The 120,410-nt window shown below is 40.7% G+C and overlaps 1 protein-coding gene across 1 annotated transcript; it reads left to right on the top strand.

Moving 5' to 3' along the window:
• Positions 1-28,836: 28,836 nt before the first annotated feature.
• Positions 28,837-115,585, top strand: TBC1D22B (TBC1 domain family member 22B). Its single transcript, XM_054569303.1, has 13 exons — positions 28,837-29,052; positions 44,023-44,079; positions 60,812-61,119; positions 63,420-63,599; positions 64,129-64,199; positions 65,590-65,718; positions 67,221-67,286; positions 70,772-70,886; positions 86,800-86,906; positions 87,374-87,449; positions 89,832-89,959; positions 90,247-90,342; positions 113,619-115,585. The coding sequence occupies exons 1-13, from the start codon at positions 28,997-28,999 to the stop codon at positions 113,745-113,747; spliced, it is 1,518 nt and encodes a 505-aa protein (XP_054425278.1). The 5' UTR covers positions 28,837-28,996; the 3' UTR covers positions 113,748-115,585.
• Positions 115,586-120,410: the final 4,825 nt, after the last annotated feature.

The raw sequence follows: 120,410 nt of genomic DNA on the forward strand, positions 1-120,410 counted from the left end.
TCTTCCTGGTGCTGGAATCCTGGGCTGAGTGGTATGGGACTTGGATCCATCACTCCTGAGGTATCTCTCTTGATTTTTATCTACCACATGTGGATGTGGGACCACCTGTTCCATGTCTCCATATATCCATGCCTCTCCTCACATCTCCACATCTCTGCTCCTCCTATCCATCTAGATGAATGTGGCTTCTTTAATTCCTTGCTTGTAGTACTTCCATACAGCTTGATTTTCTGATTATTGTGGGTGATATTTGTTTTGTAGTCTAGTTATAACTTTTGTTGTGGTTGTTCAAGAAGGTGTGCTGTGTTTACCTATGCCTCCATCTTGACCAGAAGTTCTGGTGTAGGTTTCTTTAATGCAGTACCTCCTTAGCTTCAGAAATGGTTAAATCTGGCCTCATGGAAAGACAGGTGGATAACTCTATCCTAATCTAAACCAAGAGCTAAGTGTTATCATAAAAAATAGTTGGTGATAGTGTAAAGTCTTTTTTATTTATTCTTGAAATTGTCTTTTTTTAAAGTGTATTTTATTGATTATGCTATTAGAGTTGTCCCAGTTTTTTTCTCCCCTTTATACCCTTCCACTCTGCACCCCACTCCTACCAACATTTCCCCTCCCCCTGGCTTATTTCATGTCCATGAGTCGTACATGTAAGTTCTTTGGCTTCTCCATTTCCTACACTACTTTTAACCTCCCCCTGTCTATTTTGTACCTACCAATTATGCTTCTTATTTCCTGTACCTTTTCTCCCCTTCCTGCTGATAACTCTCCATGTGATCTCCATTTCCGTGATTCTGTTCCTGTTCTAATTGTTCACTTAGTTCATTTGGGGTATTTTTAGGTTCAGTTGTTGATTAGTTGAGTTTGTTGTCATTTTACTGTTCATAATTTTGATCTTCTTCTTTTTCTTAGATAAGTCCCTTTAACATTTCCTATAATAAGGGCTTGGTAATGATGAACTCCTTTAACTTCACCTTATCTGGGAGCCACTTTTTCTGCCCTTCCATTCTATGATAGTTTTGCTGGATAGAGTAATTTTCCATGTAGGCCCTTGGCTTTCATGTCTTCAAATACTTCTTTCCAGCCCCTTCTTGTCTGCAAGGTTTCTTCTGAGAAATCAGCTGATAGTCTTATGGGAACTCCTTTGCAGGTAACTCTCTCCTTTTTCTCTTGCTGCTTTTAAGATTCTCTCCTTATCTTTAATCTTGGGTAATGTAATTATGATATGTCTTGGTGTGTTTTTCCTTGGACCCAACTTCTTTGGGACTCTCTGAGCTTCCTGGACTTGCAAGTCTCTTTCCTTTGCCAGATTGGGGAAGTTTTCCTTCATTATTTCTTCAAATAAGTGTTCAATTTCTTGCCCTTCCTCTTCTCCTTCTGGCACTGCTATGATTGAGACGTTGGAATGTTTAAAGTTGTCCTGGAGATTCCTAAGCCTCTCCTCACTTTTTTGAATTCTTGTTTCTTCATTCTATTCTGGTTGAATGTTTATTTCTTCCTTCTTCTCCAAATCGTTGATTTGAGTCCCAGTTTCCTTCCTTTCACTGTTGGTTCCCTGTATATTTTTCTTTCTTTCACTTTGCATAGCCTTCACTTTTTCCTCCATTTTGCGACCATACTCAACCATCCTGATTACCAGTGTTTTGAACTCTGCATCTGGTAGGTTGGCTATCTCTTCCTCGCTTAGTTGTATTTTTTCTGGAGTTTTGATCTGTTCTTTCATTTGGGCCATATTTCTTTGTCTCAGTGCACCTGTTATGTTAAGGGGCAGAGCCTTAGGTGTTCACCAGGACAAGACCACTTTGCTGTGTTGTGGCACTGTTATGTGGGGGAGGGGTCAGAGAGGGAACTATGCCGCTTGCTCAGCTCTTGCTCTACTTTCAGTCACTTTCCCTGCTATCCACAAGCAAATCAGGCCCTTCTGGTGATGATTCCCAGTTTGTCTCCATTCTGGGACCCTTTGGGTTTCTCCAACGAACTCTCCTGTGAGGATGGGAGTTTTTACTGCTGCTGTAACCACCACAGGTTTTTACAGCCAGAGGTTTTTCTCCTTTTCCCACACTGGAACCCTGAGTTGCATGGTCTGTCTCGCTCCCTAGTTGTTCCTCCCAGTTTATCCGAATGCAAATGTGGGACTACCTGGTCTTCCAGCCACCACCTTGCCTGCCCTGTCCTCCCGCACTGCCTTGCACATGTCCTCTCTGCCCTGTCTGTCCATCTCCACTCCTCCTACCAGTCTGGATGAATGTTTCTTCTTTAACTCCTTGGCCGTCAGTCTTCCATATAGTTTGATTTTCTGGTAGTTCTGGTTGTTTTTTGTTTTTAAATTGGTTGTTGTCCTTCTTTTGGTTGTGGGAGGAAGCAAAGAGTATCTACTTATGCTTTCATCTTGGCCGGAAGTCTCTATTTTTGAAATTTTCTGGAAAAGGTACACTATTTCAAATATTACAACTGTTTTAAATTAAAGATATCTCTATGTAAAATTTAAATAAATACTAGAAAAATAAAAAATTAATATAACAAAATACTGTATTATAAAAGAAAAAGTTGATTTTTATTCTTTCACTTCACTTTAACATCAACCTTTTGAACTCAATAAAAGTGTATAATGTTTATTTAACAATATTCTTTGGCTTTAGGTCCTGAACTAAACTTTTATCTTAGTCAGGAAGGTCTCATTTAACAATGTGCAGATCCATTTAGTTCTTTCCAGTGACTTATGTTTAGGGCTGGCATGGACGTGTGTATTTTTTTTTGGAAGCACTGTACTCCCAGGTTCAATCCCAATGTTGGGGAGAGAGTTAGTTATGCTGTGAGCCATCAAGGGTATCCTGAAAATGCAAGGGGAGAAAGAGATTTTATACAATTGTAAGGGAAGTGTCAAAGTTGAGAACAACAAATTTTCATATCAAATGGTCAGAGTTCAAAACTTGGCTTCCCTGTTTTCTATTTATTTATTCTCAGCAGACCTCAGCTTTCATATCTTTAAATTGGATGTACCATTACTCGGCAATAAAAAAGAATGAAATCTTATTGTTTACGACAACATGAATGGTCCAGAGGTATTATGCTAAGTGAAATAAGTCAAGCAGAGAGAAAGATAAATACCATGTGATTTCACTTGTATGTGGACTATTAAAAAAAACAAAATTAATGAATAAGCAAAACAAAATAAAAATAAACACATATATACAGAGATAGAGAACAAGCTGATGATTGCCAAAAGGGACAAGGGAAGGGGAATGGGTGAAATAAAGCTTTTTTTTTTTTAAAGGAACAGATAAGACAAGTAGAAAACAAATAGTAAGTTAGCAAAGTGGTAGATTTAAATTCAACGATATCAGTAATTACATAAAGTGTAAATGTTCTGAACATGCCACTTACAAGACAAATGTGTCAAATATAATTTTAAAAATCTCAAACACAGTTTAAATATAGAGATACAAATAGATTAAAGTACAAAGGTGGGATAAAATATTCTATGCCAAAACTAGTACAAAGAAAACTGAACTGGCTTTATTAAAATGAAAAATAAATGTATTTAGGAGATATATTACCAGAAATGAAGTTGTATGTTTTCAAGTAATAAAGGGGTCAAATTATCAAACGGAAGTATCAGTCTTAAACTTGCATGATATGATCGCAGAATTTTTAAAAATAAAAATAAATTGGGTGTATCAGTTACTATGTTTTATTAATTTTATAATTTGCATAACAAATTACCATTCCAAAACATAGTTGCATAAGACAACCATTTATTATGCACATGGATTTTGTGGGTGAGGACTTTATATGCAACAGAGCAGATTAACTTAACACTGTGTGATGAAGAATTTGGACAGAGCATGTCCAGCATGACTTGTCAGCACTCATGAATTCTGGGGCCCTTTCCTGGAAAACTCACTTGTCTGGCAGTTGCTGCTGGCCCAGTTGGGGGCCTCAGTTCCTCCCCATGTAGAATTGTCATGTGGTCTCTTTGTGGGGGCTCATGGCTTTCCCTGAGTAAATATCCCCATGAGAGTGAGGCAATGGAAGCTATATTGCCTTTTCTTAATTTAACCTGAGAAGTCCCACCACATTGCTTCTATTGCAGTTGATCCTTTTTATTAATTTAAATATTTTATTTATTTTATTTTATAGAGAGAAATGAAGTGAGAAGGAAAGGAACATTGATGTGTGAGAGAAACATTGTTTGACTGCCTCTTGCAGGCCCCTAACTGGGGACCTGGCCTGCAAGCCAGGCATATGCCCTGCCTGGGAATTGAATCAACAACCTTTCAGTTTGCAGACTGGTGCTCAAGCCTCTGAGCCACACCAGCCAGGGTTGCAGTTGATTCTTTAGTCACCAAGGCCAACCCATAATCAAGGGGAGAGCAATTAGATTCTGCCTTTTGTTAAAGAATTTGCTGAGGTGCCTGAGATTCTTGTTATTCCAGTGGTCATGACCCAAGTTCCCACATTTGCCAGGTTGACCAGAGAATCATAAATGATCTGTTAACCTAAAAATAAAAGGTTTTTCAAAGTGAGAGGCAACAAGCATTTATTGAGATCAATAATAATAGCTATTTAGGGCACACTAATTCAGGCAGAGAGGCAAAAGTTGTTTCAATTAAGACACAGAAGCAATGGTATCTATGAGAAAGGAAAGGGAACAATTACATCAATAGAAGGAAGGCATTTCTATTGGTGCAAATAACATAACACAGTGATGGTAATTCAAAACGAAGTTTTTAATATTCAGTCCAGTAGTCATAATAACTGCTTTCTTGTCATCTTTGTAAACAATTTTTTTTTTTGCAAGGCACAAGTTTGCTTGGGCCCAATGCAAAGGTTATTTTGCCCTGTTTTAACATTCCAAAGATTTGAGGTGTAAGAAGTGCATGGTCAAGCTCCATTTTATAGTGGCTCTGTTTACATTATTGTTTACTGATCATAACAAGGAAATACTCAACAATGAACTACATTCCCCACTTCCCCTCCAATATTCCTCTAGTCTAAAACCACAGGGTCTCCATGTGCCATAAGCCCATCATTGATTTGATGGTCAGCCTCTCTTGTAGCCCAGGATAAGTAACTGAAAAGAGAAAGCAAATCATTTGTAAAATGCGATTGCAAGACTTGCAGAAGAGGCAGGATATCATGCAGCCATCATAAAGAATGTAGGAAAAACTGCTTGAATCACAAGAAACTATGAACAAACATAGATGTGACAAAGTGAGACCAATTAATAACTAGAAAAAAATCATAAATATGTAATAGGTATTTCAATAAAGAATGGTTTGAGAATGAATAAACTGCTACATATTCACACAGTGGGATTTCAAATAGTTGTTAGAATGACCATAGCAACACACAACAATATGAATGAGTCTTAGCAGTGTAATAAGAAGTGGAGAAAAGTACCAAAAGAAGATAATAGAGTTAAAAACAACCATAGATATATAATAAACATACATACACACTTTTTAGGACTACATATAGATGTAATAAAACTCTAAAACTGTATAAGAAAACTACATAAGAAAAGTAAAGAAATGATGAACTTAAAATTCTGGATGATGATCACCTTGGGCCAGGGAGGACCATGAAATGGGTTGGGTGGACAGTCAGATCTGAATTACTGAAAAAAATCCTCACTTTATTGTGGGTGGAAGATTTGAGGATAGCTATAACATTATTAAAAATAACTTATACTTAACTGAAAGTCCTAGACACAGCAATCACACAGGAAGAAGAAATAAAAGGCATCCAAATTAGAAAGGAAGAAGTAAAATTGTCATTATTTGCAGATGACATGATATTGTTTATATAGAACCCTGAAGATTCTACTAAAAAACTACTGGAACTCATAAATGAATTCAGTAAAGTAGCAGGATACAACATATATATCCAGAAAGCAGTTGCATTTCTATACACCAATAATGAACTATTGGAAAGGGAAACTAAGAAAATAATCCCATTTACAATTGCATCAAAAAATACGTAGGAATAAATTTAACTGAAGATGTAAAAGAGTAATTATACTTAGAAAATTATTTTAAGACAGAGAAGAAAGAAATTGAAGAAGATACACATAAGTGGAAGCACATACTGTGTTCATTGATAGGAAGAATTAACATCATTAGTATGTCCATACTACCCAAAGCAATCTATAGATTCAACACAATTCCTATCAAGATACCAATGGTGGGTTTTACTATCAACTTCTGGTCATGATGGTGGCATAGGTAGTCATGGCTTACCAACTCCCACAAACATATCAAAAGTACAACTAAAGTATATAACAACCATCATTCAGAATCATTGGAAATCGAGTGGGATAGAAGTCTAACAACTATGGAATTAGAGAAATCACATCTATCCAAACTGGTAGGAGGTACGAGATGCAGAATGACCTGGTTTCACATCCAGATGTGATAGATTAAAATTCAGCGGGGGATATCTCTGGAGCAAGGCATCTCAGCCCCACACCAGGCCTCCCAGCCCAGGGTTCCAGTGCCAGGAAAATAAGTTCCCATAACTTCTGGCTGCAACAATCAGCAGCAATTGAGTTGGTGGAAGAAACAAAGCAGTTCCCCTTAAAACACCCCCACACAGATTTACTCAGACTCATTCCTTCTGAGTTTCAGTACTCAGGTAACAGGTTGAAAGGTATCAGTGGCATACAGGGAGGAACTGAAGTGTCTGGCACCAAGGCAAGAGCTGGGAGATAGCTTTTTCCCAGACAGAAAGTTGGGCAGAGTCCATTATCCCTTTTCAAAACCCTTCCTCCACAGAGACACAGAGCTCAGGCGAGTGCCATATCTGAGACTCTATTAACCTGGCCAACACTGTGTGTCCCATCCCGGAGATCCCCTGAGACTCCACACCACCCACCTATGGGCCCACCCAAGCTGTTAACAGTGATTTTTTCATATGAATGGCTAGCTTTGTCTCATGCTTCACAACTTCCTAGATCCTATCAAATAAGCAACAGCCAGCTTCAGTAAGCTTACAGCACCCATACCTCTTGTTAAGTGGCTCCAGGCCAGGCATTAGCAGCAGCCAGCCTAGACACACAGCTTGGCTTTGGCTGGGAATCTCCAAGCCCAGCACAAGTAGTATCCATCTCAGGTTGCTTTATAGGTCATGCAGAGTGGCTCCGGGCAGACCACACGTTGGTGCTGAGCTTGGTCTGAATTAGTCAAGAAATTCCAGAGTCTGCACACAGAGTGGACAGCTACAGACCACGTCAGAGCACCACCACCCTGCCTTTGCACAGCTGACCCTCCACAGTCATTGGAGGTCAGTGGCCTGTGGTCACAGCCAGTCCTTGAACCTAACTGGCCTGGCTAAATCTCTCCCATTGACCTGCCAAAAGTAATCAAGGCTCAACTACAAGAGGAGGGTGTACTCAGCCCACACGAAGGGTATGCCTTGAGTACCCAGCTTGGGTGGTAGGGGAGGCTGTGCACCTGGACCCTACAGGACACCTACTACATTAGGCCACACTACCGAGATAGGGAGTCATAGCAGCTCTACCTTATACATAGAAAAAAACACAGAGAGGCTGCCAAAATGAGAAGACAAAGAACAAGGCCCAAATGAAAGAACAAATCAAAACTCCAGAAAAAGAACTAAAGGGAGATAAGCAATCTATCAGATGCAGAGTTTAAAACACTAGTTATAGGGATGTTCAAGGAACTCAGTGAGGACTTCAACAGCATAAAAAAGACCCAGTCAGAAATGAAGGATACACTAATTGAAATAAAGAATAATTACAGGGAAACAACAGTAGAGTGGATGAAGCCAAGAATCAAATAGATGATTTGGAGCACAAGGAAGCAAAACACAACCAATCAGAGCAACAAGAAGAAAAAAGAATCCCTAAAAAACAAGGATAGGCTTAGGAGCTGCTGGGACAAATTCAAGCATTCCAACATTCAAATCATAGGGGAGCCAGAAGGAGAAGAGACAGAGCAAGAAATTGGAAATCTGTTTCAAAAAATAAAGAAAGAACACTTCCCTAATCTGGTGAATGAAATAGATATGCAAGTCCAGGGAGTACAGAAAGTCCCAAACGAGATGGACCCAAGAAGCCCCCTCCAAGACTCATCATAATTAAAATGCCAAAGATTAAAGGTAAGGAGAGATTGTTTTTAAAAGATTTTATTTATTTACTTTTAGAGAGTGTGGAAGGGAGAGAAAAAGAGAGAAAAACATCAGTGTGTGAGAGATACATTGATTGGTTGCCTCTCTCATGCCCCCAACTGGGGACCTGGTCTGCAACCCAGGCATGTGCCCTGACTGGAAATTGAATCAGCAATCTTTTGGTTCAAAGGCCAGTACTCAATCCACTGAGCCACATCAGCCAGGGCTAAAGAGAGAATCTTAAAAGCAGCAAGAGAAAAGAAGTTAGTTACATACAGGGAAGTTCCCATTAGACTGTTAGCTGAGCTCTCAAAAGAAACTTTGCAGGCTAGAAGGGACTGGCAGAAGTATTCAAAGTGATGAAAAGCAGGGACCTACAACCTAGATTATTTTATCCAGGAAAGCTATCATTTAGAATTGAAAGGCAGATAAAGTGCTTCCCAGACAAGGTAAATCTAAGGGAGTTCATCATCACCAAGCCCTTATTATATGAAATGATAAAGGGGCTTATTGAAGAGAAAGAAGAAGATCACAACTATGAACATTAAAATGGCAATAACTTCACAACAATCAACAGTTGAACCTAAAAAACAAATTAAGCAAACAAGAAGTACAGAGGCAGAATCATAGATATGGAGAATATTTTGATGGTTGCTAGATTTGAGGGGGGTGTGGGGAATGAGTGAAGAGGTGAGGGGGTGAAGAAGTACAAATATGTAGTTATAGAATAGTCATGGGGATGTAAAGTACAGTACAGGAAATGGAGTAGCCAATAACTTATATGCATGACCCATGGACATGAATGGTGCAGTATCTGCCTGAGGGAGCGGGGAATGGTGGGTGGAGCAGGGCACAGGGAGAAAAATTGGGACAACTGTAATAGCATAATAAATAAAATATAATTTAAAAAAGATACCAATGGCATATTTCACAGAACTAGAACAATATTCCAAAAAGTTATATAGAATCACAAAGGACCCCGAATAGCAACAGCAATCTTGGAAAGAAGAACAAAGTTGGAGGAATCATGCTACCTAATATCAAACTTACTACAAGACCATTGTAATCAAAATAGCATGGTACTGGCATAAGAACAGACATGTGGATCAATGGAACAGAATAGAGAGCCCAGAAATAAACCCATTCCTATGTGGTCAATTAATATTTAACAAAGAAGGCAAAAACATACAATGGGGTAAAGATAATCTACTCAATAAATGGTGTTGGAAAAATCTAACAGATATATGTAAAAAAAATGAAACTAGACCTTCTTATATCATGCACAAGAATAAACGCAAAACAGATTAAAGACTTGAATGTTAGACTCAAAACCATAAAAATCCTAGAAGAAAACATAGGCAGTAAAATCTTAGACATTTCTTATAATATTTTTTTTTGCCTTGGGCAAAGAAAACAAAAGAAAAAACAAACAAATTGACTATATCAAACTAAAAAGATTTTCCACAGCAAAGGAAACTATCGACAAAATGAAGACAACCCACTGAATGGGAGAACATATTCAGCAAAAGTAAGTGGTTAATATCCAAAGTTCATATAAGACATGTACAACTCAATATCAAAAAAATGGGCAAAGGACCTGAATAAACACTTCTGCAAAGAGCACATACAGATGGCAAACAGGCATATGAAAAGATGCTCAATGATATTAATCATAAGAGAAATGCAAATGAAAACCACAACAAGCTATCATTCACACCAGTCAGAATGGCTATCATCAATAAATCAACAAACAATAAGTATTGGTGAGGATATGGAGAAAAGGGAACCCTTGTACACTATTGGTAGGAATGCAAATTGGTACAGCCACTGTGGAAAGCAGTATGGAGTTACCTCAGAAAATTAAAAATGGAACTGACTTACTGCTCAGTAATTCCACTTCTGGGAATTTATCTGAAGAAACCCAAGACACTAATTTTTAAAAAAATGCACCCCTATGTCATTATAGCATTATTTATAATAGCCAAGATCTGGAAGCAACCCATGTGTCCATCAGTAGGTCAGCAGATAAAAAAGCTGTGGTATATTTACATAATGGAATACTACCTGGACATAGAAAAGAAGGAAATCTTACCTTTTGTGACTGCATGGATAGACCTGGAGAGTATTATGCTAAGTGAATAAGGCAATCAGAAAAAGACAGGTACCATGTGATTTCACTGACATGTGGAATCTACTGAACAAAAGAAACTGACAAACAAAATAGGAACAGACTCATAGATACAGAGAACAAACTGACAGCTGTTGGGGGTGAGGTGGTGAAAAAGGTGAAGGGATTAAGAAAAAAAAAACAAACCCTCATAGACAGACAGTAGTATGGTGATTACCAGAGGGTAAAGGAGTAGAGGGATGTTGAAGAGCGTAAAAGTGGGATAAATGGTGACTGAGGAAGACTTGATCTGGAGTGGTGAACACACAATACAAGATAGAGATGATGTGTGATAGCATCTTACCCCTGAAACCTATATAATTTTATCAACCAGTAACACCCCAATAAAGTTAAATAAAAAATTAAATAAATAAAAATAACTGATACTTAAAAAGTAAATAACAGAAAGCCATGCACAGAGCAATGAGGAATATGTCATGCACCAAGGATTACAATAAATCCAATTATAAGTAGATGAGGTACAATAGAAAATAAAATAAAAACAAGATAATAAGACCATTTACTCATAAAATTGCTGTGAGGATGAAATGAGTTATATATTTAAAACATTCATAATAGTGCCTGGAATACTGTGCTCTATAAGTATTTTTGCTATCATTATTTTTACTTTGTGCCAAGGGGCAACTACTATTTATTATGCATGGTAAACTACTGTTTATTAAGCTGTGTTGCAGCAGACACTTTTAGCTTCCTTCTCAATACCGAGTTCCTCGCTCTTTGCTAACAGATGTCTGCTTTTCTTCAGGATGATTTTTTTTCATAACAATTTTTTTTCATAACAAAAAAACCTGGCAGTCGCAGTCTAGCACTTGGACATTGGCCTCTGAGGAACATATCTCTGTGGCTAAGAAGAGGTAGGATAGGAAACGGGTTGTTTTTTGTTTTTTTTTACCCTTTAAGTATATTGGACTCCCCCCCCCCGCCATCAAATATTGTATTAGTTAGCCCTGGCCAGTGTGGCTTAGTTGGTAGGAACGTCGTCCCATAGACCAAAAGGCTGTGGATTTGGTTCTTAGTCAGGGCAAATACTCAAGTTGCGGGTTTTGATCCCTGGTTGAGGCAACCGATCAATGTTTCTCTGTTACATCAATATTTCTCTCTCTCTGTGTCTCTCCGCCCCCTCTCTCCTTTCCTCCCTCCTTTCCTCTCTCTCTAAAAGCAATGAAAATGTATTATTTATTTATTGTTTAACAAATTACCTTAAATATTAGAAGCTTATGATCACAAGTATTTTTTGTATCATAGTTTCTGGGAGTAGCTTAGCTGGGTGGTTCTGGCTTAGAGTGTCTCAAGTGGCAGTCCAGCTGTTGGCTGAGATTGCAGTCATCCCAATGCTCTACGGGGAAGGAGATCCTCATCCAAGCTCACTCATATTGCTGAGAGCAGGAAATCTCTTGCTAGCTCTTGGTTAAATACCTCAGTTCCTCACCTTGGGACCTTTCCATAGGCTATTTGAGTGTCCTCAAAACATGGCAGCTGGCATTCCCCAGAGCAAGTGATTTAGAAGTGAGAGATCAAAATGGAAGCTGCAGTATATTTTATAACCCTACCTCAGAAGTGACATACATCATTTCAGGTGCATTTGATTGGTCACACACACCAACCCCAAAGGGGACTAGGGGGAGTGGGCTACACAAGGGTGTAAATACCAGGAGGTGGGGATCACTGAGGGTTAACTTGGAGGCTAGCTGTCTGTTTTAGCACATAACTTGTCACCATTTGGTATTATTATTTTAAAATTATATTCTAGTTTGATTTATTCTTCCCATTTAAGCTATGTAGTAAGTTAAAAAAATCATATTTTAATTTTTGCATCTTCATGATTACTCCTAAGTTTGAATATTTCAAAAGTATTTGTTAACCAGCTTTATTGTCCCTTTTACAAGTTATGTCCTTTACCTAATATGTTCATGTATTAGGACATTACTGATTTTTTCAATTTGTATGAGTTCCTTATATAATAAAGGAATTATTCTTTGTCAGAAAAGAAAAAATAGAGCCTTCTGTCTACATGAAGGGGAGTGTTGAGACCCTGAAGTCCTCAGTGTCAGAGCTGCAGGGAGGGAGCAGGATTTCAAAAGGGATGTCAGAGTATTGAACTGGGGAGGGTCTGGACCCCAAGTATGAGGAACTCCCCCATAGCTAAACTTGAGTCTGTCTTCTCTGAGTCTTCTTTTAGAAGAAGCCCCAAACTTGGACCCTGTCCTTGGTTGGCTTAGTCCAGTTTTAGCAAGAATTTTGCTGAGTGAGTGGAATGAAAATTGCCATCCTTGTTATCTCCTCATTCTGGCCTGCCTTCAGCAAGCATCCCCATTCTAGCCTTCATGTTTCCTTTTAGTAATTTTCCATCCCCTTATCTCCACAGTGCTACTTAGTTATAACTCTCCATTTGTCCTTATTCAGAGTTGGGCCTGATTTCTCTCCACTACTAAAAAACCTCCATTGCGCAGTCCCCCTTAAATAAAGTCATTCTTACAGTTGCCCTGGCTGGTGTGGCTCAGTGGACTGAGTGCTGACCTGTGAACCAAAGGCTCACTGGTTAGATTCCAGTCAGGGCACATGCCTGGGTTGCAGGCCAGGTCCCCAGAAGGGGGTGCGCTAAAGGCAACCACGCATTGATATTTCTCTTCCTCTCTTTCTCCCTCCTTTCCCCTCCTTTTAAAAATAAATAACATTTAAAAAAACAAATGAAGTCATTCTTAGCATCTTTAACAAGAGTCATGACTAATGTTTTCTCTAACACCCTCCAACCTCAGTATAGATACCTACAACTCATGCGGGTCTAGAAGCATGAACTGGTGGGCTTTCATGTGGCATCTGTCAGCACCCCCATGATGGCCATGTGAGAGAGGCTGGCCCCTGTTTCTGGCACTAGGTTCTACATCTGGATTCAGAGGCATCCCTGAGAGCCAGAGGCACCCCAGCGATAACAGAGATTGGATTTCCTTCTAACCTGGCAGTATCAGGCCAATTTAATTAGCTTTGCTTTTTTTTTTTAAATGAAAATGGATACTTAGAAAACACACACTCACTCACACACACACACACACACACACACACGCACACACAGAGTCTGTCAGGAAAAAGTCTAGCCATTGTTAATATAACGAGACTGGTTTGCGTGACATCAATGAAACCTGGCAGCCAAGGAGAGTGATTGAAATGTGCATGTGTGAACAATGATGACTTCACTGTACTAGTCAGTGGGGGCAGTAGACACCATGGAGTAAGCATGTGTACTGTGTGGCTGTCACGTTCAAAATGACTGGGTGAGTAGAGCAATGAATCTGTATCAAATTTTGCGTTAAGCTTGAATAGTCCTCCACGGAACTATTTTGATGATTCAGAAGGCGTTCAGGGATGATGCAATGAGTGCAGCACAAATAAAAATGTGGCGCAAATGCTTCAAAGATGGTTGAGAATAAAGTGATTCACATTCTGGAAAACCTGCAACAAGCAGAACACCTGAGAATGTTGAATCTGTATGGGCTGCAATCAATAAACATCAGTGACTGACAGTGTGAGGACTAGAAGCTGATCTGGGGATTCCAAAAACTACTGTGTCCAATGTTTTCATGCAGGATCTTGGCATGAAACATTTCACGGCAAAATTTGTTCCACAGCTTCCGCTACCAAAGCAGAAGGAATACCATATTTGCAGTTGTTAATGATTGGATTCAAACTGCTACCAATGAAATGGATTTCCTCAAGAAGGTTATAACTTTGAAAGGGACTGAGGTGTCGTTGTCTTATATACAACGTTCCTGGGATCTTTTATCTTCTTCAATAAATGCCTCTATTTTTCATAGCGAATGGCTGGATACTTTCTGGACAGACTTTGTAGATATTTGAGTTTTTAGAGACATATATTCTATATTTCCTGGTAAAACATCCATCAACTTACTAGGAAGCTACTAAGATAATTTATGATGTCTTCTCACATCCTTTTCTTTGGCTTTGTATACCACAATATGAATTTGTACCATTATTGAACACTCTAATGCAAGATGTGGCTTTAATATTTTATGTTTTTTTTTAATAATGTAAAATCTGATTCAGCCCTCTTTCCTCAAGGAGTAAGAGAGAATTTCTATTTCAATCAGTATTTTTTTCACTCCCTATTTCCCCTATCCCTTGCTGGAGTCACATAGAACTCCCAAGTTCACCAAATCTTGGAAGCTCAGGGAAGAGCCTGGTCTTCAGGCTGGTGTTATCACTATGAGAAGCTTCCTGTCCAAGCTTCAGTTGTTCCACTACTGATAGCTTTAAAGGCTGTGGCTTAGAGCTCAGTTTGCATGTCCATGCAGCTAACCCATTAGACATCCTATCCCTCCAGGGTTTGGAAGGGAGTCAAACACACAGGCCCCAGTATAGGTAGAACCAGATACCTCCCCGTTCCTTTACGGACAGGGAAATCCCACTTGCTGTTGGGATCCATTCCCTTCTCCTTCAACTTTTCAAGTCAACATCCCCCATCCACCCACCTAATCTAGATCTCTGACTTTGAGAGCCTAGATTGTCCAAAAGAGAAAGTCTCTTAACTCTCTGAAGGGGGAAGAGATGGGCAGTCCTTTTAAACCTACAAAGAGAAAATCCCTGTAATGCTTTGGTAGTGGATCAGCTGACAAGCAGGGAAGCTGGCCCCAATTTTGAATGAGATCATTCTGACAGTAAATCACACTACTGCATACAAAAGCCTCATGATCTGACTCTGATCCAACTTTCCAGGGGTGTCTCTGAACATTCCTTCACATGTATACAATGTTCTCACATGTTCAAATATTTTTAAGTGTATTTTATTGATTATGCTATTACAGTTGTCCCAGTTTTTTCTCCCCTTTATTCCCCTCTGCCCTGGACTCCCTTTCCACCAGCATTCTCCTCCCCGCCTTAGGTCATATCCATGTGTCATACATGTAAGTTCTTTGGCTTCTTCATTTCTTACACTATTTTTTAACCTCCCCCTGTCTATTTTGTACCTACCAATTATGCTTCTTATTTCCTGTACCTTCTCTCCCCTTCCTGCTGATAACTCTCCATGTGATCTCCATTTCTGTGATTCTGTTCCTGTTCTAATTGTTCACTTAGTTCATTTGGGGTTTTTTTAGGTTCAGTTGTTGATTAGTTGAGTTTGTTGTCATTTTACTGTTCATAATTTTGATCTTCTTCTTTTTCTTAGATAAGTCCCTTTAACATTTCCTATAATAAGGGCTTGGTAATGATGAACTCCTTTAACTTCACCTTATCTGGGAGCCACTTTTTCTGCCCTTCCATTCTATGATAGTTTTGCTGGATAGAGTAATTTTCCATGTAGGCCCTTGGCTTTCATGTCTTCAAATACTTCTTTCCAGCCCCTTCTTGTCTGCAAGGTTTCTTCTGAGAAATCAGCTGATAGTCTTATGGGAACTCCTTTGCAGGTAACTCTCTCCTTTTTCTCTTGCTGCTTTTAAGATTCTCTCCTTATCTTTAATCTTGGGTAATGTAATTATGATATGTCTTGGTGTGTTTTTCCTTGGACCCAACTTCTTTGGGACTCTCTGAGCTTCCTGGACTTGCAAGTCTCTTTCCTTTGCCAGATTGGGGAAGTTTTCCTTCATTATTTCTTCAAATAAGTGTTCAATTTCTTGCCCTTCCTCTTCTCCTTCTGGCACTGCTATGATTGAGACGTTGGAATGTTTAAAGTTGTCCTGGAGATTCCTAAGCCTCTCCTCACTTTTTTGAATTCTTGTTTCTTCATTCTATTCTGGTTGAATGTTTATTTCTTCCTTCTTCTCCAAATCGTTGATTTGAGTCCCAGTTTCCTTCCTTTCACTGTTGGTTCCCTGTATATTTTTCTTTCTTTCACTTTGCATAGCCTTCACTTTTTCCTCCATTTTGCGACCATACTCAACCATCCTGATTACCAGTGTTTTGAACTCTGCATCTGGTAGGTTGGCTATCTCTTCCTCACTTAGTTGTATTTTTTCTAGAGTTTTGATCTGTTCTTTCATTTGGGCCATATTTCTTTGTCTCAGTGCACCTATTATGTTAAGGGGCGGAGCCTTAGGTGTTCACCAGGACAGGGCAACCCACTTTGCTGTGTTGTGGTGCCGTATGTGGGGGAGGGGTCAGAGAGAGAACAATGCTGCTTGCTCCACTCTTGTCCCACCTTCCATCACTTTCCCCACTTCCCACAAGTGAATTGGCCCTTCTGGTGCTGATTCCTGGGCAGGTTGGTGAGTGTGCATTTTAGGACTGCATGGGTCCCTTCAGCAGACTCTCCTATGAGACTGGGAGTTTCTCCCACCAGTTTTGAGGCTTTCTTTTCCCACAGTGGGACGCTGGGTTATGTGTTCTGTCTCACTCCCCTGTTTTTCTCCCCAGCTTATCTGCACGCAAATGTGGGACCACCCAGTCTGCCACCTTGTCGTGCATCCTCTCTATCCTGGCTGCCCATCTCCTCCCCTCCTACCAGTGTGGATGAATGATTCTTCTTTAACTCCTTGGTTGTCAGACTTCTATACAGTTCAGTTTTCTGGCAGTTCTGTTTTTTTTTTTTAATTTGTTGTCCTTCTTTCAGTTGTGTGAGGAAGCGAAGTGTATCTACCTACACCTCCATCTTGGCCAGAATATTCAAATATTTTTTTTGCCCCTTCTCCAGCTGGCTATCCCCTCCCCCTCCCTTAAAGTCATCTGAATCCTCAAAAAGGTGTCAGGGCTCTTGGTTGGCATCTGTAATTCTTTTGGCCTTTCTTTTTGTGTGCAGTCCTAAGCTGAATGCAATAGTGCCTCATACCAGTATTCCAAGCAGGAGTATACCAGGAAGCTCTCCTCCATGTTTATCTTTTTCATAGGAGGGAAACCATTTTCCAGAACCCCTCCCAACAGTCTTCCCCTCTCAGCTCATTGGTCAGAACTGGTCCTCAGGGCTACCCAGAGCTGCAGGGAGGCTTGGGAAGCAAGTTCCCGGGAAAGCCGAGCAGAACTGCCATACCAATTTAGACAAATAATGATTTATGCCCAGACTGGGAACACATTTGCCTTACCTCTCTAAAAAATGATTCCCCTTAACAAGGAAAGAGGAGAGAAATGGCTACTAAAAGCTTACAGTAGAGATATTGTTCCATTAATTATCCCTTCTGCTTCATTAACATGGCAGGAACTACTACTATCTGTTTGCCCCTTCCTCCACAGAAGCAGAGTTATTAAATTCACACACGGTTGGCCAGAATGTTTGCCTTTACCAAACTCCCTTGCAGCTGAGTGTGGCCACGTGACTAATTTCTAAGAATGGGTTGAAAGGGGAATAAATAAATGTAACCACCAAGTAGTATGTAGAAAGTCATATCCTCCCTTCCTCTCATCCCGATGGCTGAAATGCGGATGTTGTGGGAAAATGTTTTGGACCAACTGGATGAGGACATGATGGAATTTAGAGACAAGTTGTCTAGGCTCCTGAAAATTTCACAGAGCAGAACTGCCAGGCTAGTATAGCTCTTATACGAGAAAAACTGTAAACTTCTATCATGTTTAAAACACTTATTTTGCCACCACTCTTATATCCTTATGAATACAACTCCTTCCAATGCTCTGATGATAAGCATGCTAAATTTTCTCCTACCCCAAGCAATCTCTCCTTTGACCCTGTGTTTCTTCTAATTTACCTTTCTTCTAAGTGTGTTAGAGCAAGCAACAAACTCCTGGATGATTCAAGTAGAAAAAGCAGCTTATAGGCTTGTGGAAAGGGCTAGAGACACATCAGTTATCTGTTGCCACAGTAATGCCACATTAACAACCACAAGAAAACCTCAGTGACATTTCACATGAACAGTATTTAGTTCACAGGTCTGTGGGGTTCAGCTTATATGGGCTGTGCTGAGCTGGGCTGATCTCAGCTGGACTCACTTGAATGTCTGGGGTCAACTGTTGGTTGGCTAGAGAGCTCTGTTGATTTTGGCTGAGCTCATTCATATGTCTGAAGCTCTGCTGGCTGTTGGCTGACTATGATGGCCTCAGCTGGGATAACTCAGGGAGACTTGGCCTAGTGCCACATGACTCTCATCATCCAACAGGACAGCCAAGGCACGTTCTAATGGCAATGGCAGAGGACAAGACAGTGAAAGTGCTATAGATTGAAGTGTGCTTCCCCAAAAGTCATATGTGGAAAACCTAATGGTGATGGTGTTAGAAAGTGGGGCCATTGGGAAGTGATTAGGTCACAAGGGTGGAACCCTCATGAATGAAATTAGTGTTCTTATAAAAAAGGTCCCAGAGAGATTTCTTGCTCCTTCCACCATGTAAGGACACAATGAGAAGTCAGCAGTCTGCAACCTGAAGAAAGCCTTTACCAGAAACCAACCATGCTGGCACCCTGGTCTTGGACTTCCAGCCTCCAGATCTGTGAGAAATAAATTTCTATTGTTTACAAGCCACCCAGACAGTGGTATTTTGTTGCAGCAGCCCAAACACACTAAGACAAAGAGAAGCCCGATTACACAAGTGCTTTTCAAGCCTCTGCTTGTGTAAACAATTGGATATTTGCTAACATTCATTGACCAAAGCAAGTCACAAGAGTGAGTCCAGAGTCAATATAGGAAGGTCTGACAAGATAGCACAGATGCAGGGAGAGGTGAAGTATTGAGGCCACTAATGCACTCAATCTACCACTCCACATTTAGAGGTTTTGCTTGCAGGCCAGTAGCCAACATCACACCACAGAGATGGGCCACTGAAGACACTGTTACTGCCACTGAGGAGCATATAACTCCATAGTTACTCCACGAGACCCTTCAGGACCAGACCCTGGGTGTTGCTGCCAAGACTAGCACTGCCCACCAAAGGAATGGATTTTTTTCTGCCTCTGCTTCTTTCCATTACAAGCTCCTTCTGATTCAAAGTCTAGATTGAGCAGATTTTATTAGCAAGTCTATGACAAGTGCACATGACTAAGTTCATAAGAAGAGTGGGAAAGTGAGGGAGGAGCTGGCATTTTTAGCTAGAATACTGGGAGGTAGGCTCCTTTTCCTACAAAGTTTCACAGAGTAGAAAATAGTCCATACATGGAAAAGGGGCTTATGCCATGGGAAGTTAAAAAGCCAGAGCAGAACAAGAGTGAGGAGAAGGAGGAAGAGAAAGAGGAATATACTAGCCTCTCATTCTCTTCACAGCTAAACTTAAGTACTCCTAGCTCACTTCTGTAGTAATTAGTTATTGGTACAGTAATAATGAAAAATTCAGTTGTTTACAACCACAATCATCTATTTTTCTCACTCATGCTTCAGGCTGCCGGATGGTTAGGTTTGGTTCCAGGCTTCAATTGGGTGTTTGCTCCATGCATCTCTTGTCCTACTTGGACCAGCAGCTCCCCAGGGTTTGTTCTCATGGTAAATGGTAGGAATGCAAGAGAATGAGTGGAAACATGTGATACCTTTTAAGACACATCACTTTTGCTCGCATTCCATTGGCTAGAAGTAGTCTAGCAGGATAATATATTCCATCCATTTTCATGTACTGCAAGGCTATAGGGCAAGAGGGAGTGAAGAAGTGGGAAGAATAACTCAGTCAATCACAACTCTTCATCTGGCTTCCGACCTTGCTGAGCCCTGCTCCAATATCTCCTGCATCTCATTCTTTATTCCCTTTGTTCTATCATATAGACCTGCTTATGGTTTATTTTAATTTGGATTCTCCCAGAAGCTGATCCTGAGACAAGGATTTGAATGCAAGTAGTTTATTTGGGAGGTGATGAAAACACCAGTAGAGAAGAGATGGAAAGTGATACAGGAAAGGAAGACAGCCCATAATGGGTGAGCTATTAAGCCAATGACCACAGTGGACAATAGGAACTTAATGCCTAAAGAAACTCTCATGAACACATGCATCAGAATTATCCCACCTGAGGGGTGAAGGAACTAAGGTATTTACACATCAACTCCTCAGAGTCATTGGTTGAGGGCTGCTTCCAGGAGGAATTAATTTTTAAGCACTTCTAGTATGCCGTAAGTGTGGGAAGCATGGCCTTCTGCAGTTCTGGGGGTTGGGGGAAGATCTTGCCTTCTGGAAAAGGAGCGACAGGGGGAGGTTGAGGGATATGGGTAAGGCACTGACAGCGTCTCTTATGTGGTTTCTTAAATATGACTTCTCTTGTCAACTCCCATATTTCCATAAATGTGTCAGCCTTCTACCTAGAATGCTTTTCCCTCCCTGTCTACCTGGTAAACTCCTGCTCATCTTTCAAACCTTTCCCAGCTTCCTAAACAGAGAGGACCATGTCTAACTCTGTGTGTTATAAAGATGCAATACATATCTCTATTTTTTAATCACTTATTATACTGCTTTACTTACTAGCCTGACTTCTCTACTAGATTATTATACTTGTTAAGGACAGGGGCTGCAAGTTTACAGATCTTAATATAGTTTGGCACCTGGAATATAACAGATGCTCAACAAAGCTAGTTAGATGGAAGCATTAATTTCTGTCTATAGAGTGTATTAGCAATCTGGTAAAGTGCCTCAACCTGAGGTGAAATCATAACAGTTTTTATGCCCCTTTATCATCTCCAGTTATTCTCCTTCCTTTGTTCACCCGGTATCCTGCTCTTCTCACTCCCTATCCTCATATCAAAATCTGCTCTCAGATGCCCCCACTTTTCCCCCAGATATCAAAGGAGCACAAAACCAAGAGATAGGAAACTTGTTGATCTTTGCTACTGACTAGCTTGGTCCTTAGGCAAGTTTTTTCCTGTCTGAGTTTTAAACTCCTCATTTGTAAAACGATCTTGAATGTCCCTGCCAATTATTAAGGGGGTCTGTAAGAATATCTCTAGAAGGATGACATGCAGCAACAGTGAAGAGAAAATGGATGGCTATGAGCCAAGGATGTGAGGGAGACCAACTTTTTCTTTATATCTTATATTTCCTAGGACTGCTGAAACAAATTGCCACAAATTTGGTGGCATAAAACAACAGAAATTTGTTCTCTCACAGATGTGGAAGCTGGAATACCAAAATAAAAGTGTTGGCTGGGTCATACTCCCTCTAAAGGCTTTTGGGGAGAATCTTTCCTTGCCTCTTCCAGGTTCTGGTGGCTTCAGGCATTCCTTGACTGTGGCTTCATCACTCCAGTCTCTGCCTTCATGGTTGCCTTGCCTTCTCCTCTTCTGCCTGTATCTTCTCTCTTATAAGGATGCCTGTTACTGGATTTATGGTCCAACCCAGTAAACCAGGATGACCTTATCTCAAAATCCTTAGCTTAATTATCTCTAGAAAGACCCTTTTCCCCAATGAGTTAATATTCACAGGTTTCAGGGATTTGGATGTGGAGATATCTTTTTTCAAAGATTTTTATTTATTTATTTTTAGAGAGAGGGGAAGGGATGGAGAAAGAGAGAGTGTGAAACATCAGCATGAGAGAGAAATACCTATCAGTTGTCTCTCATATGCATCCCAACTGGGGACCGACCTGGTAACCCAGGCATGTGCCCAGACCAGGAATTGAACCTGGTGACCTTTCGCTTTGCAGGACAATAATACCCAATCAACTCAGCTACACAGGTCAGGGCTGGATGTGGACACATCTTTTTTTTTTTTTTGGTTGGGGGGGTCACCATCCAACCTACTACATATCTATTTGTACATTTTGATTAAGTATCATGTATAAATTTATGAAAGAAAGGAAGGAAAGAAAGAAAAAAGACTCATATGACTGAACAGGTATTCAAGTTTCTACTTTTCTGTCTCATGTTCAACCCAATTTTGTTCTTATTGAATCTGGCTCTGAAATATTACCTCCTGCCCCAATTATTATTTACTGTTGAAATCATGGTCTAGGAAATGAAAATGGAACTCTCATCCCATGGGGGTGGAAGAGGAAATAGTAAAACCACTTTGAAAAACAAGTGACTATTATTTTGCAAAGTTGAACATATGCATATACTCCAGATCAGCAATTCCAATCCTACCTCAATATCCTGGAAAAACTTTTCTACTTGTCCACTTAGTCAGGAAACATAGATAAGAATGTTCATAACAGCAGAGTTTCCAGTAGCACAAAATGTGAAACAACGAATGCCAATCAGCAGTAACGCAGATAAGCTGTGCTATTTCTACAATGGAATATTATACAGCAGTGAAAATCAATGAACTATAGCTACACTCATTGATATGGTTAAATCTTAACACCATACCATTGTCTGAAAGAAGTAAGAAACAGAATAGATACAATACAATATCACTAATATAAATGGTATATTATTTATGGTTACAAACATAGTTGAAAAAGCATAAAGAGAAACAAGAAGATGATTAACATAAAGTTCTGCATACTGATTACATGTGAAGTGGGGAGAAAGGGGAATGCCCATAGGAAGGAACCTCCAAGAAGCTCTAAAGTACTGGTGATATCCTATCGTATAGTGTGGGGTGTAGGAACATGACAGTGCAAATGTTGTTATTATTCATTGACTGTACATATTAGTTTTGTTCTACATCTTTAAAAAAATTTATTAAAGTTATTGGGGTGACATTGGTTAATAGGATATGATCTATATATTGTACTGTGTGTCCACCGCTCAAAGTCAAATCATCTTCCATCGCCGTATGTTTGGCTATACATATTAGTTTTATATATTATTTAGGTGTGTATGATATATGTAACATCCTATGAGGAAAAACTGCTATAGGTTAAGGATATAGAGCAATAGAAACTCTCACCAATTGCCATGAGGGTGAATATTAATGGGAAAAAACATCTTGGAGGACATTTTGCAGTATCTTGTAAAGTGGAAGTTGTGTATGTTCTATGACCTAGCAATGTCTTTTCTAGGTATTCCTCGGTGCCTTAAAAAAAGTGGTTTTCAAACTTACCAAAAACAAAAACCCCTCTCTTATTAAGAAATATACTTGCCCTGGCTAGTGTGGCTCAGTTGGTTGGAGCATTGTCCCACAAACTGAAAGACCACAGGTTCGATTCCCGTTTAGGGCATGTGCCTAGGTTGCAGGTTCACTCCCTGGAAACGGTGCATATGAGAGGCAACTGATTGATGTTTCTCTCTCACATTAATGTTTCTCTCTCTCTCTCTCTCTCTCTCCCTCCCTCCCTTTCCCTCTCTCTAAAATCAATAAGCATGTCCTTGGGTGAGGATTAAAAAAAGAAATATACTTTACATTACAACTAGATACACATACACACAAAGACACATACACACAAATATATAAGTGTATATAAAGTTGAAACAAAAATTTTGCAGAACAATGCTTATCCACACTACATGCAACAATATTCTGATCTTTTTCTATTTCTGCCTATTCTATAGTTGAAGGGACCAGCCTTTAAATTTATTTCAATTCTCCAATAGTTGACAAACTGTATTTTGAAAAAGGCTGCATTTTGCACATGGTAATGTATAAAAGAGTGTCAACTGAGAACTGTTTGAAATAAAATAACTGGACGTGACAATCAAGGTCTATTCACATAGTGGAATGCTATATTGCATTTAAGTTAAGTAAACTAAAGTTCTATGTATCAACAGAATGCTGAGTGAAAAAAGCCAGTTGCTGAAGCATATGTACAGTGTGATGCTACTTTAAAGTTTCAAAACATGAAAAACATGTTGTTTATGGATATACACATATGTCATAAAAGTCTACAACATGCATGAGAATGTTGAGCACATAAATTAGGATTGAAGCTTGCACGGGACGGGGGGGAAGGGGATCAAGGAGGGGCAAAAGGGGTCATTTGTATCATAAGGTTTTTTGTTTCTTAACCTTATTCTTATATGTTATTTATTCTTCATTCTTTAGGGGTTGGCAGACTGCCACCTTTGAGCCAAATCTGTTTTTGTATGGCCTATTAGCTAAGAATGTTTTTTTCGTATTTTAATTGTTGAAAAAAATTGAAATAAGAATACTTCATGAGATGTGAAAATTACATAAAATTTTCATGTCCACCAATAACGTTTCATTGGATCACAGGGCACCAGTTTATTTTCATATTGTTTATGGTTGCTTTCATGCTACAAAGCAGAGTTGAGTAGCTGTAAAAGAGGTTGTACAGCCTGCAGAGCTGACAGTATTTACAATCTCACCCTTTATAGAAAAAGTTTGACAGCTCCTGGTTTATTGTGTCACATATAGTTCATAATAATTTAAAAAATAGTAGCATTAAAGAAAAATTCCAGAAATAAAAAGATGTGTAATTCTACCACCTTACAAAATTTGCTTAACTTTTTCATGTTTTCTTCTTTGACAAAATCCATATATTTTTACTGAAATTAAGCAAAAACATTGTGCATTCTCCTCCCTCCCCACCCCCATACATCTGTTCATAAACTTTGTTGATGTGCTATGTAGCATTCAAATGTACACATTCTAATGGTATAGCATGATTCAAGCTTACAAACTACACACCATAACTGGTGTGACTACCTCTTCATGTTTAAATCTTTATATTCTTTTCATTTCCATTTATTACTGGTTATGAGGCAAGGAACATCTTCATAAACAGAGCTTCACCCCCTTACTTTTGACTTATTTTCTTAGAATAAATGCCTAAGCAAGAAATTCTTAATCTTTTCTCTGCTTGCCCACACCCCCAACTCTCTCTGCTTCCTCTCTTTACTCCAATAACGACTTTCTTCATCAGTCTTTTTGCTTATCCTTTGCCTGCTATCATACAAGTGATCTCTCTCACTTGGCTCTATTAAAAAAAAGCTCTTTTGCTCTTAGATCCCAGATTGACCCATCCCTTACAGTGCGTTGTGAGAGCTGCTTCTTGCTCTAATTTCTTAATCCTTTCTCTCACCACAGGGTTCACTCCACTCCTTTGCTGAGGTTAAAGTCTGCCAGTAACTAAGGAACTGTTGGTAACTAAGTCCAAAGGTTTTTTTCTTGATTTCTATCTTTCCCATGGAGCTACTGCTCTGAAATGTCCTCCCTACTGTTCTTCAGGCCTTTCTTTTTCTGCATGTCTCAGGGTTTATCTCTTCCACAGAACTTTCTCTAAGAATTGGAATACACCCTCCTTTTTTGAGTCCAGTTCAACCCAAGCATAGCTCGTCCCCTTCACTCTACTTTGCCCTAATCTAAGTTGTTTTACTCTCCTTTGAATTAATATGAAGTTAAGGAAGGAAAAGTAATAACTTGAAAGCAGACGACATTGAGAATCTTCTACTTAAAATTTAAAAATAATCAAACCTTTGAGATAAATTCAAGGATAACGGGCCATGCTGTTCTAGTAACAGAAGATCTACCAAGTGAGGTCCACGTATCAGCAGTCACACCTGGAGCTGTTGGAAATGCAGAACTGTAGGCTCTACCCCATACTGAATAAGAACATAGGCTTTTAACATGACATCCAGGTGACTGACATGCACATTAAAGTATGAGAATCACTAGTCTAGTGATCCAGTAAATGCCTGCCTCTATAGCTTCCACCTAAAATACTTCAAGGACCACTTGAAAACCTCAAATCAATGAAGTTTACCTCTAGGGAGGCAGGGTTTGGTGTGAGGGTGATCTGGCTATCACAGCTAACACCACTTTGATGAACAGGGTTAATTCGATTCACTTCTTGGTTAGGTGGATGGCTTCTTTCCGTCATCATTCTAGGTACAGGTTCATTCCTCTAAAGCTGCAAAGGGACTTGAAAATGACAATCTTTCCCAAGAAAGGAAGACTATTCTTCAACTAAGAGTATAGGCAAGCTTTTAGAATCTTTGGTAAAGTGGATAGATACATCTTACTGGGGGTTTGAAAACATTTTCTATCATCTTTTTCAACAACAACAACAAAAAAAATGGATAGGAACAACATAGAACCAAAAGACAACAATAGTTTATGTTCTTCATTCTCTCACTCAATATATATCCAGCACCTACCATATGCCAAGCATTATGCTAGGTTCTGGAGTTACAGCAGAGAACAAAACAGACAAAACCCCTGCCATAGTGAAGTTTATGTTCTAAGGGATGGAGATGGACAATACACAAATATGTAATATAGCAAGCTAAAAGCAAGCAAGCAAACAAACAAACAAACCAGAGTGGCGGAGCCCACTATTAAAGATAAGTGGTCAGGGAAGAACTCTCCAAAGTGAGGACATTTGGGAATATACCTGAATAAAATGAAATCAGCCAGGTATTTAGGGGAAAAGAATTCCAAGCAGAGGAAATGGCTAATGCATTAGGTAGGTAGGAACATACTTGAAGGGCTTATGGAACAGCAAAAGGCCAATAAGCATGGTTGGAACAGATAGATTAAGCAAGGAAGAGGCTGGAAACGGATCATTTAGGGTCTTTAAGCAGCTTGGATTTTATGCGAAGTGTGATGGAGCCATTTCAAGGCATTGGGCCCAGAGAAGTGATGTAATCCGACCGACAATTTAAGAGGCTCTCTCTAGCTGCTGTGTGGGGAATAGACTATAAGTGGGCAGGAGTGGAAGCGGAGAAGCCAAATAGGAGGTTGCTGTAAGGATGTTGGTTGGTTTAGATTTGGGTGGTCATGGTGGTGCTGGTGGTAAGAAAGGTTCCAACAATCTCAACTTCCCTAATAAAGACAATTTAATAAGTTATTATTAGATGACTGGAGTAAATTTTTAAATTTTTGGATAGGAAACTGGCTTAGATATAGAAAACAAAGACCAGGAATAATAGGGCTTATTTGGGCTGAACAATGTTAAGAGCTTCCCTAGGAGATCCGTGTTACTTAACATTTATTAAACAAGGAAAAGGAACACTGAGACACTTCTCAGTACACAAATTATACTCTGTTTTCCATGTGTGAAATATCAAGTTAATAGGGAATTCTTCTGGAACATTTCTAAAGCTATGTGAGTAGGATAGAAAGTGACAGGTGACACGCCACATAGACAAGTGTAAGATAGCTCACATAGGGGGAGAAAACTCAGAAGATACTTTTAAGATAATGAACTCTGAACTGCTGGTTGCAACCAAGGAAAGGGATACAGAAGTCGCTATATATTATTTCTTTAAGACATCAGCTCTTGTAAAGTCCAAAATGCCAGCAAAAGTTCTGTCTGTCCAGAATAAAGACAAAACATCGGCTTTAACAAAACCTCAGGAAAGCTCTCATGGAGTTCAGTATTGGTCAAGAGAAAGAAATGCAGCTAAAATGATGATAAGATTAAAAGGATAAGAGGGGCTCTTGTGTGATGGATTAAATGCCCATTAAAGTTGACTACCTGAGACAAGATAAGATGAAATCTATAAAAGCATGAAAGGTTCAGAGAAAAAAAATAGCCCCTTTTATAAAAATCCCATGATTGTGAAATTAGGGGGCAAAAGAAGCTTGAAAATGGGAGTAATGTCTATGTAGAAAGAGACCATTGGAGGGCACATAAAATTAGTCATTCTTTAGACAGGGGGTCCTTAAGTATTCTCCAGTATATAAAAGGATATGTGGTAGCAGTAAACAGCAGTGGGAGCCAACAAGCCCACCTCAACAGTCCCTTGTTGGGATGAAAACTACTCTGGACTGGTATGTGCTTCCTGTCCACTCCCATAATCACTGTGGCATACAACCACAGAAACACAAAAAGAGAAAAAAACAAAACAAAAACAAAAAACAAACAAAAAAACTCCCCACAGTCAAGACATTCAAAGGATTCAAAATGCTCACGTTAAATCTCATTCTGAGTCAAAGTGGACTGAAAATATATTCAAGAATGAAAGATTTATAATAGATTAATAAGAGGAATTAAGTCTGTTTGGGGGAATATCCTTAGTCTTTGTGATTCATACCATGGCGATATATTATGTCCTTGCAAGAAACATTACTTGGTAGTCTGAACTAGATGAATAAAATAACATTTCTTAAATATTGTTTGCCAGCATATGGTTCTCATAGTCAGAAAATGACAGTTATTGGTTGAAACGGATCAGATTATTTGAACTTCACTCACAGTACAAGTCCTTCAACAGTGTTCATTTAACAGAGGAGAGAACCAACTGTTATTCATGGGTTGAACAGTTATCAAGCCTGGGCTATAGGATCCCTATTGATCTTCTTTCACAGATTTCAATCAAACCAACAAAAAAACCAACCAAACAACCAACCAACCAACCAACCAACCAACCAACCAACCAACCAAACAAAAAAAACTGGATCTAGATGAAAAGGGAAAGCAGAGAGTAATAACCAGAGCATCGTTGAGTTACGAGATGTTATAAATGGGCTGCACACAACATATGGGCCCTTACGTTTAGGTCAAGATCTGTGTATATAATACATATGTTCTCTTTAAAAAAAAAAATTATATGTGAGAGTCTCTTTCCCCACCCCGGCCAAAGGAAACACTACCCTTCACTACTTCCCATAGGTCCTTTACCGGTTTCTTCCCCTCTCTGGTATGAGGAACTTTCAGCCCCGCCTCTTTGCTGTCCAAGCACTACCTCCCAGTCTACCTGTGTGCCCAGCTCTTGACGTTACTGTTCGGCTTCAGCGGCCTGCAGGATTCCGGCTCCTGATTGGTTCGTCTGACCACAGCCTGGCAGTCCACCAATGACAGCGGCGCTGGATTGGGGGGGACTGCCCACATCCAAGATGGCGCTTCCAGGAGCTGGGAGCCGTTGACCGGCAGCCGGGAAGCGGCCTGGATTGGCCTTCCGATCGCAGGGTCCTGGGGGCATCTCGCTGAGTACCCCCCTGGCCCTCCCAGAAGGCCTTTCCTGGGCCAGAGCAATGGCCGCCGAGAATAGCAAGCAATTTTGGAAGAGGAGCGCCAAGCTGCCGGGGAGGTGAGCCTAGGGCGCTGAGACTGGAAGAGGGAATTGGACAAACCCTTCCAAATCCTAAGCTCTAAATCCCGCGGGCCTGGGGCGCCACCGACCCCCAGGAGGCTATTTTCGGCAACCTGGGCTGGGGGAGTTGGGACTGCTTGGTGGTGGCAGGGCGGCTGTCAAGCAGAGGAGCAGGCAGCGAGCTTTGGCGATGGCTGAGGGAGAGACTAGAGTCTGGGGGCGGAGGGCTCTGGAGGGGTTGCTCTCATCTGGGAGGTGGCCAGAGTCCGGGCGTGAGGGACAGTGGAGTTGGGTGAGTATCCAGTGTATGTCCTGGGTTAGGAGGGCCATCCCCGGGGCTGCTTCTCACTTTAAACAGAACTCCCTCATGGGGGTCTCCATCACGCACAGGTGGTTGTTCGCGCGAGGTTGGCCCCTTCCCTTGCTACCCCAGCTCAGCACGTACCGAATATTTTTTTTCCTGGATTCCCTCAAGGCTCTGCTGGGAGCTTGGGGCTGTCTGCGGGGGTAACAGGAAAAGTGATGAAAATTCTCAAGTTTGACATTATTTCATCTTGAGTTGGCCTTTTCCCATTATCGAGGTTATTTCTTTAGCATTTCATAAGGATTTGTTCAACCCCAAGCGACTCCTAACCCCCATACGTTGTGATGTTCTTTTTGTGCAAAATTTTTTTCCATGCACTAATTTTTTTTCATTCCTCTGTTTTCTGGTTGGAGAGCAGACCTTCTAAGCTACTTTTTCTTGCTGTATGCTTGGCAGTTGTACACCCATCAATCTGTTCTTGGTTTACAGTTTCGATTTGGTTTGGGCAGAGTCCTGACAAGTGTAAGAACGAATGTATGTTTCAGTTGTGAATATAAGGTTTCTGCCAGCTAGATTCTACTTGGTGATGAAATTCATGTTTGGTTGTGCCCCACATGCTACCTTTCCTAATTGAGTCTGGGATAATCCATTGAACTACGGCATGTGTGTGTGCGTACATGTGTATGTAAACTGTATCTAGCAAAGAAGATCAGTGGTGACTATATAGCAGTCTTATTTTATTTAGGATCCTATTAGACATATGGAGGATAGAGTGGGAGTCAACTTTTAGTAATACAGATTAAAATAATGAAAAGGAATGCAGAGATAGCTTAAAATTAAAGTTCTTTGGAGTTACAGTGTTAATATTAATGCTAAAGACTTTTACATTCTTAGATAAACACCACTTCCTGCCAACTGATTCCTTTTCCTTCCTGGTCTAGTGAGCTCTCCAGTCTCACTAACTGGTGTTCACTGGGGTTTTCCATAATGAGATCATTACATTTTGACATCCTAAGGTTATAAGCAGAATCAATGGGAAAACTGTTAGATCAGGAAGCAGTATATGAGGTATGGGGCATGGCATGCTATTTTGTGCCTATTGACTGCTGGTTGTTATTAACAATCTTCTGTTTTCTTTATTTCCTCTTTGGTGACAATCTTTTGTTTACTTTATTTCTTCTTTGAGACTATAGGAACAATCACCTTTTCAAAGCACTACTTTTGTAAGATAGGAAAGGGGTGGCTTCTTAAGTTTCTTCAAGTTTTTCATTTTGAAGAGGAGTATAGAGGGATAGAGAAGAGATCATTTGAGTTCAGAAAGACTTGGGTTTTTATTTGTTTTTGTTTTTTAAAAATTTAATCTTTATTGTATTTTCTCCATTATCATTTAGCTCCTTAATACTCCCCTCCCCCAAGAACTCATCACACTGTTGTCCATGTACATGAGTCCTTTTTCCTTTTTGCTCGGTTCCTCCACCCTGACCTCCCCTCCCAACTAGCTGTCATCTGCTCTCCATCTAAGAGCCCATCTCTGTTTTGCTTGTCACATCATTTTGTCCATTAGATTCCACATATGAGTGAACTCATAGGGTATTTGTCTTTCTCTGAGTGGCTTATTTCACTTAGCATAATGTTCTCCAGATCCATCCATCCATAGTGTTGAAAAGGGTAACATTTTCTTCTTTTTTAAGACCGACTAGTATTCTATTGTGTAAATGTCCCATGTTTTATCCACTCACCTGTTGATGAACACTTGGGCTGTTTCCATATCTTGGTGATTGTAAAGAACACTGCAGTGAACACAGGGGTGCTTATGTTCTTTTGAATTAGTGTTTTGGGTTTCTTCAAATATAATTCCAGAAGTGGGATCGCTGGGTCAAAAGACAGATCCGTCTTTAAATTTTTGAGGTATCTCCATACTGCTTCCCACAGTGGCTGCACCAGTTTGCATTCCCACCAACAGTGCAAAAGCATTCTCCTTTCTTCATATCTTCGCCAGCACTTGTTGTTTGGGGTTTTTATTTAGACCCTCTTACCTGCGTGCTCAAGGACAAGATTTGCTCAATCTCTCTAGGCCTCAGTTTCCTTATCTATGAAAGAAAGATTAAAATACTTTCCTCAGAGTGACTATGAAGACTGAATTAAACATCCTATTTGTAAAGAGCCAAGGACAGTATTTATTTAGCACATTATACAATAGTTGCTCAATAAGTACTAGTTATTAGTATTACTGTTATTATTAGAGCAAGTAAATATTTAAAAGAATGTTTCACAGATCCTTACCCCAGTACTAGTATTAATGTTCATTGTTTATCTTAAGGCATTAAAATATTGCCACAATTCAACTAGTTTTTAGTACTTGCTTATTAAAGGGATGTAGTGTTTTTAGCAGGGAAGCCCCAGGAGCCCCTGGTTACTTACTTTCAGATAGTAAGTGTTTTGATTTAAGCACAATGTTAGAGCATTTTCTCAAGAATAGAATTTTTGCGTTTGTACTCTTCAGATTTTAGTGAAGAAAAACTTTCTCCTGGGTGGTAAAATGACATAAATGACTATGTCTAGATCCATTACAACCTAGAAGTGAAACTAGTTTATTTTTCTTTGCAAATTGAAAGGTAAAAGTTCAAAGCAATGGCAGATTACTTTCAGTGTCTTTGATCATGATCTAGCACTTTAATAACAACAAATAAGAATTTTATTTAGTAAAATAACCTAAGTTCATAATGAATTAAACATCCTTTTTAAAAAAAATAACGTTACTGAGATATAATTCACGTCCCATCAAAATTCACCCACTGTTCAGTACGTATTTAGTTTATTCATCTGGAGTATAGATGGTTTTGTATAACCATCCCCACTAATTTCAGAACATTTTTATTTATTTATTTTCAGAGAGAGGGGAAGGGAGAGAGAAAGAGAGGGAGAGGAACAGCACTGTGCAAGAGATACATCGATCGGTTGCTTCTCGCATTCCCTCAACTGGGGACCTGACCCATAACCTAGGCGTGTACCCTGACCAGGAATCGAACCAGCAACATTTTGGTTCTCAGGTTGGCACTGAGCCACACCAGCCAGGGCTAATTTCAGAACATTTTTATTACCCCAAAAAGAAAACCCATATCTGTTGGTAGTTACTTGCCATCCCCTGCCCCTGGCAACCACTAATCTTTTTGTTTGTATAGATTTACCTATTCTGGGCATTTCATATACATGGAATAATGTGATATGAGAAGTTTTTTTGTTTCTTTTATTAAGCATGTTTTCAAGGCTCATCATGTTGTATCATGTATCAGTATTTCATTCCTTTATGGCTAAACAATATTCTGTTGTATGAATATACCTCATTTTGTTCATTCATCAGTTGATGGACGTCTGAGTTGTTTCCACTTTTGGGCTTTTATGAATAATGCTATGAAATTCACAGGCAGGTGTTTGTGTGGATGTAGGTTTCCCATTCTTTTGAGTATATATAGGAGTGGAATTGCTGGGTCATGTGGTAACTTGATGAAATTAAAAATCCTTTTAAGTTCTCTCAGTTATTCATAAGAGACCAATCTACTTAATACATCAGACAGTCCTTCTATGAATGCCTAGGAAGATAGGAGGTGGTATGTACCATGTGGAAACTTGCAGCTAGTAGATAAGTAATAAATCCTGGAGGTCTAATGAACAGCATAGTGATCATGGTCAACAAAACTTTGAAGTTGCTAAGAGACTAGATCTTAATTGTTCTCATCACACACACAAAAAGAAATAATTATGTGACTTATTAATTATGTAGTAATTATATGATAGAGGTGTTAACTAACACTTTGGTGATAATCAGTTGCAATATATAAATGTATCAAGCCAGTTAGAACTTCTGGCCAAGATGGAGGGGTAGGTAGATACACTTTGCCTCCTTGCACAACCAAAAGAAGGACAGCAAATTTAAAAACAAGAAATAACCAGAACTGCCAGAAAATTGGAACTATATGGAAGTCAGACAACCAAGGAGTTAAAGAAGAAACATTCATCCAGACTGGTAGGAGGGGAGGAGTCGAGCAGCAGGGGAGAAGAGGACGCATGGCAAGGTGGCATCTGGAGGACCAGGCAGGTGAGGCGGCGGTGGCTGGCAGACCAGGCAGTCCAACATTTGCATGTCGGGGGAGGAACACCTGGGGAACGAGACATACCATGCAATCGAGGGTTACAATGTGGGGAAAGAAAGCCTCAAAACCTCTTGCTATAAAATCTTGTGGAGGATATGGCAGCAGGAGAAACTCCCAGTCTCATAAGAGAGTCGTTGGAGAGACCCATAGATTCCTAGAACGTACACAAACCCAGTCACCCAGGAATCAGCATTAGAAGGGCCCAATTTGCTGGTGGGTAGCAGGGGAAGTGAACGAAAGGCCACTGCAAGTGGCATTGTTCCCTCTCCAACCCCCCCCCCCCCACAGCGTCATAACAGCAACCTGGGTTGTCCTGCCCTGGTGAATACCTAAGACTCTGACCCTTACAATGCAGGGGGCACGCTGAGACAAGGAAATATGGCCCAAATGAAAGAACAGATCAAAGCTCCAAAATAAAACTAAACAGTGAAGAGTAGCCAACCTATCAGATGCGGAGTTCAAAACACTGGTAATCAGGATGCTCACAGAAATGGTTGAGTATGGTTGCAAAATGGAGGAAAAAGTGATGGTTATAGAAAGTGAAATAAAGAAAAATATACAGGGAACCAACAGTAAAAGGAAGGAGACCGGGATTCAAATCAATCATTTGTAGCAGAAGAAAGAGATAAGCATTCAACCAGAACAGAATGAAGAAACAAGAATTTAAAAAAATGAGAAGCTTAGGAACCTCTGGGACAACTTTAAAGGTTCTAACATCTGAATCATAGGGGTGCCGGAATGAGAAGAGGAAGGGCAAGAAATTGAAAACTTATTTGAACAAATAATAAAAGACAACTTCCCCAATCTGGCGAAGGAAATAGACTCCCAGGAGATCCAGGAAGCTCAGAGAGTCAGTTCCAAAGAAGTTGGACCCCAGAAAGCACACACCAAGGCACATCATAATTACATTACCCAAGATTAGAGATAAGGAGAGAATCTTAAAAGCAGCAAGAGAAAAGGAAAGAGTTACCCACAAAGGAGTTCTCATAAGACTGTCATCTGATTTCTCAAAAGAAACCTTGCAGACAAGAAGGGGCTGGAAAGAAGTATTCAAAGTCATGAAAGGCAAGGACCTACATGCAAGATTACTCTATCCAGGAAAGCTATCATTTAGAATTGAAGGGCAGAAAAAGTGGTTCCCAGATAAGGTAAAGTTAAAGGAACTCATCATTGCCAAGCCCTTATTATAAGAAATGTTAAAGGGACTTATCTAAGAAAAAAGATGATCAAAAAACTATGAACAGTAAAATGACAACAAACTCACAACTACCACCAACTGAACCTAAAAACAAACAAAAACAAACTAAGCAAACAATTAGAACAGGAACAGAATCACAGAAATGGAGATCAGAGAGTAGGGGGAGGGAGGAGAACAGGGGAAAACGTACGGGGAATACGAAGCATAGATAGTAGGTACAAAATAGACCGGGGGAGGTAAGAATAGTATAGGAAATGGAGAAGCCAAAGAACATATATGTATGACCCATGGACGTGAACTAAGGGGGGAGGGGTGCTGGTGGAAGGGAATAAAGGGGAGAAAAAAATGAGACAACTATAATAGCATAATCAATAAAATATATATTTAAAAAATGTGTCAAGCCAACACATTGTACACCTTAAGTTTTCACAGTTTATGTCAGTTATATCTAAAAAAAAGAAAGAGAGAAAAAGAGAGAGACAGAGAAAGAGAGAAAGGAAGGAAGGAAGGAAGGAAGGAAGGAAGGAAGGAAGGAAGGAAGGAAGGAAGGAAGGAAGGAAGAAAAAGAAAGAAAAGAAAAGAAAGATGCAGGCTTTGGAACCTGATTGCCTGGTTTCAGATCCAAGCTCTGCTACTTTCTAGCTGTGTGACCTTGGGTTAGTTACTTAACCTCTCTGTGCCTGAGTCTCTTCATCTATAAAATGGGAACAGAGTATCTAACCCATAAGGCTGTTATGAGGGTTAAATGATATAATGCATAGAAAGTACATAGGTACTCAGTAATATTAGCTGTTAGGAAAATGATAGTTGTAAGCACCAAATCTCCTATTTTTATTTGTTCCTTCCCCCTTTTTTAGTTTCTAAAACTGGCATTGAAAAAATTTGATCAGCGGTGTCTATGGAGCCTCCAATGAGTACTGGGTGGGAAAGGAATACTATCCATTGTTAACTAGGCGGAGGGTTTATGGAGGCACAAAGAAGGCTAATGTGGGACAGCTGTGGTGTCAGGTGTTCTTTAGCTGTGGGAAGTGTGATTTTGAGCAGTGGTTTTCAAACTTTAGTGAGTCTCCAGGAGGACTTCTTAAAATAGAGATTTCCAGGCCCCAGTTCCAGAGTTTCAGATTCAGAAGTTGTAAGGACCTGAGAAGCTGAGCTTTTAAGAAGTTCCCAAGTGATACTGCTGCTGCTAATATGGGGGCTGCACTTTAACTACCACTGAGAAAAGAGTCCTGAATTGATTGAAAGAAACCTGAGTTCTAGTGCTGGGGGCTTTTGCCATAAGGATCTTGAATAATTAATGCGTCTCACACTTAACACATCTAAACAGAACTCTTGATTTCCATATCTGTCTACTCCTGCAAAGCTATTCTTTCAATCTCACTTAATGGCCCCACCATTCACCAAGTTCCTCAGACCCAAAATCCCAATGTTTCTGATTCTTCTCTTTCTCTTCTTGCTGCATCCAATTCTTCAGCAAGTCCTGTTAGCTCTTCAAGTATATCCCAAATCTGAGCTGTTTTCACCACTTGTATCTCTACTACTATGAGTCCGTCTGAGTCCTCTCTTGCCTAGACTACAGCTCTAGCCTCCTAGTTGGTTTTCTTTCCTCTTCTTGCCCTTCTACAGACCTCTCATTTGTAGTTAGAATCAAGTCCAAAGTCTCTGAGTCTTCCAGGCCCTTCATAGTTGGAAAGATAGGCCAAGTTATAGACTTTGATCTTTATCCCAAGAGCAGTGAGATGCCATTAGAAGGTTAATGGAAGCTGAGGCATGGTCAGATTTGCATTTATAAAAATATCATTTCTAGCCGCCCTGAGGAAAATGGCTTTCAACATCTAGGAATGTGGACCCATAGTTGCTGTTTTGGGTGGGTGAATTCTGAGTTGTATTTGGACTGTAGGATGTTTTACATCTCTGGCCCTTGCTCACTGAATGACAGGAAGGCCACCAGTTACTGGGACAATTACCCTTCCGCCCAGGTGGGGGTGCTTTGATGGTCTTTTCTGTCTTGGAAAGTAGAGACTTGCTGGTGCTGCTCAACATCTAGGTGTCATGAAACCGTAGAATTTTATATAGAATTGATTCTTGAGCCCACTGCCAGTGAGGAAGCTGTGGCCAGAGAAGGGTGATGACTTTCCACAAATCACACTGCAGATTTCTTGACTTCCAGTTCATGCTCTCTCTACTACTGCTTCCCTCTTCCCCCTTCCCTAATCTTTGCTATGATTAAGACACCCTCTGTCAAAGCACCTCATCCAGTCCAAGGATGTGGACACCTCCAATGACAAGATGTAGATGAGACTTGGAATAGGAGAGACAAGTGTGAGACAGAGCCTGGCTCATGTCCCACATTCTTATCTCCAATCAGGCTGGTAAGGGCTTCTCCCTCTTTTTAAACAAAGGTGTTTATTAAAGTCAAGGAACTCTTTAGAATTAAATGAAGTTGAGGAAAGTGTCTAATCACTTGACTTATATAGGAGCCTTCTCTGTTATTTGGTTATTTTTCATAACATTAATGAATCTGATAGTAGATTCGGTGTAATGGTCCTAGCCTGTCTGGGCAGGTACATTACAGCCTGTTCTTAGCTTTACTGATAAAGTCAGTGAAAATACTAAATTATCACTGAAACAGCATAGATCCCCGTCTGGAAGAGTTCCATCAAGTGAGTATGTGAACTTGTATCAGTTGCCAACATGTTTGGTTTTAAATTGGATAGCTCTAGTCCCATATTTGCTTTAGCTCCTTTGTCAGCACCAAGCAAAACACCTATCTGTTGATTTTTCCTACCAAAGTTTTTGCATTGCTCCAGCTACTTAAACTAGCTATGTCAATACATTCTGTGGTGTTGGTTTTATTAAAGAAAATGACAGAAGTTGACCGGGATTTTCACTCCTTTTTTTTCTCTGTTGCAGCACATCCTGTGCATTCTTTTCTCTGCATAGGCAATGTGATTTCTCTGAGAGGCAGTGTGTTAGCCTCTAGTTTTTAGGTCTGGCAAAACAAGAGTCAGCTTAAAACAGACCTGGATTTTGTAGAGTTCCAATCTTTACTCACTAAGTTTTAAGTGTTTGCTGGTGTGTTGCCCTCTGCTAGGTGGTGAGGAGATTACAAAGACATGCATCTCCAGCGCTCTTTAGGAGCTGAAAATCGGCTTGGCACAGTGGCTTCCCCTGGTGAGAATGCTGTTTATTAGTGACTTTCAGTGACTTTCTGGGTTTTCCACTAAGCATATGTTACCTTTGTAATCAGAAAAACTTAAATGTGGAGCTGGGTGAAAACACATTGTTGAGTGAGAGAAGCCAGCTATAGAACGACATGTACAGTATGCAGTCTTTTATGTGAAGTTTTAAGGATTTTATTTATATATTTTTAGACAGAGGGGAAAGGAGGGAGAAAGGGAGGGATATAACATCAGCGTGTGGTTGCTTCTCACGCACCCCCCTGCCAGGGGTCTGGCCTGCAACCCAGGCATGTGTCCTAACTGGGAATCAAACTGACAACCTTTTGGTTCACAGGCCAGCGTTCAGTCCACTGAGCCATCCTAGCCAGGGCTATGTGAAGTTTTAAAACATTTAGAAAGTATTATATGTTGTTTATGGATATATAAATGTATGTAAAAGTATAAAGGCAGATGGGGAGGATTTCATCCCTACTTTAGGACAGTGGTTATCTCAATGGAAGGGAAATAGGACTGACTCTGCCACTGGGACTTCAGTATTCTCTCTTTAATGCTTTAATTTCTTTAAAAAGGAAATATGACAAATGTTAACATTTGTTAAATCAGAGCAGTGGGTATTCATGGATCTTGTTACAGTTTTCTCTGTATTTTTGTGTTTGAAACTTTGAATTAAATGGTTTTTTAATACTTTTTGGAGATGTTTTTTAAATTTGTGTTGGGGAGATGGAATAGCTAGCCATGAAATTAAGTAATATTTAAGGTTGCATTTATGATTTAGAGCCAAAAAAAGTAATATATACAATGTAATGCCATTTATATAGTTTTAAAAACATGCAAAAAATACTATACATAGAAAATAAAATCATAAAAACAAAGAATGAGTGAAAAATGCCAGATTTAATAAAATGGCTTCCTAGGAAGGAAGGGAGGGGTCTGCTGAGGCTTCAACCGTAAGATCTTAAAGCTTACGTAGGTGTTGAACTTAAAAGAACCTTGTATTATGATCTAAATCTAGTCTATTTTTTAAAAGCAATATAAGCCCTGATTTATGTGTTTAGGGAATCAGAGAAGACATTGGTTAGTGGATGCTGGTGTAAGGTCAGAGAAAGTCTCCTGGTGAGGGAGTTTGAGGGGTGTGGAATGTGAATGGAATGTTTCAGGATGGATACAATTTTGAACAGGGAGTAGGGCAAAGAGCCTGATTGAGTAACTTAGGTGTATTTGGAAGGTGGAGTGGAGACAAGGATGCTCTAGAGTTGAGTTTGGATTGGGAGGAATAGAGATGGTATAGGTGAATTTTAAATGCCAGGAAACTGAGCATCTTAATCTCCAGGATTTTATTCTGTCTTCATTTAATCTCCATGATGATCTCGGTTTCTCTTCCTTTTCTAACTTCTTGCCTGTCCTTTTTGAGATTCAATACACTGATTAATTATACAGAATGTTCCAGGAAGAGGTAAAGCACTGTTTGGTCCAAGAATATGTTAACAAATTCTGTTTGGGCTCTGATACCTTTGCAGATGAAGGCCATCATTTATCTTGGCCTTTCTGGCTGTGCCAGCACACTCGGCTGACATCTTTAAAGAACAGTGCACTATGATTTTAAATTTTCTTTCCTGGAAAGTAATTGATGGTCTTTGGCCCTTAAACCTACATAATTGAGATTGCCTTTTTTTTTTTTTTTTTGATAGATTACCGGAATGTGGTAATACTCTTTTAACGAGAGAAGCTAAGGATCTAAAAATAGGAGGTGTCTTGTTTTTCTACGCAACATCACCTAATTTGACTGGCCTGTTGACATCCTCCTGAAATTTATTCTCTGATCTTTATATTGTACTACAAAGAGGCTTGTGAATTGGAGAGTTCACGTGTACTCATCTTAGCATATTTGCAAGTATTAAAAGGCAAATCAGTGGCCATTTGATGTTTTTGTTTGTTTTAATTTTTTTGTTTAAGGCTTTTCTCTGTAAGCTAAACTTTCACATTACTCTTTGATCCCTCTTATTTTCTCTCTCCTTTCCTCTGCTGAAGACACTGTAAACACATTAAAGTCACATTGTTTGTATTTCTGTAGTTGTCTATGGAATGGTTTGTTTACAGGGAAGTTTAGAGAGTAGAGATTTTTCTAGCTAAAAAGGTAGGGGACGTATCCGTAACTAAAAAGTTGTGCACAAGAACGTTGCTTCCGGAATCTTCGTAAAAATCAATGTGAAAATGATTGAATTGGCTACATTTTTATTTAAAAGCAACTTTAAGGTCGCTTGTGTTATGTCAAATAAGACACATAGTAAACTTGTATTTTCTAAATGTTGGGTAAGGAATAAATTACAAAAATGGGAGGGAGATAGAAAACCATTCCTTGGGCACTGAGTGTGTGCTGGGTAGCATTCTAACATTTGCAAATCTACCACTGCTAGTATTATCACCCAGGAATTGTGTTAAAAGGGCTTTTTACACATTGTTCCATTTATACCTCCCAACCCTCTTAAGATTACTTAATTTACTTCTAAAAAGGTGATAGATGCACATGGTACTAATTCAGAAAGATACAAAAAGGTTGGCAGTAAAAACTAAATTTCTTTGCAGCCGGGTCTTCCAGCCATCTGGTTCCTTTCCAAACCACTTGTTACTGGTGTCTTGTGTATTCTTTCAGAGATATCTTATAAGTGCGTAGATATAATTATATATGCATATGTAGATATGTTTATTTTAGTTTTTTACAGAAACGGTGGCATATCATGCATACAGTTCTACATTTTTTTTCAATGAATGTTTTAGAGTTTGTTTCATGTTGGTGGATATAGAACTGCTTCATTCTTTTTAACAGGTGTATTGTAATTTATTTAACCAGTCCCCTGTTAATAATAATACTTTTTCTTTGAATAGGTAAGTGCAGCCCATGACATTTATTGGAATGATTAGTATATTTAGATTTAGTTCTATTTTCAATATTTTCTTTAAAAAATGTTTCACTATAAGGACTGTACTTGCTTTTGGAGGTGGATGTGCATGTATGTATTTTGTTAATTTGGAAGGCTTACCCTTTTATTTTAGTGATTATGTTTATAAGTATAACTTTATACTATGTTTCTTCAGATAATACTTGTTGGCTCCCTAACATGAACAATGATGAAATGAGTAGTTACATTTCCTGCCCTCTCCCCACCTCATTTTAATTGGCTATATTATTCTTCTTAGGTTTATTTTATATCTTAAAACGTACTTAGGTCTCTATTACGTGAGCTATCAGCCTTTAATGTCTTTTGAGCCTTGTTGGTAAAAGATGAGGAAATCAATGTACATACTTACATAATTTGCCAAATACATTATTTTAACATTTTTTTGTATATAATGGCAATATATACTTTTAAATTTTATTTTTCAATTACTGTTGACATTTGATATTATTTTATATTAGTTTCAGATGTATGACATAATGGTTAGACAAGCATATAATTTATAAAGTGATTCCCCTGGTATTTCAAATACCATACTTTGTTATTAAAATATTATTGACCGTATCCCCTGTGCTGTATTTTATATCCCCTTGACAAGCCCATAACTACCCATTTGTACTTCTGAATCCCTTCACCTTTTTCACCGCTCCTTCAGCCCCTTCCCCTCTGGCAACCATCACTTTGCTGTATCTACATTTCTTTTCTGTCTTGTTAGTTCACTAATTTTGTTGTTTAGATTCCACATGTAAGTAAAATCATGGTATTTGTCCTTCTCTGACATATTTCACTGAGCGTATTACTGTCTAGGTCCATCCGTGCCACTGCAAATGGTAAGATTTCATTTGTTTTTATGGCCAAGTATTATTCCATTATAGATATGTACCACAACTTCTTTATCCACTCATCTGTTGATGGGCACTTGGGTTGCTTGCATATCTTGGCTGTTGTAAATAATGCTGCAATGCACATAAATCTTTTTGAATTTGTATTTTGGGGTTTCTTCAGATATGTACCCAGAAATGGACTTGCTGGATTATAAAGCAGTTCCATTTTTACTTTTTTGAGGAACGTTCACACTGCTTTCCACAGTGGTTGCACCAATCTGCATTCCCACCACCAGTGCATGAGCAGTCCCTTTTCTCTATCCTCACCACCACTTGTTTCTTATTTATTGGTGATGGCCATTCTGACAGTTGTGAGGTGATATCTCATATGGTTTTAATTTGCATTTCTTTTATGATTCGTGACGTTCATCACATTTTCATATGTCCATTTGGCGATCTGTATGTCCTCTTTGGAGAAGTGCCTGTTCGGACCCTCTGCTCATTTTTTAATGGGATAGTTTGTTTTTGGTTACATTTTCTTCTGTAACCATAAAGCCTCAAATTTAAAATTTGTCTTAAAGTTAAATGAATTAAATGCTCTCCACTACTCTTTTTGCCACTGTTTCTACATTTATCTCATTAATTGAAGTTTTCCTTCTAGTACCCATATTCCCTGAGTTCTTACATGTAGAAACATATTTTCTATCACCTTTGTACTTAGATAGCAGTTTGGCTTGGTACATAATTATTCTTGGGTCACCTTTGTGTGTGTGTGAACTATTACAGAAAAGAAACAATTGTGTGGTATGATAACTTGATAATCACAATCTGAACACCCCACAAGTGTCCCCATGTGTCCGTTCTTTATCACACCTCCCTACTTCCGCAGAGACAACGACATTCTTTCAGGTCAATCACTCTTTGCTTTCTTTATGATGTTACCACTACGGATGCATGCCTAAATAAGAGAAATCAATTTTGCCAGTTTTTTAAGTGTTTTTTTAAAATTGTTGACACAGTAACAGATGTCCCCCACTTTTCCCCCTGACTTTGCCCACCTCCACCCAGACCTTGTCCTCCCTTCCCTCTGGCCCTTACCGCACTGTTGTCTGTGTCCATGGGCTATGCATATACGTTCTTTGGCTAATCTCCCTCCCTCCCTGCCTCCCTGAAACATTTTCTTTTAAGATTATTTATTTATTTTTAGACAGAGGGGAAGGGAGGGAGAAAGATAGGGAGAGAAACATCAATGTATCATTGCCTCTCACCGTGCCCCTTACTTGGGACCTGGCCCGCAACCCAGGCATGTGCTTTGACTGGGAATCGAACCAGCGGCCCTTTGGTTTGTAGGCTGGGGCTAAATCTATGGAGCCATATTAGCCAGGGCTCTCTTCACCTTATTCCTCCAGTCCACATCCCTTGCCAGTTTTTGAGGTGTATATAAATAGAATCATACAGTGTTTACTCTTTCATCCTTCACTTCTTTTATGTGCAACATGACATTTCTAAGATTCATTCACATTGTTACTTACAGTTCTACTTATATTTATGTTGTTGTATAGTATTCTGTTATATGAATATATTAGTTTGTTTCTTGATGGACTCTTGGGTTATCTCTGTTTTGGGGCTAAAAGGAGGCATAATGTTATGAATAGTTTTATGTATGTCTCCTGGTACATCTCTCTCCCTCCCCCTCCCTCCGTCTCCCTCTCCCTCTCCCTCTCCCCCTCCCCCGCCCCTCCCCTTCCCCCTCCCCCTCCCCTTCCCCCTTCCCCTCCCCCTCCCTCATATTTGAGAGTGAAAATACTAGGTCTTAGGCTATATACATTTTGTGTTTCCTAGCTATGGCCAAACTGTTTTTTGAAGTGGGTTGTATTACTTTATATCCCCACCAGCAATCTGTGAGAGTTCTTTGGGTCACCTTCCCTTGATATGTAGCATTGTTCCTTGTCTTTGAGCCCAAATGACCCTTTGGGTAGGTGGTATTGTACTTCTGTTTTACAGATGAGAAAACAGGTTCAAAGTGGTCAAGTAATTTGGTACAAATTTATAGAGGTAGTGGATGCCACAACTGACATGTGAGCTCTGCTTTTCAGCGTTAAAGTCTATTATCTTTACATGCTATCTTTTTAACACGTAAGACTTCCTCATACCAGATAAGGCACTGAAACTTCACCAGGGAAGGTGGTTATTGTCTGGCTTTTTTTTTTAAAGAGTAGGTTGCTGTCTTTTGGGGCTGGATTGGATATAGTTGTTCATGGAGGTGATCTATTTCTCAAAGTCCCTTCAAATTTTCGATGTAGATGGTACCCAACATACTTAGTGTCCTGACAATTTACTTCTCTTGCTTTTAGCATCCAGCCTGTGTATGGAGCACAGCACCCTCCTCTGGACCCTCGGCTCACCAAAAAGTAAGTCAAGTTGTTGTTCCTTTACTTTTTAAAAAATTATATTTTATTGAGTATGTTATTACAGTTGTCCCAATTTTTCCCCCTTTGCCCCCGCTCCACCCAGCATTCCCCACTCCCTCAGGCAATCCCTACACCATTGTTCACGTCCATGGGCCATGTGTATAAGTTCTTTGACTACTCCATTTCCTATACTGTACTTTATGTCCCCATGACTATTCTGTAACTACCTATTTGTACTTCTTAATCCCCTGACCTCTTCACCCATTCTGCCCTCCCCCTTCCATCTGGGAACCATCAAAACCCTCTCCATATCCATGATTATTTCTCTGTTCTTGTTTGCTTAGTTGGTTTTTTAGATTCAGTTGTTGAAAGATAGGTATTTATTGCCATCTTATTGTTCATAGTTTTGATCTTCTTTTTCTTAAATAAGTTCCTTTAATATTTCATACAATAATGGCTTGGTGATCATGAATTCCTTTAGTTTTTCCCTGTATGAGAAGGTCTTTATCTGCCCTTTGATTCTAAATCATAGCTTTGCTGGGTAGGACAATCTTGGCTGTAGGTCCCTGCTTTTTATGACTTTGAATATGCCTTGCCAATCCCTTCTAGTCTGCAAAGTTTCTTTTGAGAAATCAACTGGCAGTCTTATGGGAACTCCCCTGTTGGTAACTTTACCTCTTTTCTCTTGCTGCTTTTAAGATTCTTTCTTTAACCTTTGGCATTTTAATTATGATGCGTCTTGGAGTGGGGCTCTTTGCAGCCATCTTGTTTGGGACTCTGCTTCCTGGACTTTCATGTCTGTTTCCTTTACCAAATTAGGGAAGTTTTCTTTCATTACTTCTTCAAATAGATTTCCAATTTCTTGTTCTTTCTCTTCTTCTGGCACCCCTATGACACAAATGTTGCAATGTTTGAAGTTGTCTCAGAGGCTGCTTACACTATCTTCATTTTTTTTGGATTCTCTTTTCTTCTTATTGTTCTGATTGGTTGTTTTATGCTTCCTTATGTCCCAAATCATTGATTTGATTCTCAGCTTCATCCACTCTACTGTTGTTTCCCTGTAAATTGTTCTTTATTTCAATTAGTGTATCCTTCATTTCTGACTGGATCTTTTTTATACTGTTGAGGTCCCCACTAAGTTTCTTGAGCATCCTTGTAACTAGTGTTTTTTTTTTAAATTTTATTTTAATTTATTTTTTCAAATACATTTGCCTCTGTCTACCCCCCACCACTTTCCCTTGCCCCCTTCCTCCTTCCCTCCCTCAGCTCTTCCCCTTTGGTTTTGTCCATGAGTCCTTACTATATGTTCCTTGACTTTCCCCTTCCCTTCCTTTTCCCCGCCCCCCCCCCTTCCCTCTTGTCTCTGTTGATTTCTTTTCCTTTCAGTGTTGCTGGTCATATTTTCCTTGCATCTTTGTATTGTTGGTTAGGTTCCACTTATAGGTGAGATCATATGGTATTTGTCTTTCGCCCCCTGGCTTATTTCGCTTAGCATAATGCTCTCCAGTTCCATTCATGCTGTCGCGAAGTTTAGTAGTTCTTTTTTTCTTTCTGCTGCGTAGAATTCCATTGTGTATATGTACCATAAGTTTTTGATCCAATCATCTACTGATGGGCATTTAGGTTGCTTCCAACACTCGGCTATTGTAAATTTTGCTGCTATGAACATTGGGGTGCATAGGTTCTTTTGTATTCTTAGGCATTTTGGTATTCTTAGGGTATAGTCCCAGCAGGTGAATCACTGGATCAAAAGGCAGTTCCCTTTTCAGCTTTTTGAGGAAATTCCACACTGCTTTCCACAGTGGCTGCACCAGTCTGCATTCCCACCAACAGTGGACTAGGGTTCCCTTTTCTCCACAGCCTCGCCAGCACCTGTTGTTTGTTGATCTGTTTATGATGGCCATTCTGATCGGTGGGAGGTGGTACCTCATGGTGGTTTTGATCTGCATTTCTCTGATGGCTAGTGATGCCGAGCATCCTTTCAAATGCCTCTGGGCCCTCTGTATCTCCTCCTTGGAAAAGCGTCTGCCCAGGCCCTTTGCCCATTTTTTGATTGGATCATTTGTCTTCTTGGAGTTGAGTCGAGTGAGTTCTTTATATATCTTGGAGATCAAACCTCTATCTGATGTATCATTAGCAAATATATTTTCCCATATGGTTGGCTCCCTTTTCATTTTGCTGATGTTTTCTTTTGCCGTGCAGAAGCTTCTTATTTTGATGAGGTCCCACTTGTTTATTCTTTCCTTTATGCCCCTTGCTTTAGGAGACATATCAGTGAAAAAATTGCTGCGTGGGATATCTGAGAGTTTCCTGCCAATGTTCTCCTCTAGGACTTTGATGGTGTTGCGACTTATATTTAAGTCTTTTATCCACCTTGAGTTTCTTTTCGTGTATGGTGTCAGCTGATGATCCAATTTCAATTTTTTGCATGTAGCCATCCAGCTCTCCCAACACCATTTGTTGAAGAGGCTATTATTGCTCCATTTTATACTTCTGCCCCCTTTGTCAAATATTAGATGTCCATAGAGACCTGGGCTTATTTCTGGGCTTTCTATTCTGTTCCACTGGTCTATGGGTCTGTTCTTGTGCCAGTACCAGATTGTTTTGAGTATAGTGGCTTTGTAGTAGAGTTTGATGTCCAATATTGTGATCCCTCCTACTTTGTTTTTCTTTCTCAAAATTGCTGCGGCTATTCGGGGTCGTTTATGGTTCCATATAAATTTTTGAAATGCCTGTTCTATTTCTGTGAAATGTGTCATTGGTATCTTAATAGGGATTGCGTTGAATCTATAAATTGCTTTGGGTAGTATGGACATTTTGATGATATTAATTCTTCCAATCCATGAGCACGGTATATACTTCCATTTATTTGTGTCTTCCTTAATTTCTTTCTTTAATATTGTATAGTTTTCTGCATACAGGTCTTTTACGTCTTTGGTTAAATTTATGCCTAGGTACTTTATTTTTCTTCTTGCTATATCAAATGGTATTTTTTTTCTGATTTCTTCTTCTTCTATTGCATTGCTGGTGTACAAAAATGCCTTTGATTTCTGAATATTGACTTTGTATCCTGCTGTTTTGCCAAATTCACTTATTAGGTAGGTTGAGGAGTTTTTTGGTATAGTCCACAGGGTTCTCTATGTACACTATCATGTCATCTGCAAACAATGATAGCTTTACTTCCTCCTTTCCTATTTGGATGCCTTTTATTTCTTTCTCTTGTCTGACCGCTGTGGCTAGGACTTCCAATATGATGTTGAAAAGAAGCACTGAGAATGGACATCCTTGTCGTGTTCCCGATCTTAGTGGGAAAGCTTTCAGTTTTTGCCTGTTAAGTATTACATTGGCTGTAGGTTTTTCATAGATGACCTTTATTATGTTGAGGAATGCCCCATTTATTCCCATTTTGCTGAGTGTTTTGATCATAAATGGGTGCTGTACCTTATCGAATGCTTTTTCTGCATCTATCGAGATGATCATGTGGTTTTTGTCTTGTCTTTTATTTATGTGATGTATCACGTTTACTGATTTTTGTATATTGAACCATCCCTGCATGCCTGGGATGAATCCCACTTGATTGTGGTGGATAATCTTTTTAATGTATTGCTGGATGCGGTTTGCCAATATTTTGTTGAGGATTTTAGCATCTATGTTCATCAGCGAAATTGGCCTATCGTTTTCTTTCTTTGTAGGGTCTTCATCTGGTTTTGGGATCAGGGTGATGCTGGCCTCATAGAAAGAGTCTGGGAGTCTTCCCTCCTCTTGGATTTTTTGGAATAGTCTGAGAAGGACAGGGGTTAGCTCTTCCTTAAATGTTTTGTAAAATTCTCCTGTGAAACCGTCCGGCCCTGGGCTTTTGTGTGCCAGGAGTTTCTTGATTACTGCTTCAATTTCCCCAGCTGTTATCGGTTAGCAAATGGGCATGAGAAAAAGGCTGGGGTTGCCATACTTGTATCAGACAAAGTAGATTTCAAAGCAAAGGCCATAAAAAGAGACCCAGAGGGGCACTTTATAATACTTAAAGGAAGAATCTATCAAGAGGACATCAACATTGTAAACTTATATGCTCCCAATAGAGGAGCCCCCAAGTTTATAAGGAAATTGTTGGATGACTTCAAAAAAGATATAGACAGCAACACACTGATAGGGGATTTCAGCACCCCACTGTCAAAAATGGACAGATCTTCCAAACAAAACATTAATAAACATATTGTGGCGCTGAATGACACACTGAATCAAAGAGACTTAACTGACATATATAGAACCTTACATCCCAAAGAAGAAAAATACACATTCTTTTCAAATGCTCATGGCAGTTTTTCAAAGATAGACCACATGATAGGACACAAAGCAAACCTCAGCAAATTCAGGAAAATTGAAATAATACCAAACTTTTTCTCAGACCACAAGGGCTTGAAACTGGAAATCAACCTCAAAGAGAAACTTCAAAAACTTGCAAACTCATGGAGACTGAACAGTAGACTATTAAACAATGAATGGGTCAATAATGAGATAAGAGAAGAAATGAAAAAATTTCTGGAAACAAATGAAAATGAACAGACAACAGTCCAAAACCTATGGGACACAGCAAAGGCAGTCCTGAGAGGGAAGTTCATAGCAATACAGGCCTACCTAAAAAAGATAGAAACATTTCAAATAAAAGACCTAACATTACAACTCCAAGAGCTGGAGAAACAACAACAAATAAATTCCAGAACAAGTAGAAGGAAGGAAATAGTCAAGATTAGAGCAGAACTGAATGACATAGAGACAAAAAGGACAATTCAGAGGATCAACCAATCCAGAAGCTGGTTCTTTGAAAAGATAAATAAAATTGACAAGACTTTAAGCAGACTCATCAAGAATAAAAGGGAGAGGACCCAAATTAATATATCAGAAATGAAAGAGGAGAAATAACAACTGATACCACAGAAATACAAAGGATCGTCAGAAACTACTATGAACAATTATATGCCAAGAAATTTAAAAATCTTGATGAAATGGACAAATTTTTTAAAAAGTATAATCTTCCAGCACTGAAGGAGGAAGAAACAGAAAGCTTGAACAGACCGATAACCAGTGTTTTGAACTCCGCATCTGATAGTTTGCTTATCTCCCTTTTCTTTACTTCTTTTTCTGGAGTTTTCATCTGTTCTCTCATTTGAGCCATGTTTTCCTTTTCTCCTCATTTTAGCAGCCTCCGTGTGTTTGTTTCTATGTATTAGGTAGAGCTGCTATCACTCCCTGTCTCGGTAGTGTGACCTAATGTGGTAGGTGTCCTGGAGGGTCCAGTGGCACAGCCTCCCCTATCATCCAGGCTGGGTACTGGAGGTGCACCCTTCGTGTGGGCTGAGTACACCCTCCTCTTATAGTTGAGCCTTGATTGCTGTTTGCAGGTCAATGGGAGGGATTTAGCCAGGCCAGTCAGCTGCAAGGACTGGCTGTGACCACTTACCACCAACCACCACCCTCCATGGAGTATCAGCTGTGCAGGGACAGGGCAGTGGTACTCCAATGTGGTCTGTAGTCCACTGTGTGTACAGGCTCTGGTGTTTCCCAGGTGGTGCAAGCCAGTTTCAGCCCTGACCTGTGTTTTGTCCAGAGCCACCCTGCCTGGGCTATAAAGCAATTTGAGATGGCTGTTACTTGTGCTGGGCTTGGAGATTCCCAGGTGAAGCCAGGCTATGAATCTAGGCTGGCTGCTGCTAGTGCCGGGCCTTGGGGCCACTTAGCAAGAGGTATCAGGACTGGAGGCTCACAGAGGCTGGCTGTTGCTTGTTTGAAAGGATTCAGGAAATTGTGAAGCGTGAGACAAGACCAACCATTCATACAGAAAAGTCTCTGTTAACAATGTGGGGAGGACAGAGTCTCAGGTGATTTCCAGGGTGGTACAAAAGGTGTTAGCCAGGTTAATGGAGTCTCAGATATGCCACCTGATAGCTCTGTGGCTGTGTGGGGGAAGGGTTTAGAAAAGGCCTCTGCCCACCTTTCTTTGTGGGCAAAAGCTGCCCTCAGCTCTTGCCTTGATGTTAGACTCTTCAGGTCCTCCCTCTATGCCACTGGTGCCTTTCAGGCTGCCGTCCCAGTGCTGGAGCTCAGAGGGAGCGAGCCTGGGTAAGTCCGTGTCAGGGTTCTATAAGAGGAACTGCTTGGGATTGTAGAAATTTCTTCCACTGACTCAGTCCCCACTGGTTTTTGCAGCCAGAAGTTTTGGGGATTTCTCTTTCTGGCACTGGATCTCTGGGCTCAGGGGGCCTGGTGTGGGGATGAGATTCCTTGCTCCCAGGATATCCCTCCTGAATTTTTATCTACCACATGTGGATATGGGACCAGCCCATTCTGCTTCTCTGCCCCTCCTACCAGTCTGGATGAATGTGGTTTCTTTAATCTGTAGTTGTCAGACTTCCATTCAACTTGACTTCTGATGGTTCTGTGTGATGGTTATTCTATAATTTTGTTGCAATTTTGATATGGTTGTGTAAGGAGGCGAGCTGTGTTTACCTGTGCTGCCATCTTGACTAGAAGTCTGTTTTCCCTTTCATGTGGGTACTTCTTCCACCACCCCCAAGCCTTCCCCTACTTTGTTGAAATGACAGGTTCCACTTTGACCTTTCTACCTTCTCTGCTCTGGAAATAATCTTATCTCTAAACAGTCCATTAGTAAGTGGGAAATTAACTCACTTCAAAGATTTTTTTTTTTTCTACACAGGAAGTGGATATTTGTAGGCTTTGGTGTTGGATTCTCTGTCATGGTGGAAAGGTCTTTATTGTTTAATTGTTGTTGTGAAATTGGATGATTGAGGACCTCCTTTGAGCAAGAGACCTGGTTTCTGGGGATTATTGCTCTTGAATGTAGACAGGTCTGCCATCTTTTCTTCACTTTTACCCTGAGAATTAGGGCACATAGAATATAACTGCAGAGCTAGCTTTCTTCAGGTCCTCTTTCTCTTTGACACACTCAAGGAAGCCCAGCCACACAATACAGCTAAAAGCTCCCTGGAAGCTATTTCTCTAGTAAAATTTTAATAAATTATTTTCAAACACAACAGAGACCCTAGCTAAATCTATACCCCTAATTAGCACTTTATCACAACTTTCTCTAGTGGGCCATCACTCAGCCACAATGAGGAGATGGGTCATATCTCAGATTTTCTAAGAACTTTGACCTTTCTCTATCTTTGGATATATTTAATCTTATAGACTTATTTCTATGAGCTGTAGCTTATAATGAAAGCTGAATGATTTGCGAGGTGCAGGAAACCTAGGTTCTCATCCTCCTGGGGCCTGTGTAATAATATCCACCCTTTCTTCACAGTCAATGGGAAGGTAAAGATAACGTACAATAAAGTATTTAAAGTACCTAGAAAATGCATCTATCAAATATCCATTATCGATATTTTAATATTTTTAAAATAACTTAGCTCAATGTGTGGTGAACTTTCTATAATTCTACCAACTCATTCTTTTTGCAATTTGGCCAGTATGTAGAAGGTACAGCTTTACTTTGGAAGTATGACTACTGTTCTTTTCTGTAAGATGCACAACTTTTATATCAGAAACCACTAGACTATAAGCTCTTTGAGGGCAGGGACTTTGTTTTGTTCACCACTACACTCTTAGTATCTGGAATAGCATGTGGACATAGTAGGCACTGGGTAAACATTTATGGAGTGAAGAATGTAATCTTTTATTTACTTAGACAGTGGGCTTTTCTTTAATGTTTCTTACTTTGTAGCTTCTATTAGCTCTTCTTAAGGAGAGCATGCTTACTCCCCTATCATCCAAGCTGGGTACTGGAGGTACACCCTTTGTGTGGACTGAGTACACCATCCTCTTATAGTTGAGCCTTGATTGCTGTTTGCAGGTCAATGGGAGGGATTTAGCCAGGCCAGTCAGCTGCAAGGACTGGCTGTGACCACTTACCACCAACCACCACCCTCCATGGAGTATCAGCTGTGCAGGGACAGGGCAGTGGTACTCCAATGTGGTCTGTAGTCCACTGTGTGTACAGGCTCTGGTGTTTCCCAGGTGGTGCAAGCCAGTTTCAGCCCTGCATACTTAAAGGGGAGATTTGTGTGATATTTCCATTAAGTAGAATGAATTCTGTTTCCTGGTTTCACCAACAACAGACTATCTGGTCACTTGGCTAGTATAGCAGGAGCTGTTGATTGCCTACCCAAGAGTCTCCCCAGCCCTGCTCCTTCCTTGCTTAATAAACTTAATATTATTTAGCTATATTAATCAGGTGATGGTGTACTTAGAGGATTAGTTTAGACCTTTTACAATAATTCCTTGGTAATCGCAGTGACTGATCTATGGTGAGCTCATCTCATGGATTCGGGCCTATGAGACATAAAAAGATCGCCTGAGTGCAGAGTCTCAGAAAGATTTTTTTGATCAGAGAGATCATTTTGTGCAAAAAGCCTCTTTTTTGCCTCCATTCACATTTCCTGCTTTTGAATTGTGATAGTGTGAAATTCAGATGCTGAAAACTGTAGCAACTAATTTGTAACCTGAGGGAAAGACCAAGAGAATTGCAGAGACACCAACCAGCTCAGTGTCCTGACATCATGGTCTTTACAATTTAAGCATCATAGCTGAGAATTCAGTTCCTTATAGCTAGTTTGTTCACAGCCAAGATTTATTGATTGGTAATTGTTCCATGCTAGCATATTTTATAGTGACCTTTGATAAATAATGGTTCACATATAAATCTATCTACCCATATTTAAGGTAGTAGGTGTAGTATCCCATTTTATGCTTGAGTTAAAGTCACCATACCTTGTCTACACCTGTCAACAACAGAGTTTCTCTGACTGTACAGGTCTTACAATATTACCATATCCCAAACTGCCACGACCAGCTTTATATACTCTTGTTTTCCCACCTGTTAAAAAATATAAAACCATGACTGTTTTCACTGATCATTCAGCAGAATTTCAATCACTTTCAGTAGAGGTAATCACTTAGCTTTGCAATTTAGAAGGACTATAATTGTCACTAAATAAATTGTGTCTCATTTCATGCACATAGTGATTTGGTATTAATAGTCTACAACATGGAACAATATCTAGGTTTGCACTGGACCGTTTTATAATTCCAGATTGTTACTATAAAATATTTATTGCCCTTATTTTATACCTTTGTTGGGACATTTTTATTACTTTCTCTGCTACAGGATTATCGTTCCACTTCAGACCATTGTTAATTACTATGTGGTTAATCCCCATCACAGCAGAAACTTTACATTGGGTCTTCAATCATCTAAACTATGCAAGCAAGCAAGTCATTCCCCATCTGTGTATACTGACTTCAATTTGCCAAATTATTACCATTAGTGATGATATTGCCTGCAATAATTTTCATAGCTCAGGTAAAACTAGTATTATTGCAAAGCAGCCCCATTAGCAACTTGATGATATGAAAAGCTTCTAAATTTATTGTTTTCTGAGTTGATATCCTCATTCCAAGTTATAAGGCTTGTTCACGTGAAGCCACACTAGCTACTGTGAGGACTGAATTCATGTGACTGTTACAGAATTCCCCACTTGCTTCACATCCCTTACCAATGTCAAATATTTTTCTAAACAAATTTGTGTCATATGTCTATTGAGTGAACAGCCGTATCAGTAAAACAGTGTAGTATTAGTCAAATTACAGAATGATTAATCTTTTGTTTTCTAACCAGTATAACCTGTAGTCATCTTTTTTCAAAATATCTGTAGGTGTTTGTGTTAACATTTAAGTTATTATTCACCAAACAACTAAGTTTCTCTCAATGTGCCATTTATTGTGTTTTTGTGGGGTTTTAGTTTCACCGGCACTTCCTGAATCCCCGCCTCTTTTTTTTTACCACTTCCCACCTCCATGATCTTGGGCAAATAACCTCTTGGAGCCTTAGTCTACTCATCCATAAAATAGAAATAATAAGACTCAGGTAATGGGGTTGTTGTGAGGATTAAATGAATATCTGTGAAAGTGCTTTTTAAACTCTAATTTGGCATAGAGTTGTGAGGAGGTATGGTGAAAATGTGTATCCGAGGCCAGTTTTTGTTGTAACTTTATATAGTTCTGCTTAAATAATCTTGGACTTCAGGTCACACTGTGGCATTATTGTATCTTGGGTTAGGTATAAGTTAGTTGGGACCATGTTAAAATGAAGCACCCCAAGCTAGAATTACCTGAATTGATTTTTTTTTTTTTTTTTTTTTTTTTTACTGGGACTACTGGGGTTAAAAGGGAAGAGAGACATTTTCCTCCCAAGGACCACATGCCTCAGTGTGACTTTCCTTTCTGGTTACCAACATACACAGCCTATTCTATGCAGATAGGAAGTTAATTCCTACAAGACTAGAGAGTTAGGACTGTTGGCCACGCACACTTGGAGATGTCATAGCTCTGCTGTTGTGTGCTCAGTTTGCATGGCAACTCCTCTTCCCAGGCTGCTGATCCTACCAGGCCTCAAGCCTCCCCTCCAGTTTTTCTAGATAGAGTGGTTAGAGAACCTGTAGGCTCTGCATTCAGATGGACCTAGATTTGAGCCCTGACCTTGCTGCCTGCCCGTGACCTCAGTCAGCCTCAGTTTCCTCATCTGTAAATGGGAATAATAATAATAGCACTTATAGACTTATGAATTAGCATTAATAAGGAAATGGGTATATGTAAATATTGCACAGAGCCTGGCTTCTAGTAAATAGCCAATAAATGTTAACTATTATATACATATGAATTTATATTACCCCCACTGAAGAGAACAAAATTAATAAACATAGGTAGTTTTCAGAGCCTTAGATCTCCCATCGTTGTCACTGTCTCTAGATTTTTCTGCTTTCTCTCAGCAGTACACCAGGTACCTTCACTCTCTCATTCATTGATGGGACTCCCGCCACTCCAGGCGATATCAGCCTCTTCCTCCACAAAGACCTCTTTTCTCAGGACAGCGCTGACTTTTTTAACTGGTTAGTTGAATTTTGGGTTTTATGGGTTAGGTATCCCTAAAATAATTTCTAGCAGCCTAAAAATGGTCTGCTTTGAATCTCTCTGGTCTTTCTGTCACAGAGAATGACAACCTTTCCTCCCTTCTTTCCTTCTCATTGTGTGGGAATATGTCCTCCCAGTTTCTATGTGCAAAGCCTTTATTTGAGTAAATTCCAATTCTTAATCTAGTTCACTTATATTGAATCTTCATCTGTTTCAAAAAATATAATGAAGTACTTTAAATACATAAAAAGGTGTTAAGAAATATATAGCAAACACACATGTTCCCAGCAGTCAGTTAATTTACTTCCTTCATTTGTAGAGTAAGCTCAGTGTGTTCATCCCTCAGCATGACTCATCTATTGGTGTAGAGTTGTAATCCAATCCAGGGTGTGCATCTGCTGTACCCAAAGTTAGACTACCAGCATCCAGTCCATTCTTTGACCTGAGTTAAAATGCAGCTTCTTGATTTGATAGTTTATTTAAAGAATTCTCAAAATATCAAGAGGGTATTTAGGAAACCTGAACCAAAAAACAGTAGTTAATCTTGAGATCCAAAGTATTCATATCAAGTTGTTGGATTTATTAAGTGCAATCTCAAGTTACGTTTAGCCTCCAAGTGGAAAACAACAATAATAACCATGACTCCTATGCAGTATTTTATTGATTACAGATCTTTCATATACATCTGGCATTTTGTTCTTGACAGTGAAGCCTCTGCAGTGTGTACGACAGGTCGTGGACCTTGGGCCTCTTTTACAGAGGAGAAGCAGTCATAGTGATGAGTCCAGAACATGAAGCCCCGGCAGACCTGCAGAGGAGCACTTTGCCTTCTGGCTCAAGTGGATTTTTAAAAAAATTTTTTTAAAGATTTTATTTATTTATCTTTAGAGAGACTAGAAATGAGGGAGAAAGAGATGGAGAGAAACATCAATGTATGGTTTCCTCTTGCGTACCCCTAACTGGGGACATGGCCTGCAACCCAGGCATGTGCCCTGACCTGAAATCGCACCAGTGATCCTTTGGTTTGCAGGCCAGCACTCAATCTACACCAGCCAGGGCTCAAGTGGAATTTTGACATGCAGATATTTGCACTGCATTACCTCAGTTTTATTTTCTTTGATTTGGGCTCTTGTTCATTTCCAAGTATTTATTCAGTAGGTTTATAATTATTCTTACTTTGGGTTTGACAAAAGCTGACAAAACATTTTCCATTGAATAATAAAAATAATACACTCAGTTTAGAAAATACGAATAATTCAGGGAAGTATAAAAATGAAATTAAATATCACCTGTAATTCCACAGCCCAAGAGATAAGCACTGTTAACATTTTGATGTATTTTCTTCCTGATCTTTTCTGTGCATATAGTTGTTAAAAATAGACCATTAAAAATATATAATTTTGGTTTCAATTTTTACTTTCTTCAGATTGTTCTCAAGATGTGATTTTCACTGGCAGTATAACATTCCATTTGGTGGCTGAACCATAATTTAACCTGTCATTTCCAATTTCTAGATGTTTATGTTATTTCCAGTTTTTAACCAAAATAAATAATACCAGTAACTGTTTTAGATCAATTATGTTTGGCTTTCTGATTATATTCTTATGGTCAGAGAAGATGAGCTTTTTTGTGTGGTGATTGAGAGTATGTTTATGAAGGCTGGGGACAGTGAAACAAGGAAGGACTAAGGATAGAAGAAGCAACTGGAGAGACCTGGGCGGGGCTGCTTTGTCTCTAGAAATGTTATAGGAAAGAAATGAGCCGAGGCGAGCATGCTTTGGCTCACTGGGAAGTCAGAGAAAAGGGGATCTATAGACAGGTTTAGGGGGTAGCCCAATGAGCTGCCGCTGCCCATTGCTCCCCTGGTTGCAAGTCTTGTGAGGACCCTTAGAATTTAGTAGATGCATGCCTATGGGGGAAAAAAAGTGGGCAGGGGAAAGCACAGGCTTGCTCCCTGGAGGGAGAGTGCCAAGATGATGAACGATTTTAAGGCTTATGGTGTATATGTTTCCAGATTATTTTCCCGAAGTTTGTGCAGTATACACCCCCACCTGCAACAGACCATTAAAAATATATTAGAGAGCTGGTCTCACTACACTCTGGCCAGTTGAAGAGAATACATCTTTAAATCTTTGCTAATTTAGTGGGTGGAAACTGATATCTTGTTTTCATCACATTTGAGCTGTTACATCTTGTAATGTGTTCTCTCTTGTATTCATGTGATCTATTTTCCTTTACTCTTTGTAAACTAGTTTTGAAACTAGTTTTTGAAAATAATTCCTCAGTGATACCTGACTCCTTTTTTGGTGTTAATTATAGGGACATTCTGATGAGCTGTATGAGTTATCAGTCTGCATTTATCAATGTTAATGACAATTATCTTTCAGAATAAGAATTGGACTCATCTAGGAAGATGGGATGGATTATTAGACCACACATCTCCACCCAAAGGAAGAAACATCTCTTGGAAGTGAGGGAACTTCAGCTCCTCTGGTAGAGCCTTTTCACTCTAGAGTTGCCCTGCCTTCCTGGGGGAAGCAGGCAGGCATTTTAATGTTTTTACCGATTGCATCCCAGTCCCCAGGTGTACACCAGGCAGTGCCCTCTGCTTCCCTGGTTGGGGTATGAGAGATGCCAGATAAGACTGAGTTAGAAATGCCCTGACCACACAGTCCCCTGAAACTGACATAAGAGGAAAAGTTCAGGGAAGTAGGGATGATATACACAGCTCTTACAAATAGGCTCTCTTTCTTCAATGAGTTAATCTAGTGTTCCCCAAATCTTCAGTTGGTTTTTTTTTTCTATTTTTTATACTGTTACTTTACTAAATACATTTTTTAAATTTAGTCTTTATTGTATTTTTTCCATTACTGTTTGATCCCCTTATAACCCTCTTCCCCCAGCAATCACCACACTTTTGTCCATATCCATGAGTCCTCTTTCCTTTTTGCTTAATCCCTCCACCCTCTTACCTGGCCCCACTAGCTGTCATCTTGCTCTCCATCTATGAGTCTGTTCCCCATTTCTCTTGTTTGTTCAGTTTGTTCATTAGATTCCTCATATAAGTGAAAGAGTACTGTATTTGTCATTCTCTGACTGCCTTATTTCACTTAGCATAATGTTCTCCAGATCCATCCATGCTGTTGCACAGGGTACAATTTTTTTCTTTTTTGTAGCCTAGTAGTATTCCATTTTGTAAATGCCCTATAGTTGTTTTAATCACTCATCTATTGATGGGCACTTGGACTGCTTTTATATCTTGACAATTGTAAATATAAATAGGGGTGCTTCTGTTCTTTCAAATTAGGGTTCCTTCAGATACATTCCCAAAAGTGGGATTGCTGGGTCAAAAGGCAGATCCATTTTAAATTTTTTGAGGTATCTCCATAGTGCTTCAACAGTGGCTGCACCAGTCTGCATTCACACCAACGGTGCAAAAGCATTCCCCTTTTTCCACATCCTCACCAGCATTTGATGTTTATTGATTTATTGATGATAGCCATTCTGACAGATGTGAGATGGTATCTCATGGTGGTTTTAATTTGCATTTCTCTGATGATTAGTGATGTTGAGTATCTTTTCACATGTCTCTTGGCCATCTGTATGTCCTCTTTGGAGAAGTATCTGTTCAGGTCCTTTGCTCATTTTTAACTGGGTTGTTTGTTTTTTTGGTGTTGAGTTTTGTAAGTTCTTTATACATTTTGGATAGTAACCCCTTATCAGATGTATCAGTGAATATGTTCTCCCATTCTGTGGGTTGTGTTTTTATTTTGTTGATGATTTCCTTTGCTGTGCAAAAACTTTGTAGTTTGATGTAGTCCAATTTGTTTATTTTTTTCTTTTGTTTCCTTTGCCTGGGGAGATATACTCAATAAAAAATTGCTGCGAGCAATGTCCAAGATTTGCTGCCTATGTTTTCTTCTAGGATTTTTATTGTTTCAGGTCTAACATTTAAGTCTTTGATCCATTTTGAATTCATTCTTTTGTGTGGTATAAGAAGGTGGTCTACTTTCATTTTTCTGCACATATCTGTCGTTTCCCATCACTATTTATTGAATAAACTATCTTTAGCCCATTGTATGTGCTTGTGTCTGAAAGTCCTAGCTACAGCAATCAGACATGAAGAAGAAATAAAAGACATCCCAATTGGAAAGGAAGAAGTAAAACTGTCTTTATTTGCAGATGACATGATATTTGTAGATAGAGAACCCCAAAGATTCCACCAAGAAACTATTAGCAATGATATTGAATTCAGCAAAGTAGCTGGATACAAAATTAATATTAGAAATTAGTTGCATTTTTCTATGCCAGTAACAAATTAACAGAAAGGGAAAATAAGAAAACGGTCTCATTCACAATTGCTTCAAAAAGAATAAAATTCCTAGGAATAAACCTAACCAAAGATGTGAAAGACCTGTACTCAGAAAATTATATGACACTGAAGAAAGAAATTGAAGAAGATACGAATAAGTGGAAGCACATACAGTGTTCATGGATAGGAAGAATTAACATCATAAAAATGTCCATATTATCCAAAGCAATTTATAGATTCAATGCAATTCTTATCAAGATTCCAATGACATATTTCACAGAACTAGAACAAATATTTCACAAATTTATGTGGAGCCATAAAAGGCCCCACATAGCAACAGTGATCCTGAGAAAGAAGAACAAAGTTGGAGGAATGATGCTACCTAATATCAAACTATACTATAAGGCCATAGTAGTCAAAACAGCATGGTACTGGCATAAAAACAGACATATAGATCAATGGAACAGAATAGAAAGCCCAGAAATACACCAAATGCATTTTAAAAACCTCATTTTATTTACACAATTAGATTTGTTTTTAAACATAAACCTTATCACTTCTATAAATGAAAAACCAATACCATTTGCCAAAAATAGAAAGTAATCTTAAAAAAAAAACAGTGAAAAACTAAAACAACCTTATTAATTAAATTCTAAGTCAGGTCCTATTGCTTACAAATATGTCGGTCCTGAGGCTGTGCTCATTTTTGTTAAAAAATGGTCTTATAGACAGAGTGGCACCAAACTGAGACTGTCTCCTCATTGGCTAGCAGGACTTTAACAGGATAAAAAAAGGACAACTTGTTCATTTTGGAACTCAATATTTAATGCTACATACGGTCTAACTAAAGTTACCTCCTCTTCTACCAGTAGTTTATGGCCTAAGGAGCAGTTAAGGCTATGCTGCCATAATAGGTTAAGCCTGGAATTTCTGTGGATTGATACACTAAGGTTTGTTTCACGCTCATACTACATGTGCCGAGTGGGATTGGGTGGCAGTGGAGGGCAGGCTGTGCTCTAGTACTCACCTGTTACCCAGGCTGAGGGAGGCACCACCATCTGGATCCTCACCCTTTACCACAGTAGAAGAAAGTTTATAGAGAACTCACACCTTTTCTTTTATACTTGGACTTGGAAGTGATTGTCTCACTTCTCAGCCCGCTGACGAGAGCTAGTCATGTAGTCTCGCTTAAGTGCCTGGCAGCTGGGAAGTATAGAGCAGCACATCAAATAGTTGGTGAGCATTGCTGTCTTTGCTACATCTGTCTACAGCATAGGGCTGGTCTAGGTGCATATAGATGAGGAACAGATAATGGGTATTTTTTGTCTGAAGCAGATAGTGATTGTGTATGAGATTGTCTGTAATACTGTTAATATCACATTAAACAAGTGGTGAGATGTGTCAGACCATTCTTTGGTAATGGTGTCTCCTTTCTTAAAGCTTTATTAAAGAGCGATCAAAAGTCAACACAGTTCCTCTGAAGAATAAGAAGGCCTCCAGTTTTCATGAGTTTGCCCGGAATACCAGTGATGCTTGGGACATTGGTGATGATGAGGAAGAGGACTTTTCCTCCCCTTCTTTCCAAACTCTGAACTCAAAAGTTGCTTTGGCAACTGCAGCCCAAGTCCTGGAAAACCACAGCAAGCTGAGGGTGAAACCAGAACGATCCCAGTCAACAACATCTGACGTTCCTGCCAGCTACAAGGTCATAAAGTCCAGCAGTGATGCCCAGCTGTCCAGAAATTCCAGTAAGTCCATCCCACTTCCTCCATAGCTCTGCCTTTTCAGCAGAGTACATTTTACATAAAAACATTTTTTACTTAGGGCATCACTCACATTTTTCCATTGGGTGGTAAATAATCAAGCTCAAGCCTAAGGTATGACATCAGTGAGCCTAACTGGTCGTAAGCTGTACCTGCTTCTCCCACCTTGATGGCTGCCTGGCTCTGCAACCTGGAGCTTCACCTCCTGACACCCAGGTGTTGCCTGCAAATCTCTTTTTTCTTTCCCTATGCTGGAATCCAAAACTTTTGTAGTTTGTTTGCTTCACATTGCTTTAGGGCTGGTCAGATTAAAGACTATTGACTAATGTATCTAAGGTTATTAGCCGTATTCCACAAACGTTTGGTTCTGTTACTTGGCCTCCTCAGCCTTGGGGAACAGCCACAAGCATAAGGTTGTCTCTCCTCTTGCTGAGGCACGGAGCAGCATGTATGCAAAGGCCCTGTGTCACAGTGCCCTGCCTGTCAGGTTGGGGGAGCAGGGGGAGATCCCCTGATGTGTCTCTTCAAGAGGCTGCAATAACTGGTTGAGGTGATGGTGGCTTTATCAGATATTCAGGGACTCTCAGTGTATACTTTTAAACATGTAGTGCTATATTAAATGTTGCCTTAGAGGGTTTTTTGGAAGCCACTTATTCTGAGCTGGAGAGGGAAATGCTGTCCTTCTAGTGAAAGTTAAAACAACAGCCTGGTGAAGGGTGAAAAGGAAGTAGAAGAATGTCAGAGCCCTGGAGTGGGTCTTGGCATGTGTTCTAAGAGAACTTCTTTCACAGCTTCAGACTAAACGTGTGGTCATGAAATTAGGATGGAAAGCCTTTGATATCATTCCACCGTCACTTTCTATCTCTGGTTCAGGCCCCAGCTTGAAGCTCTGGTGCCATGTGCAGGCCAGCATTTAGTGTTGATTCACCAGGGGCCACAGTACAGACAGTGTCTCTGCACTGTGATTGAGGGTCTCCAGTGTGAGGAAGACCCCTCCATGATCTCTAATGAGCTGCCCCTGTGCAGCCAGGACCACCTAGAGCCTTCCCTTGATGAGGCTCCCGCCTGTGAGTATCAGTCTGCCAGTCACTGCTGTCAGATGTGCACATGGGCCTCAGCGCTGTAATGTGTGTTCTGCATTTTCTAGGCCTCATATTACACTAGGCATCCCGGCCAGGTACCCTGTGGCACTTGTTTCTATAAACCTGCTAGTTGTGCTGGTAGTCACTGTTTAATTCTTGCTGTGACTAATACTTTTTAAGGTCTCAATAGGTAAAAAATATGAAACAGTCATGAAAGGGCAGTCAGAATTTACAACTGAGTTTTGTTTGGGGTATTAAAATAAATAAGAGTTTTGGAGTCAGAACAATCTAGGGTGGCTCCTTGCCTCTCCCTTGAAAATTAGTTAACCTTTTTGAGCTGTAGTTTCCTTATCTGTAGGATAGTAATAAATTAATAAATTCCCACCACGTGTTGTTAGGATCAAAGGAGAAATATGTAAATGTGACCAGCACTCAATAAATGTTAGTCCTATACTGCTCATTTCTCCTCTTACCATCTAGTGTAGAGTTGTCTAGAACCAGACATAGAATTCAGCTTGTATCTGTGTTCCTGTTATTTTAGTTGTATCTGAGCAGAATTAAAAGCTGGTTCATTTGGTGAGACACGTGGAGCACAAAGGAGCTGCAGCCACGAAAAGTGGGATTGCTTTAGGCCAGAGCTTCTCACCCTGTGCAGGGCACACTGTGGGCCAAGAACAGGTTAGAGTTGGGCCAGGGATACTGACCTTCCCAGCTCTTGGGGCAGCTGAGTAGGGCTGGGGATTCAGGAGAGCAGCCACCTCCTTGTACTGCAGCGTGCTTTATAGTGTCATTTCCTATGTGCTCTGTGACGTGCATAGAGAAGGTGAATGTGGCCTCAGACTCTGTTGCCCCCAAACTCATTATTAGGCACCAAGAAGAGTTCCAGGTTGGGTTAGAAAGAAAACATTTTATTGCCCTCTGGAGTCACCAAAAGAGTTGTCAAAGTTGCTGCAGCATCCAAATCTCTGTTAGCACATAAGGTGCCTTATATGTATGATCAAAAACACAGCCTGTCATCCGGGCAGGAGAGCAGAGCACAGTCGGGTTTCCAACCCTGCTGCCCCTCAGCTGGACACCTCCGGCAGCCCACATACCATGCAGCTGTGGCTTATGGAGGAGACTGTACTGAACAGTCAGGTTTAAGGTTTCTCAGAATCCATGCTCTTCACATAGCCTGTCTCTTTCTCTTTCATATTATCTCAGGTGATACATGCCTGAGGAATGCACTCCACAAACAGCAGTCACTTCCTCTTCGACCCATCATCCCCCTTGTAGCCCGGATCTCAGACCAGAATGCTTCTGGGGCACCTCCGATGACTGTCCGAGAGAAAACCCGCCTAGAAAAATTCCGTCAGCTTCTCTCCAGCCACAACACTGACTTAGGTAAGTCTCTGTGAGCTCTGGGCAAGAGAGGACCTCTTGGTGACTGGAATTCTCTGAGACCTGGAAGCTATTGCTCTTTATTCTTCCTTCTTTTACTTTTCCAGCATCTCCTGATCTGGTGCCCATTGCAGTGACATGCAGGTATCAAGTCAGAAGTATGTTACTAGAAATTAGGGACCAAATTAGGTGGGACTGGATTCTGTGGCCTGTAGACCATAGTGCAATTATTCTGGCTTTGGTCTCCCCACCTCAAGGCGATTATTGAAATCCACACCTACTGGTCTTTCTCTTCCCCTCTAACTCTAACCTCTAGCTGACTAGATCCCTACTGTAGAACTATGTCCTTGGCACTTTGCTGCTCAGGGCTGTTGTTTTGGGCTTTATCCCTGTGCTTATTAGTAGCTGGTGACGGTGGTTTTGGTGATGGTGGTGATCATCTTACTTGAATGGTGGGAGGCATCAGACAGTGCTGGCTGAGGTTTGTTTTAGGTTATGGGAAGAGCTAAACGAAGCTGTTATCTGTTTACAGATGAGCTGAGAAAGTGTAGCTGGCCAGGGGTTCCCAGGGAGGTTCGACCTGTAACCTGGAGACTCCTGTCGGTGAGTTCTACCCACTGTGTAGAGAAGCATGAGCCTCACACAGCCCTTCTTACTTGATGAGGTTAGTTCAAGCACATTAGTCTTAACTCCATAGACTTCTCTAGTCCTACTGGGTATGACACAAATGTGGGACTATAGTCCTATTTCTGTATATAAAGAAACACATTCTGGAGAGTTTATTCCCACACAGGTAGAAGAGCACAAGTTGGTACCCTTAGTCACAATCTCACATTCTTAACACCAGAGAGGAAGACTATAGTGAGGTGCAGTGGTCCCAGTGCAAGTCCACAGTCCCTGTGCTTACCCCTTTTTCAGTAGGAATAACCAAAGTGCCTGAAATCCACTTTGCAACTGCAAAGAGTTGATGAATGGGTCTCCCTCGGAAGCCTGCATAGGCCCACTTTCACTGAGTGCAGGGCACTCTCCAGCCACTGTGATAGGAATACTTGGATTCTCTGAGCCTGTAAAATTCATTCATTCACCTAGCAAAGATTTTTATTGAGGACCTGCTATTTGCCAGGCACGGTGTCGGGTCCTGGGAGGGTATACAAAAATGAATCAACCACTTTCTGCCTGCAGGCACTCCCTATGGAATATATTGCATAAATGTTCGTGAGAGGAAGGGTCTCTCTCTTGACTGCTCCCCACCCTGAGTCCTACAACCATGAGTCATTGCCTCTGGCACTCTTAATAAGTTCAAATGCTATGAAGAGTAGATTTGATGAGAACCGAAAGAGAGCAGGAGATGTAAGAATTGAGAGTAGGATCTAGATGAGGGATAAGAATGAAAGCTGGCCTGGAGCTTTGGCTGGGAGGGGGCTGCTGCCAGAAGTTCTATGTGTGGACATTGCAGCTACTATGTCGCATATTCCATTCAGCTTCCCATGCTGTTAGTTCCAAATGTTTCTGTGGCCGAGAAGGGGTAACCAACCAGTACACACTTACATTGCACATCACTGAGATGTGCTGTGGAGACAGGCGTCTCCCGCGATTTTCAGAAGTATTGTCTTGCACACTCACAGCCTTCAGAGGTTTTGACTTGAGTCCAGTTCCCTCCGACTGACCTACATTCACTGCTCAATGTGCCAGCTGTGGGAGCTCTGGGGTGCTCACCAGCAGTACAAGCTCCAAGCGCAGCACAGGGCTACAAGAGTACATAACCCTGGGAACGCTGGCCTTGGTTCATCTACCTTCATGTGGATCTCATTGAATGAGGAAGGAGAGGGCAGATTCTGGGTGGCCAAAACCAAAATAGGATCTACCCTTGTTCCCTTGGCAGTTTTCCTCCCATTCTTTTGATAGTTTCCAAGCCACTGCTCAGGCTGAAATAAAAATTAAGGATTCATCCAACCATTATCTGTCCCCATCTGACTAGCAGTCCTGTCTATAGGGCTATCTCCCAGCCAACAAGGAGAGAAGGAAGTTGACCCTGCAGCGGAAGCGGGAAGAATATTTTGGCTTCATCGAGCAGTATTATGACTCTCGAAATGAGGAACATCACCAGGACACGTACAGACAGGTACAGTCATCACCTGCTGCCCTTTTGCTTACTTGTCATATAATCTTACGGTATGTACACATGGGAGTACTATCAGGAACAGGTTTTCCAAGTCTTTAGGCTATGGTGTGCTGGTTAGGAATTAAATTTATTCCTGGGAGTATGCAGAGTAGATTTTGGGGGGTCTAGAAAAAAAACTTTATTCCCATAACTGCTTTCCCTCTTTCTAATTCAGTAGCTCTAATTTTAGCCATTTAGAATAGATTTTTCCTCCTGGCCAGTGGCAGTGCTTCTCAAATTTAATGTATATACAAATCACTTAGGATTTTGATGAAATCCCACATCAGAATTGTAATGAAATGTAAATTCTAGTTCAGTAGGTCTGGGGTGAGACCTTCACATCTAATAAGCTTCCAGGTGATGGCAACACTGTGTTCCACAGACCTCACTGTTGAGTACTAAGGGGATGGGACCCAAGATGCGAGATGTGTTCCCTCAGGGTGGTCCAGTCCTTCAGGACTGTGACATTGTGCCTCTTCAGCCCCCATGTCTGTTGGTCTGTCTGCAGGAGCTGTCATCATCGGCAGCCTCGGCAGGGAGTGTTCCATCATTACAAATAGTGGTCCTCACAGCCTGCAGGAAGGTGGAGCAGGGGGGCAGGGTGGAGATGAGTCCTTCAGGACTGTGACATTGTGCCTCTTCAGCCCCCATGTCTGTTGGTCTGTCTGCAGGAGCTGTCATCATCGGCAGCCTCGGCAGGGAGTGTTCCATCATTACAAATAGTGGTCCCCACAGCCTGCAGGAAGGTGGAGCAGGGGGGCAGGGTGGAGATGAGGTGGTTGCAAAAGAGGAGAAAAGACTGGGAGAAGCAGTTGTCGGCAACAATCCCTAAGAACTGAAGTACACTCTGCCACTGCTGACGTAGTCCTTACGATTCCTAGACTTGGGGAATCCCAAGGCCAAAGCCAACTGTAATGACCTCTTTGGTAACAGAAGTCAGAACTTTCAGTGCCAGTTACTGAAGGTCAGCTCCCCCTGGTGTTGCCCCTCTTCTTATACATCATGACTTCATGAGCAGATCCTTCTTGGTTCCTTATTCTGGCACATTTTTGCAGCAGTCAGAGCTCTTTTAGTTCCTAGAAACTGTTGAGTTAGATTCGGAAAAAGGGGTACACATTTTGATCATACCTACTAAAGAAGTACCAGTTCAGGGTGAAACAGACTTCAGAGCAATAGGGAAAAGCAGGTGATTCTCTTAGGTTGTAATGCCTGTTGCTTTTTGAGATAAGTGGGGTTTTTAGTGGGGAGGTTTCCTCACTGTTAAATAAGCTGCTGCTATCATGGAAACATATTCCAGATGTACAGGTAGGCTTACCTATACTTTTTTTGTAATCAATTAGTTCTTTCTAAAGATAAATTGTGCTCTCACTCTTACTCCCTTGATCCTAATTCTTACTAAGAAAATAACTTCTCAAGAGAACAAATTTGCATTTGTGTTTTTGGCCATGGCTTCTCTTTTTCAGATCCACATTGACATTCCAAGGACGAATCCTCTCATTCCATTGTTCCAGCAACCACTTGTACAGGAGGTGAGGGAAATAGTTAACATTCTTGGCCCTTCTCTCCTCATACCTTTGTGGGACCTATTCTGCATGGATGAGTGCTGGAGCCTTCCCTCCAATCACTGGCAGGTTTATAGCTAATTGTGATAATATCTGTATGCAGCTAGCTATGGAGCTTTGGCCCCTTCAGAGAACTTTCTTGTGCATTCTTATATGACCCTCATAATAAACCTGTGGGCAGAGTAGTGCTGGTATTTTAAGGGACTTGCCTAGAGTCTTGAGGATACCTGGTGACAGAATGAGCACTAGAGCCCACATCTTAGAATTTCTAGACCTGTGTTTGCTGTACTTTTTCATGCTGGAATAATGACTTTTTAAAAATTGTTCAAATATATGTAACAAAATTTATCATTTTAACCAACTTTAAGTGTACAGTTCAGTGATACTAAGTGCAATAAACAATAACTATGTATTCCCTAGCAACCACCATTCTACTTTCTTTCTCTATGAATTTGACTACTCTTGGTACCTCAGATAAGTAGGATCATACAATATTTGTTCTTTTGTGTCTAGCTTATTTCACTTAGCAGAAATATCTTCAGGGTTCATCCATGTAATAGTGTGTGTCAGAATTTCCTTCCTTTTTAAGTCTGAATCATATTTAATTTTAAATATATATGTACATATATATATATATTTTTTTTTTATTTTTTACATATTGTTGATCCAGTCATCTATCAGTGGACAGTTGGGTTGTTTCCACCTTTTGGTATTGTGAAAAATGCTCCTATATAAACATGGGCAGGCAAATATCTGTTTGAGTCCCTGTTTTAAATTCTGGATATATATCCAGAAATTGAGTTAGTAGTGATACTTTGAGACCTAACTAATTAGTGAAGCACATGGAAGGTCTCAGTGGGACTGTTGTCTTTTACCCAAGCAGTAACTGTGAACTCCTGGAGATTAAGCATTGCCTTTGCAGCTTCACAGTCTCTAGGGCACTGGGTTTAAGTGATCTTTGAGTTGCACTTTCAGGTATCCTCATAATAAGGAAGGATGGTGGGAAAAATGCTCAAAATAATTTATATTGACTTTAGATTATGTTCCTAATTCTGTTTAATTATAGATGTCTGCTGGGGAGATCCCTCATGACTTGCCATTAGCATAAAGAAGATTTGAGGGTGGCACCATTATTTTGCCTGTACTAGTCAGCTCAGAGGAAGCTAAAAACCCATTCAAGATCCCTTTGTGTCACCGTCCAGTTTCCTACACCTGACACAGACCTGCTTATTCCTCATTTTGACCTGGATATGTTCATATATTTATACCTGTGCATGTTTACTCTAAACTTAGAGGCAGAGAAAGTAATTTGTTTAAAAGGCTTCTCGTATTAATGGAACCTGAAAATCAGACTGTAGGCTTTTCAGTTTTTCTCAAATTGCTGCTCTGTCTAGCAGGCTGCGGTACCCCTAAAGAGAGCAAAATGCTAACTAAGGAGTAGAGAATTGAATAACCCTGAATATTGAAAGACTTGCTTTGCAAACCTGAAAGGTAGTTCAGCATTAACTATAGAAGTCAGAGTTACCCACACTGCTAGAAGTATAGAAAAACCCTCAGGTATTCTCCTCGCCTCTCCTCTCTGCAAGGCCAGATTATTCCAGACATTTTTCTGTAGTGAAGATTCCGTGGTCTCCAGCGGTAACCAGGTTTGGTACTGTTCAAATTCCATCTCTTTGTCATTTTCATTTGTATAGCATGAGCACGTATGCGCTGCCCCACCCTTGCTATAGAGGGTTTATTGCAGGTCCTGATTGTGAATGGCTAGTCATTGGCCATTGTTAAAGCCAGTCATCAAGGATTTGTATATTCACAAGGGGCTGAGATTGTGGAGTAGAGGCTCTGGTAAGTCCTTCAGAAGGACTGACCTGAAGGAACTTTTAACAGAGACATCCAGACAGATGCAGGCCACAGGAGATGTGAGGAGACAGTGGCATAGAGAATCCTTGGGATCTTCCTGAACTTGGTGCATCTGGCCTGACCTACAGTTTCAAGGGAGGGAGGGTTTAGCAGCAGAGAGGAAAGAATGTAGGCAAGCCCCCATTACAGGGTTCAGTCTAACACAAATGAGGACACCCTGCCCTTCCCTCAGCCCCAGGGAACAAGTGGGCAAGTCTAGTGGGGGCAGAGAGGCCAGCTCCTTCCAGACAGCTTTGTTCTTATGGCTTGGAAGTGCAGGAGTGTTGATAGTGGGAATGTTTCTCAGTGCTCTGCCAGCTGGAAGGAGCTGGGAAATGTCCTTTATTGTGTCTTTAGATTCTCCTCTTTACTCCTACACTAGCTAATCAATCTCAAACCATACAACCGTTTCTTTTTTACTGTTCTCCCTGGAAGCTTTTCTTTCTCTCCACCTGACTTCTGAGAAGGCCTCTTCATTCTGCCCCCAGAGCCAACATTTTGGGGCTCTGCAAGCCCATGTGCTATGGTGGCCCTGTAATTCCTGTCCCTCTACACATCACCAACACCTCTGTCACCCTCTGCGTGGTTCACAGAGACATGAGCAGTTCATGTCGAGTCCAGGAGTTGTGGTCAGCGGGCTGAAGCAAGGGAATGGGGAAAACGCTCAGAGGGCCTAATGAAAGCAGAGGGAAGTGTAGCTGAATGGGACAGGGCCACAGAAGCTTTTCCATGGAGGCCCTGGCTGATTTCTCCTTTCTTTTTTTTAAAAAAGATTTTATTTATTTATTTTTAGAGAGAGGGGAAGGGAGGGAGAGAAGCGTCAATGTGTGGTTGCCTCTTGCGTGCCCCCTGCTGTAGACCCGGCCCGCAACTCAGGCATGTGCCCTGACTGAGAATCTAACCAGTGACTCTTGGGTTCGCAGGCCAGCACTCAGTCCACTGAGCCACACCAGCCAGGGCAAGATTTCTTTTTCTCAGATTCCCAGCTGCAAGAGTCCTTGGGTTTGGTTTATTTAACTTGCTATCCCTAGCCAATGTCTGGGTTGCATCCTGATATATGAAGTGACTTCCTGCATTTATCGTCTATCACTAGATCTTTTTCTGTCTCAGCAGGGAGGATGGGGAGGGTGGTAGAGAAGGTATTTCCTATCTACATCCTGTAGTGACAAAAAAGATTTGGAAAAGTATCAGAACTTAGCTGTTCAGATACTTGCTCCTGGAACTAGAGAAACAGTATCTTAAATGACATCCTGAATCAGTGACATGCATTGCAAACCTTTTTCTTGAGCCATTGTATCGTCATCCTTTTCCTTTTCCTAATTTTATATCATGGTGGCTAGACACTGAAAAGATAAAGGGCAAGGAGTATCTACATCTGCTTAAAAACAACTAGTGTCTTAGAAACTTCTTATATTTCTATACTTTATCTCATAGTATTAAAATATTTTTCCTAAAAATTTTACAGCAGCCCTGAGATGAATTGTGAGGTAGGTAAACAGAGGGAGGGAATGTATCCCCATAGTTTAACAGTTATGTCTTCTTTCCTTCTTTCCTAGATCTTCGAAAGAATTCTATTTATTTGGGCCATCCGACACCCTGCCAGTGGGTATGTCCAGGGAATTAATGACCTGGTCACTCCGTTCTTTGTCGTCTTCCTATCAGAATATGTGGGTAAGAAGCATGAGTACCAAGTTGAACAAGCTGTTCTTTCTTATCTTCAGTCTGTTTGTTTTTCCTGAGTGCAGCCAGTAGGCATGTCTTGCTAAGAAAGGATAGTGACTTTAGAGTGCTATGCCTATTTTCACAACAGTGGAAGCTTGGAATTTATCTCTTGAGGTGATCTCAAACCTCACCTAAAAAGACCTGCTTTGTCATAAGAATGACTGAATTGATATCTTATGTTCTGCTGTAAACAGATGATTTGATGGTTTATTTGAGGTCATTTTAGGATTATTTTGAACTGGTGTGAAACACAGGCCCTCATCCATGAATGCTGGAATTTTAGATTGTACAGTATATCAGGCCTTCCCACTTTAGTTCACATGCTGTCTCTCAGTAGCAGGATGTGGACCTGTACAGGGGGAAAGGTTGTGGCACCAGAATCCAGGTCACACTGGGGGCAGTGGGGTGGACCAAGGAGAGCCCCAGCACCTTGATTTCTTCCCCTTCTCCTTCACCTCTTACCCTGTTGGGCTCTTGTCACTTTGAGTGGAGTAGATGTCACTGTGGTAGCTAGGTTTTCATGCAGCCTCAGCTTCCTTCCCTGGCCAGGCCTAAATTAGGCAGTCTTGAAGGGCTTTGAAGATCTTCCATCGTTTTTTGGTTTTCTTAATCACTTGTGCTAAGAAATTTAAAGGAAAACTCATCTGTCACACCTCATGTTTTCTTGTTAAAGAGAAGCTCATGTGAGAATCAACATTGAAAAGGGTCTTAGAAAACCAACCATCTGATCTCCTCACTTCACTGATGGGTTGTAAGATTCTCTACCTTCTTATTAGTGGCAGGGCTAGGGCTAGAACCTTTTTCTTTAGACTTGGGGGTCGGGGGTTAGATTTTATGGTTTTTGGAGGAAGCCATTGCAGAGGGGTAGGAGGGCAACGAGAAGTGGACCAGAGTAGAGACCCTTGGCAGGGCCAGGCTAAGAAATGTCTCACTTGATTCATCCCATTCAGGTTTTCTGATGGGGCTTAAAGGGATGGTGTTTTGGTCTTCCATAGGCAGTCTCAAAAAGTAAGACCACTGAATGGCATCATCCTGGTTCCCCTTAAGTGGAATCAACCAGGGCAGACCTTGGAGTAAGGGTGGAAGGTCGCTCTTGCCCACTCTGTCAGGTGACCCCACGCAAAAGTGAGACTAGTAAAAATTCAGCTACTGGAAACATATAAATAAAGCTTTTGTTAGAGGACTTTTCATTTTCCCCTCACATCAATAGGTCAACTTTTAGAGGGGGCTTAATTTTGTGTGTTTAATTTCATTAAGAGCAGTGCAGCTGATCTATTGGAATTTTTTTTTTTTTTGGCTGTTGCCTGCAATAGCACTTTTCTAAAATAGTATTAAAGGATGAGCCTAGAAAGGTATTAATCCATTCATTAATCTACATTTGAAGTCTAAATGCTGGCATAAAATCTTAGTGACAGTACTATGACAATTAAAAGCAGTTCCATTTGGATATTTAATTATATTGTTAACTTCCATTTATATTTTGTACCCAAATTTCCTTTATTTTCTCCAGGTGTCCATCCCATTATTGCCTCAACCCCATCTGTACCACCACTTATGGTTCCTTTCTTTGATAGACAGGACTGCATTCTGGTCTTGCTTCTTGGTTAGCGAGCCCCACCTGCTGACCAGTGAGAGCGCTGCTGACCCACAGTGCTTGCGCGGTGCAGTGCGGGCTTCCCGTGGCAGGCCTTCTGGAGCACCCATGTCATCACTGCCGCAGACCGCAGAGCGCCTTCTCCTAGACCTAGGAAGGTGGCACCCAGTCATTTTTTACAAAAAGTTTAACCATGTTGCATTTCAAACGTATGTAAAAATAGAAAAAAATAATACTAAAAACCCTTTATACTTATCACCCAACTTCAACAGCCAATCTTGTTTCATCTATACCTCTATTCATTCTCCATTCCCTCAGCTTTGAACATTATTTAGAGCTAATCAAGCATCACATCATTTCATCCATAAATATTTCCATATGTATCTCTAGAACATAATGATTGAAGAAACCCACAGCCATAATGCAATTATTACATCTAAAAAGCTCCTTAATATAATGTCATATACAACAGTATTTAAATTTTCTTGATTCTCATAAACATATTTAACAATATGAATCAGGGTCCAAATTAGGTCCACACATTCTAATTTGTTGATACAGCTCATCAGTTCCCATTTGTCTCTCTTTCCCTTAGGACTTTGTGTAGTGTTAGCCCTTGTTTTTCCTATTTTCAACCTAAGGCTTTGCTATACCAAGCAGTAATATCACCCTGATTTTTAAACCATTTTACCATTTGCAAAGTACTTTGACAGAACTGATTTCATTTACTAGGCCCCAATATCTCTTTAAAGTAAGTATATCAACGCATTTCACAGGTGAGAAATCCAAGGCTCAGAGGTTTAATGAGCTTTTAAAACTCAGACCCTGGTCTTTTGACGTCAATATCCGTGCTCTTTGTATTACTTGGTGGTGTCCCATCTCAGATCCTTGTCCTTGGACCTCTAATGGCTCCCTCTGCTCCATTCTCTGCTCCAAAGCAGGTAACAAGCATATTTCATATTGCTCCTTGCCTTAAAAAAATTGTAGAAGTACATGCTACTTAAAAAAAAATCAAAATAATTTATAAGTGGTATTACTGTCCTTCCCCATGACCCCCAACCCCCCGAGATTACTACTACTATTGACTTTTTGGTGTATATTCTTCCAGACCTTTCCCTGCCTGTGGATAGACCTGCATATATTATTTTTCTTTGTTGTGTTAGGAAAAATGGAATCAAACTATCTGTACTTTTCTATATCCTGCTTGTTTTTGTTCACAGATGTCACGGCCACCTTTCAGGTCTGGACACACAGATCTACCCTACCTTATCATTTTCAGCAATTACATTTATTTTCATAATAAGACTTTACTATAGTTTAACAGTTCTATAAAATGACATTTAAATTGTCTACAACTTTTAGCTATTATAAATAACGTTGAATATTCTTCTACATACCTTCTTGTGCATTTGAATCAAAATATGTATCTCTCTGAATGAGAGTCTCTGAAAGTCAAATTGCTAGTCCCAAGAGCGTGCCAAGTAGGTACTATTAAGCTATACTCCAAAAAAGTTTATACCAGTTTATACTCTAACCACTGATGTTTGAGTGTACATTTCTTCACATCTTAGCAAAACTGGGCCTCTTAGTCCAGTTGTGTTCACCAGTCTGGCACATGTACCACCATGATTTGTGTTTCCATATTTATTTCCACTTGCTCATCAGTGAGGTGGTTTTATCTTTTCTTATGTGTATTGGTGTTTGTTTCTTTGTGATCTGCTTGTTCAAATCTCCTAGCTATTTTTTCTATTGGATATTTGGTCTTGTTTTGTAAGAGGTTTTTCTCGATCACATATATTTATTCTTCATCTGGTCTGTGTTAATAATACGAGGTTGAGCCACATGAAATTGCTAATATTCTACCATTTTTGACCTCTCCCCACAGGAATTTTATATGGTTCAACCTAATATTTCTTTCTTCCAGATCATTTGTCTTTTTAAATTTGTGTATTATATCTCTTTATATAGAACTTCCTAATTTTTACATAGTCAAATCTTTCCATTTGACAAGTATTTATTGAGCTCCTACTATGTGCCAGGGATAGAGTGACTAAAATGACAGACTTGGGCCCTGCCCTGTTGTTCCTCCCATCTAGTAGGGGAGGGTCGACAAACAAGTAAACAAGTCATTGCAAAGTGTAAGGAAGACAAAGAGAAAACGTCTCCTCCTTTATGGCTTTTGGATTTGGTATCTTGCTTAGGAAGTCTTTCCTTCCCCACCCCGATATTGAAAAATACTCTCCCGTGTTTTCTTTTACTACTCTTGTGGGTTTGGATTTACATTTAGCTTTTCTTTTCTTTTTAAGATTTTATTTATTTACTTTTAGCAAGAGGGGAAGGGAGAGAGAAAGAAACATCAATGTGGGAGAGAAATGTCAATTGGTTGCCTCTCACACACGCCTGGACCAGGGACCAAATACTCAAGGGCCCTAACCAGGAATCGAAAAAGCAACATTTCGCTTTGTGGGAAGACGCCCGACCAACTAAGCCACACCAGTCAGGGCTACATTTAGCTTTTTAAATTTCACTAGTAAATTTATTTTCCTGTGTGGTGGGGGTTGAGATTTTTAAGTTACTGTTCCAAATGGATAGTTCATTGCTTCAACACCATTTATAAATAGTGCATCCTTTCATCACTGCTGTGAAATCCCTCTTCATAATATAACATAAATTCCTTTATTACATAGTTCTACTTATTTCTTTCCAATTTATCTCCATTTCTATGCAAGTACCTCATGGGTTGGATTTTTGAGGTTTATAATATGTTTTATTATTCCAGGGCTAGTCTCTCTTATCACCATTTCTAAAAAATTGTCTTGGCTCTTCTTCCAGATAAACTTTAGAATTAACTTGCTAAATTCAGGAGGTAGAGAACTCTAGAATTTTTACTGGGGTTGCAATAAATTTATAAATTAAGTTTTGTGGGAAGTTGTTTTGGGTAGCAGCTTTATTGAGATATAATTCATATACCATACAGTTCATCCATTTAAAATATACAGCTCAAGCCCTGACCAGTGTGGCTCAGTTGATTGGAGCATCGTCCCATAAACCAAAAGGTTGTGGGTTCAGTTCCCAGTCAGGGCGCATGCCTGGGTTGTGGATTTGGTCCCAGGTTAGAGAGCATGCAAGAGGCAACCGATTCATGTTTCTCTCTCACATTGATGTTTCACTCCCTGCCCCCCGCCTTCCTATCCCTCTCTCTAAAATCAATAAGCATGTCCTCAGATGAGGATAAACATAAATCAGATATTTAAAATATACAATTTAATAGTTTTCAGTGTTTCTAATAGAGTTGTGGAACCCATCACTACAATATTACCCCCACCCCCGAAAGGAACCTTGTACTCCTTGGCCATCAGCTCCAAGTTCACCTTCACCTCTACCCCTAGGGAACTGCTAATCTACTTTATGTGTTTGGATTTGCCTTTTCTGAACTTTTCATAAAAATGGAATCATACAATATTTGGTAGTTTGTGTCTGGCTTCTTTCACTTAGAATATTCTTTATGTTTAATTCATTTTTATTATCAGACTGTGTCTTCTAAACATAATCATTACACAGCAGTTCTAACAAGAAAACCTAAGGGTAAGCTCTGACTTAGTCTTTAAAAGACAAGTTTGGGATTTAATATCCTAGTAGATGAAAGTTCAGCTCTTATTATTATCATTAAAACAGAGTACATAGTATTTACTCTATTGAATATTTTTGTAAGGTAAAGACAGATAAATCTCCCTAGGCCATGACATTTTAGGACAATGTTAATGCTTTATTTACTAATTTGTTCCTTAAGCTCAGTGATTCTTTGCATCCAAGTGAGATACTCTGCTGAACAACAGGCCACCTCTTAAATATGCACAGTCTTCTAGAGCACACAGGGTATGGATAAAACATCAGTAATAGACACTTACAAGTCATAGCAAGACTGGTTTAGCCCTATCCAGATGTCTAACCTAAGAGCATGGTTATCAGTCTCTAATTGGAGGAATAACAACAAAATAATAATGGCTATGGTTTATTTATTTACCTATGAATGCTTACCATATATGGGCTAAAGCCCCGTTAATCATTATTCTATTTAATCCTCACAATGCTCCTGTGAAGTAGGTACTTTCATTATCCCCATTTTATAGATAAACAAGCTGAAGATTAGAGAGGTTAAATAATTTGCCAAGGTCAGATGACCAAAAAGTTAGCATATTTTTGCATTTCATCTATGTTGTAGCATGTGTCGGGTCTTCATTCCTTTTTATTCAATAATATTTAATTGTACAGATATACCACACTTTATCTGCTCATCGGTTGATGGATATAAATTAAGTTTCAAAGAAACAAAGCATGCAGGCTTCTCTCTAGCCCCAAGGCCTTTCTTGAACATAGATATAACATTGTGGTCTCCAAGAATAATTCTCTTGCCTGAGTAATAGTCCTTCTTTTAGCCCCTTCTCTAATGGTGCCATATCCTAATAAAGGCAGCTACTGTAAAAGGTTTTTGCTATGACTCTTTGATATGACACTCCCTAGTTCAGGAGGCCTCAGGTATTCTTTGCTCAGGGAATAGGCCAAGCAGTTGCCCTCGGTGTCCTGGGCAGCTATCACCAGGCAGCCTCACCCCACCGACCCCTCTTAGTGAGCTATAGTATGGAGGATCTGTCCCCCTGGAGCTATGGGACCCATATGCCACCTGGACATTGTTCGGCCTTTCTCCTACATCCTACCCCATCTATTCTCTATCACCTTTATAAACTAGTACGTGAGCTTGCTTCATGCTTTGTGTCATATTTTTTGTAAAATAATAGAAAATGGATCCAGACTTTCCCCTGAGTTGAGAGAGAAGTTGTCCATACTAGCCTAGCCCCCAAGTAGCTTGTTTATCCGCTGAAGCCAGCTGCTCATGTAGAAGTGGGTCCTCTGTGGATAAGCCTGCTGTGTCTGGGTCCAGGGGTAACAGGGCCAGAGGGTCACCCCTAGGGAGAGACAGTTTCTGGACTATGATCTCTGAGACTGCAAAATCCTAGTCTCTATTCTCCAAAATCTCTGGGTTTAGATGATACTATTATTATTAAGTATTTTATTTATTTATTTTTTAGACAGGGGAAGGGACGGAGAAGGAGAGAGAGAACCATTTATATGAGAGAAAAACATTAGTTGGTTGCCTCTCATACACACCCCAACTGGGGACCAAACATGCAACCCAGGCATGTGCCCTGACGAGGAATCAAACCAGTGACATTTTGCTTTCTGGGACAATACCCAACCAACCCAGTCACACCTGTCAGAGCTTAGGCAATGTTATTGATCCAGCTTTGAACACATTGAGGTCAAATGTAATTGATAGTGAGGTCATCCCTAAAATAAACTGCTGATCAGCAACTACTTAAGTGATGCATATGAGGAAGTCATATAAAAGAATGGGGCTCGGGACATGTCCTGTTTTCAGAAGAGGAGTGGTGCCTGGTGATTTCTTTCATCACCAGTGAAATACTAGTATCAAATAACTCCCTCTTTTCTGCACACAGCAGTACAGTAGGATTTTCATTTCAGGTTCTATTTAGAATCACAACAGTACCAGAAATATCTAAAAGGAAGACTTTCCAGTACATCTAATTCATGCATACAGTTCCCTATGTGACATGTCCACTTGTCATAGATGATCAGCAAAGAAGGGCTTCATGTGACAGGAAATCCCAAACACCTTAAGTACCTTAAGCAAGAGAAAAAAGCTCATTTCTTTCAGCATTAAAACTCCAGAGGTAAGTAGTAGAGGGCTTATATTCTGCTCCCAGATATCAGGGGCCCAGGCTCCTTCCTCTTGCTGTTCTACCATTCTCAGCATGTGGCTGCCTTCTTGTGATCCAATGTAGCTGTGAGTTCTAGCCATCACAGCTGTATTCCAGCAAGTGAGGAGGTGGAAAGGGAGAAAGGCATACTCCTTCCATTTAAGGACACTTCCAAAGTACATGATGCTTGGGTTCAAATCTCTTTTGTCTGAATTTAGTCTTAATGGCCATAACTACCTGCAAGTGAGGCTGAAAACAGTTTGTATCCCAGGCAGCCAGTACCCTTAGGGGTCCTGTCACCAAGGAAGAAGGGGGAACAGTCATTTGTAGACAACTGGCAGTCCTTGCTACCGCATGGCTCCTGAGACTCATTGTTTGACTCCTCTCCTCCCTGTACGTAGCTACCCCTTTGCCTCATCTAGCAGCATTTCCAGTCACTTCATGTTAAGAATGGTTCATGATTCCTTTTTCTCACTCTTTCATATCCAGTCAGTTACAAAGCTCTGGTGGTTTTATGTCCTAAATATTTCTTGAATCTGTTTCTGTCTCCATCCCATGACTGCCCTAGGTCAGGCCCGAATTGCTGAAATGGCCAAGAATGTCTTCCCACCTCCAGTTTCATCCCCTTCAAACCTATCTTCCACACCATTTAAACACAGACTTGTCGATTCAGCTCCTCCGCCTGAAACTCTTCAGTAGCATCTCATCAACTGCAGCTTAAAATGTCTAGGCTCTTACCCTGCATTGACGTTTTTAATCAGAAGCCTTGTTCTGCACCATCTTTGTATCCTCTAGACTAATCCTTGTGCATCCTTTAAGACTTCCCTTCCTCCTGGAAACCTTCCCTGAGACTTCTCCCGGACCTCGCCACCCCAGCAGTACTCTTTCCATAATCCTGTACATTTTGTTTGTAGCACTTTACTACAATACAAATTTTTATTTGTGTTTCCCTCGTGCACTCTGCTACCAGACTGTATGATTCTTTGAAGCCAGAGACTATTTTATACATTTTTATATTCCCAGTGCCTTCATTTTCATGTCCAAAATACACATTCCATACATCTAGATAAATGAGAGAATAAAAAGTTTGTGATAACTTTACAAGATATCCAGGAATGAGTATGGCTTTACTGGGCTTGGCCACTGGAGGGCAGTGAATTACATATAGTGTTCTGATACTATGCTGAGGTAGCCAAAAGTTCCGTCTCTTCTGAGGGATGGAGATGGAGAACCATCATTCCTCAGCAAGTATTTATCTAGGCACTGCTCTAGGCACTGGGGATAAAACCATAGACAGAGTAGGTAAAAATCTGTGCCTTTTACTTCTAGTTATTCAAAGAAAATGAAAGCTTATCCTCCCTGACAGGTTGTGCAAGAATATTCACATCGACAAAAATTATAAACAACCTAAATATCTGTATGAATGAATAATCATACAGTGGAAAAAGTACTCAGCAATAAGAAAGGACAAATTACTGATAAAGAAAACAATATGGAAGAAACCGCTTCAAAAATCATTATGTTGAGGAACTTCCGGCCAAGAAAGAGGCTTAGGTAGGTAACATGCTTTGCCTCCTCACACAACCAAAAGAAGGATAACAACCAATTTAAAAACAACCAGAACTGCCAGGAGATTGAACAGTATGGAAGTCTGACAACCAAGGAGTTAAAGAAGAAACATTCATCCAGACTGGTAGGAGAGGTGGAGATGGGCAGCCAGGGCAGTAAGGTGGCAGCTGGTGGACCTGGTGGATCTGGTGGTCCCACATTCATATACATATAAAAACCAGGAGGAACAACTGGGACACGAGACAGACCATGCAACCCAGGGCTCCAGTGCCAGGAAAATAAAGCCTCAGAACTTCTGGTTGTAAAAACCAGTAGGGGCTGAGGCAGCAGGAGAAACTGCCAGTATCTCAGGAGAGTCCACTGGAGGGGCCACAGGGTCCTAGAACATACATAAGCCTACCCACCCAGGAATCAGCAAAAGGGCAGCACCATGTAGGGCGCCATTTGCTTGTGGGAAACAGCGGAAGTGACTGAAAGCAGGATGAGAGCCGAGCAAGCAGCATTGTTCCCTCTCTGACCCCTTCTCATAACCTCTGGGTGTAGACCTGTGGTGGTTGCAACAGTGGAAGAAACTGATGGTCTCTCAGGGCAATCCTTTTGAGGGGCCTACAGGGTCCTAGAATGTACACAAGCCCACCCACTAAGGGAATCAGAACCAGGGCAGCAACTGGAAGGACAGCAGTTGTTTGCAGGAAGTGGGAGAAGTGACTGAAAGCAGAGCAAGAGCTGAGCAAGTGGTATTGTTTCCTTTTTGGCCCCTCCCTCACATACAGTGCCATAACAGCGAACCAGGTTGCCCTGCCCTGGAAAATACCTAAGGCTCTCCCACTTACAATATAACAGGTGCGCCAAGACAAAGAAATATGACCCAAATGAAAGAATAGATCAAAACTCCAGAAAAAGAACTAAGTGATGAGGAAATAGCCAGCCAATCAGATGTAGAGTTCAAAACGCTGGTAATCAGGATGCTCACAGAAATGACTGAGTTACAGTTGCAAAGTAAAGGAAGAAGGGAAGACTATAAACAACGAAATAAAAATATACAAGGAACCAACAGTGAAATGAAGGAAACTGGGACTCAAATCAGCGATTTGGAACAAAAGGAAGAAATAAACATTCAACTGGAACAGAATGAAGAAACAAGAATTCAAAAAAATGAGGAGAGACTTAGGAACCTCTGAACATACCAACTTCCCAATCATAGGGGTGCCAGAAGGAGAAGAGAAAGAGGAAGAAATTGAAAATGTATTTGAAAAAAGAATCAAAGAAAACTTCCCCAGTCTGGTGAAGAAAATAGACTTGCAAGTCCAGGAAGCTCAGAAGAGTCCCAAAGAAGTTGGACCCAAGGAGAAACACACCAAGACACAGCATAATTACATTACCCAAGATTAAAGGCAAAGAGAGAATCTTAAAAAGCAGCAAGAGAAAAGGAGAGAGTTACCTACAAAGGAGTTCCCATAAGACTATCAGCTGATTTCTCAAAAGAAACCTTGCAGGCAAGAAGGGGCTGGAAAGAAGTATTCAAAGTGATGAAAGGCAAGGACCTACACACAAGATTACTCTATCCCCGCAAAGCTGTCATTTAGAATGGAAGGGCAGATGAAGTGCTTCCCAGATAAGGTGAAGCTAAAAAAGTTCACCTTTACAAGCCCTTATTATAGGAAATGTTAAAGGGACTTATCTAAGAAAAAGAAGAAGATCAAAACTGTGGACAGTAAAACCTGGGGTCCTATAGCCAGTGCCAAGAGACCAAGTTAACCAGCAGCCACTAATATTTGCTAAATAAAAGTAATACAGAAATCTGGAAAGTAGAGAAAATGTTGTGGTATGTTGGTTTTTAAAATTAATTTTACCCAGGGTATCATGACACACATAATACCCAGCCAACCCCACACTGAGTAATGTATAGCCAGAGTTCATGTGTCATTCTGAGTTAATACTTAGCTTTTAGTTACTACCCTGATTGACAGGCAAAGTGTCAGGTAGGGTTCAATGGTCATCTGCTTCTCTGTGTTTAAAACAGTACGTCTCTTCCCACACAGTTTAGAACATGGACCCTCTGGGTCTCTGTTCTGTAGGTACCTCAGAAGAAGTCTTTTCTCTGACCTCGTCCCTGGGAGAGACTAGCTCTGCTACTCTCCCATCTCTGTGGTGGTTTGACTTTCCTGAGGTTAGCCGAGGGGGCCCTCTGTGCTCTCCATACTAAGGTTTTCAGTGGAGTCCTTGTCTTAGCTGCTACCATCAAATACCTGCCTGAAATTACTAAGTGAATAATTTCCAGCAATACATTTTAATGGCACTTGAACCACGTAAGAATTATTACATACAGGTAATTAGATGAATTCCTCAATACTTTTCTTAAAATTGTGTTTTTTGGATGAAAAACTTAAGTTTCTGTTTTATGAGGTTCTTTAGATGTAAGACTGAAAAAAATTGTATTTCCCTTTTCTCAATTCGTTTACTTTTGTGATAAAAAAAAAAGTAAGGTATTTTTATGACTATAGTTTAAAAACAAACAAAGACAAGAACCCGATAAGTCAGAGCCATCTGCATCTGGTGCCTGGAACCCTCTCATGCCTTCCAGTCAGGCTACGTCCTTCTGACCCAGAAAATCCTGGGAAATGCCTAGAGCAGTGAATGACAATTAACTCTTGTCAGTTTAGGCAAAACCCAAAGCTGTTGAGGAGTTCTTGAGGCACATGTGAGGCTGATTTTAGGCCCAGGACTTGGAGTTCTCAGAAAAATACACTTGACAGGAGCCAAGACTCAACAACATTTTAACAGCTTATGAGCATAATGGGCATGTTTCTGTCAAGCTGAGAGTGGGCAATTTGATTTTTATATGGAGCTTTGGGTTTTCTCTTTTTGGATGCTTTGCCTCCTAAAATAGCCATAAAAATATCCTTTAAAATCTCTTTCCCTCTAGTCTGAGTCCTTGGCTGCTGCATGTCTGTAAGGACAACTGAAGACACTGTCCTCATTCGAGACTATGTTGCTGGCATAGTTTTGCATCCCAGCTCAATTACATGTTGAATTTTCTCAAGTGGAACATTTAATGATCCTTCTGAACAGACTTTTTATGCTGAATGAGCCCCTTTCAAAGAGTATTTGGGTCTCCCTATCTCTGTTGCTTTTTGCTGGTGCACTCAGCTCACAGTTTTTTTTACTGAATATATGAATTTTATTCTCCCTGCAGTCAGAACACTAGAACTAAACTCTCTTCCCTCTCTCTGAAGTGCTGGTAAATTGTTCCCCCATCTTCGAAAGCAAGGACAGGCCTGGCACAGGGGTAGAATGTAGGAAAACAACAGCCCCCAAATCAGTGCCCCCTAAGAGGTCTCAGCATGTTGTCTCTTGGTCCCCTTGCTCCCTGGACAGGCAGCTAAATATTTGAAATTGGTACAGTTACTGAGAGTGGCATCTTACCAACCTAAGACCCCACGTTGTTGTATCTTCTCCTTAAGGCCAAGTGGTAGAAATGGAAACTAAAAATTGACTCCTTTTTAAGGTACATTCTGGAATTATGTTGAGTTTGGCTGCAAATGACAGGAATCCAAAATAACTGAGGCTCTGAAAGCAACAAATGAACAAACAAGAAAGACAAAAACCCATAGACACAGACAACAGTGTGGTGGTTAACAGAGGGAAGGGTGATGGGAGGCAGTAAAGGGGAAAGCGGGTCAGATATATGGTGATGGAAGATCTGACTTTGGATGGTGGGCACACAATGCAATATACACATCATGTGTCACAGAAATCCACACTTGAAACCTATGGAATCTTATTAACCAATGTCATCACAATACATTTAATTTTTAAAAGAGGGCTGACACAAGAAAGGAGTTTATTTATTCCTCATTTAATAACAATAATACTAGCTGACATTTGCATAATGCTTATTTTGTGCCAGGCACTGTTAGCATTTTTTATATATTAACTTATTTAATCCTTATCTTATGACAGTGGTAGGAAATGACCACTTAAACAGATGAGGAATTTCAAGGCTCAGAAGATAAAGTGATTTGCCCAAAGCTGCATAGCTAGTGATTGAGGGAGTCAGGATTTGAGCTACACAGTCTGGCTCCAGAGTCTATGCTCTTCATCACATGCTATTCTGTCTGACAAAAAGCCACAAGTCACCAGGGCTAATATGGCAGCTGTGTGCCCATTGTTCTCAGAGACCCAGGCTCGCTCTTCTTTCTTACTCTGCTACATGCGGTTTCCATTCCCAGTGACATTTCCACAGCAATGTTCTGGAACTGTAGAATGCCTAAGGTGGAAAAGACCCTTCAAGTGATTATGGAACACTGGATCTTCCTCTGAGCATGTGTATGAGTCTTTTTGCCCTGAGCCTTCCTTTTGGGTTTCACTTTTTTCTTAGAAGGCTGTTCTCTTGAATAGGGAGCATTGTGTGGGTTGGTTTGTGTGAGCAGCTGTGCTCACTAGAAAGGAAATGGCATTCTTTCCTCATGCACTGCTGTGGGCCTGGTCCTGGGCAGTGGTCTGGCAGTACCTGTGGCCCAGGGCAGTTCTCGTACTGGGGAAAGGGAAAATTTTTCGAGGCATGTTTGTGGTAGTGGGAGTTGGAGGCACCTGTGTATCTGTGCCTGGGGAACTGCTAGGTAAAGTGGGAGGTGGCACACGTGGGGCAGTGAACTAGAAGTGTGTACAGCCGCATGCACAGAGCTTAGAGAAGTAATACAAAGCAAGAAGAAAAAGAAAGTTCTGAGCTGGGTCTCAGAGCTCACTATCATTTAACTAAATCAATAGTATTTTTATGGCCGCCCCCCAGAAAACACTGCATAGTAAGTGTTTAAGTTAGGAAAAAAGAAAGATGATATTTCTAGGAAGGTTTTTTTTCCCCTCAGTATAATTTCTCAAATGGACCTTTACATACTATCTGCAGCATTAGTTTTTGCAAGCTTTGTGTTGTTTTAGAAAAACTTCTTTATTCTTTTTTTTGGTGTGTGTGATAAAAGGCAGGTGTAGTCAACTGTAGCTCTTTATTTCGTAAAACAAAATACATTTTTTCCCCTGACTATAAAATTATACTTATTGTCAAAATTTTGAAAAGTCTAATAAAACTTAAAGAAAATAAAAATCCTTTATCCCTACCATCTGAGGAATGAGCCCTGTAAACCTTATGATGTATTTTGTCTTTCCACTGTGCTTATGTAAACACACATAAGTACAGTAGTTGAGAGTATACTGTAAATAATTGTGAACCTTGTTTTTTTCCCTTAACACAGTGACATAGTTTTCCATGTTATTACAAATTCCTAATAAACTACATCTAAAACTGTATGGTACCTACTGTGTGCCAGGCCCTGTCGGTAGCATTTTACATGTATTAACATATATTTACCTGTGTCTGAACTTCAAGTTGGACTTCTAGGTTGTTTCCAGGGTTATAGGTTTTCTGATAAAACATTCCCCCTTCCCCAAAAGGGTTTTTACAGCTCTTGATGTCCATTTAAACATGTTTATACAAGAGGAGAATCTGAGAGTTGTTATTACATGTCTTGAGGAGGTTCAGTTGTAGGTCTTGGTAGTAATTCTCATAAATGAAAGGGCTGGATTCTGAATACATTTTGTCAGATGCCTGTCTCTCTGCAGCACCAGGGACTGCAGTAAATTTCTTGTTTTCAAAACGGGGCTTACGAGTCTAAGGAGAAGAAGCCACCTTTGGCACAGAACTCAAGGGCCTAAATGTTCCCTTGTGTGACCTCTGACAGACATGCAGGAGCCTGTGGGTTGAGGTGGCCTGTCCTCTCAGGTCAAGGAGAGCCTTTCTTAGTACTTCTACCTCTCTGCAGCAGGAAGGAAACATCATATGGCCTTTTCCTCCTTCGGATTTCTAGAGGACTCCTTATGTTCTTGCCACTGGCCTGTCTCAGACTAGATGGATGACTTCTCACTCCTATTACTTAGTGCGGGATTTCCATGAGAGCTAATTGATGGTCCTCTTTAAAAGAGGTCCCATGCCCTGACTGGTGTGATTCAGTGGGTTGGGCATCATCCCACAAAGCAAAAGGCTCGACAGTTTAATTCCCGGTCAGGGCATGTGCCTGGGTTGTGTGTTCACTTCCCGGTTGGGCCACATGCAAGAAGCAACTGACAGATGTTTCTCTCTCATGTTGATGTTTCTCTCCTGCCCTCCCTTCCCCTAAGCAGATTTACCTCTCAATGGAGAATTTCTTACAACTTCTCAAATGACTTTCCATAAGGCTAGGTCCTTTATGAATCCCCAAGATGAGGATATGTACTGCAGCATTGCTCAACCATGTTTATCCATGGAACCCCCTTTTTTTTTCAGTACCCTTCAGGACTGATGTTTTACACGGCCATCTTAGGAACTTAGGAACTACTAACTCATTGAAATTAAACCCTAGCAGCTACCACAGGTTTGGTCTGTCTTCACACGCTTGTCATCATTTCTGAGTGGTGAGGCCGTGGGTCTGCCTAGTCAGAAATTAGGGATTCCACCTTTAAAAATGAGCTATGGGGGCTAACAGATCCCAGCTGCTCTCACTACATATGAGTGTGCTAGACAGCTCGCTGAATTTCTGAAATCAAATTTTCCAGACCGTGTCCAGGGGGCTGGGTGTATAGCTCATTGAACAAGAGGCCTGAAGTGTCTTTTTCTAAAACGAAATGAACAGATGCAGGGGAAGAGAAAGATATTTTGGACCCAGCAAACTTGGTGTGAAAAATGGCCTGTTCAGTGTTGTAAGGAGTTTGTTAAGAACTCTCCTGGGTTTCGCTTGCCCACCTGAAAGGGGAGCAGGGCAGGCCCTGTTCCTTGTCATGAGGTTAGCCTGGCTCTCTCATGGCCCAATGGGCCCCACTAAGGATACTAGACTCCATCTTTCTCCATTTTTTAGAGAAGACCTCTGGACCTTCTTCACCTTTTCTTTTACAGAAGAGGATGTGGAGAACTTTGATGTGACCAATTTGTCTCAGGACATGCTACGAAGCATTGAAGCTGACAGCTTTTGGTGCATGAGCAAGCTGCTGGATGGCATCCAGGTGAGCTGGTTCTGTCCTTGTGGGTTGTCCGGGTCCAGGGCTTCCTGCAGGCCTTTGAGTTCCTTACTGCTCTTCTGTATCAGACAGCACCCCCACCCGGCATGGCGCCTCCCCTTGTTGGTCCATCCACCTCTGCCTCTTTCATTTGCTTTACAACTTTCAGCAGGCAATGGTCTGGCGTCCCCTGGAGTTGCAGGCAGTCTCCATGTTGCCCTGGCTTTGACGTAAGAGTGCACTCCTTCCTTCCTTCCACTATGCACCCAGGCCATATCATTTGCCTCTGCAAGAGAACAGCTCTGTTAGGCTCTCCCATACCCTGGTGTTCTGGAGATTCCTTTGTTCCTTCAAATACTGCCACCAGCTTTGGAAAAACAGCTTGCGCTTTTAAACATATTTCTGTGAACTCGAGGGGTGGTAGCATGACTGTTTGGAGTCCCTGTTTATCCTGGACTCTGTGTCATTGGCAGGATAACTATACCTTTGCACAACCGGGGATCCAGAAGAAGGTCAAGGCGCTGGAAGAGCTTGTCAGCCGGATTGATGGTAGGTCCAGAGGACTGGGGGTTCTCTAGCAATAGCACAGTATGATTCTGATGGAAGCAAGTGATGCTGTGGGTGCCCCTGTCAGCCCTCTTCCCAGCCGCGACCCTTCCTGATTTACTCTCTGCTGTTGGTGGCCCCAGCATCCTTTCAAATCTCAACAGGAAGGTGAGGTGAGAACTCTGCTCTTATTTCAAATTCTTTTTTCTCCTTAGTTTTCTGTCACCAAGTTCTATCGATTCTCCTTCAGCATCTCTCCCCAGATTCACCCTTTCTGCTCTATTTTCCTAGCCACTGCTCTGGGCCAGCCATGCCTCCTCCAAACCTTTCCTCTTCCAACTTTCCCTCACACGATGGCATCTTTCTTAAGCATTGTTCTGGTCACACCGCCCTTCTGCTCTGAAACCTCCTGAGGCTCTCCATTGTTTTCAGCATCAACTCTGTAGTTTGACCTTGTCCTTCAAGTAATGATGGAACTCAGGACTTCTGGGCTTGACACAGAGTCCTCAAGTCTGGCTGATACCCCAGCAGGACTTCCCATAGCTACCATGACCTGTTTGGGTGGCTCTTCCTGAAGCAAAATGTCTTGAAATAACAGGAGCGTTATAGTAATTCCTTGGCTCTGGCTTGGAATCATGGAACATTAGAACTAAAAGGCAACTCAGAGCCAAAGGACTTATAGGCATGACCTATGGACATGAACAGTGCGGCGGGGAGAGGGGGGTTGCCTGAGGGAGTAGGGGGCCCTGGGTGGAGGGAGGCAAAGGGGGCGGCTGTAATAGCATAATCAGTAAAATACAATAGTAATATAAAAAAGCAATTCAGGAGATCCTACTAATGCCTGATGAAGAAAATGAGGCCCAGGGAGAGACATCAGAGTTAGGTTTTATTCAAGAACTCATAGAATCTAACAGCAAGGTCTATTATGTGGGATCGGCAGCACCAGTTAAGTTGTAACGTTTCCTTAGGACTTCACCAGTTACTACACCAACTAATCTCATTTCCTGGTTTTCCCAGTCATGGATTTCCTGCTTTAGCTAAGTATTGTTTCCATCCCATACAGAAATTGTATATCTTTCTCTCTTCTTCCCCAGGTTCTCTTTTCATGAAAACCTCCCCTGATTTGTTCCACTCACTTCAGCTTCCTTTTATGACTTAGGATTTCAGTCTTCCACTTTCATTTGCTTATTTTTAGTTGTTTCCTTTACATACTACGTGGGATTTTTTTCTCTTATCACCCTGACCCAGCTGTTAGCCCCAGGGCAGGGCCCTAATTTAGGCCTCTTGCGTCCCTCACCTGGATTCTGGTGCTGGGCGCGTGCTGCCAGAGACCGGACTGCTGCGCTGGCTGGCAGAGAGCCGAGGCCAAGGTTTCTGCCACTGGCTGCCCTAGCCTTGTTTTTTCTGCCCTCACATATAGATGATTAAAAACAGGCATATACTTTAGGAAAGTGGGTTTTTTAAATGTATGTATCTTTATCCTTTGCATTATAGAAGTAATACTTATTACAGAAATTTAAACAGTTCAGAAAAACACAAAATAAAATAAAAATTCTCCCCTTTCCTTAAATTCTACCCACCAGAAATAACCATTGTTAATAGTTATTCTTTCAAAAATTGTATTAAGTATTTACCACATGCAGGTGCTATTATAAGTAAGCACTTTCATTTTCTCATTTTACCCTCTCTCAAACTTTCCAAGGTATGGGTGATTATCCCCCTTTTATAGGTTAGGAAATTGAGGAGGATAATGATGTAAAAAATTCTGTTAAGTATTATTTGAAGGACTGTCATGTAGAATAGGGATCGGGTTTGTTTTGGGGTTGTTCCAGAATATCACACAAACACCAAGGGGTGGGAGTTAAGGGAGCTAGTTTCTGTTGAATGTGGCAAAGCACTTTCTGGTGAATCGCTTAATACTTCAGCGGAAGAGGCTGCCCTTGAGTGGAGTCAGTGAACCTCTTTCAGTGGCAGGGCTTAAGTCCCTGCTGGCTGCCATCTGTCGGGAATGCTGAGGAGGAAATCCTCACCGGCGGGAGGGTGGCCAAGGTGACCCTCAGTTCTTCTCCATTCTGGCTCCTTCTTTGATGAGTAAGGTCAGACAGCCAGGTGAACCTTATGTCCCCTGTTTTGTGGCTAGAGCAGCCCTGCGAAGGAAAAGAGACACCTAGACCATTACTTTGGGATATAAAAATACTTCCTTGTGCAGTGTTGCTGTGACATGGCAGAATCAAGCATGCTGGGCAGTCAGTGCTGGCGTGGCCCCCCCATCTGGCTGGGGGTAGGTGGGGAAGAAATGGTAACTGCCTTTTTGGCTCATGGGACTTTTTCAGGGTCTGATCCACCACGTTGTGCTTCCGGGGCCAATGACACTTCCTGTTTCAGAACAGGTACATAATCACTTCAGGAGGTACGAGGTTGAATACCTACAGTTTGCCTTTCGTTGGATGAACAACCTGCTTATGCGGGAGCTTCCCCTTCGCTGCACCATCCGCCTGTGGGACACGTACCAGGTATAAAGCGATCCCCTGCCCTCTCCATGCCCGGCTGTCTCTGGGGTGCCCTCTCCCTGCCCTGGTATAGAGTGGAGCTGCTTGAAGTTCCCCTACTTCCTTTCTCCTTGTGTGTCTGCCTCGGCATCACAGCAAGGCCTCTGCTGTGTCTTTCGAGGCCTCCGTTTGCCCGGCTGTGAAAGGGATGCTGTGCCACGTTCCCACCTTGCAAATGGATTGGACCCAACAGGACTAGGCCCGCTGCTGGTCGGGGCTTGGAGACCTAACTCTGTTCTTTGCCTTCCCAGTCTGAACCAGAAGGGTTCTCCCACTTCCATCTCTATGTGTGTGCAGCCTTCTTGATCAAGTGGAGAAAAGAGATCTTGGATGAGGAGGACTTCCAGGTGAGCGGACAGGAGCTTAGCCTGGACTGGGGCTGGGCATCAGAATGGGAGCTGTCTCATTAATGGGCTGAACAGACAGAAGGTGCCACAGCAGGTCCCTGGCTTGGAAGAAGGAAGGAGAAGGGGTGCTCAGAAGAGGTTGCCCCCCTCACTCGGCAGGCAGTCCTGGGAACCTAGAGCTCTTCAGAATGAAAAGGTCTTAGTGCCTGAAAGGCTGCTGCAGGCCTGGGCAGCCCTAAGAGACCGCTCATTCATTCACTCACGAGCATTTTTTCAGTGCCACCTGCTGGGCACTGTTGAAGGCATAGGATATGTTTTGAAAAGTAAAACAGATAGATATCTCTGTTCTCATAGAACTTACATACTATTGAATAGTTGGGGAGGGATTTATAATAAGCAAAAGCATAGTAAATTAAAAAGAATTTTAGAGGGTGGTAAGAAAATTTTTCTAATGTGGAGCAGAATAAAGGGATTATTAGTTGGTAGTGGAGGGGTAGGTTGCAATTTCAAATGAAGTCATCATGATAGGGTCACTGCAAAGGTGACATTGAGCGAAGGCTTGGGGAAGGCGAGGAAGTCAGTCATACAGTCATCTGCAGAAGAGTCCAGGCAGAGGGAACAGCCAGTGCCAAGGCCATAAAGCAGTAGCACACCTGCTGTTTAAGGAATCATGATGAGAGCCCGTGTGTCCTGGAGCAGAGTGGCTCAGAGAATGAGTAGGAAGAGGGGAGGCCAGAAAACTCACAGAAGACTTTGTAGACACTGTAAAGTCTTTGGCTTTTTCTCTAAGTGGAAGGGGAGCTGTAAGTGGGTCTTGAGCAGAGGAGGGACACGATCTGACATATTTTTAAAGGATCACTCACTTCTATGTAGACTGTGGGTGTGGGCAAGGATGGACTTGGGAGACTACTGTAGTCCTCCAGGTGGGACAGGAAGGTGGCTTGGACCTGGATGGTGGCAGTAGAGGTGTGACTGGTGGCAGATCTTGGATATATTTTGTAAGTAGAGCCAACAGGAATTCCTGTTGAATTGGGTATAAAGCCTAACAGAAAGGGGTGAGTCAGAATGACTTCACAGTTTATGAGAAGGCTGCAGGAGGAGCAGGTGTACAGAGGAAGATCTGGAGTCCAATTTTGGGCATGTTCAATTTTAATTACTGTCAGACATCCAGATGGAGAGGTAGAGTAGACAGATAAATCTCATGTGTCTGAAGTTTGAAAGAGAAGTCTGGACTAGATGTACATGTTTAGGACTGTTCAGCTATTACTCCTTAAAGCCAAGATAGTGGATGAGATCCCTAAGGAAGTGAGTGCAGAGGGATAGATGAGGACCAGGCCTGAACCCTGGCACATGAGGAGGCCAGTGAGAAGAGGGAGATGGAGCAAAGGAAGCAGAGGGGGTGACCTGTGAGTGCAGCATCCTGGAAGCCTCGGGAGGATGAATGGCAATTGTTAGGTGGTAGAATGCCAGGCAGCTGCTCCGGGAGGCTTGGGGACAGGGAAATGGGTCTGAGGAGAGAGATTGCCAGGGTCTGTAGTCTGCAGAGAGAAAGGACTGGAGGCTGTTCACGGTCGTTATCTCTGGAGACAGTGGTGAGCTTTTGTTTTTCTGCTTTGTACATTTCTGAACTAAGGATTTTTCTTCCAAATGGGCATCTATTTTTTTTTAAAGCAGGGGGAAGAAAGCCAGAGAAGGCTGAGTTGTTTTTCCAAGATCTAACTAGACCTTAGGAAATAACATAGGTGTTCTCCAGAGCAGCAGCATTTCCATGTGACCCCGGAAGAGGACCACTTCATAACTGGTTTTAGGTGGACAGAAACTTGCTCAGCAGGTAGATGGAAAGACAGGCCCCAACCTGCCCAAGTAAGGGCTTTGGAAGAAAAAGGGAAGAGTGAGCCTCTGCGAATAGATGCTAGCTGTGGTGTAAAGGCCGCAGGCAGCTGATAAAGAGCCACAGCTTCTGCCGACAAGCAGCGTATGTGACATCCCAGGATAAATGAGCACAAGGGGCTGCCAATGGCCGCGTGCTGGGGTGAGCTATCAGTTCTGATGATGTGGTTGAAGTGGAGCAGGATACTGAGAGGGTGAGATTTAATTTAGTTACCATGGGCCAGGCTCAGGGGGCCTTGTCATATGTGATAAAAGTGCTTCCCCGATTAGCTCAGGGACATAGAGGAGATTCCAGGAATGGCTTTTAGTGATTCACAATATTGACAGAGCATAGGATAATAGTCTACGACTTTACAACTGTGTTAGACATAGAGATGTTCTTCCTGGATAGCATATTCGATCTTCTGATGGATTTTAGGTCTTTCTGCAATAATCCATAGAATAATAATGGAGCTTTTTGGCTGCTGCTTTGTATAACACTGCAGTCCTACTCAGAGAGGAGTCTCACCTCTTTCTTTTAAACAAAATAGGACAGGCAATGAAATTGGGTAATCTACAAAGCTCCTCCCAGCCCCACAGTTCCATAATTCTGTGAATAATAAAAGAAAAAAAATGGGTCTGGCTATGTTAGGATAGACAGGAGGTATCCTTTAGGAGGCACAAGCGTGGCATAGGGCACAAGAGCATTGTGTCAGATGGTGAGATACAGACCCATGACCTCTGCAGAGTAAAGGGCCTCTTGTAATCAAATCACTGCAAAGGAAGCTCTGTGAATGAATGCAAGTATCCAGGAGAGCCAAGAAGGCCCAGCCTGGGAGAGAGAAGTTTTAGGGCTAAAAGCTGCAGTGACTTGAAGGAAAACCAGATGAAGTCACTGCAGAGGTAAAAGTTGGAGTTGTGGCGGTTTAAGCAGACCAACCCTTTATCACCCTTAAACAGCAGGAAGGAGAGCCAGCTGTGAGGGGAGCCAGTGGAAAGTGTCAGGAAGCAGCAATACTCCCCCTAAAGCTCTGTGCAGAACAGAGCATTATTAAGCCACAGTCTCTGGAGCTGGTCTGCTTGGGGTCAAATCCTAGTTCTGCTGCTTTTCTAGATGTGCAAACTTAAGAAGTAAAGTGGCACTTGATACCTCAGTTTTCTTACCTGTAAAATGAGGTTAAGAGTACCTGCCTTCTAGGGCTATTATGAGGATTATACAAATTAATACACGTGACTTGGTTAGAATGGTGAACTGTGCTTTAGCCCTCAAAACAGTGAGGGCTCCCTGTAGTATACTTGTGAGTATGGGAAGCAGTGAAGTGAAGACAGAGTTAAGAAACTCAAGTCTAAGTGCATTTTAGCTTAACCTGAGTAAACCATGCTTGGCTAACCCTGGGTGAAACTGCCAAGCTGGATGAACAAATGGGACTGGAGACGAAGTGTCAGAAGGTGTAGGGGCAAAGGGCAGTGCTCCAGCTGTGGCCAGAGCCCCCATGATGGGCACTTGCTTCTCCCTGGCCAAGCAGTTGCCTGGCAGCTGGAACCAAAACTTGACAATAGGAGGATCGCATTAAACAGGCTTCCTTCTTGAGGCCTCTGAGCATGGGAACCTGAGGCATGTCTGTGTACAGGTGCCAGAGGATCAGAATGGTCTGGTCTTCAGGGTCATGGGATGCTTGAAATGAGAACTTCCAGCAGAGCTGGGCCACCCTCTTTCATGGCAGAGGTGGCCCCGTCACTTGTGGCCCTCAGCTTGGGCTGGTGTCATAGAATAATGATGGTAATGTTAGGTTACATTTTATGAGATTGTTTTTATAGGTCAAAATGGTCAAATACTGGCAGTTTCATAAGGTTCAATCTAATAACTAATCCTTAGCACTTCTAATGTACCAGGCACTGTTCTAAATACTTACTTGTGTTAATTCTTTTAATCCTTGAATGATCCCACAAGGTGGGCCATAGTTACTACCCCCATTTTACATATGGAGAAATTGAGTCACAGTAGGATTAAGTAACTAGGACAAGGTCACCCAGGGAATAAGTGATAGAGACCTGGACTCCACGCTGACATGATAGCTGCTCACAGGCAGGGATCTGCGTTGTCGTCCTCCCGCTCCCCCCTACTCCCTCCTTCCCTCCCTCCCTCCCTCTCTGCCTCCTCTCCTCCCGCCCCCCTCACCTTCCCTTCTCAAGATTTCCCCTACCCTCTCACCACTCCTTCCTTCTTACATTACTATCAGGATTTCTTCTCATGAAGTAAATGTTTAACGAAATTTGGTGGTTTTAAAACTGAAAAAGAAGTCCTCCAAGGTCCTGCTTTTGATCTTCCAATATTCTAGCCCCTGGGTTTTTCGCCTTCCATTGCCAGGAGGACCAGTGACATCCTGATGCCCTTTCATGCTTTGCCACCCAGGACTCTCAAAAGCACCCTGCACATGTCTCTGTGGGAAGGAGGGGCTCTGACGATCACCTCAGCTGACTGGGCACTGGAGCAGGTTGCTGGAGCAGACGGCTCTGGGCCTCTGCCTGTGGAGTCTCAGGCCCTGCCCTGAGAGAGCTGAGGGCTTTAGAGCCACCTGCGGGCTCAGGGGACTGAGGGTCAGACTCAGGAAGGGCCAGGGGAGGAGGGATTCCTATCAAACCAGGTTTTTAAAAGGGTTTGTGTCTATTTGTCTCTCTCCCTCTTAATTTCCTAATTTGAAAGAATTTTACAATTACAAAAATGTTGTAAAAATACTGCAGAGATCCCATGTACCTCACCCATACCAACTGAATATTATGTCTTACATATAGTGCCTCAGTTAACCAGCAATTGTGCATTGATAAGATGCTATTAATTTGTAGATTTTACCAGGGTTTTTTGTTTTGGTTTTTTTTTTTTGGATTTTACCAGTTTTTGCATTAGTGTCCTTTTTCTGGACTGGGATCCTTATCTGGGATAGTTCCTCAGTCTTTCCTTGTCTTTCATGATAAGGAAAATTCTCAAAATTTTTGAAGAGTATGGATTAGTTCTTTTGTAGAATGTCTCTTAATTTAGGGCTCTTTGGCATATAGCTGGTATGAATGAATCAAAGTTATTCCTATTTTTTTGGTCATATCAGCAAAAATATATTTTTTGGTGTGTCTCAGAATTGTAGTAATTAGTTTATGTGTGCCATGAGATGAAAAAGGTTGTAAATCACTAGTTTAGTTGGGTCTACCAGGCCTCCCCACTGAAAAGTTACTATTTTCCTCTTGGTAATTAATAAGTATCTTCTGGGAAGGCATTTGAGACTATGTAGTAACGCTGTTTCTCATCATTCTTTTACCTGCTAATTTTAATATCTGTTAATAGCTCTTGCCTATAACAAGCATTACTGTGATGTTTGCCTAAATAGTGATTTTCTATTTTCATCATTCCTTCCACATTCATTAATTGGCATTCAACTCTAAGGAAAAGCTTTTCCTTCTCTCCCATTTATTTATTCAAGTATTCATATCAATATAAGATTCATGGGTATTTATTTTACTTTATGGGTTTCCCAACACTGTCATTATTTATTTTGCTCTTCAAATTGTCCATCTTTGGGCCTTGGGTGCTCCTTTAAGTTGGTTCTGGTGTCTTTTTGACCTCATTAATATGTAAATACATCCTTACTTTCTGGTACCACAGGATTTATCCTGTTAGTTTCTTTGTTCCAGCCTTGGAATCAACTATTTCTCCAAGGAGCCCTGGTTAAGCCAGTTTTTTGCCACTAAAAAATATTTAGAGGTCTCATGATAACTTTGGGAATAAGATGGTAAGAGAGCATTTATGTGAAATCCAAGAACAGGCAACCACTAACTGGTGCTGTGGGTCAGGTCAGTGGTTGGTGGGGCGTATTGACTGGGAGGGACATGAGTCTTCTAGGGCACAGGAGTGTTCTTCGTCTTGATCGGGTGGGTGCGACATATATAAAAAGTCATTCAGCTGTATTTAGATTTGTGTAGTTACTATATGTTTTTGCATTTAAAAGGGGTTTTCATTTCATTTTGTTTTGTTTTTAAGGCCAACAGTAGAGTGCATGATAGGAGAAGGGTACATGATCCAGTTTGTCCAGAAGCCACCAGTGAAAGGTTGGGAGGAAAGTGAATGGGGGAGGAAAATGCAGCAGCACTAAAATCCATCTATCAAATAGACAGTTGACCCTGTAAAAATTCCCCAAATCAAAATGGATAAAAACTTCCTTTTTCACAGGGAAAGGCAGTAAATGATTGTATTGAATACTTATATTTTGGTAGTGAGGAACTTGATATTATTGGCAGCTTAGGGATCTAAGGGAAAAGTGTGACTACTAGGATTCAGGGCTGACAGTCACAGAACTAGTTGGCTGTCAGGATTGTGGCTGTGCAAGAGATAGTGCCACACTGAGTGTGTTAGGGACAGGAGCAGTGATGGTGGGCAACCTTCCTGGCTAAAGGGAAGCTCTCATGGTGATCAGATAGAGTGATGTTGGCCTTGGAATGAGCACTTTATTTCATAACCAGCAGCGCCTCCATGAACAGTTGTGCGCTGCTGAGAGAGGAAGTAGGGGCTCCTCTCCCCGCTCCGTGAGCCTGAAGAATGTTGTCAAGGCTGTTGTGGGTCCTAAAAATAGAAGGCAAGCAAAGGGAACCCTCCAGGGAATGAGGCTGAGCCTGTGAGAACTGAGAGGCCTGGTGTCCCCACTCTGATGTAAGACCACACCAGAAGCAAGACTTTCTCAGCGCCTGCCCTGGGCCCACACTTTCTAAGTGCTTTCTGATGGTGAACTAGAGGGAGGACATTGCAGCCGTGGCCAGCCTGACAGAGGAACTGCCGTGTATTGCTGAAGGGTAAGAGGTTGAGGTGTTGGGGAGGGAAGAGGCAGAGAGAGGGCAGTGCGGTTGGAGTGTCAGAAGAGGTATGGGGAAGTGCTGGTTGCCAGGACTGGTTTTGAGAAGACCATGAGAAGGAGATAGAGCTTGATTCTAAAACAGAGGGAAACTTTTACCCCCTTCGATGGTCACGTCAACAGCCCCAGCCCTAAAGCCCGGCCCAGTGATGCTTGGGCCTGACATGCAACGGTCAGCTCTTTGGAAATGGAATGAAGAGGGATGCCTTGGTCCCACCCCAGAATCCAGCTGAGTCTCAGGGGTCTCTTCCCCAGTGTCAAGTAACAAAATCACAGCAATGAGAGTGGACTTGCAGCTCCCACCCTCTGGCCAAGGCTAAGCCTGGACTGTTAAATGAGAGTGGGGAATCCACAGAATTAGGTCACTGGAAAACATGTTTTTATTCCTAGCACCTGGAGTACACCATTGAAGCAGGTATGGGACTCAGACTTTGGGGGAAACTTCCCCATGTCAAACCCAGAAAGAAAATCTTAGTAAGTTCTGTGAGTGAGCTTGGCAGGCCTTCTGTGGTCAGTACACCACCACAGAATACAACCAAACAAAAGGACTTGCTGGGAGGGAGAGGGAAATTCCACCAAAAATCAAGAATCCAATGTACGTTTAGAGCACAAGCTATGCCAAATTGTGGGGACGTAGCAAAACAGTGCCTGTGAAATCTGTACCAGTGGTTCTGTGATGGTGGGTGGTGGTGGGGTTGGGACGGCCTCCTGGAGAACGCTCACCTGCTCACCTTTGCGCACTGGGGGAGTGGCTGTGACCGTGGGTGAAGAGGACAAGCCGATCCCTGGCAGCACTGGCGCATGCGCAAGGGCTTCGATCTGATCTACTCCGTCGATGCGCACCCACGGACACTGAAAGAACTGAATGTAGTAAAGCAAGGCCAGGTTCAGGTGAGCAAGCCGAGTCCACAGTGGCCAAAGCCTTCACACCCACCGTCATCACTGTAGCATGGTCGCCCTTATTGGCCCATCCATCAAGGTCATCAAGGCCCATCAAGGTCAAGCTTCTGTGAACCTTCCCCCGTATTTCAAGATGCACATTACCCAGGGACCCATGCCTCCAAGCATGCAGTACACAAGAAGCATATGGATAAGGGGCAGGTGACAGAGGCCCTCAAGAACGGCCAAGAACGGCTGGAGGTTGCAGACGTGCCTGTTGGCCCACTCTGGAGCTGGCTTTAGTCCCCAGCCCCACCCAGGACTCACTGCCTTGTTTTCTTGAATCACTGATGATGAGAAACTGACATTTTGCATCTTATAATAAACCCCTAATTTATACTTTTTAAAAAAAGATTTGTATAGAATAAGAAACCCCCAGGTACTCTGGAAATTGTTTGACTATAACAATGTATCCAGGAAAAGTGTGCCCAAATCAGAACAGTCACCTGAGCAAATGCCTGGTCACCCTACAGTCTAAATAAAGGCATCTTGGGACAGCATCTGTGAGAGCCTAGAAAAGCCGGGGGACCCCACAGAGATGCCAGGGCTGGTGCCAATAAGGCCACAGGTGCCTCGGGTGATTTCGAGGGGGCTGCAAGGACCAATAATCAACATTCCTTTAACTACAGTGATCAGGAATCAACAAGGAAGTCACTGGAACCAGCTGATGACTCTGACCCAAAGTAGCAGCTGATCGTAGAATCCTTTGCTTTCATCTTACTGAAGACGACCTTGGAGGAATTCCCACTCTGAAAGTGTCTTTTGTGAGAGACAGGTCAGAGTTATTAAATGAAACAGTGTTAAGCCCATGGGATATTCCAGGCTTAAATAACAAACTAAATGTAAATACATCCCTTGAACCAGATGGCATCCACCCACCACTTCTGCAGGATCTCAAGGGTGGGATCGTGGAATGTTGTCCAAATGCAGATCCCATCTTCACAGATATCCAGTAAATTGCCAGTTTGAATCCTGCCCAGAAGAAAGGTTCAGGGAGAGCCCTGGGAACTGAAGACATGCAGAAAGCAGGCTGGTGTGAGAAAGGACACAATTCCTAGACATGTAAACAAAACAAGCCATTGAGGGGGACTCAGCATGGGTTTCTCTGAGGGGGAACTTGCCAAATGCAGTGGGTACTTTGAGGCTAGGGAAACCAATGCAGAAACTTGGCTCTTAAACAGTTTACGTAAAGGAGATGTTTTTGTAAATTGAAATCAAAGGAATTGTTTTGCTACCTCACTCAAAACAGGAAAGATTTGTTTTAAAGTAGATATTTGACTAAGAAAGTATTTTTACATGCCTGAATACACTTTACATTTACAAATAATGTTCTAGTATTGCTAACTGATTCTACATGCAGTATCCTATGTAATAATATATATTTTATGTGGTCTTAAGTTCTTTTGCTGTCAGTTAGTATATGCCCTGTCTTTGGTTATATTTGGCTCTTATCACTGAGTAAAATTAATCACCTCTTCCAGATTTCCTTCAGACAGCCTCTCCTATGACTTCTTTTCTTTCTGTTCCTTCTGCATTATGCCCTAGTTTTCTTCTCATTCCAAGGCAGACAGTACATAGAATAGTGGTTATGAGTACAAGTTCTCACTCATAGATTGCAGCACTACTTAGTGACCCTGGGCAAATTCCTTAACCTCTCTGTGCCTGAATTTCTTCATCTGTAAAATGGACCTAATATGTATCATAGAGTTGATATGATAATTAAATGTGTTAATACAGAGTACACATGAAGCATATAGGGCTCTGTCTGGTATCGGGGAAGTGCTTAATAAATGATACTACCATTATAATGATTATTAGCCTTAATCTCTCCCTCTCCATCAACTCTTCCATCTGTTGGACATTCTCTAATGTGTTTTCCCTGGACCTTTAACTTACCAAAGTTCTCTTTGCTTATTACCTACTATCCCTTCTCCCTTTGCTCCTTATCTAGGAACAATTGTCTTCACCCTCCTCCCCCATACACGCAAGGGTCAAAGTCCTCCTCTGCCGTTTTTCTTTTCCTCTGTGATCTGTGGATTCTCAGCAGGTCCTCTGCCAGGCCCTGTTCTACAATTTCAGCCATTTCCAGCTTTTGATCTGTGAAAGCCATCGCCCCTTTACGTTGATTCGGAACCCTCTCTTTTGCTTGCCCCACAAGCTGTCTTCTCACAACTATGGTGTTTCATCTGACTGCACATCTACTTAGTGCTCCCATGAGCTGGCTTTATAACTGTTCCATCATTCTCTGCCCAGGAGGTGTCTTTTCTCTGCCCCTGGATAAAAGCACCTGACTTGTGCCTAACACCTTCTTCCCTCATCTATGAATATTCGGTTTCTACCTCTTTATCTCTCTCAAATTTATCAACGTGTTGGGCCGGTTTTCCACTGTTACAGCACTACGATAGGGGAGTGCATTCCTAAGCATAGCCAGCAGGTGGCAGAGTGGTTCCTCACACCTAAACCTCACTGCCTTTGGGGAAGGTGGGGAGGGTAACTTGGCTGGAGGTGGAATTATTTCCAGGCTTCTGGGAAGTTTCTAGCAAGGCTAGAAAAATTGGAAATTACAGGTAGATCCTATCCCAGCAAAGAATATTCTCTTCTAGAAAGGTCACCCCTTTGTTGCTTAAAAAAAAAATCAACTATGCATATGTAACCATTATAGAAAAATTAGAAAATACCAATATGTAGAAAGAAAATTAAGTACCTGAAATCTTACCACACAAAGGTGATATATTTCCTTCCAGATACTTAATTATGCAAATCTATATGAATAAATACATATTGTATGTATGTTACAGTTAATGGAATCATTTTGTATACTTCGTTTTATAACTTCTCTTTATCACTTTACAAAATATAGTAGATGTTTTGTAATGTCAAAAAGTATAAATATACATCATTTCTCCTATTTTTATACATACTACATGAGTACATGCTTGTGCAAAAATTTTTAAAAACATTAAAATAATAACTTTGCTGCAGGGTATTTTGTTTTACAGATTTACCTTAATTTATCTAATGAAAGGTCACTCTCTGTGTGACATTTGTATATTTCCTTCCTTGGGATCTCAAGTGTGCTTCTATTCCATCAAGAGCTTTTTAGTACTAATAGTGGTAACCCCAAACTTCGTTGCCTGTTGGAATCATTGGAGACATTTGTGAAAGGTGTGGGTTGCCAGATTCCATCCCAAGTCTTTAGAATCCAAAACTCCAGAAACGAGCCTTGCACCCATGTGTTTCTAAGAGTTCCTGCATTTGGTTAAGCTCTTGCAGCCTGACAGTGCTGGCAAGTGGGATGATCACTAGAAGTCTTAAGGATCTCATTGAGTCTCCAGGGCCCTGAAATCTTCTTACTTATGTTCTAGATGAGTCTAAGCAAATATCATGCCTTCAGCTCCCCTTCTATGGAAGGCAGGGACTGGTTCTGAGTTAATAAGGTATGTCCTCAAGAAATAGGATAGCAACTTGACCTCACCCAATGAGTTTATTGAAAGTGGGAATGAGATTCTATGACAACAAAAAGGAATTTAAACAAAAAAGAGAAAGTTTCCCAAAGAATGATTATGTTAAAAAATTAGTATTGGTGTTAATGTGGATACTTGAGTGTTCTATTAGACTCTGGAGAGAAGTATAAGAGTTCTTGTTATCTATGGTGTGAATCAAGAGAAGAACAAGCTACAAAAAAGAGCACGGAACTTTAACCTAGTGTCCACATTTAGAAGTCAGGAGAACCCTGGGTGTGAATGGAAAAAAACAATTGCAGTATTATTTTCATTGACCCTTAATTCAAAATTAGCATTTTCTACAATAATGAGTGTAGGCAACAAAGCACAGTAATGTTAGTAGTACCTGTCTTTGTCACTAATTGTAACATTATGTTCATTACTGCTTTGAAATTATGGTAGTTATTTAATCTGCCATTAGATCTTGTTATAGAATATATCAATAAGTACATGCACTGTAATATCACATTTGTTTTAAAAATATTTTTATAACTATGTTTCAGATAACTATGAGATATGTTTCTGTTCAACTGGTTTCCTTTGCAATTCTATGTCTTTTATTTTATGTATTTAAAACCATTATTCTGAGATAGCCAAAGTCTGAGGTACAGAAAAGGTTAAGTCCTCTGTAACAGAGTCAGAGTCTGCCAAAGTTAGAATGAAAGTTGACTCTCTGAGGAGAGTTCTGACAGGAAAAGAGAATACCTTTTCCAGTTTGGGTGGAGGTGGGGGACATTCAGGGGAAGGCACAGGAAGCAGAAGAGGAGTCAAAGGGACCAGAGGTCAAGAGTTCATGGGGGAAGGTATTGTATTCTAAAGACAACATATTAACAAAATGATGGGGAGAGATGGGTGAATAGAGAAGGACATAGACTTACTCATTAAGTTCTTCCAGTGGGCTCACCACCATTTTGACTGAAGGCTCTTAGTTCTAGTCTTAGAGATATCAGGGATGGGAGTTACAATTAACAAAATTTATTTAATGAGAATATTCAGTGTTGACAAAGAGCTCGGGAAAATGAGCTTTTTAAAAATGTATGTATGTATGTATGTATGTATGTATGTATTTTTAGAGAGGGGTAAGGGAGGGAGAAATGGAGAGAAACATCAATCAGTTGCTTCTTGCACGTTCCCGACCAGGGATGTCACCCGAAACCCAGGCATGTGCCCTGACTGGGAATTGAACCAGTGACCTTTTGCTTTGTGGGAGGGTGCTCAACTAACAGCCATACCAGTCAGGGTGGAAAATGAGCATTTTTCTGGAATGCATTTTCTGGATGAGTATTAAATACTGTAAAATGTTCATGCCCTTTCACACAGTAATTTCATTGCTAGGAATTTAGCCCAAGGAAATAATCTAAAATATGGCTTTATGCACCAGGCTGTTCATTATAATTATAGTGAAAAACCAGAAATAATCAAGTGCTCAAAACAGTCAGATGTAAAATAAAGTATGATACATCTGCATGGAAAATTGTTTGGCCATTGAGAATGCATACAAGGAGCTTTTAATATTAAAGAAAATGCTTATGATAAAATGCTAAATAGATTAAAAGTTATATAGAGAAAATATTTTAACTGTGTAAAAGGTGGTAGAAAAAGAACTAGAAGGAAATATACCAAAACATTTTTTTTAAATCTTCCTCTTGATTATGAAGTTATAAGTATTTTTATTTTCTGCCTTTTTTTACTTTTTACTAAACAAAACTTCCACAAAATGTGTATTACTCAGGGAAAAAAGTGTTCTGTCACAAGTAGCATACAAGGACTTTATTGTAAAAGTTGAAAACAAAGGGCTTGAAAGGTATAGAAGTGTAATTAGAAAGTGAAAGTCTCCTATCATGAAAAGTAACCACTGTTGACAGTGTACCACCTAGCCACCTAAAGTTTTTATGTGCATATGTGCATATATAAATTATAAATACATTGTTTTCCCATTTACCTAAGTGATATCATATTACGCATATTTTCCTGCAACTTACTATTGTTTTTATCCTAAAAATGTCTTAGATATCTTACCACCTTGTCACATGGAGTCCTGTCTTATTTGTTATAGGTGCTGCCTTGTATTTCATGATACAAATAACCATGGTTTATCTTACTATTCTCATATTCACGGAGGCTTCTCTAGTGTGATTTCCCACTATTTGAAGCAGTGATGCAGTGAATATTTTTGTTACAGGAGTGTGAATATTTCCCAAGGAGAGGGACATAGACGTAGACAGGATCAAACACCATGTACATTGCTGATTTTGATAGACATGACCTGTATTGGTTAAGACCATAAAAATGTGTGTCCTATAACCAAGATGACACACTAAGTTTTCAAAATTATATGTAATCAAATCTGTCAGTCTGTTTATGGCTCTGGGGTTTGTGTCTTGCTACTATTACTTTTTAAGTTATTTTTTATTGTTATTCTATTACAGTTGTCCCAGTTTTTCCCCTTTTTGCCCTCCTCCGCCCATCCTACCCCTCCTCCCACAGTCAAACCCCACTCTGTTGTCCATGTCGATGGGTCGTTCATACGTGTTCTTTGACTAGTCTCTTCCCCTTCTTTCCACCATCATCCCCCGACCCCGGTCACTGTCAGTCTGTTCCATGTTTCATGCCTGTGGTTCTATTTTATTCGTCATTTTATTTTATTCATTAGACTCTTCTTCTAAGTGAGATCATATGGCATTTATCTTTCACAAACTGGCTTATTTCACTTAGCGTAATAGTCTCCAGTTCCATCCATGCTGGTGCAAAAGGTAGGAGTTCTTTCTTTCTGCTTTGTAGTATTCCATTCTGTAAATGCACCACAGATTTTGTTATCCACTCATTTACTGAGGGGCACTTAAGCTGTTTCCAGCGCTTGGCTTTTGTAAATAGCACTGCTATGGACATAGGGATGCCTAAGTTCTTTTGAATTGGTATTTTGGGATTCTTAGGGTATATCCCCAGCAGTGGAATCAATGGGTCAAAAGGCCCATTTATAATTTTTTGAGGAAGTTCCATAATGCTTTCCACAGTGGCTGCACCAGTCTGCATTCCCACCAACGGTGCACTAGGGTTCCCTTTTCTCCACATCCTCGCCAGCACTTGTTTGTTGATTTACTAATGATGGCCATTCTTACTGGTGTGAGGTGTTAACTCACTGTGGTTTTAATTTGGTCTCTCTGATGGATAGTGATGTCGAGCATCTTTTCATACGTCTCTGGGCCCTCTGTATGCCCTCCTTGGAGAAGGGATTATTCAGGTCCTTTGCCCACTTTTTAATTGGATTGTTTGTCTTCCTGGTGTTGAGTCGTATGAAATCATATATTTTGGAGATTAAATCTTGTCCGATGTATCATTGTCTGATGTATTGTTGGGAAATATGTTCTCCCATACAGTTGGTTTCCTTTTCATTTTGATGATGGTTTCTTTAGCCATGCAGAAGCTTTTTCATTTGATATAGACCCATTTGTTTGTTTTTTCCTTTATTTCCCATGCCCTTGGAGGTACATCAGCAAAAATACTCCTTTGTGGGATATCTGAAATGTTTCTGCCTACGTTTTCCTCTAGGACTGTTATAGTGTTGTGACTTATATTTAAGTCTTTTATCCATTTTGAGTTTATTCTCATGTATGGCATAAATTGGTGCTCTAGTTTCATTTTTTTTTTTTGCATGTACCAGTCCATTTCTCCCACTGCCAATTATTGAATAGGCTATTTTTATCCCATTGTATGCTTATACCCCCTTTGTCAAATATTAATTGACCATAGAGACTTGGGTGTATTTCTGGGCTCTCTATTCTGTTCCATTGATCTGTCTGTCTGTTCTTATGCCAGTACCAGACTGTTTTGATTACAGTGGACTTGTAATATAGTTTGATATCGGGTATTGTAATTCCCTCCTACTTTGTTCTTCTTTCTCAAGATTGCTGAGGCTACTCAGGGGCTTTTTTGCTCCATATATATTTTTGAAATATTTATTCTGAATCTGTGAAATATGCCATTGGTATTTTAATAGAAATTGCATTGACTCTATAGATGGCTTTGGGTAGTACAGACATTTTGATGATATTAATTCTTCCAATCCATGAACACGGTGTATGCTTCCACTTAATTGTGTCTTCCTTAATTTCTTTCTTCAGTGTTCTATAGTTTTATGAATACAGGTCTTTTACCTCCTTGGTTAAATTTATTCATAGGTACTTTATTTTTCTTGTTGCTATAGTAAATGAGATTCTTTCTTAGTTTCTCTTCTGATATTTCATTGTTGGTGTACAAAAGTACCATCGATTTCTTTTTTTAATTTTAATTTTTACTTTTGAGTCATATTTTTTCTATCACAGTTGTCTCAATTTCCCCCCCTTTGCCCTCCTCCACTCATCCCACTCCCACCCGCTGCCCCCACAGTCAATTCCCACTCTCTTATCCACGGGTCATCCATACATGTTCTTTGTCTTTTCCCTTCTCCTTCTTTACACCATTGTCCTCCTTCCCCATCCCCTGTGGTCACTTTCAGTCTGCTCCATGTTTCCATGCCTGTGGTTTATTTTGTTTGTTAGTTTATTTTGTTGAATAGATTCCACTTATAGGTGAGATCATATGGTATTTGTCTTTCATGACTGGCTTATTTCACTTAGCATAATATTCTCCAGTTCTATCCATGTATTTGCAAAAGGTAGGAGTTTCTTCTTTCTTTCTTTCTTTTTTTAAAATGCAAATTGATTTTATATTTTTATTTTTTAAATGTCAAAATCCGTTATAAAATATTTAAAAATCTAAATCCATTATAAAGTCTCAGCATTTAAGACAACATGACACCAGCACAGAAATAATCAAGTAGATCAATGAAATAAAATGAGCATTTAAGAAACAAACATGTATCTCTCTTTAACAATGTAATAAATTGATATTTCATATCAGTGGGGAAAAGAAGGCTTATTCAACAAATAAGGTGGATGAACCACTATTACTTGAAATAAAACAAATATAGAGCCCTATTTCACACATGATACAAGAAATATTCAGGTGAGATGAAAATCAATATGTAAAATCTAAGGAGTTTTAGGAGAAAATACAAAGTAATATTTTTCTTACCTTGAAGTAAAACATTCAACCCCAGAAGCTATAAAGTAAAATATTGACAATATGACTATATTAAGCATTTAAGACTATACAGTAATATACACATAAAAAAAGTTAAAGGACAACTAATAGAATAGGAAAGTATTTGGAACACATCTAAAAAAGGGTTAATCGTTTTGTTGGGTTTTTTTTTAGGGAAAAGAATTCTACAAACATTTAGTCAAAAAATGGATAAAGAATACCAAAAAGTCACTTAAAGCTTTTTTAAAAGAAATAAGCAAGAAATATACAAAAACAGGTTTAGTTTCAACCAATAATATTCAAGTAACAATTAAAATAACACATCATTGTCATGATCAGATTAATACGTATTAAAAAATATTGGTAATATCAAGTATTGGCAACTGTGAAAAGAACTGGGTATTCACGGACTCTTTTTCTTCATCTTAAAGCAGTCCCTTTAGCAATTTTGCAATGTGGGTTTGCTGGAGGTGTATTCTTTTAGCCTCCTTTTGTCTGGGAAACTGCTTATTTTGCCTTCCATTTGAATTGAGAGCCTTGTTGGGTAGAGCAGTGTTGGTTGCAGAACTTTGCTTTTCATGACTTGAAATATTTCTTGCCATCCCCTTCTGGCTTGTAGTGTTTCTGTTGAGAAGTCAGCTGCTAGCCGTATCAGGGCTCCCTTGTATGTTACTACCTGTTTCTCCATTACTGCCTTTAGGATTCTCTGTTTGTCTTTGATATTTGCCATTTTAATGATGATGTGTCTTGAAGTGGGCTTCATTGGGTTCCTCTGTGCTTCCTGGACATGTGTGACTTTTTCTTTCCTCTAATTAGGGAAGTTTTCCATCATTACTTTTTCAAACAGGCTCTCTATCCCTTCCTCCTCTTCTCCTTCTGGTATCCCTAGTATACGGATATTGTTAGGTTTCGGGTTGTCCTGCATTTCTCTAAACACCTCTTCATTCTTTTTTAGTCTTTTTTCATTTTCTTGCTTTTTCTGGGAGCTTTTTTCTATCTGGTCCTCCAGCTCACTGATAAGATCCTCTGCTTCATCTAGCCAGCTTTTGATTCCTTCTACTGTGTTCTTCATTTCCTCTTGTCTCTTATTGATAGTTTCTGTGTCCTTTTTCATGCTGATATAGTTTGCAGTAAGTTCCTTGTCGTTTCCCTGTAGTTTTTTGTAATTCTCTCTGAGCTCATTGAGCTCATTGAGCTTCCTTAGAGCAATTCTTTTGAACTCAGTATCTGATAGTTTACTTGTTTCTATTTCATTTAGTTCTCTTTCTGGGGATTCCTCCTTTCCCTTCAACTGGGGGGTGTTTCTTTGTCTTCCCATTATTTGTGAGACTTCTTTTTTGCTTCTGCTTCTTAAATTAATGTCTTGATTTCCTGACTTTGTGGTCTGAACTTCTATGGTAGGGGACTGCTGTTTTTTCTTTTTGGATCTGCCTCTGATGGTGTCAGATGTTGATCCTTTCTGACCTTAGGCAGTCTATTCGAGACTTCAGAAATCTACTGTCTGTGGCTGTCTGCTTCGGTTGTTAATCTGGTCACGCTGCACTCAGCAGTCAGGCTTAGGCATCACAGGGTGGGGCAGAGTCCCTCCTGGGGGCAGGGTTAGTCGGTCCTCTCAGGCTGCTGCCGCTCAGGGGAGTGGTGTACTGAGCAAGATGGTTGCTGCTGCATGGGGGATGAGTCAGCACCGGGATCCTGCCAGCTACTCTCTCAGTTCTCTCCCCAAAGCTGCCTTCCCCAGTCTCTTCTCGGGCAGCTCCAGCCCACACTGCCCCTACCTTTGCCGGAGACCAGAGTAAGTGACTGCAAATAAAAATTTATGCTTTGGCTCTTTAAAAGGCTCTTTGCTTCTCCAACCGCCTATCTCAGGCAGAGAACAATCCTGCCACCTTTCACAGCTGGCTGTTATCTGTGTACTTTTTGGGCTCTGGTGCTGTAGGCTGGAGATCCCCACTTATGGTTTAGACCTTGCTCTTCTCAGGGAGATCAAACTGGCTGTTTCAGTATCCTTCTGGCGCTGCCACCTGTGGGCTCCCTGTCCACCTTCTCAAGTCTTTACCACACCCCTTACCAGTTAGGTTGTGCTAAAGCTGATTCTTCTGTCTGTCCAAGGTTATAAGGCTCCTTTCTCATTATTGCTCAGTTGTTTGTTCCCGGTGATTTCTCCACAATTTAGTTGTAATTCCAGATTGGTCCTGGGAGGAGGTCAGTGTGACTTCCATTCACTCCTCTGCCATCTTGATTTCTCTCCCCAATTTCTGAATATTGACTTTGTATCCCACTATTTTGCCAAATTCACTTATTAGGTCAACTAGTTTTTTTGGTGGACACTGTAGGGTTTTCTGTGTACACTATCATGTCACCTGCAAATAATGACAGTTTTACTTCCTCCTTTCCAATTTGAATGCCTTTATTTCTTTTTCTGTCTGATCACTGTGGCTAAAACTTCAGTACTATGTTGAATAAGAATGGTGAAAGTGGACACTGTTGTCTTATTCCTGATCTTAAGGGGAGAACTTTTGGTTTTTGCCCTTTAGCATCTCTTGCAATGCTGACTTGGTGGAGATGTACTCTTTCAGCCTTCTTTTGTCTAGGAACCTCTTTAAAATGAGAGCCTTGCTAGAAAGAGTAGTCTTGGTTGTAGGTCCTTGCTTTCTGTTACCTGGAATATTTTGTGCTAGCCCCTTCCAGCTTGTATTGTTGGCTGTAGGTTTCTCATTTATGGCTTTTATTACATTGAGGTGTGCTCCCTCTGTTCCCACTTTGCTGAGTGTTTTTTATCATAAATGGGTGCTGGATTTTAACAAATGCTTTTTCAGCATCTATTTATATGACAATGTGATTTTTGTTCTTCATTTTGTTTATGTGGTGTATTACATTTATCAATTTGCAAATAGTGTACCGTCCTTGCATATCCCACTTAATAATGGTGTATGATCATTTTAATGTATTGCTGGATCTGGATTGCCAATATTTTGTTGAGGATTTTAGCATCCATGTTCATCAGAGATACTGGTCTGTAGTTTTCTTTCTTTGTTGTGTCTTTACCTGGTTTTGGAATTAGGATGATACTGGCCTCATATAAAAGTTTGGGAGTCTTCCCTCTTTTGAAATTTTTGAAATAGTTTGAGAAGGATAGGAGTTTAGTTCTTCCTTAAATATTTGGTAAAATTCACCTGTGAAGCCATCTGGTCCAGGGCTTTTGTGTGCCAGGAGTTTTTTGATTACTGCTTCAATTTCACTAGTTGTTATTGGTCTATCCAGGCTTTCTTTTGCTTCTTAATTCAGTTTTGGACAATTGTGTTTCTAGAAATTTGTTCATTTTACCCAGGTTGCCCAATTTCTTGGCATATAGTTGTTCATAATAATATCTTACAATCTTTTGTATTTCTGTGGTATCAGTTGTAACTTCTTTCATTTCGGATTTTATTTATTTGGGTCCTCTTTTTTTTTTCTTGATGAGTCTGGCTGAAGGTTTGTCAATTTTGTTTATCTTTTTAAAGAAGCAACTCCTGGATTTGTTGACCCTTTGAATTGTTCTTTTAATCTCTATGTCATTTAATTCCACTCTGATCTTGATTATTTCCTTCCTTCTGCTCTGGGCTTTGTTTTTTGTTGTCCCTCTAGTTTTTGTAGATGTTAGGTTAGATTGTTTATTTGCGATTTTTCAGTCTTCTTTAGGTATTGCTATGAGCTTCCCTCAGTATTGCCTTTGCTGTGTCCCATAGGTTTTGGGTTGTTGTGTGTTCATTTTCATTTGTTTCCCAATACTTTTTTAGTTCTTCTTTGATCTCATTGTTGACCCATTCATTATTTAAAAACATATCATTCAGTCTCCATGTATTTGAATGTTTTTGAGTTTCTTCCTTGGGGTTTGTTTCTGGATTCAGTCCCTTATGATCTGAGCACATGCTTAATATGATTTCAATGTTCTTGAATTTGTTGAGGCTTGTTTTGTGTCTTACCATGTAGTCTATCTTTGAAAATATTCTATGTGCTTTTAAAAAGAATGTATATTTTGCTCCTTTGGGACAAAAGTTTATATATCAATTAAGACCACTTGGCCTAGAGTGTCATTCAGTGCCACAATATCCTAGTTGATTCTGTGTTTGGAAGATCTGTCCATCATTGACAGTGGGGTGTTAAAATTCCTTACGAGGACTGTGTTGTTGTCAGTATCTTTCTTGAAGTCCTCCGAGATTTTCTTTATATATTTATGTGTTCCTACATTGGGTGCATAATATATTTACAAGAGTTATATCCTCCTGTTGGACTACTCCCTGAAGTATTATGTAGTGACCTTCTTTGTCCCTTTTTATGGTCTTTGTTTTGAAGTCTATTTTGTCTGCTGTAAGTGTTGGTACCCCTGCTTTCTTTTCATGTCCGTTTGCTTGGAATGTTTTTTTCCATCCCTTCACTTTCAACCTGTGTAGACCTTTTGTTCTGAGGTAGGTCTCTCGTAGACAGCGTATATGCAGGTCATGTTTTCTTATCTATTCAGCTACCCTATGTCTTTTGATTGGAGCATTTAATGCAGTTAAGTTTAAGGTTATTATTGATAGGTACTTATTCATTGCCTTTTTTTCCATACCTGTGTTTCTTTCTCTCTCTCCTTTTTATAGCAGTCCGTTTAGCATCTCTTGCAATGCTGACTTGGTGGAGATGTACTCTTTCAGCCTTCTTTTGTCTAGGAACCTCTTTATTTTGACTCTCCTTTTAAATGAGAGCCTTGCTAGAAAGAGTAGTCTTGGTTGTAGGTCCTTGCTTTCTATTACTTGGAATATTTTGTGCTAGCCCCTTCTGGCTTGTGTTGTTTCTGTTGAGAGATCTCCTGATTGCCTTATCAGAGCTCCCTTGTACGTTACTGACTGTTTCTCTCTTGCTGCCTTTAAGATTTTCTCTTTGTCTTTAAAATTTGCCATTTTAATTATTATGTGTCTTGGAGTAGGCTTCTTTGGGTTCATCTTGATTGGGACCCTCTGTGCTTCCTGAACTTGTATGACTTTTTACTTTTACCAAGTTAGGAAAGTTTTCTGTCATTACTTTGTCAAACAGGTTTTCTATCCATTGTTCCTTTTCTTCTCCTTCTGATATTCCTGTGATGTGAATGTTGTTGCATTTCATTTTGCCCTGAAGTTCCCTTAAACTATCCTTGTTCTTTTTTAGTCTTTTTTTTGTTTTGTTGCTCTGACTGGGTATTTTTTTCTAACTTGTCTTCCAGCTCACTGATTTGGTCATCTGCTTCTTCTAGCCTGCTTTTAATTCCTTCTAGTGTATTTTTAATTTCAGATATTGTATTCTTCATTTCTTCTCGTTCTTATCATAGTTTCTATGTACTTTTTCATGCTGCTAAAGTTCTTACTGAGTTCCTTGTAGCTCCCATAAAGTTCCTCGTAGTACTCACTGAGTTCCTTGAGTATCCTTATAACCATTATTTTGAATTTTATGTCTGAGAGATTGCTTGCCTCAATTTCATTTAGCTATTTTTTTCCTGGGGATTCCTCCTTTCTTTTTGTTTGGAGGTTATTTCCTTGTTGCCCCATTTTAGGTGCCTCTTTTTGTTTGTTTCTGCCTCTTAGGTTTCTCTGCTCTGATGACTGTCTGTCTTCATGGAGTGGACTTCTGTGGTAGGAGTTCTGTGGGACTCAGTGGTGCAGTCTCTTTGACCTCCTGATCTGTATGCTATAGGGTTGCCCCTTACTCAGTTTATGTGGGCTCAGTCTTACTCAGTCTTGTTGTTCTTGGGCTTTGATTATTGATGGCCCATTTGTTGGTGGGTTCTCCCCTCCAGCCAGCTGACTGGGAGTCACAACCCCTGCCATGTCTTGTATGCGCCCATTGTGAAGCACCTTCTGTCCTCCTTGGCTTCCAAACTTCATATGAGCTAAGATTTCATTAAATGATCAGTTTATTTGTTGGCAGATCAGCCGAGTATCTGAGTTGGGGGCAAGAGCAAGTAGACCCAGCTTCCACCTACCTGGCCCCCATCTTTTCTCTCTACTATTACCTTTTTAATCAGAAAAGTATAAGGGTATTCAGTTCAGAAAGAGAGACAGAAAAAGAATTTGAAGCAGCAGCAATAATAGTATGAGTAACTAAACTACAAAGATAACCTAAAATGTTGTTTCACAGTTATTTTTAATTCTAACATCCTTTTTAATAGTCGGTCTCCATGGAGCTGTTTGAGGGACCTGTGCTTTGAAAACTGAATAGGATTTAGATAGATGGTGGAAAAAAGAGGTGTTCCAAATAAAAGGAACAACATAAATTAAACCATGGAGGCAGAAGTAAATCTAGTGAAGTGGACTTGGCTGGATGAGGCATGTACACTGGAAAAAGTAGGAAATAAGCTGGACATGTCGGTTGAGGATGGTCTTTGGAGAACACAGCAGAGGATAAATAGGGTGATTACAAGTAACATTGGTATTTTGAGAAAAATGTCAAAAGGAGAATGATACGTAGCAGTCTCCAATAAAGTTTTTTTTTAAGGAAGCATATTAAGTTACTAACAAAGGGGAAATTGTTGAGCAAATTAGGGTTTTGACACATGACAGAATACTAATATTGAATATAATCATTTTTGAAGGCTACATGGAAAAATATGAAAATTATGGGTAAAAAATTATTTGAAAGCACATAAAATTCTAATTATTACAACTATTAAAAGAAATGTGCATGTGAAAAGACTAAAAAGGAATTAAAAATTAAGAGATTTGAAAACGAGTGATTATTTTTCTTTTTTGAATATCCTTATTATTGTTGTCATTCTCTATAATACTTTTAAAGAGGTAAGTGTTAGTAGATCAGAGAATTAGCATAGGCTTTTCAAGGCTTTCTGGAGGCAAACTAGGGGCTGAGGGCCACGTGCTGCTGGGAGGAAGGAGGCCTTACACTTTGGGATGTGTGACCCAAGAGAATGGGGCCCCATTCCAGGGCCCGCTGGTCCTTTGCTCTGCAGTCCTGAGATGAGGAAAAGTCCTTTCTTGCCTTCCAGGGTCTCCTCATGCTGCTACAAAACCTACCTACGATACACTGGGGCAACGAAGAGATTGGGCTGCTGCTCGCCGAGGCGTACAGACTCAAGTATATGTTTGCCGACGCCCCCAATCACTACCGCCGATAGGTGCTGTCTCCTCTTGGGGACCCAGACTGCCCCCACCTCAGATGGTGATCTGATCACTGTGGACACTGTGCGAGCTGTGGACCCCGGCCAGGAGCCATTCCTGCTGTAGAAAGCTCACATCCGCCGCCCAGGTCTTAACTTTTCGGCGTGCCTATCCACCATTTCATGTCTCCAGTGGGTCTCCTGGACCACTGTCAGTATTCCATGCCACGTGGATGGGCCCAGCTCTGGGAGAGGACTGAAAAGGAGGTACAGGGTTGTCTGCCCCTTTAAAAGAAACTGGACAAATGAAGGGGAAGGCTCAGGGTCTTAACTCACATTGTCCCTCCATGGACTAGCTGTCTCTTGCCTCCCAGCTCCAACTGATACTGTTGCTTTTTGTGACGTGGTTTGATTTGATCACAGGTCAGAAACGCCTTATGTTTTCAAAATACTCCTGGCCCCTCTCCCCTGTTCCCAGTTCCTAGCCCTTTTACCTTCTGCCCTGGTCGGAGCCAGTGAGGGGCAGCTTTTTAAGACCATTGTTCTCAGACGGAGGAGGCACTGATGCTTATAACTCTGGGAAGAGGCCTGCACCCAAGGGCTAGGGATTTTATTTTTCCTTTGTCACCAGTATGTGAATGTGCATTTGTGTGCATGGGTGGGTATACACACCCAACATTTAGCTACATGTCTGAATCTCTCTGTCCAGAATAGCCCCCTCAGCTGGGAAAGGCCCCAGTGACTAAGTGTACAAGTGTCCCTTGAGAAGGATCAGGGCACGGGAGGGAGGAGGGGCTTTTTACCTCTCCCAATCCTTTTTCCATGATGACCCACTCCAAGATATTATGTGTAAATTGTGTTATTATGTATATGGGTAAAGATGTACAAATATATGTCCTGTTTGTAGCAGATATGATTTTTATATTTATAACGTGCATCAACATGTGAAAGCAATCCAGGTCACTAGCACAGGTGAAGTTGCCAGGGAGGTAGCTTCAGCACCTCCAGGTTGGTCTTTGGTTGCCCTCCTGTGAGGGAAGTGCATGGGTGTCTGTCAGCATGAGCGTCACTGAGCAGATGCAGCTGCTTTGAAACCAGCGGCAGCCATCCCAAACATCAGTGTCTCAGAGTTTTTCTTCCGCTCCCTCCCCTCCTGCTCTGGAGCTTGGTGGAGCACCTGCCCTGCTCCTTCCCGTCTTCAGACAGAGCTCCCCACCCTCCACCCCTAGCAGCCTCCCAGAGAGAGGATCACAAAGGCAGAAGCCCTTCTGCATGTTTTTAGCCCTTGCCTTTCCCCCAGAATCTGAGGAGGGCTTTTGTTTTTACATTTTTAAGTCAGCATTGTATTCAAGCTAGAAGCTGTGACTGACTCTCAGTGCCAAGAAAAGGGGTTTCCCATGTGTCCCTGAGGTTTGGGGCTCTTCTCAGAGAAAGGCATCCAGTGTCCCCCGCTATTCTGATCATACCTCACCCAGCTCATGAGCTGTGTGACGATGATCGATTTTTTGTGTTTGGTAGTGGAGAAGTGGGGGATGGTGGCAAGCAGCTGTCATCTTCTTGAGAAGCCAGGCCATGTCCCCAGTGGGTGACACCCTTGAGTTTCTGTCAGCGGAGCTCCTCCACGCAGGCATGTTATATTTCTCATCGGGAGCTGTTTCTCAGGCATTCTTCCTAACCCTGCGCCTCCTCTTCAGTGTGCCTCAGTCTCCTCCTCAGAGAGGGCTCGTGACCTGTCCTCGGCTGGACTGAAGAAAGACATTTGTGTTCCCAAATGGTGGTTTTATTTTTTTAGTTTTTATGTTTGTATGGGAAATTGTGGATAAAGTGAAAGAATTGTAAATAAATAGTGTACTTCCTCCTCCACTGCTGGTTTTCCTCCCATGGATTTGTATAACCTGGAACCTAAGGCATCTCTTTTTTCAGGTTTTTCCTGTTAATACTAGTGAGTCCGGGAACAAGCCTTCTGTAAGGTGAGCAGGGATCAACAGAAGATCAAAAGGCGGCCTCAGAGGACGTCAGCAGACCCTCGTGGAGCACCGTCTGTGTGAAGGAAACTGGAAACCATGAAAATGAGTGGCAACATGGTGCCTAATAGCTGACAGAGCACCTTGCCACATGCCAAACACTGGGATAAGCACTTTCCATGAATTGATTTATTAGAAAGGAGTATATAATGTAATGGAGGTTAGAAAACAGACTAGAATTTTAGTGCTGGACTAGATATCTAGGTCAACACCGTCATTGTCCAACCCAAGACCAAGTCCAGAGGATAGGCCTCTGGCTTGCCTGCATGGTGTTTTTCCCAACAAACCATGTAGAACTAAAATGTGTTCAAAGAATGACCCTCCCTTAAGGGTCTTCATTAAGCCTTTTTTGGTGGTTGGTTGGTTTTTCTCCTAGTAACCTGACTCAATAAAGGCAGCTGACTGCAGTTTTATCTACAGTATAGACTGGAATGGTTTCTTCACCTGAAACTGCTTCCCAGGATGCACTTGAGAGTGTTTCTTGGTTTTAGTCATTAGGATTAAGTTCAGCACCTGTAACTGAAACCAAAAATAACTGGCTCACACAACGTGGGGATTTACTTCTCCCTCACATAGATGTCCAAAAGTAGGCAACCCAGAGCTAGTATGATGAGTGTTTCTCAAAGACTGTAATTCTTCTCTAGGTCTTCATGGTCAAGACGACAACTAGCACTCCAGCTACTACATCCACTTTCCAAGAAACAGGATGGATTAAAGAAGGGACAAAGGAAAAAGAATGAAGGATACGTACCAGCAGTGTTTTAAGGAAGGTTCTAGGAAGCTGTCCCATAATATCTCCTCTTACAGCTCACAGGTCAAAACTCAGTCCCATGGTAGGTCACCCCTAGTTGCAAGGGAAGTTGGGGGATTAGTCAGTTCCAGGCAGCCATATACCTTGGCTCAAAACCAGGATTCTGTTACTATGGAGGAAGGGGAGAACAGATATTAGGATTCAGGTAGCAATCGCTGCAATAAGAATTTAAGAAAATGAGTTGAAAATAGAGACCAGACTTTTCCTATAAGCATATAGAAGGGATTTGACTTTGAAATTCAAGTAACTGTTCACAGTTAACCTTGGAATTTAAGCATTGTCGTAAAGCGCAGGCAGTATTTCAACTTGACATTATTTGGCCTTGAGGCCATTAGTTGTACCTGAGGCTGGTAGAAAAAATAATCTGAATTACTCTTCATTCAAAATTCTGTTTTTCATTTATGTAGGAAGTCAAGCATTCTTCTGAAATATGTTTGATCATGATTAGAAAATTGATAAAAACTTTCCATTTCTAATTCTGGCATACTCTGACCTACCACCGATCCAATGTTTCTGTAATCTAAATCTCTATACAGTTCTACTTAAATAGGCCCTACATCAGCTTTTATTCATCTGTGAAGTAAAATTACTCAAATAGTGACCTCATTTGCTTCTTGCAGCAAGAGCCTCTTGCTTAAAGTATTTGGCTTGTTTTTTGGATTGACTTTGTATGTCCAGTATCTTTATAAAGCTTTAAGAATGGAGTCGGAAACTAAGCCCTAGTAACTGAGCCCTTGATACCTCTTCTTGGGACTTCTGAAACTCAGTTCTCAGCTGGAAATTCTCTGAAGGTGAAATGAAGGTTCAGTGACCACCAAACCAAGAAGATATCTTGAGACCAAAAAATGTAGCAGGCAATTATGGGTAATCCAAAATTATAACAATTTATTATAGAATAAGTTACTTACAATAGTTACCATAAGTGTTTTATAGTATAGCTGGACTACTAATGGTCGACACGACAAAGGGACGATACTTCCTCGTGGTCTTATGATGGATATTTGCTTACAATTGACACAACCACCTAGTTTGATGTTTATCTCTGTTGCTATGCCATTCTGGTTTCTTACCGACAGGATTCTTTATGGTTACATTGTGTAAATTTACAGGACACAACTAATCTTTATGAGGCTTTGGTGCTGGCTGGACTGGTTAGGTCAGATTCAGAACACCGAAATTCGAAAGAAACCAGGGGGCACATGAGGATGGAGTCAGCTGTGTTTACATCTGCGTCTCTGCAGAGTTTAGAGGCTGCCACAGGCACCAGAGGATTTTAGATTCTTGAGGAAAAAGACAAAGTTAACACAGAATCAGAACAGTTTACAGTCTATGTACAGCTAGTATCACTTCAAGTAAAATGTAGAAGCCTTACAACCATATAGACCCTTTTACCCTCCCCCTTTTACATTATAGTTGTTTTATGAATTATGTGGACATACACTGAAAACCTGACCAGGTACTCTTACAATTTTTGCTCTCATTAGTTACACATATTTAAAAGAACTTAAGAGAATACATTCTCCACTTATGTTTCTCCTTCATTTCCTAAGCTTTCCTCTGCTGTTATTTTCCTTCAAAAAACTTTCTTGATCATTTCTCATATAGCAGGTATGCTAACCATTCTCTTCATTTTCCTTATTCTGAGAATTGTCTTTACTTTGCCTTTATCCCTTCATATATTTTCTCTGGATATAGTTATTTTCCTCTGGCACTTTAAGGATGTTTCACTATCTTCTTCCTTCCACAGTTTCTGATGAGAAATCCAGAGTCATCAAGATCATTGTTCTATGGTCATCATTTTTCTCACACTGCTTTTCTAAGAAAATGTGGCAAAATTTGCCATGGTAATCATTTTTAAACATACAGTTCAGTAATGTTAAGTACATTCACATTGTTTGCAACTATCACCACCACCTCCAGAACTCATCTTACAAAACTGAAACTCTGTACTAATTAAACAGCAGCTCCCTATTTTCCCCTACCCCCAGCCCTGACAATTGCCCTTCCACTTTATGTGTCCATGAATTTGACCACTTTAGGTCCCTCATATAAATGGAATCATACAGTATTTGTTTTTTTGTGTCTGGCTTATTTTGTTTAACATATGTTCTCAAGGTTCATCCATGTTGTCACATATATCAGAGTTTTTTAAGGCTGGATAATATTCTATCGTATGTATATATCACATTTTGGTTTTCCATTTATCTGTTAATGGTCAGTTGGCTTACTTCTACTTTTGGCTATTGTGAATAATGCTACTAAGACCATGGGTATACAAATATCTCTTTGAGACCCTGCTTTCAGTCCTTTTGGGTGTATAGCCAGAAGTCTACATGCTGAATCATGTTAATTCTATTTTTAATAATCTGAAGAACCACCATATTTTTTCTCAGACCACTTTTAAGATTTTTTTTTCCTTTGGGTTTCAGAAGTTTGATTATATGTCTTGAGTGTGGGTTGTATTACTTTTTGTGTGTTTGTTTTGGAGGGTTTTTGTTTGTTTTGCATTTAGGGTTCACTGAATTTCTTAAATCTGTAATTTTTGTCTTTCACCAAAGTTTGAGAAGCTTTTAGCTATTATTTCCTCAAATACGTACTTTTTTTTCCTGCAACAATCTCTTATTGCTCCCTTGGGACTCCAATGATATGAAAGTTGGACCCACAGTCCCTAAGTCTGTGTTCATTATTTCTTCAGTCTTTTTTCCCCATTCTTCAGATTATTTTCTCTTCATCTATCTTCCAAGTTCATTAACTCCTTTTCTGTTATTCCATTTACTGTTAAACCCATACAGTGATTTTTAAATTTTAAATATTGATCAACTATTTCCATTTTCCTTCATTTCAAGTGTGTTTACTTTTACCTCATGAAGCATAATTATAATATGTGTTTTAAATCTTTGTTTGATAATTCCAGTCTGGATCATATTGGGGTTGGCATCTTTCTATCATCTTGTCTCATTAAAATTGATCACAAACTTTCTATCATCTTGTCTCATTAAAATTGATCACATCCTGGAAATTTTTAGTATAATGGGTGAGACTCTGGATCTTATTAAAACCCTCTAGAACAGGGGTCAGCGAACTATGGCCTTCAGGCTATTATTATAAATAAAGTTTCATTGTCCCAGGTTTTGGCATCAGAAAAAGTTTTATTGGAACTCCACCATGCCCATTTGTTTACATATTGTCCATGGCTGCTTTGCACAACAGCAGAAATGAATAGTCGTGATAGGGCATATGGCTTTATATTTACTACCTGACCCTTTATGAAATGTTTTCTGACCGCTGCTCTAGAAAGTGTTGACTTTGTTTTGTTTGAGCAGTCAGTCGGTCCTGTTCAAACTGCAAGCTCTGTCTCATCTTCTATGGGCCACTATTCCAATGCCATTTTAGTTTTCAGAGGCTTTGCTATGCTGCTTTGGATTTGTTTTGACCATGAAAAACTTGTGCAATGTCATACACAGAATTAGGGGATCCCTTCTCTAGCTGGCTTCTCTCTGGGATTCCCCCTGCAGTCTGGCTCACAGGTGCTGTGTTTCCTCATCAACTAGCCAGAATGATATTGTCTCTCTTGAAATTTCTGCCTGTAACCGCTGCCAACACGGCTCCATAATTGAGGCCTTCCCTTGACACAGGCCTGGGAGAGAGAGAAAAAATTTCAATTGTAATTTGCCCTCCCAACTTTCTGGCTTGCGTGGACTCTTTCCCCCAAGTCCTCTGGTAAGACAGATGGGTTTGTGACATAATAAGAAATGCATGCTTGGTCTCTGCCCTCAGTTCCTGACATAGAGCTCCTAAAACCCTTGGGATTTCCTGAGAGATAGGGGTGACTCTTGGCAAGTTCCT

Source organism: Pteronotus mesoamericanus, unplaced genomic scaffold (genome assembly GCF_021234165.1).
Source record: "Pteronotus mesoamericanus isolate MK-2021 breed Mesoamerican mustached bat unplaced genomic scaffold, CSHL_Meso_final contig_20, whole genome shotgun sequence".
Lineage (NCBI taxonomy): Eukaryota > Metazoa > Chordata > Mammalia > Chiroptera > Mormoopidae > Pteronotus > Pteronotus mesoamericanus.

What these genes read in the sequence shown, in the direction of transcription:
- TBC1D22B (XM_054569303.1), top strand. Translation starts at nt 28,997, where the DNA reads ATGGCCGCCGAGAATAGCAAGCAATTTTGGAAGAGGAGCGCCAAGCTG. An exon ending in CAGCCACAACACTGACTTAG is followed by an intron (nt 63,600 to 64,128) that starts GTAAGTCTCTGT and finishes ATCTGTTTACAG; the next exon opens with ATGAGCTGAGAAAGTGTAGC. An exon ending in TAACCTGGAGACTCCTGTCG is followed by an intron (nt 64,200 to 65,589) that starts GTGAGTTCTACC and finishes TCCTGTCTATAG; the next exon opens with GGCTATCTCCCAGCCAACAA.